Genomic DNA, 112782 nt, shown 5'->3' with positions numbered 1-112782 from the left:
TTGGAAGGTTGAGAGAAGTAGCCTGAAATCTGTTCAGAAGCAGAAAAACACTGCAATTCTTTTATGATGATGGTGGAGTCACATTTTTAAACGTGCTTCTAAGTAGCTGGCATTCAATTGTTCTTAGAATGGGAACTATCTTTGGAAAAAATACATTGATAAGGTATTTGAGATTCTAAGGCCAGGGTCTTAAAAGATAATGGCAAAACTTCCTGGCATGACATGGGAAAGGAATTTGTTAGGCTCTCAAGAGGGAGAAAAATGAGAAGCAAGGAGGGAGAGGGGGCTGGGCGTGGTAGCTCATGCCTGTAATTCCAGCACTTTGGGAGGCCAAGTCAGGCAGATCACCTGAGGTCAGGAGTTCGAGACCAGCTTGGCCAACCTGGCGAAACTCTGTCTCCACTAAAAATACAAAAATTAGCTGGGTGTGGTGGTGCACACCTGTAATCCCAGCTACTCGGGAGGCTGAGGTAGAAGAATCACTTGAACCCGGGAGGCGGAGGTTGCAGTGAGCCGAGATAGCACCATTGCACTCCAGCCTGGGCCACAGAGCAAGACCCCATCTCAAAAAAAAAAAAAAAAAAAAAAAAGAAAAGGAGGGAGAGGGAAGAGAGAAGAGCCTGCAGGATGAAGATAGGTTTGAATCAGGTGAGCCTGCTAGGCCCTCCTGTCTCCTCACCACCCCAGCCCATCTTCAGTCTGCTAAACTCACAAATATTTGGTGCTTGTGTGTGTGTGTGTGTGTGTGTGTGTGTGTGTGTGCAGGGTAGAGTGAACGTGGAAGGAGGGGGTGAACACCTGCAGAGGGGGCCATGGAACCCTCTGCCCCAGAGAATGCACAGGATTGTGAGGAAAGCTTTGGAGTGCTGTGGGCTGTCAAATTTGAGGGATTCAAGCCAATTTTACTGAGTCTGGATGAGCAGATGGTTCCATTTTTTATTGTTACTGTCGTTGTTGTCACAAAAAATTACCCCTCAAAAAGATACTCCCTCCTGGGAAAGGCACAGAAGAAAGAAGAACAGAATCTTGTTGCAAAAAATATATATATCCTTCAGAAATGCTTGCTTGGCAAAAATACATCTTTCCTTTCTTTTTCACTGTTAACCATTATGTGGAACCAGGCCCTAGAAAATGTCAGGCTCTGGCCAGGCATGGTGGCTGTCACCTATAATCCCAGCACTTTGGGAGGTGAAGGCAGGAGGATTGCTTGAGTCCAGGAGTTTGAGACCAGCCCGGGCAGCATAGTGACACCCTATCTCTACAAAAATAGAAAAAATTACCCAGATGTGGTGGTGTGCACCTGCAGTTTCAGCTACTTGGGAGGCTGAGGTGGGAGGATTGCTTGAGTGAGCTAGGGAGGTTGAGGCTGCAGTGAGCCCTGAATGTACCACTGCACTCCAGCCTGAGCAACAGAGTGAGAACTTGTCTCAAAAAAAAAAATAAATAAATAAATAAAGTCAGGCTCTAAATAAATAGATAAAGATGTCCAGTAACCATATTTTAGAAGCTCAGCCTCACTACTATCACTACTAATCCAAGAAATGCCAATTAAGACAATACATGATACCATTCTTTGCCAATGAGGACCGAGGAACAGCTGAATCAATAAGGGAATCATGGGTCCCTGTACAGTGGAGAGAAAGAATGCCCCATGTTCACCTGCTGCAGGCCTCACAGAGCAGGCCATCAGGACCAGCTGGGACTAGGTGACAGGTGTCCCCACCTTGGGTGGTCCAACATCCAGGAAGAAACAGTCAATCCTCCTACGCACCCAGGAACCAGAGGGCAGACCTGGGGAGCCAGGCCTGGGACAGGTAAGCATTCACTGAAAGGGACCATTGTAACCTGAAAGAGGACCACCTATATTAATTTTTAAATTTTCATAATACTTTATATATAAATCACATACAGTAAAATGCACAAAGCTTAAGTGGGCTGCTCACATGTGTAGACCTATGTGACCACCTGGATCAAGATATAGGTACTTCTGTCACCCCTGAAAGTTTCCGCATTCTTTTGAGTTCTGTCACCACAGACTATATTTGTCTATTCTTGAGTTCCGTATAAATGGAACCATATGGTAGGAGATGTTTTTAGTCTGGTTTCTTTTATTCATTACACCTATTTGAGATTTGTCCATGGCCCTACATGTCTGTCTCATTAGTCCATTCGTCCTGATGAGAAATATTCTATTGCATGGATATACCACAATGTGTTTATTCATTATCCTGATGATGGGCATTTGGGTTGCTTACTGTTTCAGTCTACCATGTATAAAGCTGTTTGCATGAATCTTTGTGTGAATGTGTGGTTTCATTTCTCATCCACTCTCATACCTGAGAGTGGATTTACCGGGTCATAGAATAGGTGTCTGTGTTACTGCTGTGTGAGGTCTTGCCTCACTGACAACCAAGCAAGCTGTTCTGCAGTGGACATCAGCTGGGTGTCCTCTAACTCAATTCTGACACTGCCTACCTGGAGATAGCCTCAGACCCCACAGGTCAGTATCGCAAGACTTTAGATGCCCTCCCACTTTAGATGCCAATCACAACCTGTGCCTCTGGCCAGCTATGAATTGGGGTTTCCACAACCCCCTCCTTGGGTTCAATTAATTTGCTAGAGCAGTTCACAGAACTCTGGAAACACTTTAGTTATGTTTACCAGTTTATTATACAGGCTGTTACGAAGAATGCAGATGAACAGCCAGGTGGAAGAGATGCACGGAGCGAGGCCTGTGGGGAGGGGAGCAGAGCTTCCATGCCCTCCCTGCATGCATCACCCTCCAGGAACCTCCACATGTTCAGCTGTCTGGAAGCTCTTCCGAACCCTGTCCATTTGAACTGTTATGGAGGCTTCATTACATAGGTATGATGGATTACATCATTGGCCTCAGTGATTAACTTAATCTCCAGCCCTTCTGCCCTCCACCAGGGTGGTCAGGGAGGCAGGGCTGGGAGTTCCTTTTTTTTTTTTTTTTTTTTGAGAGAGACAGAGTCTTGCTATATTGTCCAGACTTGAGTGCAGTGGCTCAATCATAGTTCACTGCAACCTCAAACTCCCGGGTTCAAGTGATCCTCCTGCCTCAGCCTCCTGAGTAGCTGGGACTACAAGTTCATGCCACCATACGCAGCCAATTTTTTATTTTTAGTAGAGACAAAGTCTCACTCACTATGTTGCCCAGGCTGGTCTTGAACTCCTGTGCTCAAGCAATCCTCCCACCTCAGCCTCCTAAAATGCTGGGATTATAGGAATGGGCCACCACACTGGCCGAGTTCCATTCTTTAATCGCACGGTTGGTTCTCCTGGCAACCAGCTGTCATCTTGAGGCAATTCAGGAGCCCATCAAGAGTCACTTTGTTAGAACAAAAGACGGTCCTATCACCCAGGACATTCCCTGGGATGTAGGAGCTCTGTGTTAGGAATCTGGGTCAAAGACTAAATATTAGAACAAAAGATCCTCCTGGCACTCCTATTTTCCTAAGGAAATTACAAGAGTTTTAGTAGCTCTGGGCCAGGAACTGGGGGCAGAAACCAATATGTATATTTCTTATTATTTCACAACTGCTAAGCAGTTTTTCAAAATGGTTATTGCATTGTATACAATGGAATATGTATGCCATGTAGATGAGTTCCAGTTGCTCTGAATATTTGGCAGCACTACAGAGTATCTTTTATTTATTTATCAAGATTTTTTACTGAGACAAGGCCTCACTCTGTCACCCAGGCTGGGATGCTGTGGCATCATCATGGATCACTGCAGCCTCTATCTCCCAGGCTTAAGTTATCCTCCCACCTCAGCCTCTCAAGTAACTGGGAACACAGGTGCATGCCACCATGCCTGGATAATTTTTTTTTTAGAGATGGGATCTTGCTATGTTGCCCAGGCTGGTCTCGAACTACTGGGCTAGTGTGATCCCCCTGCCTCAGCCTCTCAAGTAACTGGGACCACAGGTGCATGCCACCATGCCTGGATAATTTTTTTTTTGAGACTGAGTTTCGCTCTGTCACCCAGGCTGGAGTGCGATGGTGCGATCTTGGCTCACTGCAACTTCTGCCCGGGTTCAAGCAATTCTTGTGCCTCAGCCTCCTGAGTAGTTGAGATTACAGGCGCACACCACCAAGCCTGGCTGATTTTTGTATTTTTAGTGGAGACAGGGTTTCACCATGTTGGCCAGGCTGGTCTCGAACTCCTGACCTCAAGTGACCTGCCTGCCTCAGCCTCCCAAAGTGCTGGAATTACAGGCCTGACCCATCGCACCTGGCCTTTTTTTTTTTTTTTTTTTACAGATAGGGTCTCACTGTGTTGCCCAGGCTGGTCTTGAACTCCTGGGCTTGTGCAATCCTCCTGCCTCAGCCTCCCAAAATGCTGGGATTACAGGTGTGAGCCACTGGACTAGGTCATCTGTCTTTAACTCTGGCCATTTCTGGTGAATGTGTAGTCATAGCTCATGTTTTTAAATTTGCATTTTCCTAGAAACCAACAATGTTGAGCATTTTTTTGTGCACTTACTGTTTCAAACAGTGATTGGGAGTGTGTCAAGGACCTGGTTAATCATGGAATGAGGTTCCCTAAAGACAAAACACCTCAGGCCAGGCATAATGGCTCACACCTATAATCTCAGCACTTTGGGAGGCCAAGGCAGGAGGATTGCTTGAGGCCAGGACTTCAAGACCAGCCTGGACAACATAGTAAGACCCTGTCTCTACCAAAAAATAAAATAAAATAAAAGACAAAACACCTCCAAACTGAAATTTGCATTTGTAGCCTTTCTCTTCCTATTCCTCTCACTGCTTTTTGTCAGCCATGGGTTGCGTTGGTGATGGAGAGGGCTGGGGAAGTTGTCTTGGTGTATTTGGGGGCTTAACATGGAAACCTTGTGGGACATTACAGCTTTGAGCCACCCTGGACTCTACATGGCTCCTTTCCATGAGGCTTCTGGACAATTCCATTTCCCAGGTGCTCTGACTTCTCTCTGTGGCTGTAGAAACCCAGGACAGCTATGGCCACTCAGCAGGTGCGTGGGTGGGTGGGGGCACTGGCAGAATGGGCAGGATCCCAGACCCAATAACACAGTATAGTGAGATAATAGAAAACATTGTTATTTTTGACTGTCCAGCACCAATCCTCTTTCTCAACAGGCCCTCAGAAAATTGTCTATTTGTCAGTATTGACAAACACTGCTTTAACTCACTTATATGTGGAATCTTGAAAAATCAAACTCATAGCAGAGAGTAGAATGGTGGTTGCCAGGGGTGAGGGGTGGGGGACAGGAAAGGGGAGATGTTGGTCAAAGGGTACAAAGCTTCAGTTGTAAGAGGAATAAGTTTTGGGGATCTAATGAACAGAATGGTGACTATAGTTAATAATAGCGTGTTGCATACTTGGAATTCTCTAAGAGTAGATCTTAAGTGTCCTCACCACACACACAAAAAGTAACTATATGAGCGGATGGATGTGTTCATTAGCTTGATTATGGTAATCACTTTACAATGTATACATATATCACATTATCACATTGTACACCTTAAATATGTATACATTTTTTGGTCAATTCTACTGCAATAAAACCGGAAGAAAAAAGAAATTATCTCTCCTGGGGAGGGAGAGGGGTGAGCCCAGCTATAGGAAATGCCTGCCTCCCATGACAAGGTTCAGGGACAAGATCCGGCCTCTCCTGGCCCTGGTGCAGCCAGGGATGAGGGCATGATCTGGGGATTCCTAACAAGATAGATGCGTTCTTCTAGGACACTGGATCCTGAGAGAGTGACACCAAGAGGAATTGGAGGAGCCAAGAGGAATTGGAGGCGATTCTTGGCAGCTGTGATGGGGCTGGGGGTGACAGGTGGGCTCTGCCTGGCCGACGAGGTGGTCGCCATGTGTATTGCTTCCTGCTTCCTGACTCCCAGGAGCTCCCTGGAAACTGCTCAATCTCAAGCCTGGTGCCCCAGCCTCCTGTCAATTCTGCGAGTCCTCCAACAGCCTTTTGTTAGGTATGGCTATGTGACTGAATTCTGGTCAACAGAAAGAGAAGGAACAGTACGGACACCCCTTCAGGTCCGCAGAATCCTCTGCATGCTGTCTTCGCCCGCCTGCTAGCTACATGTTGGCTGGTCACCTAGGAAGCCAGGCATTGAATGGGTGGGGCCACCCTTGGCCTGGGTCCTGTACTGAGTGACTGTGATCCAGAGCTGCCTCCACTCCCCTCTATCCAGCAGGAACCACTGTGTCGGGCTTTATGTGGGCAAGAAATACATTTGTGTTGTATAAAGCAACTGTTATTTGGGGATTTTCCTAGTACAGCAGCCAACTGTGCCTTAACTAATGTAGCTAGCCAGAGCCAGTTTCTGTTGCCTGCAACCAAACATCCTGGCTGATCAAATATACCTGGTGATCACATATATAAATCTGAAGTAGATACACAAAAATGTTAACAATAGCAATCTCCAGATGATGAAATGATGAGTGAGTCTTCTTTTCTTTTTCTTTTCTTTTGAAACAGGTCTTGGTCTGTCACCCCGGCTGGAGTGCAGTGGTCCAGTCATGGCTCACTGCAGCCTCAACCTCCCAGACTCAAGTGATCCTCTCGCCTCAGCTTCCCTAGTAGCTGGGACTGAAGTCTTGCTTCACCCTACCCAGCTAATTAAAAAAAAATTTTTTTTGTAGAGACAGCGTCTTGCCATGTTGCCCAGGCTGGTCTTGAACTCCTGGATTCATACTATCCTCCCACCTCGGCCTCCCAAAGTATTGAGATTACAAGCGTGAACCATTGCACCTGGCTGAGTCTTACTTTCTTTTTCTTTTTTTTCTTTTTCTTTTTTAATTAGACGGGGTCTCGCTCGGTCGCCCAGTCTGGAGTGTAATGGCACAATCTCGGCTCACTGCAACCTCTGTTTCCCCAGTTCAAGTGATTCTCCTGCCTCAGCCTCCCGAGTAGCTGGGATTACAGGCACACGCCACCACACCTGGCTAATTTTTGTATTTTTAGTAGAAGTGGGGTTTCACCATGTTGGCCAGGCGGGTCTCAAACTCCTGACCTCAGGTGATCCACCCACCTCGACCTCGCAAAGTGCTGGGATTACAGGCATGAGCCACCACACCCAGCCTTGTTTTCTTATTTTGCTTTTCTATGCATTTCAATTTTTTTACAGGAACATATGTGCCTTATGTAGTTAGAAAAGAAAACCATTTAAAATAAGCAGATTTGGATTCTCTGAGAACGAATCAGAGACAGAGAAACACTAGCCTCCACACAAAAGGGCAGAGAATCCGGAGAGTCCATTGGATTTGCAAAAGCAGTGGCCCATGGCTCTTGGGGTCTTCTCTGAGCGACTTGGCTTCAACTCCAGCAGTTTCTCCAGCTGTTTCTCACACGTCAAGATCCTTACCCATTTCCCATGTCCTCTCATACTGAGCTGTGCGCAGTATGAAAGGCTGGACCTCCATTCAGCTTATCAAGGCTCTCCTGGCATCTGCTGTTCACACAAGGCAGTGGGAAACCACATGGAAGGGATGACAGATCCCCAAGGCATTAGCCCAGGCCCCTCGCCAGAGGGCCATAGAGCAGCCGCCTCACCCTGCGATCCCTCCCCAACCCCCACTCTCTGGGCCTCATGGGCAGGGGCAGGCCTGAGGCCCCCCTTGGTGAGGTGAGGCTCTCAGGATAAGGTCCCTGTGATCTGTAAAGGTGGGGTCTGCTTTCCCAGGGCTCCCAGCTTCCAACAGCTGGGGGCATTTTTCACTTCATCTTCCCATCCGTCCAGTAGGGTGGGCATGGGCGCCTGCACTTTACTAGTAACAGAAGGAAGAGTGCGGGAGGTGCAGTAATTTGCCCAAGTTCAGGAACAACTAAAGTGGGGACCCTGCCAAAACCCACCATGTTCTTTCCAGTCCACCACACACCTGTCTCTGAGGCCAAGGTCAAATAATTGGGCCGTTAGTAATGGAGCCAAATCATCGCATGACCACTGTAACAAGGAAGCAGGAAAACATCTCCAGTTCCAACAAAGTCTTGGGCTCTCTCTCTCTCTCTCTCTTTAAAATAAGGACTCAGGTTAGCTACAGTTCCAGCATTCTGCTGAATTTCTGCAAAAATCATATAACCCACATATACACCCTCCCAATTCATGGATAGAGGAAACTGAGACCCAAAAAGGGGCCACAACTTGCCCAGTGTGCACAGCATCATAATCTAGGCACGTTAAGGCTGGAACCTGGGCCTTCTAACTCTAAGCCAATGCCTCCTACATCACACAGCCACCAAAATAACCCCCAGCACTGTAGTACTTTCATTAATAATTTAAAAAATAAACATAATATAAGGTACACAAAGAAAATGCACAATCCATAAGTGTGTAGTACAATAAATTGCTACAAAGCAGACACGCCTATTTAACCCCCGCCCTGAATCAGAAAGAAAACATTGCCAGCACTCCAGAAGCCCCTGTGCCATCTCCCAATCACTATGCCCTCCAGGTTGCCCCAGGGGAACCCTATCCTGACTTCTAGCATGCAGATTCATTTTGCCTCTTTGTGAACATTAAGTACACAGAGCCATGTAATAGACCTTTTCTATCTGGCTTCATTTGCTCAATATCAAGTTGGTGAGAATTATCAATGTTGCTGGGTTTCATGATGGCTCATTCATTCTCATTGCTGTTCAGTGTTCTGTTGTAGGAACATACCACACTTTAGCCACCCATTCTACTCTTGGTGGACATTGGGGTTGCTTCTAGTTTGAGGCTATTATGACTCTGCCACAAACATTCTGGGATGTATATTTTAGCACATGTATGTTCACAGTTCTCTTGGATATGCCCTTGGGAGTGGAACTGGGGTATGGGCTGGGGGTGGCACCTCAATGCCCCTCTTACCTTCTTCCAGCGCACTACTCCCACCAGTGGAGACTCCTGCTTGGTGCTTTGAGAAACCTCAGGTGACCCCCACCCCACCCCACCCCTCATTCCTATGAGACCCTTAGGCTGCCCTGCTGAGAAAGAGCAGTGGACAGCCATGGCATAAATTTGCTGTAGCCACGTGGCTGCTGGGCTGGCTCTGGCACAGCTGTTGAAAAGTGCTCTCCTCTGAGCCCTTCAGATAAGTCTTTTCTCAATTAAACAAAAGCTCTGCAGCTGCCAGTTAGGAACTGCTTCTGTTTGGGCTGCCAGTTAGTGATAATCTGCTCATCCTGCACTGTCTTCTAATCCAGTGTGGCAGCTGGAGTGGCCTCCAATGATGCTACAGCCCCACCCAAGGCAGGGGCTGCACCTCTCTTTTGCACTATCTCCCCTTGGCCTAGCATGGTCCTGGCATGCAGAAAGCTTGGTAAATATTTGAATCCAGCTTTCTAAAATGCCAATCGGACAATGTTGCTGGAAGCCCCAGTGCCCAAGTGGTGCTCAGGTAAGAGTGCTGTATTAATTTCCTGTAACTGCTCTAGCAAATGACCACACTTAGTGGTTTGAAACAACATACACTTATCACACAGGTCAGAAATCCAAAGCAAGTCTCACTGAGCTAAAAATCAAGGTGTTCACAGGGCCGTATTCCTCCCGGAGGCTCTAGGGAATAGATAATCTGTCTCCTTGCTTTTTCAGCTTCTAGAAGCCACCTGCATTCCTTGGCTTATGGCCTCCTCTCTTTCTCTCTTTCTTTCTTTCCCTCCCTCCCTCCCTCCCTTCCTTTGAGATGGAGTCTCACTCTGTCACCCAGGCTGGAGTGCAGTGGCACGACCATGGCTCAAGCGATCCTCCCACCTCACCTTCCAAATACCTGGGACTACAGGTGCACGCTACCACACCTGCCTAATTTTCTTTTTAAAATTTTTTGTAAAGACAGGGTCTCGCTATGTTGCCCAGGCTGGTCTTTAATTCCTGGGCTCAATCAATCTTCCCACCCTGGCCTCCCAAAGTGCTGGGATTACAGGTGTGAGCCACCGCACCCGCCAAACATGGACATCTTTGGGGCCATAATTCTGCCTAGCACAAGCCCCAAACTTCAGCCTGGCGGAAGGCCTCTAGCCTATGAAACTGCATGTCCTTCCACTCAATCCAGGTCCACACCCTCCTCTCCCGGCCTGGCGCCGTCCTCCTCAGTCACTCCATGTGCCTTGCACTTTTCTACCTTTGTTCCTAGAATTCTCATGGCCCAAAACTCAGTGCCTTCAATCCTGGCGCCACTGACAAGTCACCTTCACCAGGAAGCCACTCCTGATCCTGCCAGTGAGAGTGGCCGTCTCTCCTCAGTCCCATACACGGCTGGTGGCTCTGACAGGTGGTGTTGCTTGGGTGCAAAGCCTGGCTCTGTCATTTGCTGCCCCTTTTGCCACCTTAGGCAAGTTAATATCTGTGTGTCTTAGTGTCCTGGTCCATAAAAAATGATAATAGTGGTTTTGATAAGGTTGCATGAGGATTGAATGAGAGAATGTGTATAAAATGCTTTAGCACAGAGCCTGGGACACAAGAAAAACTTGATTTACAAAACAGTATTGTTTCATTCGCTGTTTATGTCTAAGGCTCACTTCCTAGCTGGAGTTCCTAGTAACTCCTTATAAGTGAGAGGTGACAGCGTGCTGGCAGTCCTCACAGCCCTTGCTTGCTCTCGGCGCCTCCTCTGGCTGGGCTACCACTCCGGCGGCACTTGAGGAGCCCTTCAGCCCACCGCTGCACTGTGGAAGCCCCTTTCTGGGCTGGCCAAGGCCGGAGCCGGCTCCCTCAGCTTGCAGGGAGGTGTGGAAGGAGACGCGCCAGCGGGAACCGGGGCTGCGGCGCGGCGCTTGCAGGCCAGCTGGAGTTCCGGGTGGGCGTGGGCTTGGCGGACCCTGCACTCAGAGCAGCCGGCAGGCCCTGCGGGCCCCGGGCAATGAGGGGCTTAGCACCCGGGCCAGCGGCTGCAGAGGGTGTACCGGGTCCCCCAGCAGTGCCAGCTCACCGGCGCTGCGCTCGATTTCTCGCCGGGCCTTAGCTGCCTTCCCGTGGGGTAGGGCTCGGGACCTGCAGCCCGCCATGCCTGAGCCTCCCACCCCCTCCGTGAGCTTCTGTGCGGCCCGAGACTCTTCGACGAGCGCCACCCCCTGCTCCACGGCGCCCAGTCCCGTCGACCACCCAAGGGCTGAGGAGTGCAGGCGCACAGCGCGGGACTGGCAGGCAGCTCCACCTGCAGCCCGGGTGCGGGATGCGCTGGGTGAACTCAGCTGGGCTCCTGAGTCTGGTGGGGCCTTGGAGAACCTTTATGTCTAGCTCAGGGATTGTAAATACACCAATCGGCACTCTGTATCTAGCTCAAGGTTTGTAAACACACCAATCAGCACCCTGTGTCTAGCTCAGGGTTTGTGAATGCACCAATCGACACTCTGTATCTAGCTACTGTGGTGGGGCCTTGGAGAACCTTTGTGTCCACACTCTGTATCTAGCTAATCTGGTGGGCATGTGGAGAACCTTTGTGTCTAGCTCAGGGATTGTAAACGCACTAATCAGCGCCCTGTCAAAACAGACCACTGGGCTCTACCAATCAGCAGGATGTGGGTGGGGCCAGATAAGAGAATAAAAGCAGGCTGCCGGAGCCAGCAGCGGCAACCCGCTCCGGTCACCTTCTCTATGCTGTGGGGGCTTTATTCTTTTGCTCTTTGCAATAAATCTTGCTACCGCTCAGTCTTTAGGTCCACGCTGCTTTTATGAGCTGTAACACTCACTGGAAGGTCTGTAGCTTCATTCCTGAAGCCAGCGAGACCAGGAGCCCCCCGGGAGGAATGAACAATTCTAGACGCGCCGCCTTAAGAGCTGTATCATTCACGGTGAAGGTCTGCAGCTTCACTCCTGAGCCAGCAAGACCACGAACCCACCAGAAGGAAGAAACTCCGAACACATCTGAACGTCAGAAGGAACAAACTCCAGACGCGCCACCTTAAGAGCTGTAACACTCACTGCGAGGGTCCGCGGCGTCATTCTTGAAGTGAGTGAGACCAAGAACCCACCAATTCCGGACATATAGGTACACCAGTATTATTCATCCCTGTGCGCCCAAAGTGTTCCCTGCAAATCATAGGTGCTTGTTAATTTGTGTTGGAGGGATGGATACATGGTCACATTTATTCATGCGCATCTGTCTGAGTGTGGTCAGACCACAAGGCCAGCAGAGAAGCCAGGCTCCTGTGGCTCCAAGCTGAGCAGAAGTGGCAGTTTAGCTGAGAGTAGCAGGCGGTGGGGGAGTCTCCATGGACTATATGAGGAAGTTGGGGAATGCGGGGGTGTCTAGAAAGGCTTCCCAGAGGAGATAAATATGGGAAGCTGGAGTGGGAGGAGGCAGTGGGGTGTCCGCAATCTCTACCTGGGCCCAGCCCTCAAAAGTAGCAACTCAAGGGCTCTCCCCACCCCATCTGTCTCTTTGTGTCGCTCTTTTTGGCCTCCATGGCCCTGCAGTGTGAATGTTCTTTACCGAGATGTTGAGGCCCTGAAGGACGTCAGTTAGAGATGCTGATGGTTCCTGGGGATGGGACGACTCTTCTTGCCAAGGACCCTCCTGAGTCCTCAGAGAGGGCTGATCAAGGCTGACTCTAGCTGTTCCCAAGCATCCAGGATGGCAGCTCTTCTCTAGGCTGTGATAGGGGCTTTGCTCTATCTTGGAGTGGGGGCAAGTTCTGGCTGGGTTCTACCTGAGAGAGACCCTCATAAATAATGAAGCTCCCAAAGTCCTACCAGGCAAGAGTGGTCTATTGGGGTGATCAAATTCCTGTTTGGGGAGAAGGAAGAAAAAAAAAAAACTCTTTTTTTAGAGCCTTGGGTAACATGACAGAAAAGAGCACGAATTCATTCAGCTGTAACTGCCCTGCACGATGAGTTCCTCTGGCCTCCTTGAGAACAAGCAGAGAAAGGCCCATTCCCATGGTCAATACAACCACCACGCACTCATCACCCTGTAGCTGCAGAGCCCTCCTCTGAGCTCTCGCCCCACCCTTGGCCCTGGAGATAAGAGGCCTGGGTCAGAAGTCACCCTGTGTATGTTCTGAAACTGGCTTACTATGGCACGTTGGCATGCCCCAGCCCTCTCAGTGTCCCTATTTGCACAATGGAGGGTTATAATAATGCCTTCTGGCAGGACTGTCACGAAGCACACATGAAGCCTTGGAGGTGAATGTCTGGCATGGCTCTGGACACCAGTGTCTCCTCCTTCCCCTCTCCTCCCTTATTCTGGAAGTCCAGGAAGCACCTCTCACACCTGAGTGCAAACTCATCTGGGCACTCTTTTCTTCCCAGCAATTGCCCTCTGGACATCAACAAGGAGGGTGAGGGCAACACTCAGCTAGAATCTCAGAGGGCCCCAGTCTGGCTCAGCTGAAGATGTTCCCCCAGCCCCCCATTTCCTGGCCTTAGAAGTTTGTCATTAAGTAGGACATGGGGTTTGAGCAGGGAAGCAAGTTCTCCATGCTTGGCTGTCCAGCCCCTCGGTGAGCAGCACTGATCTGCCCCAGCCTGTGCTGGCCCTGGCTTCTGGCTGTCTGGGCCGTTTGCCAGGACTCCTGGGCTTTGGCTCCCCATTCCCAGCCACATCCGCTGGCCCAAGCAGAACCTGGAGGGGTCCCCAGATTCAGAAAAGATACCGCTTTCTGAGGTCCTTGATGTTGGGGGTCTGTGCCAGAGGAAGCTATTCCCAGGTATTCCCAGGCTAGCGCTCAGGCGCTGAGAAAGGAATTTGCATATCCCCTCCCCCTGCCACACCTCCTCTGTCCCTGTCTAATCCACAAGCCCTCTCCCTCGCCCTGGCCAGGTTATTTCCTCTCTCAGGGCCCCAGTTTTCTCATCTAAAAGGAAGGCAGAATGCTAGAAGTGTTTCTAAGCCCTTCCAGGTGTGACATTCACAGACCCCATCTGGGCTAAGTGCTCACTGGGTTTGTGTTCAATCAATGTAGTCATTTGCAGGTGAGGAAACTGGGCTTCTGCAATGTGGAGGCTTCCCCCCAGGGTCATGCAAGCTGGAACCAAGTCCTGTTGACTCTCAATCCAGTGTTCCTTCCCCAGCCTCAGGCCACTGCCTAAGGTCAGGGGCAGCCAGCGTGGAAGGTGCAGCCTGGGTAGCAACAGACATCCTCAGCTGCGTGGCTCTGTCGTGATGAGATCCCTGGAGAAAGTCATTCAAATCTCCATTTTTTTTGCCAATGAGCTGCCTCTGTCCCAATGTCCAGAGCATTCTCAGGCCCCAGGATACTAAAAACAGCAAATACTTTTTTTTTCTTTTTTCTTTTTTTTTTTTGAGACGAGGTCTTGCTCTGTCATTCAGGCTGAGTGCAGTGCCACAATCTTGGCCCACTGCAGCCTAAAACTCCCAGGCTCAAGCAGTCCTCCCCGCTTCAGCCTCCTGAGTAGCGGGGATTATTGGCATGTGCCACCATGCCCAACTAATTTTTTTTTTTTTTTTTGTAGAGACAAGGTCTCACTGTGCTGCCTAGGCTGGTCTCAAGCTCCTGGACTCAAGCAATCCCCCCTCAGCCTCCCAAAGTACTAGGATTACAAGTGTAGGCCCCTGCACCCGGCAATGAATTCTAACTGGATGTTTACATACCACTCTAAGTGCCTTCAGTAGACTTAACTCACTGCAACCTCATGAACTAGGAATCATGACTCCATTTTACAAATAAGAAAACTGAAGCACAGAGAGGTTAAGTCGTGTATCCAAGGTCAAACAGCTTATAAGCATCTATCTCATCCTAGATGCTCTAGAAAACAGAGCCCAAGGCAAAGTTTATGTCCTAAGGCTTTATTGGAATGGAATTCTAGGGCACAAGAATCAGGAAAAAAAAAAAAGAACATGAGGCAGAAAAGGAAGGAAAGCAAATAAATAGAAGGTAGTTGCATTTCTGAGCTGTTCTTCATTGCACAAGGAAACATAGCTCTTTGCTATGTCATGTGGGTGACCCAGACAGGTTGTGTGTGCTGCACTTTGAACCATTCTGTTGAGGGGAGAAAGCCGGGGAACTTACGGCTGTCTTCCTATCCCCGGTCTCTCCACAGGAGGGAGCCAGTTCAGAGTGAGCCATGAGATTCACTCCCTCATAAGGGAGGTGGAGAGGGGATCCTTCCCAGTGGCAGAGCACCCCTCGCCCCTTTGTGTTTAGTTGTTCACCCTGTCCTGCATTGCACCCATCATCTCGTGGTCCTTTTTGTCTCTGCTGGTTTCAGTTAGGGATTCTGCCCCCTGGCAATCAGCACTCTCCATTTTACAGAGGAGGAAACTGAGACTCAGAGAGGTGACTTGGCTTGGGTCATGGTGCAAATCCAAAAACCAGTGTGTTCCACCCCTGCCCTATATGGTGCAGATCTGGAGAATACGGGTCACGTGGCCCTTGATCCAGGTCTTTCCAGGTGAGAAAAGAAGGTGCCTCCTCTGCAGAGGTTGCCCAGACATCTGGGTTCCCTCCCTTCCTCCTTCTTCCCTAATCCTCCAAAGGGCTCCATCCTCCGTGGTCTCCATTGCCCACTCCCAGCTCAGTCCTGGCAGGTTAGAATCCTCTATGTGCTACGTTCTTCTGCCCCTCCTCTCAGGAAAGCTCTGCCCTGGTGACCCATAGCTCAGAGAATGTGAGTCCCTGGGAGAGGAGTTTGAATCTCCAAAAATCTCTGGGTTTTATCTATTTTATTTTATTTATTTTTGAGACAGAGTCTCTGTCACCCAGGCTGGAGTGCAGTGGTGCAACCTTGGCTCACTGCAACCTCCACCGCCTGGGTTCAAGCAATTCTCCTGCCTCAGCCTCCCGAGTAGCTTGGACTACAGGCACCCACCACCACGCCTGGCTAATTTTTGTATTTTTAGTAGAGACAGGGCTTTACCATGTTGGTCAGACTGGTCTCGAACTCCTGATCTCAGGTCATCCACCTACCTTGGCCTTCCAAAGTCGGGTTTTATGTAGAGCTGGAGGATACTCTGATCCCAGGACTCACACCCCACCCACTCGATGTAGACAGGGCCAGAGGGGACACAAATGCAGCCCAGAGCCTCAGCGCCCTCTGGAGCACAAGGGTCTCCCAGCCGGGCCCCAGACTCGATGTCCAGAGCACACTGCGGTGGCTGACGGAGGCCTTCTGGGGGCAGGGGAGGAAGGACGGCTGTTTCTGGGGATGGAGGCAGTGGCACAAGGTCCCCGTCCTGTGGAGACCTGGGCGGGTGGGAGGCGCTCTGGCCAGCAGGGGTCAGCAGAGGCCCATTGTTCTCCTGCTCGTCCTGCACCCAGAGACGACTGCGAGGCCTCAATCCAGAGCCCCAGGTGCAGTATTTTGAAATTTAAAAAGAAAAAAAAAATCGTCTCCTGGTAATACATACGCATGATAACAAAAAAGTGGCCCAGAAAAGCTAATGCTGAAAACATACGGCAATGACGCTCCCACCCAAGCCTTTTTAAAGGCTTTTAAAAACAAAGACAAAACACTTAATATCTCTTTGTTGTGGGAAGCAGGCTGATTGCTTGACCCCAGGAGTTCAAGACCAGCCCGAGCAACATGATGAGACCCCCCCCTCAATCTCTCAAAAAGAAAGAAGAAAAGGTAGTTTCATGTTAATTTCAACATGCATTGGGAAATATCTGTATATATTTATATAACAAGTCCTTCAATTGCTTAGAATGAAGCTATTTCATTTTTAAATTATAAAATGGAGTTGAAAAATAGTAAATAATGTACTATACCCCTGAGGAAACCAAATATGGCAAAACTAATGAAGGTGATAAAGAAATTGATTGGAAAATAGTGGTCTTGATTTTTTTTTTTTTTTTTAAAAGAGATGGAGTCTCACTCTGTTGCCCAGGCTGGAGTACAGTGGCGTGATCTTGGCTCACTGCAACTTCCGCCTCCTGGCTTCTAGCAATTCTCCTGCCTCAGCCTCCCAAGTAGCTGGGATTACAGGTGCACAGCACCAAGCCGGCTAATTTTTTGTATTTTAGTAGAGACGGGGTTTCACTGTGTTGCCCAGGCTGGTCTCGAACTCCTGAGCTCAGGCAGTCAACCTGCCTCAGCTTCCCAAAGTGCTAGGCATGAGCCACCACACCCAGCCAATTCTTGAAGTTGAAAACCAGTGAGGGCAGCAATCACTTCGATGACAGTAGAGGCTGGTGCAGAGGCATTTGGCCTTACACGCATAGCAGGCACAAACTTCCTCAATCGACAAACTCAGGTGGGCAAAACTGCGGTTTTATTTTCTGTAACTCAATGGAAAAAAAAATTTTTTTTACAGCTCTCCACCCTTCCTCCTAATGGCAGGACATTTAATCTGTTGGTTTTGAGAGACAGGACCAGCTGGATTTCCTAGGCCGACTGAGAATCCCTAAGCCTAGCTGGGAAGATGACCACATCCACCTTTAAACACGGGGCTTGCAACTTAGCTCATACCTGACCAATCAGGTAATAAAGAGAGCTCATTAAAGTGCTAATTAGGCAAAAACAGGAGGTAAAGAAATAGCCAATCATCTATTGCCTGAGAGCACAGCAGGAGGAACAACAATCGGGATATAAACCCAGGCATTCCAGCCGGCAACTGGCTACCCACTTTGGGTCTCCTCCCTTTGTATGGGAGCTCTGTTTTCACTCTATTAAATCTTGCAACTGGTGGGGCGCGGTGGCTCACGCCTGTAATCCCAGCACTTTGGGAGCCTGAGGCGGGCAGATCACGAGGTCAGGAGATCGAGACCATCCTGGCTGACATGGTGAAACCCAGTCACTAATAAAAATACAAAAAAATTAGCCAGGCGTGGTGGCGGGCGCCTGTAGTCCCAGCTACTCGGGAGGCTGAGTTGGAGAATGGCGTGAACCTGAGGAGGTGGAGCTTGCAGTGAGCCTAGGTCACACCACTGCACTCCAGCCTGGGCGACAGAGCAAGACTCCGTCTCAAAAAAAAAAAAAATCTTGCAATTCTCTTCTGGTCCATGTTTGTTACCGCTCGAGCTGAGCTTTTGCTCGCCGTCCACCACTGCTGTTTGCCACTGTCGCAGACCCGCTGCTGACTGCCATCCGTCTGGATCCGGCAGGGTGTCCACTGTGCTCCTGATCCATTGAGGCACCCATTGCCGCTCCCGATCCGGCTAAAGGCTCGCCATTGTTCCTGCACAGCTAAGTGCCCGGGTTCGTCCTAATCGAGCTGAACGCTAGTCACTGGGTTCCACGGTTCTCTTCCGTGATCCACGGCTTCTAATAGAGCGATAACACTCACCACATGGCCCAAGATTCCATTCCTTGGAATCCATGAGGCCAAGAACCCCAGGTCAGAACACAAGGCTTGCCACCATCTTGGAGGCGGCCCACCACCATCTTGGGAGCTCTGGGAGCAAGGACCCCCCCACCCAGTAAGAGTTTTGCAAAAACTCTGTCATTTTCAAGTTTAAACTTAGTCAAGTCCTAGCGTCCCATTTCTAGGAATTTATCCTAGAGATAGACTAGCTCAAGTACGAACCACGCAAGGATAAGATTATTCATCGCAGCTTCATCTGTAACAGCAAAAGACTGAAAACAACCTAAATGTTCATCCTACAGAGCTGTTGAAATGCATCTCGGGCCAGCCCTTCCATGGAATGCTGTACCTACCCCACAAAAAGAGAACCAGGAAGTTCTCCAGGCAAAAATATGAAAAGTTCTCCAGCAAATGTTGTCAAATATAAGAAGATACGAAACTGTGTATGCCATATGTTAGCATTTGTATATATCCAAGATATTTCTAGAATGATGCAAAAAAGAAATTTTTAACAGTGGTGGCTCTGGAGAAAAGAAATGAGTGAAGGATGGTGGGGAGAGGGACAGAAAAGTGGGAGGAAAATTTAATTTTTACTATGAAGCCCTTTGTACTTTTTAAAACATTGTATTGAGGTGAAATTCACATAACATTAAATTCACCATTTTAAAGCGTAGGATTCATGGCTGGGCATGGTGGCTCACACCTATAATCCCAGTACCTTGGGAGGCTGAGACAGGAGGATCCTTTGAGGCTAGGAGTTCAAGACTAGCCTGGGAAACATAGCAAGACCTTGTCTCTCCAAAAAAAAATTTAAAAATTAGCCAGGCATGGTGATACATGCCTGTAGCCCCAGCCACTCAGGAGGCTGAGGTGGGAGGATCACTGGAGCCTGGGAGTTTGAGGCTGCCGCGAGCTACGGTCACACCACTGCATTCCAGCCTAAGCAACAGAGTGAGATCCTGTCTCAAAAAAAAAAAAAAAAAGTGTACAATTCAGTGGCATTTAGTACATTCCCAGTGCTGTGCAACCATCATCTCTATCTAGATTCAAAACATGTTCATCACCCCAAAAGGAGACCCCATACCCATCAAGCAGTTAGTCCCCTTTGTACATTTTCATGTTCCACTGTATCAGTCAGGGTTCTGCAAGAAAGAGATGGCCCCCTTAAAAGTGGCAGGTGAAGAAAATGAAGGGACAGAGAGGTGAGGACAGTGTTAAGGGAGCCACAGGGGATGGTGAGGCAGCCGCAGGGAGGTAGACACTTCTGACCTGAAGGAGCTGGGGAGGAACTGTTCCCCCTGAGGCCAGAGCTGGCTGGAGGGGCTGCTGCTAGAAGGACAAGGGTGCAACTGCTGCCAAAAGTGTGGCCAGCCGGGAGGGAAGGAGAGGAATAAAAACTCCAACCTTTCTATCTTCTGCTGTCCTGCCACCACCTGGCATTGGCCTGACAACCAGAGGCCAGAGGCCGGGAGCCCAAGGGAGGCTCACACAGGGCAGCTCTGGGGACAGAACCAGGGGAGAGAGTAGAGAGGGAATCTGGACATAACTGGCATATTGCTTGTATTTATTTTTCAAAATGAAATGAACCATTTAAAAAGTTCAGCCAAATCAGACTCCACTACAGCCTGACCTTTTCAGCACCATGTCCCAGCCTTGAGCTTCTGTTGATATGTTGCCTTTGTCCTGGTTCCCAGGTGGGGTCAGCCCTCCTCGCAGTGACTGCAGAATGACCTTGTTCCTATCAGCCTCTGTTGCCAGCCCACCAACTCTCTCCTCCAGCAGCCACCTGACCCTCAGTTCACTGCCTGCCCTGGCGAGAGGGTCTGCCGGGCCTTTTTGCTTTTGGTTCCTTGAAGCCAACTTTTCTCTGTGGCCTGTGCTGAGCACTCTGGGGCCCTGTCGCTTTCTTGGGCCACCTCAGGTCCCTGATATGCTCAGACCTGGAAGATCTGCCCAAGGGAGGTCTTCTTAAGGCCCTCCCCAGGGCCTTGCTTCTGTTTGGACTCTCTTCCCCTTCCTGGTTCCCTGGATCTATAAGATCTGAGGGATGGGGAAGGAAGGGGAGTTGGGAATGAAGAACTTACACATTTTTCCAAACCTTCCCGGGCTTTCATATTGACCAAGGCTTTTGAACTTCAGAGCTGAGCATTCTATGTCTTTTTCTCTGATTATGGTTCTCCTCGGGTGGGGAGACACTGACTTGTCACTTACAGTGGTGACTCATTCGATCCCTCCAATCAGCCCATGGGCAAAGGACTACCCATCACCTTCTCACGTCCAGTTGGAGCTGGTGGCCACTTTGGCCCACCTCAGGCCATCACCCTCATGATTCAAGCAGTTAAAACTGAGGCCAGGAGAGGGCAGAGATCCACCCAAGATCGTGGTCGAGGGTGTGTCAGTGGGAGATTCAGGCCTTGCAGCCAGACCCCAGACCTCCTGCTCAGTGTACCTTCAACAGCATTAGGAAGGCAGCATTTGGGGGCCTGTGGCCTGTGCCCTGAGTTTGTTAGAAGGCAGCCCAGCTTTTTCTCAGTCACCTGCCTTCACCAGACAGCATCACCTGTTGCCCAACTGGACCTATTTCTTCTTGGGGACATCTCATAGGTATCCCCACTAACACCTCCTGTACACAATGTATATGGAATTTAATTGCGTCCCCCAGCAAATTCTTGTCTACCCAGAGCCTCAGAATGTGATCTTGTTTGAAAATAGGGTCTCTGCAGATATAGTTAGTTAAGATGAGGTTCTTTGGCATCAGGGAAGGCTCTACTCCAATGACTGGTGTCCATGTAAGAAGAGAAAATAGGAACATAGACTGCTATGGTGGGAAAATTCCCAACAAATTTCATATGTTGGAAACTTAACCTCAAAATTCATATGTTGATTGGAGGTGGAGCCCTTGGGAGGTAATTAGGATTAGGCAAGGTCATCAGGGCGGGGTCCCATGTTGAAACTGGAAACTTTATAAGAGAAGAGAGACCTGAGCTGGCACCACGCTGTTGCCCTCTCACCATGTGATGCCCTCCACGTTATGATGTAGCAAGAAAGCCCTCACCAGATGCTGGCACCTTAATATTGGACTTCCAGCCTCTAGAGCTTTAAGAAATCAATTTCTTGTGTGTGTGTGTGTGTGTGTGTGTGTTTTGGTGGTGGTTTTTTTTTTTAATTTGTTTGTTTGTTTTGTTTTTTGAGGCAGGGTCTCACTCTGGTTGCCCAGGCTGGAGTGCAGTGGTGCAATCATGGCTCACTACAGTCTCAACCTCCCAGGCTTGAGTGATCATCCCACCTCAGCCTCCCAAGTGGCTGGGACCACAGGTGCACACCACGACGTGGCACCCAGCTAATTTTGTTTTATTTTTTGAAGAGACAAAGTCTTACTATGTTGCCCAGGATGGTCTTGAACTCCTAGGCTCAAGCAATCCTCCCACCTTGGCTTCCCAAAGTGCCGGGATTAAAGGCATGAGCCTCCGCACCCGGCCTATTTTCGTTATGAATTACCCAGTCTGAGGTATTCAGTGATAGCAACAGAAAATGGACTAAGGCATAGACACAGAGGAAAGACAGCCACGTGAGGACAGAGGCAGAGGCTGGAGAGATGCACATGCAAGCCAAGGAACACCCAGGATGGCCAGTGACCCCCAGCAGCTGGGAGAGAAGCAAAGAAAGAGTCTGCCCGCAGCCCCCAGAGGGAGTGTGGCCCTGCGCACATCTTCATTTCCAACTTCTGGCCTCCAGAGCTGTGGGAGAATACATTTCTGTTGTTTGAAGCCATCCAGTTTGTGGAACTTTGTTACAGCAGCCCTGGGGAATGAATACACGGTCTTAGAGGGGAGACTTTTGGTATTCAGAAAAAGGCCTTGTCCTGTGTGAATTTCCCATCTCTTTATGGCTGCCTGAACCCCCCCGCCCCCCTTAACATGCTTCTTTCCTTTAGAAGAAGGGGCAGATCCAGGCTTCTATTCATGTGTCCCTAGAAAGTCACATTCCTCAGTTGCCTCTATCATGTCTTCAGTGCAAATGCTTCTATAGACCATGTGGCATGGTCTCAGTGTTGGAAATGTCTCCTTCCTTCCCCCGGGGTGGGCTCCCTCCTTGGGTCTCCAGCCTCCATGCAGGACCTGGGGGAGGTGGACTGAGTGGGTGAGATCCCTCCCAGGGCAGCATTCGGCAGACCGCAAGTCAAGGTTGCAGAGTGTATGCAGCCAGGGGTAGCAGCCACTTCAGGATCTGGGTCTGGATTTGTGCTGAGAACCACTATGACCTTTTAAAGCCAGTGAGGAGGTTTTCTGGGGGCCCAGAAGCCCTGAGCCCATTGGCCAGACCTCCTGGGAGAAGCGGAGCGGATTTGCATCAAAAAGAACACTGGCTTCATTGAAATTCTCCTCATCTTGAGAGAAACAAAACCACAAAGAAAAGGAAAGTTTTAATTCTGAGAAACTTCACTGAGGAGCAATTTTTTTTTGAGCTTCTAAAAATAGAGAGGAAATGAGCCTCTTTGGGTCACTCTAGTTGCCGCCTCCCCTGCCCCATGCCCACCCCCACTGCTCACTCAAGGCCAGCCTCTCACAGTGGGTGACTGAGCTGTCTTCAGTGGAAGCCCGAGGCAGATGCCACGCAATTCTGGAGCTGGATACGGCTGCCCACACGGGGACCCCAGCATGCTGGACAGCAGAGAGACCCCACAGGAGAGCCAGCAGGACATGATTGTGAGGACCACCCAAGAAAAATTGAAAACCAGGTAAGTCATTGGTTGGGTTTCTGCACACTGCACCTGTGGGCCAAGTTCTAGACTTTGCTCTGCTGTGTGAACTTGGGCAAGCTGCTTCTCTCTCTGAGCCTCAGTTTCTTCACCTGGGAAATGAAGGGAAGGATCTGGGCGATCTATAAGATGGAAGAACTGGTCATTTGGAGGGCTACTTAGCATGGCTAAGAAAGGCTCATCAAAGAATGAGGCACATCCCAGGGGTATGAGCTGGGGCTGCAGTTGGAGACCAGTTGGATCTCAGTTGGATGGAGGAGGAATTTTTCAGTCAAGAAGAATGTTTCCCTGTCTCCTCAAGGGGACTTTTGCCTGCGGGGGTCAAAGACAGATAAGTTTTGGTGGGGAGCCAGAGGTTCCCGCTCCAGTTTGCTGCGTGACTTTGGCAAGTGCCTTTGCCCTCCCTGGGCTGTAGCTTCCCTGTCTGAATATGAGTGCAGTGGCTGAGGTTTCCCTAAAGCCGTTCCACTGTATATATTCCAGTAATCTGTGATTTAGAGGAAGCGGATTCAACGTGTCAGGCATTCACCAATGCCCACCCTGGCCCAGGCCCTGTCCATCCAGGGAGTAGGGGATCCTGAGAAGATGGGACTCAGTCCCAGCCCTGGGATGCCCTGGCCAGAAGGCAGGAAGAAGGCAGGCGCGCGCGCGCGCGCACACACACACACACACACACACACACACACACACGGAACTCCAGGACCCCAACATCTGTGATTTGTGTCCAGGAGGGGCGCGGGCGAAGGGGCAGAGAGAAGGAGGTTTCTAACTGGGGCGCCTGAGATGAACCTTGACGGTCAGAGTGGAGCCAAGAGCAGTGGGCAGAGAGAATGACCTAACAAAGCAAGACAGGAAGTTTGGGGATGGGAGAGGTCTGGGTGGCGGAAGCATAGAACTGGGGAGGACAGGGGCTAAATACCAGGGTCCAAGTCCTCTGTAGTAATGGGGAGGAATTGCCAGTGTCTGAGCTACCAAGACTACAGCCCCTGTCCTGATGGAAGGTTATGGGGAAGGAAGATGGAGGGAAATGGGAACAGATGTTAATGCGCCTCAGAGATGCAGAGGCCCCTCCGAGGGCTGGCATCTGGGCCCTGCCCTGGGTCTCCAGAGAACCCTGCTAATCCAAAGTGGACTCCTGTTCTTCCAGAAGCAGGGACTCCTCCCTGCAAAGCCTCCAAGAGCATGAGGGCAAGCCCCTCCCTGGGCATAGGTCAGATGCACAGAGGGTCAAGGGCCCCTGGAGGAAAGCTGGACTGACTTCCTCACCCAAGGGCAGATTCAGGATCTCCTCTGGGCCCCGGTGTCCTGGCACCTCCCCTCCTCCCTGGGGCCTGTGGGCTCAGAGAGCAGGAAGGCCAGGCGAGATGCTCAGAGGAGCACATCGAAATATGTCCAGAGGCCATGCATGATGGCTCACGCCTGTAATCCCAGCACTTTGGGAGGCTGAGTCGGGTGGATCACCCAAGGTCAGGAGTTCTGAGACCAGCCTGCCCAATGTGATGAAACTGTCTCTACTAAAAATACAAACATTAGCCAGGTGGTGGTACGTGCCTGTAATCCCAGCTACTCAGGAGGCTGAGGCAGGAGAATTGCTTGAACCTGGGAGGTGGAGATTGCAGTGAGTCAGGATCGTGCCACTGCACTCCAGCCTGGGCCACGAGAGCAAAACTCCGTCTCAAAAAAAAAAAAAAAAGAAATAAAAGAAATAAATGTGTCCAGAGCAGAGGTAGACAGGCATGAGGACAGCCAGGGCCAGGGGAGTCTTTGAAAACAAAATCAAGGTCTGCAGGATCTCAGGGTATTCTGCTCCGTATGAGTGAGGGGCCAAGTGGGGCTCAGGGCCACAGGAGCCCGTGTCTCAGGCCTGTGGTAAAAAGGGGTGGCAGAGGGTCCTGTGTGCCCTGCAAAGCTCACAGAGGACTGGGCTTGTTTGGCAGACATCACTGAAGGAAGGTAGGCAAACTTGAGGCAGAACCCTAGGCTTGTGCAGAGAAGGACTCCCTCCTGAAAGGGTCAATGGGTCTTGGGACCCTGTAGGGAAAGAGAAAGGCTAAAAACCCAAGAGTTGGAGTGTCAGTTCTACTACTTTCTTGCTGAGTGACTTTGGATACATTGTTTAACCTCTCTGAGCCTCAATAGCATCCTCTGTACAAATAAATATACAACGCCTGAACTTCATTGACATTGCAGAAAAATTGGGTGGATTCCATCAGCTAATGTGTATGAAAATGTTTTCAAAGCACAAGGGTTACCCATCACAGGCATAGTAACTCTCATAGCAGCACTCTTAGCAGCAGGCTGGAGGTCACATGCCTTGGGTTCCAGTCCAGCTCTGCTCCTAACCCATTCTGTGACCCTTGGCAAGATACCTTCTCTGAGCCTCAGTTTCCCTATCTGTCAAACAGGGAAGCTAAACCTGCTCTGACATTCTTGCAGAGCAGCTGTGAGAAAAGAACTTAATTCTTGTAAAACATTGTTCTAAAGTCAGAGAGAGCCAGGTGCAGTGGCTCATGCCTGTAATTCTAGCACTTTAGGAGGCCAAGGAAGGAAGATTGCTTGAGTGCAGGAGTTCAAGACCAGTCTGGGCAACAAAGCAAGACCTTGTCTCTGCTAAAAATTTAAAAATTGGCCAGGCATGATAGTGTGCACCTGTAGTCCCACCTACTCAGGAGGCTGAGGTGGGAGGATCGCTTGAGCCCAGGAGTGTGAGGCTGCAATGAGCTATTAACCACTGTACTCTAGCCTGGACTACAGAGCAAGACTCTGTCTCAAAAAAATAATAAAAATAAAAAATAGGCTAGGCACAGTGGCTCACACCTGTAATCCTGGCACTTTGGTAGGACAAAATGGGTGGATTGTTTAAGCCCAGGAGTTCGAGACCAGCCTGGGTAACATGTTGAAACCCTGTCTCTACAAAAAAATACAAAAATTTGCTTAAAAAAATACAAAAAAGCTGAGCACAGTGGCTCACACCTGTAATCCCTGCACTTTGGGAGGCCGAGGTGGGCAGATCACCTGAGGTCGGGAGTTCGAGACCAGCCTGACCCACATGGAGAAACCCCGTCTCTACTAAAAAAATAAAAAATAATAAAAAAAAAAAAATAGCCAGGCGTGGTGGCGCATGCCTGTAATCCCAGCTACTTGAGAGGCTAAGGCAGGAGAACTGCTTGAACCTGGGAGGCAGAGGTTGCCGTGAGCTGAGATCGCGCCATTGCACTCCAGCCTGGGCAACAAGAATAAAACTCCGTCTCAAAAAAAGAAAAAAAAATTAGCAAGATGTGGTGGCACATACCTGTGGTCCCAGCTGCTCAGAAGGCTGACGTGGGAGAATCAGTTGAGCCTGGGAGGTCAAGCCATGATGGCACCACTGCACTCCACCTGGGTGACACAGCAAGACCCTGTCTCAAAAAATAGATAAATAAGGCAGAGAGATCATTGTTGCGACCATTGTGATGCCCCTTTTTCTGCTTCTCTGCTCCTCTGGGCCAACTCCAGGAGGGAAGGTGTATTAGTCTGTTTTCCCGCTGCTGATAAAGACATACCCAAGACAGGGAAGTTTACAAAAGAAAGAGGTTTATTGGACTTACAGTTCCATGTGGCTGAGGTGGCCTCACAATCATGGCAGAAGACGAAAGGCACATCTCACATGGCAGCAGACAAGACGAGAGCTTGAGCAGAAAAACTCCCCCTTATAATAACCCTCAGATCTTGTGCTACTTACTGTAACGAGAACAGCACGGGAAAGACCTGCCCCCATGATGCAATTACCTCCCACCTGGTCTGTCTCACAATACATGGGAATTCCAGATGAGATTTGGGTGGGGACACAGCCAGACCGTATCAGAAGGGCTCTATCTCAGACCTGCCCATTTACCCTGACCTTGTGGCCATGGCGGCTGCTCCTGGGGAAAGGTGGGTCTGCATTCCTCCATAGCCTGAGAGGGGCTTATCTTCTCCCTGCTTCCCAGTGTTGCAGAGGTGAAGACAGGAGGTGGAAGAAAGGGGAGGCTGAGAGCCCTAGGAGGGCTTGCACCCTGGCCTGACCCACGAGAGTTCCCTTTCCTGCCACACAAGTTGCAGGGCTGGATCCCAGTGACTGGGGCAGGTGTCCAGAGGAAACAGCCAGGCCAGGGCCAGGAGAGGCAAAACCCGTGGGGCCTGAGCTAACACTGGCCCTGCTCTGGCAGCTTGTGTTCTGTGCCCTTGAGGCTGTGGCTGTAGACCATGCCCTCCATCAGGGACACCCCTTGAGCCTCCCTAGGGCCTGGGTCCTGACGCTGGGAAGCCCTCTGTCCAGTGGAGACACCGGTCTCCCTGAGCCTAAGGAAGCCCATTGTGGAGGAAGGGCTTGGAAGGAACCTCAGAAGAGGACAGTCCATCCTGTGTTTGAAAGGCTGTGGATGCCCGGATGGCAAGCAGGGCGCTGTGCTGACCAAAGGCATGATTGTGAAGATGTTACGGGTGGCCATAAGACTGGTCAGGTTGGGGACCGGCTAACTCCTGGGCCTAGAGAGGCTGACGTGGCCAGACTAAGGGCAGCCAGGCTCAAAGAAGGAGGCAGACAGGAACCCTGGGAGGGGTGCAAGCAGCAGAAGCCTGGGGAGAGCCTGGTTTGGGGTTTGTGAATCTAGCAGCAGTGAGTACAGGCTGGACTAGGGGTGAGGTGGAGGCAGGAGGCCAGGACTTGGGAGCTCCAAGGGTCCCATCTGGCCCAGGGAGGGCTGTCAGGCTCTGAAGTGACCACACTCACTCTGGGCTCCTAGCTGACTCTCCCGGTGCTGCCTACCCAAAGACTGGGTGCAGAGAGGAGCCCCCTAAGAGCCAGGGATGTGGAACGGTCGCAGGAGGCTGCTACAAGCCCCATGAGCAAGGCTGTTCCCACTGACAGAGCTTTCCCAGGATGACAGAGAGTGCGCTCCGCCTCTCTGGGGTGTGCTAGCCTACGAGGGGCAATCGTAAGGCGAATGTCACTGAAAGAACACAAGTGTCCCTAAACATGGACTATCTGGGCTTTCTAGTGCTGAAATTCTTCCCACTCCCACTGCCCACTTCCCATTATATAAAAAACACAGTTGTTTCATGTTTTGGTTTCTTTACTGTTTTTCTTTGTTTTTGTTAAGAATGCATTCATTTATTCAAAATTATTTATTGTAGAATAATCAGGCATTGCGCTAAGCACTGAAGAATATAACAGAAAACAAAAACAAGTCTCTACCTTAAGGAGTTTGCATGCTTGCAGGGGAGACAGACATTAACAAATAATTATACAATTAAACTGTAATTGTGACAGGTGCCATGAAGGAATAAAAAAAAAAGAGGGAATATAATCAATGCCACTGAATTATATACTTAAAAACATTTCAAATGGAAAATTTTATGTTATATGTATTTTACCACAATACAAACATTTTTTTAAAATGTCGGTAATTAAAAAAAATAGAATATAACGAAGATCTGACTTGGTCTTGAGGGTTGGTGCAGGCTCTCCTGGTAAAGCAACATTTAAACTGAGACATGAAACAGGAGTAGGAGTCAGCTAGGGAAAGAACTTTCTAGGAAATGGGCACAGCATGTGCAAAAGCCCCGAGGTGGGATGGAGCTTGTAGTGTTCAAGAGACTAAAAGCCAGTGGGAACAGGGCAGATTTGGGACTATCATGTAAAAGCCACAGGAAATCAAGGTGCTGGTGTCAAGAGCCCAAGATCAAAGGGTCAGGCACATCCGTGGAAAGCGTGAGTCTCTAGGGCAAACCAACCCTGGTCCTAGACTTCTGAGTACGGATCTGGATAACTTCCGAATGCAAGTCCGCCCAAGCCAGTGGTGGTCCTCTCAGGAGCTGCAGAGATTTTAGCCAGGGGCAGCAGAGCTCAAACTGACCTGAAGTCAGGATCTGGGCCCAAAGCTAACCCACTGTCTCCAGGCAAGCCCCTGAATGGCAGAGTACAAGGCAAGCAGGTTTTTTAGGTCACTAAGTCCAACCCAATGTATTACAACATTCACACATTATCAATCTACTCTGACCTGATTACCTCTAGGGAAGGGGAACTCACTACTTACCTCTTCAGCTCCGCAAAAGCACAGTTTCATCTAGGGCCAGTGGTGGTAGAAAAAAACCCTATCTCACACTGGGTCCTGTGAGAGACCCCTGGTTCCCAGCTCTGGCCTCCTACCCAGACAATTCTGGCTCCTTGCAAAGGAGCCTGTGAGGGACACTTTAGAACAGGGCTGGGAAGGTGCTTTGGAAACTGTAAAGGTTGTGACCATGTGAAGGACATCTAGGGCCTAGCTCAGACTCTGGCCCCGAGCAGCTGTAAAATAAGAATTTAGATGTCAGCTGGGTGTGGAGGTGCGTGCATCTATAATCCCAGCTACTCAGGAGGCTAAGGCAAGAGATTAGTCAATTAATCAGTCTCCACCCTCACTTTCCCATAAGTAACCACTGTTCTGAACAGCCAATGTTCCAGCTGTTCTTGAGGATGGCGTGCTTGGGATCACACAGAATGTTACTTGTCTGGCTCCTTGCACTCATTGAAATGTTTGTGAGATTGATCAGTATTGCCAAGTGTCTCAGTAGTTCATTCGTCTGTACGTTTCAGTAGAATTCCATTGTGTGGCTATACTACAGTTTTTTTTATCCATTAATCTATTGATGGGCATTTGAGTTGTTTCCAGTTTGAGGATTTTATGAGTAAAGCTGCTATGAAATTCTTGTATAAGGTGTTTTTGTGGACATATGTTCTCATTTTCTTGGGTAAATCCCTAGGAATAGAATTACTGGATCAGAAGATAGGTGTGTGCTTAAAGAAGCTGCCGGAAGTTCCCACATCTTTGTCAACAATGGGTATTGTTACTCTTTTTAGTTTCATTCTGGTGGGTGAATAGTGATATCTTGCTGTGATTTTAATTTAAATTTCCCTGATGATCAATGATATTGAGCATATTTTCATGTGCTTATTGGTTATTTCCATGTCTTCTTTTGTAAATTATCTTTTCAAATCTTTAGCTCATTTTGTAATTGGGTTCTTAATCCTTTTATTATTGATTTGTAGGCATTCTTTATATATTCTGGTTATATTTTGTCAGATATATGTATTGGAAATATTTTTTCCCAGTTTATGGCTTATCTTCATTTTATTAATTGTGTATCTTTTTTTTTTTTTTTTTTGAGACAGGGTCTCGCCCTGTCACCCAGGCTGGAGTGCAATGGCATGATATCGGCTCACTGCAGCCTCTGCCTCCCAGGTTCAAGCAATTCTCGTGGCTCAGCCTTCAAGTAGCTGGGACTACAGGCGTGTGGCACCATGCCCAGCTAAGTTTTGTATTTTTAGTAGAGACCAGGTTTCACCATGTTGCCCAGTCTGGTCTTGAACTCTTGATCTCAAGTGATCTGCCCTCCTCGGCCTCCCAGAGTGCTGGGATTACAGGTGTGAGCCACCACCCCTGGCCAATGGTGTGTCTTTTGATGAGCAAATTTTTTTTTTTATTTAATAAAGCCCAATTTACCTAGTTTTTTTCTTCTATGGTTAGTGCTATTGTGCCCTCTCTAAGAAATCTTTGCTATTTCAAGGTCATGTATATATATTATATATATATATATTTTTTCTATGTGTTCTACTATTTCCCACATTAAATTGCTTGGCTCCTTTATCAAAAATTTACCACATTTGTGTCAGCCTATTTCTTGATTTTCTTCCATTGAGCAATTATTTCTCTTTCTTTATATAATATCATGCTGTCTTCATTCTATAGCTTTTTAAAAGTTTTTTTTTTTTTGTAGAGATGGAGTCTTGCTACATTGCCCAGGCTGGCCTTGAACTCCTGGCCTGAAGCGATCTTCCCACCTTGGCCTTCCAAAGTGCTGGGATGAACAGGCTGGAGCCACTACACCTGGCCCACTACTACAGCCTTATACTAAATCTTGAAATCAGGTAGTGTTGGTCCTTTAACTTCATGAATTATTTCCCCCTACAAGATTGTTTTGTCTATGCTAGGTGCAGTACGCAGCCTCTAAGATATTGCTCAGTGATTCTTGCCCTCTGATATTCTTGCCTTTTGGATTCTTGTGTAATTATCTACCCTAGAATGTGGGCTGGATCTAGTGATTCATTTCTAACATAGAATATGGCAAAAGTGGTGGGATTTCTTTTTTTTATTTCTATATAAGTTTTATTATGACCATAAAAATAACCCTGTAGTCAATAACAATTTAATTGTACATTTTAAAATAACTAAAATTGTATAATTACAAAAAGTGATGGGATTTCACTTCAGAGATTAGACGACAAAAATACCGTGTCTTTCATTTTGATTGCTCTCTTTCATTTTCTTTCTTGCTCACACTAAGACAGACCCATGTGGTAAGGACCTGAGGGACACCTCTAGCCAACATTCAGGGAGGAATTGACAACAACCTACAAAGAACTGAATCCTGCCAACAATCACATGAGTCAGCTTTTGGAAGCTCATTCTCCTCCACTGAGCCTTCATATGAAGACTGCAGCCCTGGTTGACAGTTTGACAGTAACCCTGTGAGACACTTTGAGCCACAGCTAGCCCATGCCTAGATTCCTAACCCATAGAAATTGTGAGATAGTGTTTGTTTTTTTTAAGCCACTACATTTTGGGATATTTGTTACATAATAATAGATTCCTAATATACTAGATCCTTTGTACTTCTATGTAAAATGTAGAATCATCTTGTCAGTTTATTAAAAAAAGACTGTTTGAAATTTGACTGGGAATAAATTGACTCTATATTTCAAATTGGGTGAATCATCTGATCCATGAACATGGTATGCATTTCCATTAATTAAGGTCTTTGATTTGTCTCAACCATGTTTTATACCTTTCAGTGTAGGTATCTTGCACATTTTTTCTTAAACATTTCTAGAAATTTTATGTTTTTGTTGCTATGAAAACTGTAATTTATTTTATTTTTTAATTTATTTTTATTTATTTATTTATTTATTTTTTGAGACAGAGTTTCACTCTTGTTGCTCAGGTTGTAGTGCAATACCGTGATCTCGGCTCACTGCAATCTCTGCCTCCCAGGTTCAAGCAATTCTCCTGCCTCAACCTCCCAAGCAGCTGAAATTACAGGTGCCCACCAACATGCCTGGCTAATTTTTTGTAATTTTAGTAGAGATGGGGTTTCACCATGTTGGCCAGGTTGGTCTCAAACTCCTGACCTCAGGTGATCCACCTGCCTTGGCCTCCCAAAGTGCTGGGATTACAGGTGTGAGCCACTGTGCCTAGCTAAAACTGTATTTTAAATTTAATTTTCTAGTTAGTTGCTGTTAGTATAAATATGATTGATTTTTTAATATTGACCATATATCCTGCAACCTTACTAAATTTATTTATTAATTCCAACACTTTTTTTTGTAGATCCCCTAAGACTTTTATGTTCAAAATTTTGGTAGCTATTAATAAAAAGTTTTACTTCTTCCTTTCCAGTCATTTTCCCTTTTAATTCTTGCCTTATTGCATCTTTTAGGATCTCCAAATGTAATGTTGAATAGAGATAATAAGAGTGGAGATCCTTATTTTATTCCCAATATATTTAGCATTTATAGTGCTCTCCATTCCTTTCTGTATATTCATGTTTTCATCAGGGACAAGTGTCTTTAGCCTGAATAAATTTTTTTTTTTTTTTTTTTTTTTTTTTTTGAGGCAGAGTCTCGCTCTGTCGCCCAGGCTGGAGTGCAGTGGCGCGATCTCGGCTCACTGCAACCTCCACCTCCTGGGTTCATGCCATTCTCCTGCCTCAGCCTCTTGAGTAGCTGAGACTACAGGCATCTGCCACCACGCCCGGCTAATTTTTTTTGTGTTTTTAGTAGAGACAGGGTTTCACCGTGTTAGCCAGGGTGGCCTCGATCTCCTGATCTTGTGATCTGCCCGCCTTGGCCTCCCAAAGTGCTGGGATTACAGGCGTGAGCCACCGCGCCCGGCCCAGCTTGAATAAATTTCTACAGCATTTTTTGTAGTGAAGGTGTTCTAGTTATCTATTGCTGCTTAACAAATCATTCAAAAATGTAGTGCATTAAATCAATAACAGTCACTTATTGTTGCTCATGGTTTCCATTGGTCAGTTATTCAGGAGCAACTTAGCTGAGTGGTTCTGTCTCAGGGTCTCTCATGATGTTTCAGTCCAGATGTCAGCCAGGGTAACAGCCATCTGGAGTGGGAAGACCTGCTTTCAGCCTCACTCATGAAGTTGTTGACAAGCCTGTTTCTCACCGGATGTGTGTTTTCCATTGCACTGTAACAATTACCACAAACTTGGTGGCTTAAGACAACAGATATTTATTCTTCCCCAGTTCTGGAAGACAGAAGTTCAAAATTGGTTTCGGTGGGCTAAAGTCAAGGTGTCAGGAGGACTGCTCTTCCTCCAGGGGCTCTAGGACAGAATCTGTTCCCTGCCTCTTCCAGCTCCTGGTGCTCCAGCATTCCACCCTTGTCTTGTAGTGGCATCACTCCCATCTCTGCCTCTGTGGTCACATTGTTTCTCTTCTGTGCATGTCAAATCTCTCTCTGCTCCCACTTGTAAGAATACATGTGATTGAATTTAGAGCCCAACTGGATAATACAAGATAATCTTTCAGTCTCAAGATCCTTCATTTAATTATATCTTCAAATCTCTTCCAAGTTTTTGCCATATAAGCTAATTTTAACAGCTTTCCATTTGCTGGGTCACATGGTAACACTACGTGGATAACTTGTGAGGGACATTTTCAACTTACCACAGTGGCTGTTGGCCAGAGACCTTAGTTCTTTACCAATGGGCCTCTCCATAAGCTATTTGAGTGTCTGTGACGTGGCAGCTGGTGGCTGAGGCTAGGGACTTGTCAAAGTCTTCTTTATCACATCTGGTGCCTGAAATAGACTCATTAAGCTAGGATTTGGAATAGCTGGGCCCTTTGTGTCTCTATTTTTTTAATTTATTTTAATTTTTGGTTTTGTGGTACATGTGCAGGATGTGCAGGTTTGTTACATAGGTAAATGTGTGCCATGGTGGTTTGCTGTACCTATCAAACCATCACCTAGGTATTAAGCCCAGCGTGCATTAGCTATTTTTCCTGATGTTTTTTCTCCCCCCACCCCACCCCCCAACAGGCCCCTCCCTATGTCCATGTGCTCTCATTGTTCAGCGCCTCTATTTCTGTGTGGCTTCTTCACATGCTCTCCAACATCGTGCGTTCAAGATAGCCAGACTTCTGACATGGTGGGTCAGGGATCCAAAAAGCATGTGCCCTGAGAGAGTCAGGTGGCAACTGCATTGCTTTTTTGTCTTAGCCTTAGAAGCCATATAGGTTACTTCCCATATGTTGTGTTAGTTAGAAGGCAGTCATAAGGCCAGCCCAGATTCTGAGAGAGGGAAATTAGATTCTACCTATTGATGGGGCAAGTGTTAAAGAATTTGCAGGTAAGATTTCAAGCCACCTCAGCAGTTTCCTGGTGACAAATCCTCCCATCTTCTATTTAAATAAAAATGTCATTCTTTCACCTTATGTTTCAAGGATATATTTACTGGAAAAGAATTCTTGCTTGATCATTTACTTATTTTAGTACTTTAAAATGTACTGTTACAGTATCTTTTGATCTTCATGCTTTCTTAGGAAAAGTCAGTTATCATTTCTATCAGTTTCCTTTTATGTAATATGTCCTCCCCACCCCATCCCACCTCACGTCTGCTTTGGTTGCTTTTAAAATATTATCTTTTTTTCGTTATTATTTTGCGACAGGATCTCGCTTGGTCACCTGGGCTGGAGTGAAGTTGCATAAACCTGGCTCACTGGCTGGGCTCAAGTGATCTTCCTGCCTCAGCCTCCCAAGTAGCTGTGACCACAGGCACCTGCCACCATGTCTGGCTAATTTTTTTATTATTTGTGGAGACAGGGTTTCACCATGTTGCCCAGCTGGTCTTGAACTCCTGCCCTCAAGTGATCCTCCCACTTCAGCCTCCCAAAGTGCTGGAATTACAGGCGTCAGCCACCACATCCAGCCTTACAACCTTAATTTTAGAATATTTTCATTATCTTAAAAAGGAACCCTATACCCATTAGTAGTCACTTCCTATTTCTCCTCAATCCCCCTAGCCCTAAGAAACCACAAATCTACTACTGTTTGTCTCTATAGATTTGCTTATTCTGGACATTTCATTTAAGTGGACTAATACAATATATGATCTACTGTGACTGGCTTCTTTCTCTTAACATAATGTTTTCAAGATTCATCCATGTTGTAGCATGTATCAGTACTTCATTTTTTTATGGCCAAATAATATTCCATTATGTGAACATACCACATTTTGTTTACCCATTCCTCAGTTGATGGACATTTGGGTTGTGTGGGGAAAAGAGAGAGATCAGATTGTTACTGTGTCTATGTAGAAAAGGAAGACATAAGAAACTCCATTTTGATCTGTACAAAGAAAAAATTGTTTCTGCTTTGAGATGCTGTTAATCTGTAACTTTAGCCCCAACCCTGTGCTCACAGAAACATGTGCTTTATTGAATCAAGGTTTAAGGGATTTAGGGCTGTGCAGGATGTGCCTTGTTAACAATATGTTTGCAGGCAGTATGCTTGGTAAAAGTCATCGCCATTTTCCATTCTCTATTAACCAGGGACACGATGCACTGCAGAAAGCCGCAGGGACCTCTGCCCAAGAAAGCCTGGGTATTGTCCAAGGTTTCCCCCTACTGAGACAGCCTGAGATACGGCCTCGTGGGAAGGGAAAGACCTAACTGTCCCCCAGCCCGACACCTGTAAGGGGTCTGTGCTGAGGAGGTTTAGTTAAAGAGGAAGGCCTCTTTGCAGTTGAGGCCTCTGTTTCCCGTATGTCCCTGGGAATGGAATGTCTCGTGTAAAGCTGACTGTTCGTTCTGTTCTGAGATAGGAGAAAACTGCCCTGTGGCTGGAGGTGAGATGTGCTGGCAGAAATACTGCTCTGTTACTCTTTGCTACACTGAGATGTTTGGGTAAAGAGAAACATAAATCTAGCCTACGTGCACGTCTGGGCACAGTACCTTCCCTTGAACTTATTTATGACACGGATTCTGTTACTCGCATGTTTCCTTGCTGATCTTCTCCCCACCATCACCCCGTTCACCCCATTCTGCCGCACTCCCCTTACCGAGATAGTGAAAATAGTAATCAATACTGAGGGAACTCAGAGACCGGCGCCGGTGCAGGTCCTTACATGCTGAGTGTACCGGTCCCCTGGGCCCACTGTTCTTTCTCTATATCTTTGTCTCTGTGTCTTATTTCTTTTCTCAGTCTCTCGTCCCTCCTCATGAGAAATACCCAGAGGTGTGGAGGGGCAGGGCCCCCTTCAGGGTTGTTTTAATATTTAGGCTATTATGAAAAGTGCTGCTGTGAACATTTATGTACAAGTCTTTGTGTGAACATCTGTTTTCATTTCTCCTGGGTATATACAAAGGAGTGGAATTGCTGGATCATATGGTAACTCTATGTATAACCTTTTGAGGAACTGCCAGATGGTATTCCAAAGTATCTGCATTCCCACCAGCAGTATAGGAGGTTTCTAATTTCTCCACATCCTTGCCAACACTGTTCTTATTTTCTTATTTATAGCCATCCTACCAGGCATGAAGTGCTATCTAATTGTGACTTTGATTTGCATTTCCTGGTGGCTGATGATGCCAGGCATTTTTTAATGTGCTTGTTGTCCATTTGCATATCTTCTTTGGAGAAATGTCTATTCAAATCCTTTGCTCAGTTTTAACTGGATTATTTGTCTTCTTCTTATTGAGTTGTAAGAGTTCCTTATATGTTCTAGATATAATTTCCTTATCACATGTATGATTTGCAAATGTTTTCTCCCATTCTGTGGGTTAATTTTTCACTTTCTTGATGATGTCCCTTGAAGCACATCAGGTTTTAATTTTGATGAAGTCCAATTTATTTGTTATTGTCTGTGCGCTTTTTAACCTTATCAAAAAAAAAACTTGCCTAACACAAGGTCACAAAGATTTATTAATATTTTCTTTTAATATTTTTACAGTTCTAGCATTTACGTTTAGATCTTTTATACATTTGAGTTAATTTTGTGTGTGATATGAGGAAAGAATCTAACTTTATTTATTTATTTTTGGCACGTGTCCCAGCATTATTTGTTGAAAAGACAAATATTTTCCCATTGGATTGTCTTGGTAGCCTTCTTGAAAATCTGCTCACTTTAAATGTGAGTTGATTTCTGAATTCTTAATTCTATTTCATTCACCTATATATCTGTCCTTATGCCAGTACCTCATTGTCTTAATTACTGTAGGTTTTCAATGTTTTGAAATCAGGAAGTGCAAATCGTTCAACTTTGTTCTTTTTCAAGAATGTTTTGACTATTTTAGGTCTCTTGAATTTTTTGTTTGTTTGTTTGTTTTTTGAGACGGAGTCTCACTCTGTTGCCCAGATTCTGGAGTGCAGTGGTGTGATCTCAGCTCACTGCAAGCTCCGCCTCCAGGTTCACGCCATTCTCCTGCCTCAGCCTTCTGAGTAGCTGGGACTACAGGTGCCCGCCCCCACGCCCAGCTAATTTTTTGTATTTTTAATAGAGACGGGGTTTCACCATGTTAGCCAGGATGGTCTTGATCTCCTGACCTTGTGATCCGCCTGCCTCAGCTTCCCAAAGTGCTGGGATTACAGGCATTAGCCACCGCGCCCGGCCAGGTCTCTTGAATTTTTATACAAATTTTAGGACTAGCTTGTCAATTTCTGCAAAGAAGCCAGCTAAGATTTTGATTAAAATTGTGTTGACCTGTGGATAAATTTGGAGAGCATTGCCATCTTAACAATATTAAGTCTCTCGATCATGAGATGTCTTTCCATTTATTTAGGTCTTCCTTCATTTCATTCAATAATGTTTTGTGCTGTTCAAGTTAAAAATAGTTCTCTCTCTACCCTTTGGATTGAATAATTTCTACTATTTTGTCTTCAAGTTCACTTTTTTTTTTTTTTTTTTTTTTTGAGACAAAGCCTTACTCTGTCACCCAGGCTGGAATGCAGTGGCACAATCTCGGCTCACTGCAACCTCCCCTCCCAGGTTCAAGCGATTCTCCTGCCTTAGCCTCCCAAGTAGCTGGGATCACAGGTGTGCACCACCATGCACAATAACCAAGTATCTTAGCCACTGTGCTAAGCAATTCCAGTCGATTGCTTCCTAGGAAATCCTGTGTTGCTGAGCTGTATGGAGAGGTGCCAAGGACCTCATAGAGCTTCACCTAAATTCAGGCAGTGCATATAGTAGTGGTTAAGAAGATGCAGCTGGGTGCAGTGGCTCACGCCTGTAATCCCAGCACTTTGGGAGGCCGAGGCGGGCAGATCACCTGAGGTCAGGAGTTTGAGACCAGCCTGGCCAACGTGGTGAAACCCCATCTCTACTAAAAATACAAAAATTAGCCGGGCATGGTGGTGGGCGCCTGTGATCCCAGCTATTCGGGAGGCTGAGGCAGGAGAATTTCTTGAACCCGGGAGGCAGAGGTTGCAGTGAGCCAAGATCGCGCCACTGCACTCCAGCCTAGGCAACACAGCGATACTCAGTCAAAAAAAAAAAAGGAGAGCGATACTCCGTCTCAAAAAAAAAAAAGGGAGATGCAATCTGAAGTCAGATTGCCTCGATTTGAAACTCAACCATCCCCATTACTATCTGTATAACCTTTAGCAAGTTACTTCATCTCTCTATGCTTCCATTTCCCCATAAAATAGGGATTGTAATTCAGTACCCACTTGATAGGAGATAATCAAATGAATGAATTTGTGTAAAGCAATTGGAACAGTGCCTGGCACATACTAAGTGCTCAGCAAATGTTAGTTCTCACTTTTTAAAAAGTGAAATAATATTCCCCTAAAAGGCCAGGCTCCTTCTGCTCTGTGTCCCCACTGCCTGACCCCTTTGCCTGCCACATTCAGAGCTGCCTCTCACGTGTACAGGCTGTGTATGTGTTTCTTTATCTTCCTCTTTAAACCCTGGGCTCCTCCATGGCAGGGACCAAGTCTGTGAGCCAGAACCAGCCCACTGCAGAGCACAATGCCCCCACAATGCCTCCACTGGCAGAAGCTTCACCCCAGCTTCACCCCTACCCCCACCCCCACCCCCATAAACTTCCTCTGGAGTCTGAGGAATGGGCAGTGTTCTTTCTTCTTCTCATCTCCCTGGAAGAAAGGTAGAGAATTACCTATCTTGAGAGCTGGGACTTACAGGCCGTCCCATCCACCCTTCCCCCATTTTACAAATGGGTTAAGTAAGGCCCTCCTAGGAGAGGAGTACCTAAAGTCACGCTTGTGGTACTTAGAATAAAAATGGCAAGCAATGGGGAGATGGTGCTTTTCTAGTAGCCTTTGCTTTGGGCTGAAATTATGTCAGCTTTGAGCATCACACTGCCCTTCCTGTGGTAACCAAAACCACCAGCTGGCCGTTCTCTGTGTCTGTCATCAATACAACATATGAAAACACCTGGATTATGATTTAATATATGCGCATTGTTTATATAAAACATTTTCCAGGCCGGGCGCGGTGGCTCACGCCTGTAATCCCAGCACTTTTGGGAGGCCGAGGCAGGCAGATCACGAGGTCGGGAGTACGAGACCAGCCTGACCAACGTGGTGAAACCCCGTCTCTACTAAAAATACAAAAATTAGCCGGGTGTGGTGGCATGTGCCTGTAATCCCAGCTACTCGGGGAGCTGAGGCAGGAGAATCGCTTGAACCCAGGAGGCAGTGGTTGCAGTGAGCCGAGATCGCACCACTGCACTCCAGCCTGGGCGACAGAGTGAAGACTCCATCTCAAAAAAAAAAAATTTTTTTTCCAAAAGGGTCTGATGATGAATGGTTGGATGCAGGGGTTTAGAGGACCCTGAAGTGCCTCACTCTCTGTACCTCCCTATTCTTTGTCCCTATCCTGCTCCACCCCAGTCACCCAACAGGCCTGAGACTATTCGGTATGGCTGGCTTGTTAGAAGCATAAACTCTGGAACCCACTTGCCCAAGTATATATTGTGACTCTGCTAACCAAAGGACCTTGTCAATTTCCATAATTTCTCTGTATTTCAGTTTCCTCATCTGTAAAGTGAGGGTGGTAATAGTACCTCATTGGGCTGTTACGAAGATTGCATGTGTAAGGTGCATAAAACATTGTCTGAGACGCAGTGCTGGGTATGTGTTAGTTACTAGCTAGTACTGAGATTATTCCTGTCTGGTTTTCTTCTGCATCCTTGGGCCTGGGGGGCCTGGCAGCACCCAACTTTGCAGCCTTGTCCCTACCTGATGCAGCAGAATTCCAGCCCAGAGCCCTAGATGACCAGTCACAGATAGAAAATGAGAAGGCCCTTTATCTGTGATATCTGAGGAAACAGAGTCCCAGAATGAACCAAGGACTTGCCCAAGGTCACAAAACTGAAACAGAGCCTGGGCTAGAAGCCAGATGTTCTGGTGCCCAGAGAACTTTGTCTTGGGTACGGCCAGGCTGCTTGCCAACTCCTTTAGGGCTTTGGAGTGGAACTTGATGTCTGACACATTTATTTGTATACAGCAGGCTGTGGGATTTGGCATGACAGAGTTGGACACTATGAGCACTGCCAACTGGGTAAGAAGTGAGCTGGCTGGGCTGCCCCACCCACCCAGGCAGGAGCCAAGGTGGAGCTGAGATGAGCCTTGGGGGTTGAGGCCTCTCAGCAAACACACTTCCTTTGGGGTCTTGGGCTGGGGGCTTCAGTCAGTCAAGGGCTCCAGGGTACCTGCTCCAAATATGTTCTTCCTAGTGGATTCTAGGGGGATATGTCTTAAACCACCCCTGCCCTCACCCTTTCTGAAAGATTATAGGTCCCTAGCAGATCTCTGCTCAGCCCAAAACCCCACCCGTGTGAGCTGGAAAACTGAGACTGGGGATGGTCCACAGTCCATGCCTATCACCTTGGCCTTGAGTCCTCTCCTCTGCGCTAGCCTCCCATGCTGTCTCGCATGAAATAATCAGACCTTTACTCCTTGCCAGCTTTCTTCCTTTAACATCATTATACCCCCTCCCCAAGCCTGGGCCCAGCAACCCTGCAAAGAATGCATCTTTGTTAATCGATCCCATCATCTCTAAATCTTCGAGGCAGGGACTGTGTCCATTTTTGTCACTTTACCCCCTCGTCCCATGCAACATCCGGCACAGAGGAGGTGCTAAATCAATACTCATAGAAGGAAGGAGGATCCTCAGGGAACTGTCAGTCACTGGGGCAGGAAGAAATCAATTCCAACTTTGGGAATGAGGACTTAATTCATATTTTTATTTCATGACAGTCCATTATGTTTTTTAAAAAAGCAATACCCAGTTTCTAAATGCTGAGTGCCTTGGGAGGAGATCAGCCAGGGCAGCTCCAGGAAGAAGCATGAGGGCTGAGGTCCCTCCCAGAGAAGGCGAGCTTTGAAGAGTGTCATAGGCGGCTCTACCACAGCAGGTCAGCTAGTGGGTTTTGTAAGGAGACGAAAGGGTAGATTACACATTTCCCAAGCCTTCCTGATCTTGGAATGAGCCATGTGCTGGCATTATAACTGTTGAAGTTTCCTCCCTTCCTTCCTTCCATCCTTCCTTTCTCTCTTTCTTTCTTTCTCTTTCTTTCTTTCTTTCCTTCTTTCTTTCTTTCCTTCTTTCCTTCCTTCTTTTTCTTTTCCCTTCCCTTCCCTTCTTTTCTTTTTTCTTTTCTTTCTTTTTCGAAGTTTTGCTCTTGTTGCCCAGGCTGGAGTGCAATGGCACAATCTCGGCTCACTGGAACCTCTGCCTCCCAGGTTCAAACAATTCTCCTGCCTCAGCCTCCCAAGTAGCTGGGATTACAGGCATGCATCACCACGCCCAGCTAATTTTGCATTTTTAGTAGAGACGGGGTTTCACCATGTTGGCCAGGCTGGTCTTGAACTCTTGACCTCAGGTGATCCACCCGCCTCGGCCTCCCAAAGTGTTGGGATTACAGGCATGAGCCACCATGCCTGGCCACTGTTGAGGTTTTCAAACCTCATCAATTTGGACACTGTGCATCCAGAGCTAGCCTTGAAGGACATTTGAGGACATTTCTATTGTCATTCTCTACCAACGTCAAGTATCAGTGACAATTCCATTCATTAACATCATGACTCAGCCCTCACCAGAAGAGGGAGGAGGAGAAGAGAAACAAGTTCATCTTTAGCTCTTCAGGACAAAGGAGAGGTCTGAATTCCTTTCTGGGATTCACTAGGATTGGGGTCGTTAATATAGCATGGGCTTCCAAAGTCCTGTGAGAACAAAAAACAGCAAGAGAGCATTGGGGTGCAAAGTGCATTGATGGGGGTCTATGGGGGGGCTCCCAGCAGCTTCTCAAAAGGGGTCCTAACGCATCAGAGGCTCAGGACCAGTATTCGAGTCAAACTGTTAGGGTGTCCTGAAGTGTCAATAGGCAAGAATTGCTGAGATGTAATTGAAATTTGGTGAAGGGTAGAATTCTTTTGAAGTTAGAGTGCTGGCATTGACCTACCAGTTTAGGGTAACAATCTGACAATCGTTTGCCATCTGACTAGGTGGAGGACCTTGAACAACCCCTGTCCCAATTGCTGCCTCTGTGCCCTGCTCCTTGGCCTTAAAATTAGGGCTGAGGCTGGGCGCAGTGACTCACTCCTGTAATCCCAGCACTTTGGGAAGCTGAGGCAGGCAGATTTCTTGAGGTCAGGAGTTCAAGACCAGCCTAGCCACCATGGCCAAAACCCCATCTCTACTAAAAATACAAAAATTAGCCAAGTATGGTGGTGCACACCTATAATCCCAGCTACTCAGGAGGCTGAGGCAGGAGAATCACTTAAACCTGGGAGGTGGAGTTTGAAATAAGCCGAAATCGGGCCACTGCACTCCAGCCTGGGCAACAGAGTGAGACTTTGTCTCAAAAGATAATAATAATAATTAGGGCTTAAAATTTCCACCTAACACTAGCCAGGGCTGCCTCCATTTTTTCACCTCATCCAACCCTCACTCATGCCAGAGGCAATTTGGAATTTGGGAGTTGTAGCTTGCAGGTAATAATTAAAGATGAGGGAGTGTGTGAGCTCCCTAAGTGGGAGAGGGGGCTGAGAGGTGAGCAGATCACCAGGGACAGCCCCCAGGAAACTCCAGGAAGCAGGAAAATGCTGGTGGGGGCTGGCTGCTGCCACAGACCGGCTAGTCCCTGTAGTGAAGGAGGAGGTAGAGGGTGGAGGGGGTATTAGAAGGCACAGCGCAAGGTGCAGGGATATTTGTTACCATGGAACAGGGGCTCCTGTGGGAATGGGGGGAGCTGGGATGGTTGGCTGAGTTTTATGACATGCACATACTGGGTAAACCTTGTGTACATAGCATCTTGGCTTCAGAGCAGGCCGTGGAGACCCCTGTTCACAATGCTGGCTCTGTCTTTTGCTGCCTGGGCAACACTGAGCAAGTCTAGCGTTCTATCACCTCTTTTGGAAAATGCGACTACAGATAAAACCTACATTGCAGGGCCGTGGAGAGAATGGGAGAAGCCAACACAAAGCACTCGGCATAGTACATGTGCTTAGTAAAGAACCAAACCAAACAAAAAGACGAGCTTCTCGCCCAGCCCTGGGGGACCCAGTGGCAGGAACTGTCTCCCAAGGCTCTGCCAAGGATGACGGCCAAAATACTGCCTCTCCTGCCGCCCACCCTTCTTATGTAAGAGCCACACAGGTGGGCAACTGGGTCCCGTGCCATATAGGTCAGAGGTATCTGGGGCTACACCTCAACAGCAGCCCTAGGGCAGGCTGGGGCGGGTCCCCACTCATGCCCAACCCCACTGCCTCATCACCCGGAACCTGGGGCATCCACAGCGACTGGCTCCCATACTCAGCATGCCTTAGCTGAGGGAGCAGAGGGGTTGCTGAGCCCTGTGCCTGCCAGGTGCAAGAAGGAGGAAGGTGAGCACCCTGGGGCAGCCAGACCCCCAGGCACACCCTCTACCGTGAGTCCTCTATGGGGGTCTTCAGGCTGGGAATTGGCAATTAGGAGAGAGCTGCCAGAGGCCCAATCTTTGAAGTGAGGCAGTCCATGCAGACTAAAGAGAAGCAGGGGGCGTGGGGTCCGCCGCGCAGGGTGATGGGGAAGCTAACGTGAATCGCCATTGCAGACTATATTGTTGCTATTGGGAGCATCAGGCTGTGCACAGGCCTGTGTGACTAGCACTGTGGGGTTTGGAGGAGGCATTGCTCTCCCTGTTTGGGGTTTTTAGGATATGGGGAACTAGTTAGGCAACACCTTCCATGGAGAACATTCTCCAGCCATTGGGGAGTCAGTTCTGCTTTGCCTGCTGAGCAGAGAGAGGTGGGAACTACCAGAAGTGATGGGGAGGCTGGTGAATGGTAGCCAGAAGTCTCTGCAAAGCAGGAGTCCTGGAGATTTGATTTATTTGCTCATCAGTTGCCTGTGGGGAATGGAGACCACAGCCCCAAGGCAGCCACCTCCTGCGAGGCATTCTCCATTGAATCTGAGGGTGTTTGGGCTTATGAGGCCATAAATTACAGCAGGGTGTCCCACCCCAGGAGCAGATGAGTCATAGCCAGGAAAGAGGGCAGCTGTCCCCTCGCCCAGCCAGGCTGCCAGCGGTGACTCACGCTGTATCTCTGTTGCAGGGCGGTCCGGTGGAGCCGGGCCTCTCTGGGGCTGCTGTGGCTCTCCCGGGGGGACTCCGTGACATGTTCTCTGAGGTTCTGGCTCTCTCCTGGGCAAGCTCACAGATTGCAGCCACCCCCCAGGCACCATGCCAGAGGTGCTCCTGCTCAGGTCTGCCAGCTCCATCCTGAGGACTGTGTAAGGAACAAGGAGCCCACCTTCCCCCGCCTCCCGCCCCTCAGCCAGTCTCCCAGGGAAAGTAGTTGGCACGCAACCTGGACCCCCAGACTTGGGTTTAGGGTTTTTCATTCTGTTGGTCACCCTCTCAATCTTGCCAAGTTATCTTTTTCTTCTTGAGCCCCCAAAGATCCATGAAAGCTCATGCGTAATAATGATGAGAGCTGACTACGTACTAAGCACTTCTTATATATCACCTTCTCCTTGCAGTAGCCACAGGATACGGGCAGAAAACCGAGAGCCAGAGAGGAATCGTGACTCGGCCACATAGCTAGTAAAGTGAGTTGTGCCCAAGCAGGCAGACAGACTGGTGAACTTTGATGCTATCCTGTTTCAAGAAAGCATTCATTGAGCACCTACTTCATACACAACAGTGGCCTGGCTGCTGAAGGCTGAGTGAGAAGAAAGGGTAACAGAAATAAATAGGAAACGGATCCTCATCCATGAAGCGTTCACATGGGAAATGAGGGTCCTCCTCAATTTATGTGTCACACACATAGTGACAACTTGAGAAGGTTTAGGTCCAACCAACATGTACTGAGCTCCAACAGTGAGTACTCATGGCCAGAGGACAGAGCTGAATCAGAAGTGGCCCCAGCTGTCAAGCCATGTGTGACCATCAAAGCCCAAACCTGAGTATCCAAGGGCCATAGGGGTGAGACGGTGTTGGGGAAATCTAGGAGGGCTTCCTGCAGGAGGAGTTGAAGGAGGCTTGGGAGGCTCTGTGTGCAAATGGTTCCCATCAGCTCCTCTGGCAAGGTAGAAGGAGTAAGGAGACACCAATCCACCAAGAGATGGTTAAGAGAAAGGTGCAGTGCAGACGCTCCCAGGCTCCTCTGCCCCCCACACACATCTTATATCATATTTGCTCAAACACGCCCTTTGTTTTCTTGTTCCCATGCTGCTGGGTAGCTGCTGATAAAGTGTTTTTGTTTTCTGTGAAAGGAGAGCAAGGCAATGAGCTTAAAGTGTGCTTATGTGAGCTGAGGTCAGAGAATGAATCCTTGTTCTTGTCCTCAAAGACGAGTGAAAAGGGCCAACCTTGTAAGCTCTTCTTCCTCCTGGGAATTCAAAATGCAGACAGAAGCCAGTCAGCCTCCTCAGGCCGTTCTCCCACCATTATTGTCATTAATCATGTTAGATGACTTCTGCCAACCTCTGGAGTATTGCCTTCCAGAAGGAGCATAATTTTCCAGAATGACAGGAATAATACGTTAATCGCCTTCGGCGTGCTCATGATGATCACAATGACAGTAATATCAACTCACCTGTAGGATCATTTACAGCCACCTGTCCTTCCTGGAATAGCAGCAAGAATCAGGAGAAGGGCCCCAAATGCTTTTGAGGAGTCAAGACAGAGTAGGGGCGGCTTCCCAAACCTCAGCTTCTTTTCTTCAAAGAAAACATGATAGGTTCCATTGTGGAACTTGTCCCCCAATGTAACCTACAGTTCTAACGAGCTTGGCTGTTTTGTTTTCTATTCTGCTACAAAAAGAAATGGCAATGTAGGAGTGAGATGAATTGCTAGAAGCCAGCACACTGAAAGTAGCAAGAAGTGACTGCTAGTCACAGAGGAGAGGATTAAAAACTAAAAAATGGCCGAGCGTGGTGGCTTGCGCCTATAATCCCAGTACTTTAGGAGGCCAAGGCGGGAGGATCGCTTGAGCCCAGGAGTTGGAGACCAGGCCTGGCAACATAGCAAGACCCTGTCTCTACAAAAAATACAAAAATTAGCCAGGTTTTGTGGTGCGGGCCTGTAGTCCCAGCTACTCAGGAAGCTGAGATGAGAGGATTGCTTGAGCCTAGGAGTTTGAGGTTACAGTGATTGGTGATTGTGCCCCTGCACTCCAGCCTGGGTAACAGAGCAAGGCCCTGTCTGCAAAATATAAATAAATACATATATACAAAACAAAAACTGAAAGACGACCATTATGAACAACAACGAGTGTGAGACAGCACTCACAATGAGGAGAGGCAGATGGCCCGAGCAGTTTCACTTGTTTCTGTGTGACAAGTCAGGTCAGCAAAGCCTGTTACTGGTTATAACTCTGCGTGAGCAGGAAGTTACTGGAGGTTTAGCACATTCTATTTCGGATGACATCTCTTCAAAGGGACCACCTCTCAAAGCCCCTAGTAAGGAAAAGATCAGGCTTAATTCATTTGGAGAATTAGGTTTTGACATTCTCTTAATCATGCGCCCCAAATTCTGTAAGCATAGGGCATAGAGAGTTGAATCAGTGCCTTGAGCCAGCCACAGGGATAAGGAAGGTGTTCTTGTTAAACTGATGCTGGCAGAGGGCCAGGGTCCACCCTCTCATTGACAATGGTTGCTGGACAAGATCAGTGTCTGAGCAACAAGAAATTTGACACTGCACTGGGTGCTGCCTCTCCAGGAAAAGGCACCCACCCGCAGCAAGAAGGTGCTGCCAACAGCCTCATCGTCCCTATAAACAGAAGCTTCTAATCACGATAAGTACGCTTGACCCTTGGCTTCCTTTGGTGGCTGTCTTTTCATTTAGTCTTTGTGTAGCTATTTTAAAACCAGAACCAGTTTACACTAATTTTCTGTGGGGAGAGAAGTGCTGCCCATACCTTTTGATTAGGAGGATTTAAAAACAGGTTTGTTTGTGAGGAAGCAGTTCAGATGGTGGGACATTACAGCCAAGGACAGCCTCCTGCCTGGCTAATGTGGAGTTGGCCGCCCAGCTGGTGATCTCAGAGGCTGATTAGAGCTGCTAACTCTAACCTGGGGTGCTGTCCACCGTCTTCTGAGAACACAGGCTGAGATGGGGCAGGGACATCAACCAAGTTCACAGTCTTCCCTAGATGATCACAGTGCAGGCCTCTGAGCCTAGCAGTGTACGTATCCCTCGTTTGCCGTCACTGCCTGAACCCAGAGCTCAGGGGCCATTTGGTAACATTGCGGCCCAAAGTGGAGGCAGCTTCTACCTGGCTATCCCTGAGAGCTGTAACCAAGGATCCAAAGTCAGTAGGACGAGTTCTGCAGCATTCACGCGCCTCTGTCTGCCCGGCACAGGAGGCCTCGCCCCGGAAGCACACGTTGCCATCTCTTCAGTTTTTCCACAACCTCCCTGGAGTGGGTCGCCATAGCAATGGAAGGGCTGCTCCAGGCCTGTGGCCCAGGCCTTGCTCACAAATTTCCCAAGAACGGCGCCACCTTGGTTCCCCAGTCATCCCCCTTCTCCCCGTCCCCCTCCCTTCATAACCTTCTGATATCTTTTGCTTTAAAACCTATCTCAGGTTCTTAAACAGATGGCTGCCAGGTGGGCCTAGGTGTGTTCACAAACTTAGTTTTGTTCGGAACCTGCAGTGCCGACAAGGAGTGAGGCTGAATGTGAGAAGCAGGTAATTGGCCCAGCTTCCTGGGAACTGGGCAGGGATGGGGCTAGCCCCACCCTGACTGACAGACAGGGCTCCCTGGAGCCAGGGTCCTACCCTCAGGGACACCATGACCAGCTGCACAGGTTGCATGCTGCACAACTCCAGCGGATTCTGTTTACGTAGTTGTTGACTGTGAAATGTGTCTCTGGAGTTCTATAATCCTGCTGCAGTCCTAAAGTGTGTACTGAAATCCAGCTGCTCAGCCATCTAGGAGGTTGAGGTCTGGCCAGGTGAACCCTGAGGAAAAATGGTGCTGAAGGGCAGTCAGGCTGAAAGGATAATGAAAGCCCAGAAACCCATGAAACTCGGGTTGGCCAGAAGGGGAGACCCTTTAGCCAGGGTCACCGAGCCTGGGAGGCGAGGGGGATCTGGGTCAGGCCCTGGGCCTCAGGTCTCCCTGGACCCGTCTATGTCTGTCTTCTCCATGGAGTGAACAGACATGGGGTGCGCGGTGCACCCACAAGCACATGGAAGAGGGGAGGCCCTCACTGGGGGGCCGGAATAGGACCCCTGAGAGCCCTATGAGTACCTGCAGCTCCACTCAGTTTCTGGGCATGGCTGGGGACTGGTGGGTACAGGGAGTGACAGATGGGGGAACCCCCGCCCCAAAAGTCTGCCCTCTCCAGGAGTGGTGTTCAGAATCCTCCAGTGCGGACCTTAGCCCCGTCCTCATCCAGGTGGGGACGCTGAGACCCCGAGAGAGGCATGAACTTGCCCAGGGTCACACCACAAAGTAGAGCACAGAAGGCCTTGAATTCCCTTTCTCCTGAGCCCTTAGAGCCTGGAGGGAGGCTGGGTGGGGGCAGGGTCAGCCCCTACAACTACTGAGGTCTTGTCCCCTGACTCCCACTGGGGTCTCCTCTGTGGATGGCCCCAGTATTTGCAGGAGACAGAGGTGCCAGTGTCCCCCTGGGGGTGCTGAGATGTGTGCCAGGCCGGAGTCCCTAAGCCTAGGCCGGTCCCCCACGTTCTAATGAATGTTTTTCCTGGTCCCCTCACCACCCCAGCTCACTGACTGACAGGCAGCCACTCTCCAAAGAGTCCCTGAACCATGCTCTCGAGCTCTCAGTGCCAGAGAAGGTGAATAATGCCCAGTGGGATGCTCCAGGTAAGCCAGCTGGTGGTGATAGGGTGGGGCAGGGTGGGAAACTGTGCTGTGCTGGGTGTGCTGGAGGGGTGGGTGGTGTGGGGGACCACCACACAGAACTGCGGGAAGGAGCAGCTGGGGATCTTGCGGGTTCCACGCTCCCAGGGACCCCACCAAGCCCCTTCCTTCTTCATGGCTGCCATCAGGGCCAGGCGTGATGGAAAGGAATGAGGGATGGGGAGATTTCTTCTTCAAGAAAGTTGGGAAGAAGAGAGGCCAGAGATAGAGAGACAGGTAGGACATCATCTGGGCCCAGGCCTTGGGAACTTGGGGCTCCAGCAAAGGGTTGCTGAGGGACAGGAGAAAGCCCAGATAAGCAATGCCTTGGGATTTTTGGCCTGGTTAACTGGGGCAAGGGGCAGGCAGACGGGTGCAGGCTAGAAAGGTTTGTTTTGGAGGCTTGAAACATTACATGTTATCTTCTTGATCTCCACCATCAAATAATTGTGCCTTAAGGAAGGCAGAGTTATTTACTCTGACTCTGAAGAGTCATCAAAATGATAATAATAATAATAATAATACAGCTTTTGTGCACTTTTATTGGCTGCACAACAACATTGTAGCAACAACAGAAATTTAAAAACAAAAAGAAAACAAGATACCCAGCACAGAGGGTCACTGCTGCCAGACCAGCTGCCGCTCTCCCAGGCCGAGTGTCTTGGGTGGCTTTGGCAGGGATCTGGCCTGAGCTGTGGGGGTGGGTGTTTCCTCTCATGCCCCCTGCCCTCGCCTCAGAGATAAAGGAGAAGGGACTGGGCCAAGAAGAGGACCAACTGGTTTCTGAGAATGGTTTGAAAGACACCGGAGAGAGGCCAGGAACAGGGACAGCTTGGTCCCGGGAGCCTCCCACGTTCATCCTCCCAGGATTCCAAGGCATCTTGCTGACTTGCTGAGCCACCTGGGGCAGGTCCCACCAACTCGCTTAGGCTCAGACACCCCAGACTTTATAATCCCTTCTCTGGGGTGCTCAAAGAGCAGGTGTTGGCTCCAGGGGCCTGGGCCACAGCAAAACCCTGGAGCTCAGCAAGTCCTGAGTATGAGTGATGGCACAGGCATTCCTGCAATTCGAGGGGCAGGAAGGGAGCCAGTTGGGGGGGAGGCTCCGTGTCCCTTGGAGCCCCAGAAAAGCATCTGGCATCCCGAGGGAGAAACACATAATCCCCAGCCCTGCGGGCCTCAGTGGCTTCATCTGAATGGCTGTCGTCTGGCAGCCGTGCAGCAGTAGACACACAGCATGGGCAGGTTTTAAACAAGCAGGGTAGGGAGTCCCAGAGAGGGTCCCTTCAGACAGGGGCCAGATGAGGGACAGGGAGAAGGCCCTGAGTTTAATGGCGAGGCAGGGCCTGGGTGGGCAACTGTAAGGGAGGTGACAAGGCCATCACGATCTAGTGTATCAGGACTTTGGGAAACTGGCAGGGACAGCCAAGGTGGGCGTGCCCCAGGATCCTCCACCCTGTGCACTGGGCTGTGAAGGAGACTGAGACGGACAATCTTCTTTCCTGCCCTCAAAGAACCCCCAGTCTGAGGGCAGACAGGTCCTCTGTAAAGGGCAGGGACAGGCTGAGGAAGGAGGGCTGCTCTCTGGGAGCTGTGGGGGCAAGGTGGGCCTCTTGCATTAGAAGGACCTGTGGCTGTCCTCAGAACCTCAAGCTCCCTCTAGGCCTAGAGGTCTGGACTGAGTGCTCTGCCCTTGGGAGTTCAGCTTCCAGGGCTGGTGACAAGGAGAAAGGGGCGGTTTGGGAGGGGCTAAGGAGGCACCATGGTTGTCAGCAGGCGCCCAGAGCGGAGGCCACCGAGGGACCCCAGGTGCTTCCCAGGGCAGTGCTAAGCAGGCATCATGGGCTCCCACAGACCTGGCTCGGGGGCCATGCTCTGCCCAGCACCCTGTCCTGCAGCCCTGGTGTCCTTGGGGGTGGAGGGGGAGCCTCTGCGCTACAGCGTGGGTGAGTTCCAGATTCTCATGGATGGCGTGTCCACCGCGTGCCAGGCCTGGAGCGGAGCTTGGACTCTTTCTCATTGACTCCCTAGAAGCTTGGGAGCCCTGGGCTCTAGTCTCTGTACAAGAAGGGGGATTGGGGCTGGCACAGATTGGGAGGGGTCTTGAAGCTGCCCTTTCACAAAGCATTTTCGATAAGATTGGGAAAAGCCAACTATCCCTATCAAAGACTGCTGGGGAGGAGGGATTCGTGGGATTAGGAGAGCTGAAAGTCCTCCTTCCTCACACAGTTGTGCCCTGAATAGAAGAATCAAGCCCTGTGCTAAGGGACTTTCTTGTATTCTTTCCTTTTATCTTCATATCAGCAGCAGGGAAAGCAAATCTATCACTCCTATTTGGTAGAGGAAATGGAGCTCAGAGAGGGTTAGTGATTTTCTCAGAGTCACACAGCTGGTAAGAGGTGGAACTCTTAACTGGCCACACTGCCTCTTTGGGACCTATATAGCATCATGCAGTCTGGTCTTCCAGGTCTGGCCCCCACAAGTCTGGCCAGCCCCTGCCTCCCTTTCATCTAACTGCAGACCCTGGCAGCCCCTCTGGGGAGCTCTTTGAGTCTTGTACACAGGAATCAGGGTTCACTCTGGAGCCCTCGGAGGCTCCCAGATCTCTTTGAGGTCCCAAAAAGTTTGAGGTCCTGAGCTCTGGTCCCCAGGCTAAGCTCTGAGCTCTCCAGATGGCTGTACTCCCAGGGAGCAGCTGTGTGAAGTCAGGCCACCGAGACACTGGAATCTGACCTTCACACAAAGGCAGCCTTGTACTGGGCCCTGGAGACACATTACTTTTTACTTTCTAGGCCTTTCTAGATAGAGCTTGAAGCCCAGCAGGAGAAGGGCAGCATCGAGACCACAGAGAGGGGAGGGCACCCGGGGTGAGCAGCTGCTGGGGATGAAACTGCTGGAGGTGCTGGCCAGGGCTGGCTCCCCACCCGCTTTCTCCCTAGGAAACTCCCACACCCACTAAGGAGCTTTTGCAATTGGGAAGCTAGGTGCTCAGCCCCACTTGTCTCCAGTCCAGTGAAGCCCTTTGTGGGTCAAGGGATTTGCTGGGCCTCCCTCGGTTCGTCACTCCCACCCTTCCCAAATGTTGCAAGGGGTGGTGTTTCAGGCTGGAGCTATGAGCTAGGGAGCCAGAAAGAGGCCTGATACAATGCTTGTCCTCAAGAAGCTCACAGTTTGAGGCCGGGTAGCAGGAGGAGGCCGTTGGGATAGTGGAAGGCAAGAGGACCTGCCTGTCCCCGCAGCCTCCGATGGGGGCCGGCAGGAAAGGCTTTCCAAGGGTCAGGAAATGAGTGCCAGTGATTCCTTCTCCATGATATGGAAACAGGTAATCCCGGCCCTGCCAGCCAAAATGAGTGGAACCTCTGGGGGTCCTCAGAGAAACATTTTCCGCAGGGGTCAAGGCACCCACCCAGCCCCTGCCTGGACAGCCTCAGACACTGCCTGGGTGTCCCCTCCTAGGACCCTGCCATGTGGGGTAGGTCTGGGGCAGGCCAGCCCAGGGCTTCTGGCTGGGATGCCTGGGTTCTTGCTCAGACCCGGCTTCTCTCCAGCGGATGGAGACCCAGCCTGAGGTCTCCTGCACATCTACTGAGCATGCTCACCTTTACAGGGGCAGGTAAAGCCCATCTCAGGTCCCTTACCCCGGTGGTCCAGGCCTGGACAAGTGGAATCCTAGAGGCAATTTTAAAAAGCTAAAACAATGACTATGGAGAAGCGTATAGAGAACATCTTGTCTACCCCAATTGTAATTCAGATGGGGAAACTGAGGCCCAGGGTCATTCTGCTGTGGTGGCCAGAACTCAGAGCTCTTCAGTCCCCATTGAGAAGGCCGGGAGTGGCAGCTGCAGGGGCCCTCTCCCCTCGGACACAGAGGAACTACTGAACAGCTGACAGACCCTTCTGTGCTAGGTCTTGTTCTTATCTCTCTTCATGTCCTGGGGCCAATGTGGCCTCTTCCTCTTCTGTATCCCTGAGAGTGCCTTGCATTGGGCTGGCCCTCAGCACAGGGTCCCGTGTTGGAGAGAGGGGCCCTCCTGGGGCTGGTTCCTGCCTGGCCTTTGGAGGAGGGCCTCTGGGGTCAGTGCCCTGCAGGACCGTTCTTGGAGAGAGATCTGTCCTAGGCCTGAGACCCATCTCTTCCTCAACACCAGTTATTCCTTCATCTGCACAAGAAGCTACTTTCCTGCAGCCTTTCCCACAGACCACGGAAAACAGCCCCAGCCTCCCGCTCTCTGCTCTTGTGTTGTTTTCCTTCCCGGCTAATTGAGTGACTGCCTTTGCTCTTCAGACGCCTTTATTCCAGAACCCCAGAGAACACAGCTCCCTGCCTGCCCAGTGGCCCCCAGCATAAAGGGTGGATTGATAAGATACAAGCCAGGGTCAGGCCAAGACAAGTGGCAGAGGGAGGAAGCGGCAGAGGGAGAGGGAGGCGGCAGAGAGTGCCAACCTTGCCTGGGAAAGCCTACCCCCAGCTCTCAGCTGACTTGGCACTTGGTGGGCGGGCAGTGTGCTGGTGGTGCTGCATTGGCAGCAGGCAGTGAGCTTTCTGGGTTCTCCACTGCGCTCTAGATCTAGTCGTTGGTTGCCTTTTGGAGTCAGCTCCTGTTGGGATCTGGGTGCCTTGCTGGGCAACAGAGACCTTGATTGTGTCCTGGCCCCGTTCTTGGCTGTTACTACAGCAGTGATCTTAGTTTGGGCATGGGACAGAGCTGATGGTTGTGCCCTGTTGGTGGAGCACAAAGGGGAGATGAGGACTACTTTAAGGACTGGCAGTCATCCTGATTTCCTAAGTCTCTCGATACAGATCTTTTCAGTGTGGTCTATGCATTTCTGTATGCCCTTTTTGCTCCCCTTTTCACTTGATGTTATACTGTGAACATTTCCATATGTCATTAAATATTCTTTTTGTACTTTATTTTAATGGCTGCATGGGAATCCATGATACGGCTCTACCGTAATGAACTGAATAAGAGACCAGTCCCCTGTTGGACATTCGGGTTGTTTCCAATGGCTTTGCTAATAGACACGTTGCTGTATGGATATCCATCTCCACATTCTCGCTGTACATGTCTCTGATTGATTCCCTTGAGTAACTTCCAGAAAGTATGATTGCTAAGTGCAAGGATGTTTCTGTTTCAAGCCTTTGGATATATATTGCCAGTTGCCCCCAACAAAGCTGTACCAGTTCATGTTCTGCACTGCACTGCACCTTCCAGACAGTGGATATTGTCTGTTTGCCTGATTGTATTTTTGCTGCTTCAAGTTCTTTCCTTTTAGGAGAAACCTAGGGAGAGAGGGAGGTTAGGAGATGAGTTCAGATGGCTTCAGGAGATGTGGGTTATTGTGAGGAAAGGCAGGGAAGAAAAGAAGCTTAGAAAGAGGCTAGGAGGAGGCCGGGAGTGGTGGCTCACGCCTGTAATCCCACCACTTTGGGAGGCTGAGGTGGGCAGATCATGAGGTCAGGAGATCGAGACCAGCCTGGCCAACATGATGATACCCTGTCTCTACTAAAATACAAAAAATTAGCTGGGCGTGGTGTCACGCACCTGTAGTCCCAGCTACTCGGGAGGCTGAGGCGGGGGAATCGCTTGAACCCAGGAGGCAGGGGTTGCAGTGAGCCGAGATAGTGCCACGGCACTCCAGCCTGGCGACAGAGCAAGACTCTGTCTCAAATAGTAATAATAATAATAATAATAGGAAAGAACATAAAAGAAAAAAGAAAAAGCCTAGCAGGGAATGGGAAGAATGGACCTTCCTGGCTCCCTGCTCAGGTGACAACCAGCATTGCTGCAATTCAGTTTCTCCCTGCCCTGCTGCCACCACCTGCTTCTGTGCACTCCACTCACTATGCTGTGACTTCCACCACCCCATTGTCTCAGCTCAGCCATCCTGATCTCTGCAAGTGGCTTCCAAACTCTGCAGGAGAGAGACTCTAATTTTCTGTCACCACCTACAGGGAGCACTCCCACTGAGCAGTGCTCCTGCACAGCAACCTCATGAGCCTCTGGCCAGGGCTTGCAGCTCCGGTCTCATGCATGTGGTCGGAGTCGCAGGGCCAATGTCCAAGGCTCAACAGCTGTGGGCAACCCCTTCTGACCGTTCTGCCTTGCATTTGGCACACCTTGCCAGTAGCTAAAACCCAGGCCCAGCCCTTCTAACTCATTGTCCAGAGACTTCTTCTTCTATAGAGAGGGAGATTGGCAGAGGACACGGTGTGAGCAGAGCCCACAGGTGGGAACACATGGACATGAGAAGAAGGGGGAGGATTGCACACCCCAGGCTAGAAGATGCATCTGTCTTCCCTTCTTTCAGCTCTGAAGGGCAGGAGTGAGCTTGGCAGCTGGCACCCAAGGCTGAGGCCACTGAGCTGTGGTGGGCCCAGGTCAGAAGGACAATGAGCAGGGCAGGCCCTACCTAAGTCTCTCAGGGGTGCAAGATGGGAAAGGAGGCTGGCGTGTCCTGCTTGGGTAGATACCCGCTCTGTGAGCCTGTCTCTGTGCTTAAGCACAATGTGTCCTGTGTCCTCATTGGCCTCCCTGGGGGGCAAGGGTGAGGTGGGGGAGAGATGAAGGCCTGAGTCCTCTAGACACACAGTCACTGGGTCTCCAGCCCTCCTGGGACTAGGGTGGGGCAGAGTTCAGCTCATTCTTCCCCAAAGAAGAGGCCCCTGGCCTCTGCTGGAGGCCGGGTTGCTGCTGGTAGCCAGGACCCAGAGAGGAGGGAATCTGACTTCCAGAGCTCCAGGTTGGTGGGAGAGGCAGCCCTGACCATGACCCCATTCTCCATTAGGCTCAGGATGGGAGTCTTTAGTGAGGAGGCACCACGTGGTCCTTGAAGAGCGGTAAAGTGTGGGCATGTGATGGAGGGAAGGGCACTGCAGGCAAAGTCACAGCACAGGCAAAGGCACAGAGACGGGGAACCAAAGGGAACTGGGAGCAGTTCAGGTTGGCTGTAAGGAAAGGTGTGTGTTGAGGCTGGGAAAGGTAAGCGAGCCCCTTGGGGAGGGCCTGCCTTAGAAGCCCTGGTATAGACGTCTCCCTGTGGTCAATGAGAGCCATCGGGGGCTTTTGAGCAGGTCAGACCTGGATTTAGCAAGGTCACTCTGGGAGTCTCAGGAGTGTGGGAAAAGGCCGGTGGCTGGAGGTCATGGCTGCCCAAGGTCACCCAGCCTGAACCTGTCACAGGACTTGGCGGGAGGCATGATAGTCCTTTCCCAGAGGAGATGGGAGATGTGGTGCCGGGGTCTTCCTTGAAGTTCACCGTGAGAGGCAGCACCCCTGTGGGAACAGCAGACTTGGGTATGGAACCGTGGGGGTTTGGATGCCAGCTCTGCCACTCAACTCTTTAGTTGGGAGGTGACAGTGGTGATGGGCAAAGAATGGCATAACGCATGGCAGGGGCTCAGTAAGCAGTAAGCAAGAGATGATCGGGGCCTCAGCGAGGGCAGGGGCAGCCTCCTTCCCACCAGAATCTCCTCTTCCAGCTGGTCTAGGGGCTCAGACAGGTCCTGCTGGCCCAGCTGAGCTTGTGCAGAGAAAGGGCTGGGTCATGCAGCTGGCCAGGAGGCCTTGTCACCCTTCCCAAGGGTGACAAGGGGTCCTCCAGGGCTAGGGCTCTTGTCCCTGTCATGAAACAGCTGGACTAATAGGAGACTGACCTTGCAGACCTATGAACCTTCCTTCCCTTCCCATGCCTCATTCCCTCCTTCCAGGAAGGATATGAGATGACCTGACACAAAAGCACAGGCTCCATGGAAGAGGAAACAGGAAAAAGACAGAACCATGTAGCTGATGAGAGAGGAGAAATTAGGTGAAGAATTCTGTCCAAAATGTCCATCAAGATTTTAAACACTCTTTTCTCGTGATCCGGTAAACCTCCTTCTAATAATCTAAACCGAGAAGGAGGGCTGGAGGCTGGATACCACTTGAGCGTCCTTCAGTGGAGAGTGGCGGAGTAAATTATGAGAGGGCCCAACCATGGAGTACAACGCAGCCACACAGCATGCACACAATGAGGCAGGCATGTTAATATCACCAACGTTAAAGATGGATGATTTGGCTAATGGCTAGGTTTGATTTGATTCATATGATTTAAAACATATATTTGGCTGGACGCAGTGGCTCACACCTGTAATCCCAGCACTTTGGGAGGTCAAGGTAGGAGGATTGCTTGAGACCAGGAGTTCAAGACCAGCCTGGGCAACATAGCAAGACCTTGTCTCTACTAGGAAAAAAAAAAAAAAAAGCTGGGAATGGTGGCATGCACCTATGGTCCCCGTTACTTTGTGGAATGGCTAAATTGATCTAATTAGCATATGCGTTACTTTACATACTTCACACACCTGGATAAATTTTTGTAGAGATAAGATCTACTTTTTGTAGAGACAAGGTCTCTCTATTGTTCAAGCTGTCTGCAACTTTTGGCCTCAAGCAATCCTGCCTTGGCCTCCCAAAGTGCTGTGATTACAAGCGTGAGCCACTGCACTTGGCCTGTAGTTTTTTGCATAATAGAAAAATATGGCCAGGCACAGTGGCTCATGCCTGTAATCCTAGCACTTTGGGAGGCCAAGGCTGGAGGATCGTTTGAACTCAGGAGTTCGATACCAGCCTGGGCAACATGGCTAACCCCCCCGTCTCTACCAAAAATACAAAAAAAATTAGCTGGGCTTAGTGCTGTGCACCTGTGGTCTCAGCTACTCAGGAGGCTGAGACTGGAGGATCTTTTGAGCCCTGGGTGACAGAATGAGACCCTGTCTCAAAAAAAGAAGGAAGGAAGGAAGGAAAAAGAAAGAAAGAAAAGAAAAGAAAAAAGAAAAATATTGCGCTGTTCCATGTCTCTCTAAAAAGCAGAGAAACAAAAGGTGGACTCCAAGGGCCATGTGTCTAAAGGAAAATGAGAGGGAGCTCATTTCTTCCTGGAAAAGAAGACTGCCTCTGGTTTCATTTGCAAATCCTGGGCCACTTCATTCATTTATTATGTATTACTATACATTATTTACTATGATGCTGATACACTACCCGCCTGGTCCCATGAGCATTTTGGGTTTGCTACCTGTGATTAATACATTAATAAGATGATCTCTCTCCCCTGCCACCTTATTTTTCATAAAAAGCAATTGCAACAACAAAATAAAACCTAAGTCCTTGTATGAATATTTGTAGAAAGAGGGCCTATCACTTTTTCTGTCATAGACTGCTAAATTGTTTCATATTTCTTGGAACAAGTATGCATATTTTTGTCATTAAAAAGAGATTATAGGCCAGGCACGGTGGCTTATGCCTGTAATCCCAGCACTTTGGGAGGCCGAGGCAGGCAGATCACCTGAGGTCAGGAGTTCAAGACCAGCCTGGCCAACATGGCGAAATGCCATCTCTACTAAAAAATGCAAAAATTAGCCAGGCATGGTGGCGGGCACCTGTAATCCCAGCTACTTGGGAGGCTGAGGCAGGAGAATCACTTGAACCCAGGAGGCAGAGGTTGCAGTGAGCCAAGATCGTGCCACTGCATTCCAGCCTGGGTGACAGAGTGAGACTTTGTCTCAAAAACAAAAAAAGAGATTATAGTGGCTGGGCACGGTGGCTCACGCCTGTAATCCCGGCACTTTGGGAGGCCAAGGCGGGTCAATCACTTGAGGCCAGGAGTTCGAGACCAGCCTGGCCAACACAGTGAAACCCTGTCTCCACCAAAAAATACAAAAAAAATTAGCCAGACATGGTGGTGCATGCCTGTAGTCCCAGCTACTCGGGAGGCTGAGACAGAAGAATTGCTTGAACCCAGGAGGTGGAGGTTGCAAGGAGCCGAGATCGCACCACTGCACTCCAGCCTGGGCAATATAGTGAGTGAGACTCCATGTCAAAAAAAAAAAAAAAAAAGGAAAGAGAAAAGAGATTATAAATGCTCAAGTTAAAACGTTTGGCTTGGAGATCCCAAGACTCACCTCTGCTCTTCTTGGCAACCTGGGTGAACAGGTGAATACAGAGGAGCGTGAGCTTCTAGATGTGCCCACGGGAGAAAGTCACCTTTTCTGTAGTCCAGGCCTAGGAGGAATCTGTGCCAGGGGAGGGAAGAGAACTAATAACCACTGAGAGGCAACTGGATGCCAGGCCCTGGGCGTGCTCTGAGGGCCATTGCACAGGATTCTTGCACCACTTTGTGGGGGGTCAACATTCTCTTTTTTTTTTTTTTTAAGACAGAGTCTTGCTCTATCGCCCAGGCTGGAGGGCAGTGGTGCGATCTCAGCTCACTGCAACCTCCACCTCCCGGGTTCAAGCAATTCTCATGCCTCAGCTTCCCAAGTAGTTGGGATTACAGATGTGCACCACCACGACCAGCAAATTTTTGTATTTTTAGTAGAGACAGGGTTTCACCATGTTGCTCAGGCTGGTCTTTAACTCCCGGCCTCAAGTGATCCGCCCACTTTGGCCTCCCAAAGTGCTAGGATTACAGGCGTAAGCCACCATGCGGGCCCTCTCTCTGTTTTTCTTAAGTAGCTTTATTGAGCTATAATTTATATGCCATGAAATTTACCCATTTTAAGTGCACAATTTGATTATTTTTAGCAAATTTACAGAGTTGCAAAACATCCCCACAATCCAATGTTGGGACATTTCCTTCACCCCAAAAAGATCTCTTGTGCCTATTCCACGGTCACTCCCCACTCCCACCTCCAGCCTGGGGCAACCACTAATCTGCTTTCTATCTTTTCTGCCTTTCCTTTTTCGCACCTGGCTTCTTTCACCGAACATGTTTTTGAGTTTCATCCATGTTGTAGCCTCTATCAATACTTTATTCCTTTTTATATTTTTTAATTTATTATTTAATTTGATTTAATTTTTTTTCTGAGGCTGGGTCTCACTCCGTTGTCCAGGCTGGAGTGCAGTGGTGCAATCATGGCTCACTGCAGCCTTGACCTCCCATACTCAAACAATCCTCCCACCTCAGCCTCCCAAGTAGCTGGGAATACAGGCACACAACACCATGCCCTGCTAATTTTTTTTTTTTTTTAGAGATAGGGTCTCACTATGTTGCCCAGGCTGGTCTTGAACTCCTGGGCTCAAGTGATCCCCCACCTCAGTCTCCTCACGTGTTTACAGGTGCGAACCACTGCACCAGGCCACTTTGTTCCTTTTCAGAGCTGAATAGCATTCTACTCTCTGACCACATTTTGTTTTTCATTTACCAGTCAGTGGACATTTGGGTTGTTTCAATTTTTTGACTCATAAACAATGCTGTGAAGAACATCTGTGTGTAAGTCTTCGTGGGGACATGTGTTTTTATTTCTCTTGGGTAGATACCTAAGAGTGGAGTTGCTGGGTCGTACTGTAGTTTTATGTTTAACTCTTTAAGAAACTGCTAACCTGTTTTCCCACATGGCTGCCCCGTCTCATTCCCACCAGCACTGTATGAGGGCTTCTGTGTCCCCATGTCCTCATCAACCCCTCACATTTGCAGGTGATGAAGATGCAGCTGAGAGAATGGTTTGTTAGGTCAAACAGCACACAGAGGCAGAATTGAGGTTTTTGAACCCAGGTGTACCTGACTTTCTGGTCTGGGCATGGACTTTAGCAAAATGCAACAGTTAGAGGCTCTGAAGAGGCAGATCAGCGGGGTCCACCAGGCTAGCATCCCGGGATATGGGGCAAGGCTTGGAGAGGTCTGAGGAGTGATTGGACGGGGCCTAGTGGCCCTTGACTCATGCCACTACCTGAAGGCTCAGGGCTCCCTCGTGGCCAGTGGCAGGGGCATCCATCCCAGAAGGTCTTGACCTCTGCCATACAGAGGCGCCAAGCACCTCTCTGGCACCCTCCCCTGCCCCGCCTGCATTTCCTGCAGGCTGCCATGTATCCCGTTTGGGTCTGGATATGTCCTTGTCATCCCTACTTCCGGCCCTCCACAGGAGGAGGAATGGGCTCTCCTGTCCCAGCCCCCAGATCTTTACCTCTTTCTGCCAACCTCAGAGTCTGCATGCAACCTAAGAGTGTCAAAGAGGAGGAACAAGCTCATCTAGTTCATTTGTCTGCCTCAGGGAAGGACCGGTGACAGGAGAATAGGCGAGATGGGTCTGGCCAGCAGGTGGCAGGGCAGCCCCACCTGTCCTGGCCAGCCCTCATCCCTTCCCACCATCATCGTGGAACCACCACCCTTGCCCCAAGGAAAGGACGTCTCACGGGACCAAAGGGTCCAGACCACCCATCCAAGCTTCCTTTGCAAATTTGGAAAAAAGAGGAAGAAGGAAAATGTGCATTTATGGAGCACCAGCCATAGGTCAAAGCTTCTTCATATACACCCTTTCTCTTGATCCTCATGTCCACCCTGAGAACTGAGTCCTCATCTTTCCCCTGAAATTGACTCAGTGGTTCAGTGGCTTGTCCAAGTCTTGCATACTAAGTGGTAGACCTCTGTTCCCACCCACCCTACACAGAGTAAGCCTCTGACTCTTAAAGGCAGAGTGGCACCCCAGACAATGTCCTAAGTGTGAGCTGTGGAATCAGGTACACCTGAGTTCAAATCCTGACCCTGCACTTCCTTGATGTGTGATCTTCAATAAATGACTGAACCTCTCTGAGCTGCAGCTGCCCCATCTGTGCAATGGAGCTCTCCAAACCCATGCTGTGAAGACTAAATGAGACACCTCATTTGTAGGAGGAGAATGAGCAAAGACTGTTGTTATTTCCTGAGACTGGGAGACTTCAGGATGGAGAGCAGGGCTGATGGTTTTCAGTCTCCTCCAGACCCTCGGGAGGGTCGTTCTCTTTGGTGCTTTGACCTTCTGTCTAGCTGGATCTGTCCCCAACCCGTTCACAGGAGGGCAGGGAAAGACAGATACCCTGAAGGCACCTGGAGATCTGACAGTTCCACTGCCCAACCTTGGGAGGCAAATTCCAACTGGGATAAAAGAAGGAACAGAGTGTCTAGGACTTCCGTCTGTCCTCCAGTTATTTCCTCTCCTCTTCCTTGCTGCATCCCTAAACTTTGCTCTTCCTTCAAGGCTGAGTCAGACCTCCTCCTCTAGGCGGTCTCCCAGCCTACCCCAGTCTACCCCAGTCTACCCTGGCCTGCCAGCCTCAAGGCCGAGGACCCAAGGCATTGTCAGCACCAGAAGGGCTGCGAGCTCTGCCCAGGGCAGGACAAGTGTCCCCAGGCTGGCATGATCCAAGCTGTGGTCTCCCCCACCCCACAGAGGAGGCGCTGTGGACGACTCGGGCCGATGGGCGGGTGCGCCTGCGCATAGACCCCAGCTGCCCACAGCTTCCCTACACTGTGCATCGGATGTTCTACGAGGCCCTGGATAAGTATGGGGACCTCATCGCTTTGGGCTTCAAGCGCCAGGACAAATGGGAACACATCTCCTACTCCCAATACTACCTGCTCGCCCGCAGAGCCGCCAAGGGCTTCCTGAAGGTAAGGGGGCCCCTCATGGCAAGGCCTTGCCCCTCCCCAGTTGTGCCTCCCAGCTCTGGGCCTCACAGGCCTCCTCTCCAACTGCCCACTGGGCAAGGCTCTTAGGAACAATAACTGTAAAAGCTGTCATTGTGCGTGGGGCTGATACTCCATGCTGGGCCCCGTACTGAGCTTTTATTTGCTGAGCCCCTACCATGTGCCAAGCACTTGTTACTCACTTTTCATTTGTGATCACATTCAGGGCGGGCTGGAAGCCCAGTGTGCTGGGCTGAGGGGCCGGACAGACTCCCTGGGAAGGCCCTGGGAGGGGCAGTGAGGGCTGTTGAGTGACCAACCCCTTCTCCTCCAAGGGGATTCTCTGACTGAGGGGACCCTGGGAGGGTGGAGCCTGCAGGTCCCCTGCAGTCTGGGTGGGGGCTCTGAGAGGGGCATGAGGGTCCCAGTCCCTGCCCGGCTGACCTGGCCTGTCTGCCTTTGACCTGGAGCTCGGCCTGAAGCAGGCCCACAGTGTGGCCATCCTCGGCTTCAACTCCCCGGAGTGGTTCTTCTCGGCAGTGGGCACAGTATTTGCAGGGTGAGTGGCGGGGGCAGGGACGGGGTCTCCAGTGGGTTGGCAGTGGGCAGAGGGTAGGGGAGGGTCCTTATCTCTTTTTAGCAGCCCCCACCCACTCCCCACCATCCTGCCTCCTCCCTGGGGCCTTCTGGTGGACCTGCATCTGGCGCCCTCTCTGCAGGGGAGGAGGTGCTCAGGTGCCTTGGGAGCCCCTCCTGCCAGGCTATGGGAGCTCTCTGGGTCTGGGGGCTACAGATGTGGGGGTGGGGGAAGGGGGTGGCCCCTCTGCACCTCCCCTAAGGTGTATCTTCCTGGGTCTCCTACAGTGGCATCGTCACTGGCATCTACACCACCAGCTCCCCAGAGGCCTGCCAGTACATCGCTTATGACTGCTGCGCCAATGTCATCGTGGTCGACACGCAGAAGCAGCTGGAGAAGATCCTGAAGGTTTGGGGAAGAGGCAGTGGGCATGGGGTCAGACGCTGGGTATCCCCATGCACCTCCACTCCAACTCACACAGAACCTTCCTGCCCTCCATCCAGAGTGTCCTCATCCTCAACAGCAACCCTCTAACGCATACACAGCAAGCAAGGCAGGGCAACGGCTACTTACCCATTTGACAGGCAAGGAAATGGAGGCTCAAGGGACATGCCCCAGAAGTGGTGATAAGGCCTTGGGTAGGACTCCTGTCCAGCCACTGCCTTCCATGGCTTTCTCTTTGGGACAGGGTCTCCCCTAAGGGGAAGCAAGAGCTGTGGGGGCCGGGGTCCTCTGGCAGTGGAAGGGTTATGTGCAGGTGAGTGGCTTAGGGCTGTGACATCTTGAGCACTCAAGTCTAGGTGAGGAACAGGGTGATGGGGGGTGGTGAGGGCTGCCACAGGGTGGGGGTTGAGCCAAGTCAGACACAGTTTGGGCAGAGCAGGAGCTCAGAGTGCCTCTAGAGCCAGCGGGGGCTTTTCTGGAGCATTGATGATGCCTCCTGATCTAAGGCACACCCCTAACTGGCTCTGTCCCTGCATGCACCATACTGGGGTGTGGTGGCCTGGGGACACCTCTCTCTCCCAGCTGAACCCAACAGCCTTTAAGGCATTCAAGGGCTCCCTGCATCCCAAGGGAGGCCTCAGAGACTGACTTGTTGGCTTGCCTGTGATTCTGGAGATGTCACCTGGGCCACACCTTCCATCTGTGCCCGAGGGTGGGACAAATGGTCTCCAACCTTCCAAGACTATGCGATCTGGATCCCCAGAGGAGCCAGAGCAGGTGCCTATCCTCATTTCTAGTGGAGAAGTTTCCTGAAGCCTGAAAGAAAAGCAAGCGGGGCCAGTATCCTTGGGGGATACCAGCAGGGCAGCGCCAGAATCCTTGGGGGAGACCCAGGCTGCAGCCCAGACCCTTGAGGCAGAACCTCTTGGAGGGCATCCCCAAATCAGAGTGAGTTTGAAAATAGCCTCAGATGAGGCTGTGGGCAGCCCAGGCCAAGAACTTCTGGCTCACGGCAAAATAAAATGAAGCCCCGGGAAGACCTCAGAGCTGCCTGGCTAGACGTACAAAGGCCTCTGAGCAGGGTTTAAACCCAGAGGTGGTGTAGAGAAGTGGGTGAACACACACACTTGGGCTGGACCTGCCAGAGCTCAAATGCAGTGTGGCCTTGGGGAGGATGGTGACAGCTGCAGAGGTCACCTGGAAGGGCTGGTATGGGGGTAACTCTTAGACCAGTGTCTGACTCTTGGTGGGCACTTGTATTCATTTGCCAAGGCTGCTGGAAAAGGGTGGCTTCTGGGGTTGGCTGGCCATTTTTGTGTTCCTTGGCTTGTAGATGCATCACCCAGGCCTCTGCCTTCATCCTCTGCTGGCGTTCTCACTGTGTCTTCACGTCGTCGTCCTTCTGTGTCTGTCTCTGTGTCCAAATTTCCCATTTCTATAAGGACACCAGGAATATTGGATTTGAGCCCACCCTAATGACTTTGTTTTAACTTCATTACCTCCGTAAAGACCCTATTTCCACATAAGGTCACACTTGGAGGTACCAGCTATGAGGACTTTGGCATATCTCTTTGCGGCGGGTTGTGGAGGGGGAGACAATTCAACCCATGGCAGACCATATAAGTGCTTTTAAATCATTATATCACCCCATAGGTGATACCATGTCCTTCATAATGCACTGCCTCAAGAGGCACATGATGGTAGGTGGTACTACTTTCAGTTATGTTGGGCTTCTTCACGACCACCTTCTCTTCTTCCACTGTGAAATTCCCCATCAACCTTTCTCCTGATGGTTTTAGCATCCCTTAATGATGTTTGCCTGAAATTAATTATTTTATTAGGGGTAGCAAAATGTTGAATTTCTAGTTCATTGGCTGGAATTCTCCAAAGAAAGAACTTTCCCTCATTACCTGGGGCTCTTTGGTACCTGAGACACTCTGTTTGTACAGAGTAGGTGTGATAGAATAATGATCAATTTTGGTGAATGTTCCATGCATATTTGAAAGAATGTGTACTCTGCAGTTGTTGGCTAGAAGGTTCTATAAATGTTCATTAAATCAAGTTGGTTGGTAGTATTTTAATGTTGTCTTCTGTATCTCTATTGATTTTCTGTCTTCTTGCTCTATCAAATACTAAGAAAGGGAATGTGGAAATCTCCAATTATTATGGTAGACATCTATTTTTCCTTCCGGTTCTATTAGGTTTTGCTTTATGTGTTTTGGAGCTCTGTTATTAGGCATATACGTGTTTAGATTATTATGTTTTCTTGATAAATTAACCCTTGATCATTAAGAAATGTTCCTCCTTATCCCTGGTAATAATTCTTGTTCCAAAACTATTTTGCCTCAAATTAATATAGCCACTCCAGGTTTCTGATAATTAATGTTTGCATTATGTATTTTTGTGTTCTTTTAATTTTAACCTAGCTGTGTCTTTATATTTAAAGTGAGTTTCTTGTAGACAGCACATAGTTGAGTCTTGCCCTTTTATCCAATCTGATGAAATTTGTATAAATAGCCACCATTTGGCTATTTTTTTATTTGTCCCATCTATTCTTTGTTCCTTTTCTCCTCTTTCCTGACTTTTTTGTCTTTTTCATCTTGTTTTCTTTTGGTCTTCCATTTGATCTTCAGTGGCTTATTAGCTATCCTTTGTTACTATATCAGTGTTTGCTCTGATTTTACAATATGCATCTTTAACTTATCACAGTGTACTCTCCAAGATACCAGTTCCCATGAAATGTGGAACCATACAACAGTATACTTCCACTTCCCCTCCCATCCTTTCAGCTGTCGTCATCCATTTTACTTCTATAGAGGTTATAAACCCCACAAACATTGTTATTACTCTTGCTTTCAACAGTTGAGTATCTTTCTTTCTTTTTTCTTTTTTTTTTTTAAGACAGGGTCTCACTTTGTCACCCAGACTGGAGTGCAGTGGTGCAATCATGGCTCACCGCAGCCTCAACCTCCTGGGCTCAAGCAATCCTCCCACCTCAGCCTCCCAAGTAGCTGGGACTACAGGCATGTGAGGCTGCAGTGCGCCATGATTGCAACACTACACTCTGGCCTGGGTGACAGAGTTAGACCCTGTCTTAAAAAAACAAAAAGAAAGAAGGAAAGATACTCAACTGTTGAAATCAAGAGTAATAACAATGTATTGTGGGGTTTATAACCTCTGTAGAAGTAAAATGGTCGACAACAGCTGAATTTTTGTATTTTTTGTAGAGACAGAGTCTTGCTATGTTGCCCAGGCTCGTCTCAAATTCCTGGGCTCAAGCAATTTGCCCACCTCGGCTTCCCAAAGTACTAAGATTACAGGCGTGAGCCACTGCACCCAGTCCAGCTGAGTATCTTTCAGAGAAAATTTTAAAGAAGGAAATAATATGTTTCATATTTACCCACATTTTTGCCATTTCTGATACTCTGTCTTCCTTTATGTAGATCCAAGTTTTTATCTGATATCATCTTTTCAGCCTTAAGAACTTTTCTTTTTTTTTAAGATTTGTATTAGTATTTTATTACAACTATTCTGTTTGTTCTTTTATATTCAACATCCCACATTTATGTATGAAATGTACAGACCAAAACTTATTATTGCCAATTACTTTTTAAAATTTATTTTTATTTATTTTATTTTATTATTATTATACTTTAAGTTTTAGGGTACATGTGCACAATGTGCAGGTTAGTTACATATGTATACATGTGACATGCTGGTGCGCTGCACCCATTAACTCGTCATTTAGCATTAGGTATATCTCCTAAAGCTATCCCTCCCCCCTCACCCCACCCCACAACAGTCCCCAGAGTGTGATGTTCCCCTTCCTGTGTCCATGTGTTCCCATTGTTCAGTTCCCACCTATGAGTGAGAATATGTGGTGTTTGGTTTTTTGTTCTTGTGATAGTTTACTGAGAATGATGATTTCCCATTTCACCCATGTCCCTACAAAGGACATGAACTCATCATTTTTTATGGCTGCATAGTATTCCATGGTGTATATGTGCCACATTTTCTTAATCCAGTCTATCATTGTTGGACATTTGGGTTGGTTCCAAGTCTTTGCTATTGTGAATAGTGCCGCAATAAACATACGTGTGCATGTGTCTTTATAGCAGCATGATTTATAGTCCTTTGGGTATATACCCAGTAATGGGATGGCTGGGTCAAATGGTATTTCTAGTTCTAGATCCCTGAGGAATCGCCACACTGACTTCCACAAGGGTTGAACTAGTTTACAGTCCCACCAACATTGTAAAAGTGTTCCTATTTCTCCACATCCTCTCCAGCACCTGCTGTTTCCTGACTTTTTAATGATTGCCATTCTAACTGGTGTGAGATGGTATCTCATTGTGATTTTGATTTGCATTTCTCTGATGGCCAGTGATGGTGAGCATTTTTTCATGTGTTTTTTGGCTGCATAAATGTCTTCTTTTGAGAAGTGTCTGTTCATGTCCTTCACCCACTTTTTGATGGGGTTCTTTGTTTTTTTCTTGTAGATTTGTTTGAGTTCATTGTAGATTCTGGATATTAGCCCTTTGTCAGATGAGTAGGTTGCGAAAATTTTCTCCCATTTTGTAGGTTGCCTATTCACTCTGATGGTAGTTTCTTTTGCTGTGCAGAAGCTCTTTAATTAGATCCCATTTGTCAATTTTGGCTTTTGTTGCCATTGCTTTTGGTGTTTTAGACATGAAGTCCTTGCCCATGCCTATGTCCTGAATGGTAATGCCTAGGTTTTCTTCTAGGGTTTTTATGGTTTTAGGTCTAACGTTTAAGTCTTTAATCCATCTTGAATTAATTTTTGTATAAGGTGTAAGGAAGGGATCCAGTTTCAGCTTTCTACATATGGCTAGCCAGTTTTCCCAGCACCATTTATTAAATAGGGAATCCTTTCCCCATTGCTTGTTTTTCTCAGGTTTGTCAAAGATCAGATAGTTGTAGATATGCGGTGTTATTTCTGAGGGCTCTGTTCTGTTCCATTGATCTATATCTCTGTTTTGGTACCAGTACCATGCTGTTTTGGTTACTGTAGCCTTGTAGTATAGTTTGAAGTCAGGTAGTGTAATGCCTCCAGCTTTGTTCTTTTGGCTTAGGATTGACTTGGCAATGCGGGCTCTTTTTTGGTTCCATATGAACTTTAAAGTAGTTTTTTCCAATTCTGTGAAGAAAGTCATTGGTAGCTTGATGGGGATGGCATTGAATCTATAAATTACCTTGGGCAGTATGGCCATTTTCATGATATTGATTATTCCTACCCGTGAGCATGGAATGTTCTTCCATTTGTTTGTATCCTCTTTTATTTCATTGAGCAGTGGTTTGTAGTTCTCCTTGAAGAGGTCCTTCCCATCCCTTGTAAGTTGAATTCCTAGGTATTTTATTCTCTTTGAAGCAATTGTGAATGGGAGTTCACTCATGATTTGACTCTCTGTTTGTCTGTTATTGGGGTATAAGAATGCTTGTGATTTTTGTACATTGATTTTGTATCCTGAGACTTTGCTGAAGTTGCTTATCAGCTTAAGGAGATTTTGGGCTGAGACAATGGGGTTTTCTAGATATACAATCATGTCATCTGCAAACAGGGACAATTTGACTTCCTCTTTCCCTAATTGAATACCCTTTATTTCCTTCTCCTGCCTAATTGCCCTGGCCAGAACTTCCAACACTATGTTGAATAGGAGTGGTGAGAGAGGGCATCCCTGTCTTGTGCCAGTTTTCAAAGGGAATGCTTCCAGTTTTTGCCCATTCAGCATGATATTGGCTGTGGGTTTGTCATAGATAGCTCTTATTATTTTGAGATACGTCCCATCAATACCTAATTTATTGAGAGTTTTTATCATGAAGGGTTGTTGAATTTTGTCAAAGGCCTTTTCTGCATCTATTGAGATAATCATGTGGTTTTTGTCTTTGGTTCTGTTTATATGCTGGATTACATTTATTGATTTGCATATATTGAACCAGCCTTGCATTCCAGGGATGAAGCCCACTTGATCATGGTGGATAAGCTTTTTGATATGCTGCTGGATTTGGTTTGCCAGTATTTTATTGAGGATTTTTGCATCAATGTTCATCAAGGATATTGGTCTAAAATTCTCTTTTTTGGTTGTGTCTCTGCCAGGCTTTGGTATCAGGATGATGCTGGCCTCATAAAATGAGTTAGGGAGGATTCCCTCTTTTTCTATTGATTGGAATAGTTTCAGAAGGAATGGTACCAGCTCCTCCTTGTACCTCTGATAGAATTCGGCTGTGAATCCATCTGGTCCTGGACTCTTTTTGGTTGGTAAGCTATTGATTATTGCCACAATTTCAGAGCCTGTTATTGGTCTATTCAGAGAGTCAACTTCTTCCTGGTTTAGTCTTGGGAGGGTGTATGTGTCGAGGAATATATCCATTTCTTGTAGATTTTCTAGTTTATTTGAGTAGAGGTGTTTGTAGTATTCTCTGATGGTAGTTTGTATTTCTGTGGGATTGGTGGTGATATCCCCTTTATCATTTTTTATTGTGTCTATTTGATTCTTCTCTCTTTTCTTCTTTATTAGTCTTGCTAGCGGTCTATCAATTTTGTTGATCCTTTCAAAAAACCAGCTCCTGGATTCATTAATTTTTTGAAGGGTTTTTTGTGTCTCTATTTCCTTCAGTTCTGCTCTGATTTTAGTTATTTCTTGCCTTCTGCTAGCTTTTGAATGTGTTTGCTCTTGCTTTTCTAGTTCTTTTAATTGTGATGTTAGGGTGTCAATTTTGGATCTTTCCTGCTTTCTCTTGTGGGCATTTAGTGCTATAAATTTCCCTCTACACACTGCTTTGAATGTGTCCCAGAGATTCTGGTATGTTGTGTCTTTGTTCTCGTTGGTTTCAAAGAACATCTTTATTTCTGCCTTCATTTCGTTATGTACCCAGTAGTCATTCAGGAGCAGGTTGTTCAGTTTCCATGTAGTTGAGCAGTTTTGAGTGAGTTTCTTAATCCTGAGTTCTAGTTTGATTGCACTGTGGTCTGAGAGACAGTTTGCTATAATTTCTGATCTTTTACATTTGCTGAGGAGAGCTTTACTTCCAACTACGTGGTCAGTTTTGGAATAGGTGTGGTGTGGTGCTGAAAAAAATGTATATTCTGTTGATTTGGGGTGGAGAGTTCTGTAGATGTCTATTAGGTCTGCTTGGTGCAGAGCTGAGTTCAATTCCTGGGTAACCTTGTTAACTTTCTGTCTCGTTGATCTAATGTTGACAATGGGGTGTTAAAGTCTCCCATTATTATTGTGTGGGAGTCTAAGCCTAGTCTCTGATAAAACAGACTTTAAACCAACAAAGATCAAAAGAGACAAAGAAGGCCATTACATAATGGTAAAGGGGTCAATTCAACAAGAAGAGCTAACTATCCTAAACATATATGCACCCAATACAGGAGCACCCAGATTCATAAAGCAAGTCCTGAGTGACCTACAAAGAGACTAAGAACTTTTCTTTAACATTTCTTATAATACAGGTCTGATGGCAATACATTCTTTCAGCTTGTCTTTGTCTGAAAAGGTGCTTGTTTTTCTGTTCATTTTTTAAAAGTCATTTTATCTAATTTAGATTTATGGGTTCACAGGGTGGGTTTTTTTTTCTTTCAGCACTTTAAATATTTCATTTCAATGTTTTCTATTTGCATCATTTCTAACAAGAAGTCTACGATATCTTATTTTTGTTCCTCTCCACATAGTGTTTTGTTTTTCTGGCTGCTTTTAAGATTTTTTCCCTTTTTTGCTGATTTTCAGCAATTTGGTTATGTTGTATCTTAAGGTGGTTTTCTTTGTGTTTATTCTGCTTAGGAGTCATTCACCTTCTGAAATTGGTAGATTTATAGTTTTAATCCACCAATTTATATTTGAAAATTTCTCAGACTGTTTTTCAATTAAAAAAATTTTCTGGGACTCCAATTACATGTATATTTGATTTTTTGATATTGTCCCACAGGTAATTTTTTTCCATTTTTTTTTCTTTCTGAACTTTATTTTGAGGCTATGTTTAAGGCTTTTTAGGCCAGGCCTTTAGGTAGCCTTTACTCTAAGGCTAATTTAGCCTCATCACTAAGACATGACCCTTCTGGGCTCTGCTTAATGCCTGATGGGGTCCCTCCATGCTGGTGGGGGGAAACATGAGCAATTCCTACATCAGCTGCTGTTTGACTTCCAGCCCTGGTCATTGGTCTTCCTCCAGCTTCATGGAGTTTCACCCTATGCATGAGCAGATGGGGAGTCAATCAAAGACCCTAAAAGAATTTCTAGAACTCTTTCTCTATATAGTTCTCTCCTGTCTGCTGGTATTCTATCTCCCAAATTCTAGCCGCCTCAGCTTTCCTGAGTTCTGATCTTGGTCACCTCAACTCAGTAAGACAACTGGGTTCTGTATTCCTCTCTCTCTCTCTCCCTCTCCCCTCCGCCCCTTTCTCTCCCTCTCTCTCCCTCTCTCTCCCTCTGTCTGTCTCTCCCATAGCTCAAAAATTGCCCCTGGGCAGAAAGCTGGGGCACACTTAGAGGCTCACCCCATCTGTTTCCCTCTCTCAGGGATATCAGTCCTGAGCTGTCTGTAGTCCAGTATCTGAAAACAATTGCTTTCTCTCCAAACAAGATGGCCAATGTGTACACCGTATGGGCACTGGGGCCCTGGGCGCCAGCTGGGGCCTGCTGGGCCCACCCAGCTATTCTATTTGTCCAGTTTCCTAGTATTTACAGTGCAACGATGGATGTTACTCCCTTGTGATCAGAATCAGAAGTCTCAGGAATATATATTTTAGCAAAAAATCAGGAGTTCACACTGATATTTCTGTTATTTCTATAACTTTTCAAATGTTATATTGTGAGGTTTTAGCTTACTTTATTTATTCTTGTATTTCTTGTATTTTACCTTAAAATCTTAGTTCCTAATAGGATTAACATAATCCTACAGTATATATCAAATAATTTTGAAATAGTAGTATCAATATTATTACCAACAATAAGGCCAGGTGCAGCAGCTCATTCGTATAATCCCAGCACTTTGGGAGGCCAGGGCAGAAGGATCTCTTGAGCCCAGGAGTTCAAGATCAGCCTGGGCAACATAGTGAGACCCCCCTGTCTCTACAAAAAAAAAAGAAAAATTTAATTAGCCAGATGTGGTGGTGTGAACATGTAGTCCCAGCTACTCGGGAGGCTGAGGCAGGATCATGGGAGCCCAGGGGTTTGAGGCTGCAGTGGGCCATGATCATACCATAGAGCAAGAACCTGTCTCCAAAACAAAACAAACAAAACCAACAAAACAAAACCCCAGAAACCAATAAGACTATTGCATAGAATTTGAAATTCCTTTTTGCCTTTAGAGTAAGTGCCACTGAAAAAGAGGAATCAAAGTGTACTATTATAAAATTCCTTGATCTTGATGTAATTCTGTGTGTGTGTGGTTATGTTACTAACTTAGTATGTGGTCTAATTCATTTCTTTCTTTTTTTTTCTTCTGGTTCCTTGATCTTGGGCTAACTTATTTCTTTCAGAGTGTTTTCAAGTTTTAGGAACTCATTTTTTCCCTTTCTAAAAATTTTATAGTGTTCCCCACCCCACCCGCCCCGCCCCAAAGATACGGCCTCACTATATTGCCCAGGCTGGTCTCAAACTCCTGGCCTCAAGCAATCCTTCTGCCTCAGCCTCCCAAGTAGCTGGGATCACAGGCATGAGCCACCACACCTGACTTCCTTTTACATATAACTTTATTTTTCAAATGGTTAAGACATTTACATGATTCCAAAGTCAAAATCATGTGAGATAACACTCAAAGAATTTTTGCTTCCATCCCTTTCTTCTTCCCTTTATTCCCGCTCTGCCTATACACAGTGAATTCAATCAGGTTTTGCTTTAACCTTCGAGTTTCTTTTTGTTTGTTTGTTTTGAGACAGAGTCTCTCTCTGGAGTGCCCAGGAGCAATCTCGGCTCACTGCAACCTCTGCCTCCCGGGCTCAAGCGAGTCTCGTGCCTCAGTCTCCTGAGTAGCTGGGATTACAGGCATGCACCACTACACCCGGCTAATTTTTGTATTTTTAGTAGAAACAGGGTTTCACCATGTTGACCAGGCTGGTCTCGAACTCCTGACCTCAAATGACCCTCCCACCTTGGCCTCCCAAAGTGCTGGGATTACAGGCGTGAGCCACCACACCCGGCCTCTTTTTGTAAACATAAGTAAATACATGTTTGCATACATATATTTACATTGCACCCCTTTCTTACACAAATATAGCATACTATGCGCATATTGTAAACTTCCTTTTTTCACTTAATAATATATCCTAGAAACCACTCACTCTCTGCACACAGAATTCTCTCCCTGTCTCCTCTGCCCTCTGCTCCTCTCCCTCTTTCTCCTACAGTCACATAGCACTACTCCATTGTGTGGCTGGATCATGGTTTGTTCAACCAAGCCCCAGCTTGTTTGGTGGTTTTCCTTCAATGGGGAGTCATCCCCAGTCCCCTGGCTATCCCCACCTTTACTGCTCCCAAGTTCTCAGGAGGGAAACTATGGGTGAAGGGTGGCAGTTGTCCTGCTGGGGTCGAAGGTCAGAGACGGGGCACCCAGAGACCTTTACTAAGCTGATTCACACAGGGAGATGGGGTACTTTTTAGAAGGTGACATTTCTCTTGCTGAAACCTGATCTATTTTTCCTGTCAATGCAGATCTGGAAACAGTTGCCACATCTAAAGGCAGTCGTGATATATAAAGAACCTCCTCCAAACAAGATGGCCAATGTGTACACGGTATGGGCAGTGGGGCCCTGGGCGCCAGGTGGGGCCTATTGGGCCCACCCAGCTGACCTAGCCTGCCTGCTCCCTGCATCTGGCTACAGATGGAGGAATTCATGGAGCTGGGGAATGAAGTGCCTGAGGAAGCCCTGGACGCCATCATTGACACCCAGCAGCCCAACCAGTGCTGTGTGCTAGTCTACACTTCCGGCACCACTGGGAACCCCAAGGGCGTGATGCTGAGTCAAGACAATGTAGGACAGATGCCCGGTGGGGTGGGGGGGGTGCAAGGGGGTTATGGGTGAATCTGGGCCATGGCTCTGCCCCAGTAGCCCCTGGGAAAGCTCCTTGGGCCCCTCTGCTCTAGGAGCTGGGATAGGTAGAACAGCCCATCAATCTGTGGCCCAGACTGAGCTCAGCAAGGGGGAGGGGAGGCCTGTCCTGGGGTTTTCAGAGCCTGCAGAATCGCCACAGGGGGCACCACACTGGGGCTGGCCCCCAGGGTGGCCACAGTTGTGAGCACCGCCAGGGCTGCCTTGTGGACGCTGCTGGGATCCATCTACTTGTCCTCCAGATCACGTGGACGGCACGGTACGGCAGCCAGGCCGGTGACATCCGGCCAGCAGAAGTCCAGCAGGAGGTGGTAGTCAGCTACCTGCCCCTCAGCCATATTGCCGCCCAGATCTACGACCTGTGGACAGGCATCCAGTGGGGGGCCCAGGTTTGCTTTGCCGAACCCGACGCCCTGAAGGTCAGTCTGCCTTTACCGTGTGTCCGTCTGAGCCCGTGTGCCAGGCCACGTCCACGTGTCCGTGGGCCCTGAGTGCATTTGTGTGTGTGCTGTTCCTGTGCATGTATCAGTCAGAATTCTGTCAGCTGCAGTGGGCACAGCCTGACTCTAATGACCAAACAAGAAGGGAAACTAGGCCGGGCACGGTGGCTCACGCCTGTAATCCCAGCACTTTGGGAGGCCGAGGCAGGCAGATCACGAGGTCAGGAGATCGAGACCATCCTGGCTAACACGGTGAAACCCCATCTCTACTGAAAATACAAAAAATTAGATGGGAGTGGTGGCAGGTGCCTGTAGTCCCAGCTACTAGGGAGGCTGAGGCAGGAGAATGGCGTGAACCCAGGAGGTGGAGCTTGCAGTGAGCCGAGATCACGCCACTGCACTCCAGCCTGGGCAACAGCGTGGCCCAGTCTCAAAAAAAAAAAAAAAAAAGGAAACCTGATGCCATTACATAAGGTCGAGTCAGAGTGGTTCGCGGGACTTGTGACACGATCAAGGACGGGCATCCTCAGAGTATCACCAGAAGGCTACAGCCCTTCCCTGAATCCCAGCTTCACAGGATATACCTGTTCTTTGGACCCTTATTTTAACTGTGAGGAAAACTTTCCCAGAAACCTCCCAGCAAGTTTCCCTCCACCAGCATCTCAGTGTCCCAAAGTGTCACCTGTCTGTTCTCAAACCAAATGCTGCCGAGGGGAATGGGATTCTTGTGTCTGAGTTAGACTCATGGAGAGTTGCCATGCTCAGGGCTGGGATGAGACTGAGGTCAGCACTGGCTGCCTGACTGCTGCCTGCCACCAGGGTTCTGTGAGCAAAAAGCAAGGCGACAGCCATTGAGGAAACAGTATGTGCCACACCTTGCGTGCAGGTGTGTGTGGGTGCCCGTTGGAGCATGTGTGTCCCACCGGCATGCCTGGCTGGTAAGAGGGGACCCCTGGGCCCCAGATGCCCCGACCCAACAGGCCTGCCTCTTCTGGTGTGAACAGGGGAGCCTGGTGAACACGCTGCGGGAGGTGGAGCCCACATCACACATGGGGGTGCCCCGGGTGTGGGAGAAGATCATGGAGCGCATCCAGGAGGTGGCGGCTCAATCTGGCTTCATCCGGCGAAAGATGCTGCTGTGGGCCATGTCGGTGACCTTGGAGCAGAACCTCACCTGCCCCGGCAGGTACAGAGGGCCCACGGGCGGGAGGCCTGGGGAGAGAGTGGGCTGGGCCATAACCCAAAACACAGTGAGGGTCTGATACGCCATGCCTGTCCCGGTTCCAGTGGCCGGGCAGCTCTGGAGACCCCGTGCAGAGGCCCCATCAATGACTGGGCTTGAGCTCCTATGCGTTTCCCAGGGCCTGCTGGGGACAGTCGCTCCACCTTTGGATTCTGACTGGGAGGACTAACTTGCTTTCTCTGAAGTGAAATTCACCTCCCTAGGAGCAGCTTCTGGCACAATCTCCTGAGGTCTCCTGACCTCAGTAGGTGGCTGGAGAAGGGGCCACAGTGATCAGGACTTAGCCTTTCTGGCCTTTTCAGCATCCCAAGTGACCCCTCAGATATTTTGCCCTTTCTATCTTTCTATAGCTTTTAAAATTCCCACATAGTTCTATGGAGGGTCAGTGACGTAAAGCTGGCTTGGTTTCAATTTAGAAGTAGTTTCCATTCCCCATGTGCCTGTGAAATGGTATGTTTCATGAGATGTGTGTACATATCTGTGCATCCACAGCTTCATTTGCACAGACACGAAACATGAACATGCACGAACAAAGCATTTGTGGGCTTCACTGGGGTCCCACATTTGTACATGTGTATACATGAATACATACTTCAAGTTTCTGTGCATGTGTATTGTGTGTGCAAAATGGCATGTGTCTGTGTTGTTGCCCGTACACCTGTACACAGCTGAATCTGTTTGACTTCCTGGGTCAAGACATATTTGCACACAACCATGTGCCTGCATACCTACATCTGCATGCAAGTTCACGGGCAGGTTCAATATTCAAACCAACCAACTGGAACAGACAACTGGAATGGCCAAGCCAGGGTGTTCTCACTGAATACCACCATACCACCCTTTTAATGTGTGTGTGTGTGTGTGTGTGATTTCTTCTGTGAACCATTCTCCCTCTCCCACCAGCGACCTGAAGCCCTTCACAACCAGACTGGCAGATTACCTGGTGCTAGCCAAGGTTCGCCAGGCACTGGGATTTGCCAAGTGTCAGAAGAACTTCTATGGAGCGGCCCCCATGATGGCAGAGACACAGCACTTCTTCCTGGGTCTCAACATCCGCTTGTATGCGGGCTACGGCCTCAGTGAGACCTCAGGCCCCCACTTCATGTCCAGTCCCTACAACTACCGGCTGTACAGGTGAGGCTCGAGGCTGCCGCACACATGCACACCCATGCGCCCTTGCTGGTACTTTGTGCCCGCCTGCTGAGTGCCCTGGGGATCCCCTTCTCTTTGCATGCCAGTTGGGTCCCAGAGACCTGGCCACTGGGCTATGGAGCCCCTGAAAGCCAACAATGCCATCTTGGGCCAAGTCCCTAGCTTATCCTCAGTCTAGTGGGAGTGGCCTCTGCCACCGTGTCGTGAGTCTGTGGTTGAAAACAGCCTGCATAGCCCAGGTGCCCCCTGAACCTATGGAGCAGTTTTCCTCTGGCCCCTCCCTCTTTTGGAGTGGGGTGTGCTCCAGTGTGTTCTAGGAGAGCAGATGGCCCAGGGGCCAGCTGGGGTAGGAGTTGGGGGGACCAGGCCAGCCTCCTAATGGACGGTGAGGGCGGTCAGTTCTGGGGACTGATTTGCAGGATCATCTATTATGATTAAATATCTCCTCTCCCTGCCAGCCTATCACAGTGCTCCAAGTTCTACCATTACCATTTCATTTGTTCCTTCCTTCCTTCATTCCCTAAAACCCTTTACTTGGCTCTACCTTTCAGCTCTAAGTCCCCTGTAAAAATACAAAAGCCCTGTGAGGGGATACCTTCTAGCAATCAGTGAAGACCGAGCAGTTGGGACCCCGGCTCCCCAGTGGGGGCTTGGAGGAGACGGCTCCCTCTGACCAGTCTCCCGGCCCCTCCCTCGCCAGCTCAGGCAAGTTGGTGCCCGGCTGTCGGGTGAAGCTGGTGAACCAGGACGCAGAGGGCATTGGCGAGATCTGCCTGTGGGGCCGCACCATATTCATGGGCTACCTGAACATGGAGGACAAGACTTGTGAGGCCATCGACGAGGAAGGCTGGCTGCACACGGGTGATACTGGCCGCCTGGACGCCGATGGCTTCCTCTACATCACTGGGCGCCTCAAAGGTGAGCACCCCAGGCCAGGCGCGGTGGCTCATGCCTGTAATCCCAGCACTTTGGGAGGCCAAGGCGGGCAGATTGTCTGAGCTCAGGAGTTCAAGACCACCCTGGGCAGCACAGCAAAACCCCATCTCTACTAAAAACACACGAAAAATTAGCTGGGCGTGGTGGCATGCACCTGTAATCCCAGCTATTCGGGAGGCTGAGGCACGAGAATTACTTGAACCCGGGAGGCAGAGGTTGCAGTGAGCTGAGATTGCCTCATTGCACACCAGCCTGGGAGACAGAGCTAGACTCTGTCTCCAAAACCAAAACCAAAACAAACAAACAAAAAAAGGCAAGCGCCCTGGACAGCTGCAGTGGGGTGGGGGCAGGAATTCCACTGCCAGCACTGTTTACACCAGCTGCTGGTCTTGAGCCTTTATTAAGATGGCACCTTTGGTGACATCGTTTTATTTACTCCACTCTCCTATGGGGCAGGTACTTATTAACCTTAACTTGCTAATGAGGACATCCAGAGAGGTTAAGTAACTTGCCTAAGGTCACCCAGCTAGTAAATGGCAGAGCTGGAAATCAGACCCCTAGAGAAACAAGGCAAGTCTTTCCAGAAGATTCAGGAGCGTAAGTATTATGTATTTTTATATGCAAACACGGATATGATGGGGAATAGAATGCAAATTGGATATAAAATTTAAAATAAGACAAACTTCCCACAGAGACAGAAATAGTTGGGGATGCCTCTGTGGAAGAATGTTCTGCCTGCTTCACCCAAGTTGGTGTCATGCCCGCAGCATCCACGTGGGAATCCTGCACCAGGGCTTCATGGGGGAAATTGAAGCTAAGTTGAGCGGCTAAACTACTTTGTGGACATCATGCAGGCAGTGTGCGACCGTGCCCAGGACCCAACTGATGGCCATGGAGGCTCGGCCACCCCAGGGAGGGACAAAAGGTCGCGGTGGCGTTTGGGCCCTGGGATGTGCAGGCTGATGAGCCCTGGCAGGTACCCTCCAGTGAGACCCCGGGAGCAACAGGTGACTGCTTGGATGTGCCATGGGCGCCGCCTAGTGTGCCTCTTTGTAATGGCCGATGAGGGGACCCACATCCCTGCACGGGGGAGGATAGTAGCCAGAAAACCAAATTCAACCAGAGCCGGCCCTCCTTTTAGAACTAGTATCGTGAGAGGTAAGGGTCCAAATAGCTTTTCTCCAAATACATATCCAACGGACACAGCATCCTTTCCCCATTGCCTTGCAGTGATACCTTTGTCCTTTATGAAGTGACTGTCTATGAGAGGTCTATGTGTGGACTCTATTCTGTTCCCTTGGTCTATTTGCCTATCCGTGCACCAATACCCAGTGTCTTAATTTCTATAGCTTTGTGACAGGGATAGATATCCGGCTAAGTCCTACAGCCTTGGTCTTCTTCTTCAAGATGACCTTGGCTATTCTTGGCCATTTTCATTTCCATATGAATTTTAGAATCATTATATGTTTCCTCAAAAACTGGGTGGAATTTTGATTTTGATTTCATTGAATCTATAGATCAATTTGGTGAGAAAAATACATGTTTATAGTATTGTCTCTTCCAATTCACAAATATGATAAATCTCTCCATTTACTTAGGTCTTTTTAAGTTTCTCTCAATAATGTGCTATTTATTTATTTACCTATTTATTTATTTATTTATTTTTGAAGCAGGGTCTCGCTTTGTTGCCCAGGCTGGAGTGCACTGGCGTGATCTCGGATCACTGCAACTTCTACCTCCTGGGCTCAAGTGATCCTCCGGTCCAGCCTCAGCCTCTCAAGTAGCTGGGACCACAGGTGCAAGCCACCACAACTGGCTAATTTTTTATTTTTGTAGAGACGGGGTTTTGCCATGTTGCCCAGGCTGGTCTTGAGCTCCTGAGCTCAAGCCATCCTCCTGCCTCAGCTTCCTAAAGTGCTGGGATTATAGGTGTGAGCCACTGCATCCAGCCTATGTTTTCTAGTGTAGAGATTTTTGCACATCTTTCCTTATATTTACTTCTAAGAATTTTTTAAGGTATTTTAAATAATATCACTTAAAATTTTTTTTTCAGCTCAGATGTTGCTGCAAAATTTTTTTTCTCCTATTTGTTTGCTGCTGGTATATAGAAATACAACTGCTTTTTGCATATTGGCCTTGTATCAAATGACCTTTTGTGGATCATTTGATCAGACCACATATTCAATCCAGTAATGTGTATATTCTTTTGAATTTTCTATGGACACAACTATATCATCTGCAAATAGCAGATGAATTTTTTTCTTCCCATGTTGCACAGGTTAGGACCTCCAGGACAGTGTTGAATAGAAGTGGTGATAGTGGTCATCCTTGTTTTGTTCCTGATCTCAGGAGAGAAGCATTCACTAACTTATCGTTAAGTATGTTTGGCTGAGCACAGTGGCCTACACCTGCAATCCCAGTACTTTGGGAGGCTGAGGCAGGAGGATTGCTTGAGCTCAGGAATTCGAGACCAGCCTGGGCAACATAGTGAGATCCTGTCTCTATTTATTTAAAAAAAATTATTAAATCTTAAAAAAAGTATGTTTGCTGTAAAAATTTTTAGATGTTCCTTATCTGATTAAAGAAGTTCCTTTCTAGCCTTAGTTTGCTAAGGGTTTTTTTAATCATTTACTAATGGTAACAGATGCTGGTAAGAATGCAGAGGGCCGTAGTGAGGAGAAAAGGGCAGGAATGAGGTAGCAATGATGAGGCATATGTTGGGGAGGCTGGGTTTTTGTCTTCCCACATTTCCAGAGTCTGTCTTCTCCTCTTCACCTGACTTCTGCTGTCCTAGATAAACCCTGATCATATAGACACTTGCCATAGATTCCTCTCTAGCCAGCCTGTCCCTGAATAACCACTCTTCACCCCAGCTACCAGAGTACCCTAAAACTTTGATCTCACACCATTCAGTAATTCCCAGCTGCCTGCTCACAATCCAGCTCCTGAGCCAGCACTGGAGGCCTCTAAGATCTTCCCTGCTCCTCTCCAGCCTCTGCCTCACTTGCTACCTGCTTCCCTTAAGGCCTGTGAGCTTCAGCTTCTGTCCTGCCCTCTGCCTGCCAACTCCCGTTCACGTTTAGCATGCAGCTGGGCCTGGTGCCTCCCTGCCCTGGCCCTGCAGCCCCTGTGCCTCCCTCTGTCTCACTGCCCCCCTGCACTGTGGGCTCCTTGCAGCCATGGGCAGCCTTGTTCTATTCTGTGCCTGATGTCAGCACAGGACCTGTGCACAGAATGTGACCAATTAATCTTTTTTGAATTAGATAGAAATCAGGGACAGGAGTACAGTCTCACTAAAATTAGTCAATGTACATTCGTTAAATTTATTTTATTGAATTTATTGCCATCTAGCCTAGAAGTAAGCCATCAGTACTATCAGACAACAGCAGGCTAGGGCACTGAGTGCCTGGCAGTCTGTTGGACAGAAGGAAAGAAGGGGAGAGGACCTTCCAGGGAGAAGGGTACAAGCAAGGGGAGAGCCATCCTAGCAGGGCAGGTGAGAGCATGGGCTCTGGAAATGGACTGGATTTAAAACCTTAGCTCTGCCACTTATTAGCATGTGAGCTTGGACAAGTTACTGAACGTCTTTGTGCCTCAGTTTCCTCATCTGCAAAACAATAAGAGTGTCTGCTTCATTATTGGTTTATTGTGACAGTTAAATGAATTACTGCATGTGAAGTGCTTAGCATGGTGGTGAGTGCTGTGTGAGTGACAGGGATGGTAGTTATTAAGCAAAGGCAGGGAAGGGAAATGACACGGGCTATTTGGGGGCAGGAACTGGGACTGGCAGAAGGGGGCCATGGATGAGATGTCTGAGCAGGCTGAGTCGTGGATGACAAGCCGAGGAGAGGGAAACTTGGGTGAGCATTTGTCGTCGGGGTGCTGCCACCAGCCCCCAAGCAGGTGTGAGTTGCTTTGGAGGGCCTGCCACTGCTTCTTGGCTCCCAGAAAGGGGGCATCTCCAGCTGTGCTGAGGCTTCTGGGTTGTGGCTGAGGCTTGGGTTGTGGTTCAGCTGGGGCACCTGGACTACATTCTGTGCCGGGGGCCTGGCCTTGCCTCCCCAGAATTAATCATCACAGCTGGTGGGGAGAATGTGCCCCCTGTGCCCATCGAGGAGGCCGTGAAGATGGAGCTGCCCATCATCAGCAACGCCATGCTCATTGGGGACCAGAGGAAGTTCCTGTCCATGCTGCTCACCTTGAAGGTGTGTCTGGGGGGCTCCAGCTCAGAAGGAGCAGACAGTGAGGGGGTCTGTGGGTCTGGCTGGCAGAAGCCACATTCAGCACAGGGCACATCCAGATCTCATGGCTTCATTCTGGAATGACTCAAGTCCGTGCTGCCTGCACTGTAGGAAAAACTGTGGCACGTGGAAATTCCTTCTGTCCCACATAAGCCACCGTGATGATCCTTTACATGTTACTGGCACTTTCCCGTCTACAAAGTGCTGCTGCCCTCCCTCATTGCTCTCTGCAGGTACTTGGACCCCAGGGTGGTAGACAGGCAGGAGTTACCGTCCCTGCTTTACAGACAATGACGTCACTGACCGAGCTCTTCTAATTCTCAGATCACTGCTCCTTCCACAATAACACGAGGCTCAACACAGTAGCAGCTACTCATTCTAGAACCGTCTCTTTGAAACAGAGCTCACATGATTCACACCCTTGCCGACAGCAGTAAGACCTCCTCCAGGACCAGGGCTTACGTCTTGTTGGGTAAGGCTTGGTCCTCATCTGATCTCTGGCTTTTCAGTGCACTCTGGACCCAGACACCTCTGACCAGACTGACAATCTGACTGAACAAGCTGTGGAGTTCTGCCAGAGGGTGGGCAGCAGAGCCACCACAGTGTCCGAGATCGTAGAGAAGAAGGATGAGGCCGTGTACCAGGCCATCGAAGAGGGGATCCGGAGGGTCAACATGAACGCGGCGGCCCGGCCCTACCACATCCAGAAGTGGGCCATTCTCGAGAGAGACTTCTCCATTTCGGGTGGAGAGTTGGGTAGGTTTTTCCTTTTCACCATTGCAAGGGCTGTGTGGGAAGGCAGAGGCCATGGCAGTGCCCAGGAGGTGCCTGTTAGGAAGCAGCCACGGCAAAGAGAAGGTCATGGCAGGAATCTGGGTGACACCCATCTACTTCCTGTTAGAGGACATTGATGGCTCCGTGCATGGGCTTGTGGTTATGTGGAGTCTGTTGAATGTATAAGATATGTGCTAGAACTTCCTTTTTTTTTTTTTGAGATGGAGTCTCGCTGTGTCACCCAGGCTAGAGAGCAATGGCGCGACCTTGGCTCACTGCAACCTGCACCTCGTGGGTTCAAGTGATTCTCCCGCCTCAGCCTCCCGAGTAGCTGGGATTACAGGCATGGGCCACCACGCCCGGCTAATTTTGTATTTTTAGTAGAGACGTGGTTTCTCCATGTTGGTCAGGCTGGTCTCGAACTCCCGACCTCAGGTGATCCGCCCGCCTCGGCCTCCCAAAGTGCTGGGATTACAGGCGTGAGCCACTGCGCCCGGCTGATATGTGCTAGAACTTTCTAATCTGAACATGACATTTAACTTGGCCTTGACTATGGGACTGTTTTCTCCGAAAATCACAATGGAACTACCAGGCCAACACCAAGGCCCTGCTAGTGTTCAGGCTGGAGTCACGTGGTTCTAGGGGTGAGAGTACTGTGATCTTCTGGAAAGTCAGCTTGTGTGACAAAGGGATAAGGCTGTTCCGGACCACTGCCCACAGAACCAGGAGAGGGCTCTGGTGCAGCCTCAGCTGAAGTCACTCTTAGCTGTAGCCAAGAGATGTTCATGGGATGTTCATAGAACAGGAGAGGTAGAAATGGTTATGCCAGTGTGATTCCCTCAAATTCATCACGGCTGAACCCAGATGCAATTGTCTACAGCAAAGCTGAGCTGCAATCAGAGACCTTGAGCTTATCTGGCTGTCTGCTGCCAGCATATTGAACGCAAGGTCAGAGAGACAGAAGATGTCTTCACTAAGCAGTTAATATAATGACTTTAACACAGAAAGTTTCCAGTTACACAGTCAAGAGTGAGTTAGGCACTTTAAGCTACCCAGGACCTCAAATCAGAGCTCTTTCAAACTTGCTTTTGGGGGATAAATCAAGGTTAAGAAAAGTAATTAGGGGAAGACCTCTCATAAAGACCATGGCAGAGGCTCCCCATAACCTGGGCTTCCCCTACCCCCATCACAACCATCAAAGCATAATGTCCAACGTTGTATAAACGTTCACAAAAATGCAGAGATGATGTGTACTAGCTATCTAATACATTGCTGTGTAACAAATGACCCCAAAAATGTAGCAGCCTAAAGCAGTAAACATTTATTATCCACATTTCTATGGGTCAAGAATCCAGGAACAGCTTAGCTGAGTGGTTCTGGCTTGGGTCTCATGGGATTACAGTCAATGTGAGCTGGGTGCAGTCACTTGCAGCTGAGGCTCACCTCCGCGCTCACTTACGTGGCTGTTGGCAGGCCTCAGCTCCTTGCTGTCTGCTGGCCAGAAACATCCGTGTGTGTGGCCAGTGGGCCTCTCATGGGCTGCCTGTGTATCCTCACAACATGGCAGCCGACTTGCCCAGGAAGAATGGTCCAAGAGAAAGCCCAAGACAGAAACCTAGTCTATTTTTTAATTGCTTCAACAATTTATTCATTCAAGAGATGGAACAAATAAATCCATTTCAGAGAAAATGGACTGAGGGTCAAAACTGGGTACAGGTCAAGGAAAAGGCAGATGTAGCTTACACTACTTTCCTATGTGTATAAAAGAAACTGATCTTTTATAACCTATTCTCAGAGGTGACATACCAACCCTTCATCTATACTCCACTGGCCACAACCAGTGGTATAACACAGGAGACTACACACAAGCCATATGAATACCAGGAGCGATCACTGTCTTGGAGGCTGGCTACTGACTGTCCTGATTATCTGGCTTAATTCCTGAGTTATATATAGGACTGAGTGTGAGTCTTTACCACACACATTCTCAGAGTTCTCAGAGCCTGGGCCTCACTCATTTCTTCTCATTTCGCTTTTAGGTCCCACGATGAAACTGAAGCGGCTCACAGTTTTGGAGAAGTACAAAGGTATCATTGACTCCTTTTACCAAGAGCAAAAAATGTAATCAGGGCCTATGCCTGCAGTTTCTATAGAATAGAGGGCAGGCGTTCCGAGCCTCTTCCTGAGCCCCAGGTCTCTTCAGTCTGGGCACAGGCATTTCTGGCAAGTCTGTTAGATCTCCAGGTCAGGGCACAGCACTGGCTCTACATTTACCAGGTCTTACGCCAACAATAGCTGACAATTCCAAGAAGCTTCACGTGTGGGTAGTTTTAATTCAGTTTAAGTATTGCTTTTTGTTCGGGTGACAAATGAGATCAGCTCTCCTTCCAGAACAAAAGGGCTGATAATTTTTGGCCTTAGTTCCAGGTAGATTAAAAAGCTGCTAGCTCACATGCAGGACAGCCAGCAGCAGGCTGTGGAGGGGGTAGGAGAGAGATGGCTGATACTGCTCACGTGCGCTGCAGGAAAAGCAATCAGTCACAACTCACCTAGCGACCTGACTTACTTACTCTGGAATCTTGGTGGGCATCGCCGACCCTATTATTCCATTACCAGGCACTCCTCCGCCACCCACATGCCAACTGACTTGATGCTTAATAAAACTGCTGCTGCCTGTTTGATTCTATTTAATGTATAATTTGAATATTAAACCTTTTAACAGAACTGTCAACAAGGACCTGATTTTTTTTGTCAATTGAGCAGGTGGGACCAGTGCAGAGAGTAGTGGGCATCTAACTCACAGGACTGTGCACAGCAGGCATGCGAGTGACCATTAGTGCCCTGGAATAAACAAAGGTGCAGGATGGGGTCAAGTGGCGCATTCTCATAAAAGCAGCCAGCTCTACGTTAGCCTGTCGCCACCAGACCACCCCACTTCCACTCTGAATACGGGAAGCAGCCATTCTCAGTAGCAAGCTGAGCCAAAATGACCGAAGGCATCTGAACAGGAAACAGGTAGAGAAAGCAAACATCTCAGTTTTGGAATTCTTTATTACTTTGAACCCAAGAGCCACTGATAACTGGCACAATCCAATGAAACAGAGGAAGCAGCAGCTTAAACAAAGGAAAATACATTTAAGATTATAAGTCTGGGGGGGCGGTTACAAGCTTAAAAAGTGACCCAGACAGGGATATCATTGCTAAAAAAAAAAAAAAAATCCCCTTGTGACCTGGGTACATTTTGCAAAGCCACAGGTTTGCAATGTTACACAAGGGCCAAAGGAGGCCATGAGTTGTCTTTGGTTGTGGGGACAGAGGGTAACTGTTCATGAAAATAGTGAGTGTCTGAAGATTAAGAAAATCATGCTGCAGCAGAGGAGAAGGGAGAGGAAGACAGGAAGGGAAAGGAGATGCCTGAGGGTCAAAAGCTGAGCCCAAGCCTAAGCCCAAGCTCAAGCTCAAGCCCCAGCATGGCATAATTTTGTGAATTAACTCAGGCTGAGTTGCCTCCAGTCTTTGGAATGTCATCTTATACTGGTACTGCTGAGGCAGAGGGCAGTAATTGGTGCTTTGGGATAGGAGAAGGGGCAGTTGCTGAAATACAAAATTAATAGCATCCCAAGTTCTTCAATTGCAGCCAAAATACATGTGTTCAGGCCTTTCGGCAGTATCGCCCCCAGAACTACCTGCTGTAGTGTGGTCCATTCCCAGACAGCAACATGCAAGAATAAGTTTACAATACACTCAGCCCTTCTGGCTTAAGATCAGGGGCTCAGAGGCTGTGACAACTCATGATGCTGAAAATGTATCCAGTGAAAACGAAGTACTAGCTCTCTGCTTCATTAAAAGCTCTTGGAAAGAATATTAAATCTCAAGACAACAAAATAATTGAACACACAATACATTTGTATCTTTGTATCCAATATATTACCTTTGTCTTATTAACAAAAATTATATCTCTCGTTATATATTTCTTGGATCTGAAGTTTTTATTCACACTCAGTAATTTCTGTAAAGGACAAATCTGTCTCTATTTTCCATATCATTTAGAAATATACCACATTCACTCTTTTTGATGTGAACTTTCCCAGGAAAATTCTCTTGTGCCCATTTAGTTTTAGAAGAGTGTCATTTTGTGCTATTATGTCAATATCCTGTTTTATTTCCATTATGTTTTTCAAAAACCGAAGAAAATAAGGTTTTTCTTAAAAAGTTAGACATTTTTCTCTTGTTAATTCTGTATCCTGTTATTTACAGCTGAAGAGAAACTATTTTAACTTAAGTGTAAAATGGTTTGGAATAGCAAATGATACAGTCCACTCAGAGTTTACAAAAAAAACATTTACCAGGTAGACACTTAATAAATAAAACAAGCACTTGGAAAAAGTTCTTTGAAAACAGACCTAGGGACATCCACCTGCATCTTTTGCACAGATTTTGTTAAGAAAAGGCCAGATCTAAAAATGTACTGTCAAGAAACAAGCAAACCAATGCATACATACGTAGGTATTCTAAACAGAGGTTCATGTGGTGTCCATTTAGAGTGACTGATGTAAATGCCAGTTGTGGAAGTGTTAATCTAAATCTTTTACTCGGCGACAGATTTCCTCTGTGAAGTCTGAGCATTTTGCATTGCCTCCCAAATCTTTTGTCAAGCTCTGAGAAAAGGAAAAAGCAAAAATAAAAGATGTATCTGCAAACTAAACTAAACCAAGGAGATTTTAAAGCCCTCAGTGAGATGCCACCTGGGCAAGTTACTCGGCTGCTCTTTCATTTAGTTCCTCATTTCAAAGTGAGGAACCACTCCACCACCATCTACCCAGCCCAGGAGGATCGGGATCCAATCTCATAGTGTATACAACAGCACTCTGCAAAGAATAAGGTGCTCTTGATGCAAAGGGAGGCAGGGAGCTTTACCAAAATTTTCCCTTTGTTCACACAATAGACCCTAATACAGATTAGTTGGTCATGGATATTTAAATAAAAGCAAATCTAAATAAGAAGTTTCATAAAAATCCTTGGGAAATATGTCTCAGGAATAGACCTGAGACATATTTTGATCTATTTTTGTTTTTATTATTATTTTTTTTTGAGATGGAGTCTCACTCTGTTGCCCAGGCTGGAGTGCAGTGGCACGATCCCAGCTCACCACAACCTCTGCCTCCTGGGTTCAAGCGATTCTCCTGCCTCAGCGTCCTGAATAGCTGGAATTACAAGTGCATGCCACCATACCCAACTAATTTTTGTATCTGATCTATTTTTGGAGGCTGGGAAACAAATACGAAAGAAATATTTAAATCATTAACTCTTTTTTTTTTTTTTTTTTAAGAGACGGGGTCTCACTATGTGGCCCAGGCTGGTCTTGAACTCAGAGGCTAAGGTGATCCTCCTGCCTCAGCCTATAGCTGCAACTACAGGCATGCATCACCACACCTGCCTAAATCATTAACTCTTAAACCTCCCTCTTTAGGAAAGAAAGCCTCCCATACAACTGATCTGTTCTACCAGCTTATCCTTTCTTTCCTGCATACAGACCCCAATATATTTAATTCTCTTTATCTTTCCATCCTACACAATAAAAGGGCCCACTATGTAATTCAGGCACCTCTCTACTGGGCTGTAGATTATAACTTCCCAAATATAACTTTAAAGAATAAGAAAATCATATGACCTCCAATGTGACTATCAGGCTGTTAAAAACAAGCCTGAATTTCTTGTATTTTGGCCACACGATATAATTTCAAATTACAGAATTTTTTTAAAAGAAGGGACCAACTTTGAAGATATTACGCTAAGTGAAATAAGCCAGACTCAAAGGACAAATACTGTATGATTCCACTTACATGAGGTACCTAGAGTAGTCAAATTCATAGAGACAGGAAGCAGAATGGCAGGTGTCAGAGGATGGGAGGGGGAAGGGAAAGTTACTGTTTAACGGGTGCAGAGTCTCAGTTTGAGAAAATGAAACTGGTCTGGAGATGATTGATGGTGATGGTTACATTACAATGTGAATGTACTTAACATTATTGAACTGTATACCTAAATATGGCTAAAATGGCAAATTTTATGTTATGCATATTTTTCACAATTTTTGTTAAAAAGGACCTCAAATTAGGGATGAGTCTTCAAGTACATTATTTCCTCTAACTTCGGAATAGCCCGCGACACTTCTTCCACAGGCCACAATTGCTTACAGAGGCGGTGGAGCTTGTTGGGTAAGACCCAGACTGCGTGTTAATCCCAACTTGGGTCATTTAGGAGCTGTAAAACCTTGGACATATTATTTATTCTCTCTGTACCTCAGTTTCCTCATCTATAAAATGGAATTATAGCATCTACTTCAAAGAGTTATAGAAAAACTTTGCTGAGATGATATACAAAGAACTTAAAAGTTGCATAAGTATTCAATTAATATTAGTTATTACTTTTATAAAACTTCTGTATTGCTTTTGTATTACAGATGCACACAGTGTAACATATAAGACTATTGTATTAGAGGTACATCTGCATCTGTATCTGCCACTAGATTCCCAGCTCCTTGAGGCTCAGCATCTTACCCTATTCATCATTTTACTCTTCACACCTTATAAGGTACACTCAACAGACGTTTGTTGTGAAGAGTAAAAAGTTGTCTATAAAAATCAATGAACTTGGCCGGGTGCGGTGGCTCATGCCTGTAATCCCAGCACTTTGGGAGGCTGGGGCGGGAGGATCACTTGAGCTCAGGAGTTCGAGACCAACCTGGCCAGCATGGTGAAACCCTATCTCTACTAAAAATACAAAAATTAGCTGGGTGTGGTGGCACACGCCTGTAATCCCAGCTACTAGGGAGGCTGAGGCAGGAGAACTGCTTGAACCCGGGAGGTACAGGTTGCAGTGAGCCAAGATTATGACACTGCACCCCAGCCTGGGTGACAGAGCAAGACTCTGTCTCAAAAAAAATCAATGAACTTGGCCAAGGTCACACAGCTAACAATAGGATAATTGGGCGTGCACCTGATGCTGCCTCCCAAACCACTGACCTTTCCACTGTACACTGATGTCTATACATCAGTGCTTCTTAACTTTTTTTGGATGAAATATCTAGATCCTCACCTCAGAAAATGCACACATGTGCACACATACCCTGTTCAATCTGGGACCCACGTTAAGAATCCTTGTTCAACATCAAATGCTTGGGCCCGCCTGAGAACTATTATCTGTCACTGTCCCTTTCACTCAGATAAAACACATGGAAGCAATGCATTTTACCCAGTACAAGTAAATCAAGATTCCTGTTACCTTTCCGTCCTTAATTGTAGCAAAACACGCAGCCTCAATTCTTGCAGCATGGTCAAAAAGTCCCATGTGGCGCAGCATCATCACAGCACTGAGCAGGAGGGCTGTGGGATTCGCCATGTCCTTGCCTGCAATGTCTGGAGCCGTCCCATGAACCTACACATCGGGAAAAGTAGCATCATCAAGGGAGAGACAAAAACTAACAGTCCTCTTCTGGGGAAGCTGGAGTCTTAACCATCTTTCCTCAGCAATACAAAATATGCACTGAAAGCTACTGCGTGCAATTTATCTGATACGGACTGAAGAAATAAAGTCTGGGTTGGGCGTGATAGCTCACACCTGTAATCGCAACACGTTGATAGGCCAAGGCAAGAGGATCACTTGAGGCCAGGAGTTCAAGACCAGCCTGGGCAACAGAGTGAGACCCCATTTCTACAAAAAAATTAGCAATTAGCCAGGCATGGTGGTGCCTGACTACAGTGCCAGCTACTTGGGAGGCTAAGGCAGGAGGATTGCTTAAGCCTAGCAGTTCAAGCCTGCAGTGAGCTATGATCACACCAGTGTACTCCAGCCTGGGTGACAGAACAAGGCCCCAACTCAAAAATAAATAAATAAATAAATAAAGACTTGGAGAAATAAAGAGCTAAAGTAATTTTTTTAAGTATAAAAATATGGACCAACAATCTTTTTCAGTCAATTTTTGGTAAAATATTTTAAGTAAGGAAGGATACATAATAAATATCTGGAGGGAAATGAAGAGATAAACCAAACGTATATATATGTTTATATATGGGTGTGTGTATATATATATATATATATATATATATATATATATATATATATACCCAAACATATATATAAAAACAAACATAGGCTGGGTGCAATGGCTCACACCTGTAATCCCAGCAACTTTGGGAGGCCAAGGCGGATGGATCATCTGAGATCACGAGTTCAAGAACAGCCTGGCCAACATGGTGAAACCCCATCTCTACTAAAATACAAAAATTAGCCAGGTGTGGTGGCTCACACCTGTAATCCCAGCTACTTGAGAGGCTGAGGCAGGAGAATCACTTGAACCTGGGAGGCAGAGGTTGCAGTGAGCCAAGATCGCACCACTGTACTCCAGCGTGGGTGACAGAGCGAGACTCCGTCTCGAGAAAAAAAAAAAGCATCATTTTGTTTTGACAATTTGAAAAACTGGAGTTAAAGCATACTTATACAGACAACTCCTCCTGAGTTCACACGCTGTTCTGACCTGAGTTCTGTTTCAGGTGTCAGGGTCCTTACCGACTCAAAAATTGCAACCCCATTGGCTCCAATGTTGCCACTTGGTGTCACACCGAGACCTCCGATCAATCCTGCACACAAGTCACTAGCGGAAGAAAAGCATTTCAAAGAATGTTTTTAAAAATAAAACATCTCACCTAGCACCCAGATTTTAGTTTTTAATTATCATTCTCCACTAAAAGGAAGTAGCATTCCTTGGATAAATGGCTGATTCCAGGGCAAAGGTTAGGAAAATACAGATGAGCCTCGAGCATCTTACTGTGTCAGAAAGCAAGGCAAGGCTCAAAGAACGAAGGGCTGTGTCTAAAGGACACAGAAGACATGGTGAAGGGACCCCCATCAGCCAAGTTAGGACAACCTATGCATCAATATTCATGATTATGATGATGGATATATCACTGAATAAAACAGAAAACCATGTCCACAGCTGGGCTCAGTGGCTCATGCCTGTAATCCCAGCACTTTGGGAGGCCAAGGTGGGCAGATCACTTGAGGTCAGGAGTTCCAGACCAGCCTGGCCAACATGGCGAAACCCCGTCCCTACTAAAAATACAAAAATTAGCCAGGTGTGGTGGTGTGCACCTGTAATAATACCAACTACTCAGGGGAGGCGGAAGAATCACTCGAACCTGGGAGGTAGAGGTTGCAGTGAGCCGAGATTGTGCCACTGCACTCCAGCCTAGGCGACAGAGCAAGACTCCACCTCAAAAAAAAAAAAAAAAAAAGAAAGAAAATCACCATTTGGCCAACATCTTATGTCTGTGTGTGGGGGCGGGGGGAGAGAGAGAGAGAGAGAAGCACAGACAAAGGAGAGGAGGAAGAGGAAGGGAGGAAAGAGGAAGGGAGGGAAAGTGGGAAGGAGTAATAAAGTAAATGTGATAAAATGCTGACATCTGGAGAATGTGGAATCTGGGTGCTGAGTACAAGGGAATTCTTTGTACTATTCTTACAACTTTTCTGTAAGTCTGAAATTATGTCAAAAGTTACCAAAAAATAGTAACAATGACCACCCACCTACCTAGCTATACATAACAAAACCTTGAAATCAATCAATCAATCAAACATTTAAAAACTGGGAAGAGTGAGCTAATAATGATTAGAGAGAAAGAGCCCAGCAATGATTTGGCAAATCAATGAAGGAAAAAGCCACCCAACATGTAATCATTCATTATCACAACCTGAACTGTTAGAATTCAATTCATATATTACAACAAATACTCTATTTTACAATACTCAATTGAAAATGTTAAGCCATAATTATTTTAGGATGTTTATAAGTAAATCATAGGCTAAAATAAATAGGTTGCGGCCAGACTCACCTAAGGATGTCTCCATACAAATTTGGCATAACAAGAACATCAAATTGGGAAGGATCTTGTACCATCTACAAGGAATACATTTGTGCATTTAGTAATCAAAATCTGCATCCCCACAACACACAGACACCATTCACCATAAAAAGTAGCAGGTAAGTGTGAATATATACTTACATTCAAACATACTGTATCAAGGTACATCTCATTAAATTTAATATCTTTACAGTTTTCTGCAACTTCCCTGCATTTTTGTAGAAAAAGCCCATCTGACATCCGCCTGTATTTAATCAAATAAAAACTGCTGAAAAAAAAGTCTTACAGAAAGAAAAGAATCAAATCAAAGAAGTAAAGTAAGTTCAAGACATTTAAGTTCCAGAAGCCAAGCTACCTGATCCCAATTACAATAAAATTATTTCTTAGGTAGTTAATAAAATATAAGCTGAAAATGTTTTAGGATCCTTCTGAAAGTATAAAAGAGTAAAAATGTAAAATAGTTTGATCATAATAGAGAAGACTATATTTTCATAGTGTTATCTAACAAGAATGAAGAAATACCCACTAATATTATTAAAATTGCTTTAAAAGGTTAACATAGTAATTTAAATAGTTTTACTATTTTGCATGTTCAATGCTTTTCTTAGTTAGGAAAACTGTTAATATATTCAGAGGACTTTAACAGCCTCTGGATGAGAATTTAAGTTGCTGGAGTAACACATCAGGTATTGTTAGCACTACTTTAAGCCTCCCACTATTCCACTTCTAAAACGTATGCTATGTGGCCTCTGCTGATGGCCACAGCATCTGGGGACCCCGAGGCTCCAATTTCCTTTCCTGATAACCCTCAGTCCTTCCTTGAGCTTCCAGGACCTGAATCACCATCCCCTCCTCATTTGCTCCTGTCATTCGCCCAGGGAGGCGCAGTAAACAGGAGACTCCAGGCCGGGCGCAGAGGCTCATGCCTGTAATCCTAGCACTTCGGGAGCCCAAGGCGAGCGGATCACTTAAGGTCAGGAGTTTGAGACCAGCCTGGCCAACATGGTGAAACCCCATCTCCACTGAAAATACAAAAATTAGCCGGTCATGGTGGCATGTGCCTGTAGTCCCAGTGACTCGGGAAGCTGAGGCAGGAGAATTGCTGGAACCCGGGAGGCGGAGGTTGCAGTGAGCCAAGATCGCGCCACTGCACTCCAGCCTGGGCAACAGAAAGAGACTCCGTCTCAAAAAAAAAAAAAATAACAAAGAGGAGAAAAGAGGAGACTCCGACAGAAGAGAGATGCCGTATCTTTGGATTGTTACAAAGTTCTTTTTCAAAGATATTAGGAATCAAGGAGCAAGCTGAAGAGGAGAAAGGGAAGCCCTGTCACTGCTCTCCCACAACAAAGCAAGATGGGGTGCCGGCCCCCGCAAGGAGCTCACATGATGTTGGCTTTGTGCACCGCCGTGACGTTGCTCCGGTGGTTGTTCCGGGCATACTCAAAGGCAAACTCAGCAATGCGCTTGCTCGCCCCCTCGGTGATGAGCTTGATACTCTGCACGACTCCATCAACAATCTGCAAGACAGGAAGTCCCACCTCGCTGGAAAGAGTGTGACAGCAACGCAGTGGGAGACAGAGGGTGGGGAGTAGACAGTAACATTTGTGGCAGGCCTGCACAGTGCCAGCTAGCATGACTAATCACACACACTGCTACGACAATGGGGTTCATGTTAACTCCAGCCCTAAGAGGTAAGTATTATGAGCCCCACTGCACAGATGAAGAAAACTGAGATGCAGAGACAGTCATCTGCGGAACAGCGCACCTGTGAAGCGGGGGATTCAAAATTCAGAGGGCATATTCCCAAGCTTGTGACGCGAACCACCATGCCTTACATCTGTTTGAGTACTGTCAGCCAGACACCCAGCACCAAGACAAACACCCACAACTCCTCACAGAGATAAAGCAGATCTGTCTCTGGGGTCCCAGATGCACAGAAAGCAGTCCAAGCAGGAATGAAAAAGAATCTGGAGTGAACATACCACATGCTCAATTCCACTGTATTCTCCTTCTGTGTTCTCTCGAATGGTCACAATATTTACATCGGTGTAAGGGGTTTTATAGCCTTCGATAGAGACACATGGTCGGACATTCGCGTAAAGGTCAAATGTTTTGCGCAGCAGTAAATTCATAGATGGGTGACCGGCTGCTATTGGGGTCTTCAAAGGGCCTGTTATACAGAAGAAAACCCAGATGACACTAGAAGGCATTCTGGTCTCACGTGTGACCTACTAACCCACCTCGGCTACCTTGTGAAATGTGTTCTGCCTCTAGTTCACTCTCTACCTGAGATTCAAATGAAGGAGGAACACTTCCTCACGGGAGCTTTCTGGAACATTAACTGCGTTTCTTATCTTCAGAACTTCCTGAGGATCAAGCATTGTAATCAGGTGCTTGACATGATATAATCCTTATCATCACCCTGTACAACAGCAACTCTGTTACTGTCATTTAAAAATGAAGAAAAAAGAAAAAATAAACTAAGAATAAAAAATTTGCCCAAGCCTTCTAGCCAGTAAGTAGCAGGGATGAGATTCAATGTTGGTTCTGTCTGTGGCTTTAAAGCCTATGCTTGCTCTGGCCTACAGTCTCAGGCCTGTAATCCCAACACTTTGGGAAGCCCAGGCAGGCGGATCGCTTGAGGTCAGGAGTCCAAGACCAGCCTGGCCAACATGGGGAAACCCTGTCTCTACTAAAAATACAAAAATTAGCTGGGCGTTGTGGTGTGTGCCTGTAATCCCAGCTACTTAGGAGGCTGAGGCAGGAGAATAGCTTGAATCCGGGAGGCGGCGGTTGTAGTGAGCCGAGATCACGCCACTGCACTCCAGCCTGGGTGACAGAGCAAGACTCTCAAAAAATATAAAAATAAAGCCTATGCTGAATTTAAATCTACCACATGCTAGTATTTTTGAATCACGGCCTTAAACATGTATTAATTAAAATAATGATAAAAATGTAGGCCAGGCACAGCGGCTCACTCAGGCCTGTAATCCCAGCACTTTGGGAGGCAGAGGCAGAAGGATTGCTTGAGCTTAGGTATTCCAGATCAGCCTGGGAAACATAGTGAGACCCCATCTCTACAAAAAACTTTTTAAAAAATTAGTTGGGCATGGTGGCACACCTGTAGTCCTAGCTACTCGGGCGGCTGAGGTGGGAGGACTGCTTGAGCTCAGGAGGTCAAGGCTGCAGTGAGCTGTGATCACACCACTGCACTCCAGCCTGGGCGACAGAGCGAGACTCTGTCGCAAAAAAATAATTAAAGTAAATAAATAAATATACAAATGTAAAAATTAAGCAAAAGATATATATAGTTGAAGATTAAATAGAGATACTGTTATTTGGCATCATCCAGTAATATTTTAATGTTTTTACTGGGGGAAAAAATGTCCCAAATGAATAAAACATCTTACTATGAGTAGTTACTTCATAAAAGAATGGCGTTACCTTCACAGATGGCCAGGCCTTATTCAGTTTAAATGCATAATTTTTCAAAACTATGTAACCCCTGTAGCGGAAATCTGTAAAAACCCCCGTCTCTACTTCAGTGCTACCTTTCAAGCCCATCTTGTTCTTATCCATGGACTCTTTAGCCTCTGAAGGGATCATCCACTTTCCTCCAGGTCCTTGAATGGCAGTGACGTTCCGCTCCTCCCACTGAATAGGTGCCTAGATGCCACATCACAGAGCACAGTGAGCTAGAGAGACTTAAAGGAAACTGACATTCATACTGCAATGATGAACAAACTTTTTCAACTTTGTTTTTGAGATAGAGTCCCGCTCTGTCACCTAGGCTAGAGTGCAGCAGCACAATCTTGGCTCACTGTAACCTCCGCCTCCCAGGTTCCAGCGATTCTCATGCCTCAGCCTCCTGAGTAGTTGGGATTACAGGTGCCCACCACCACACCCAGCTAATTTTTTTGTATTTTTTTTGTAGAGACAGGGTCTCACCATGTTGGCCAGGCTGGTCTCGAACTACTGACCTCAGGTGATCTGCCCACTTCGGCCTCCCAAAGTGCTGGGATTACAGACGTGAGCTACCGGGCCCAGCCCGTTTTCAACTTTGGATGTGACTGCTAAAAACAATAAAGGTCCAGAAAGTTCCTGGCATGCAAGAAGAGATGTCATTCTCTAGCAGGCCCAGAGGGATTCTCTACATTATCTGTGCCCAGTCATCACTCCCAGCTACCACCTGCCCACTTATTTTTTTTCACAAGGGCTCTTAACAGTGGCTATAATTAGAATATCATAAGTAGCAGAGGAATATGGTTCACAGAAACATCATATAGTACTGATACATGGATGAAACTTAAAAACATCATGCTAAGTGAAAGAAGCCAATCATAAAAGACCATATATTATAAGATTCTATTTATATGAAATGTCCCAAATAGGCAAACCTACAGATACAGAAAGTAGATGAGTGGTTGGCTGCCTAGGGTGGGGGAGGAAAAAGGAGGAGGGGGTAGGGAGGGAGAGAGACGAAATGGGGAGTGACTGCATAGGGTATGGGGTTTCTTTTTCGGTGAGGAAAATGGTCCAAAATCAGATTGTGGTGATGGTTGCATAACTCTGTGAATGTACTAAAAACCACTGGATTCAAAGGTACATTTTAAAAGGATGAATTAGGCCCGGCGTGGTGGCTCACGCCTGTAATCCCTGCACTTTGGGAAGCCAAGGTGGGTGGATCACCTGAGGTCAGGAGTTCCAGCCCAGCCTAGCCAACATGGTGAAACCCCGCCTCTACTAAAAATACAAAAATCAGCTGGGCGTGGTGGCAGGCACCTGTAATCCCAGCTACTCGGGAAGCTGAGGCAGGAGAATAGCTTGAACCTGGGAGACGGAGGTTGCAGTGAGCCAAGATCATGCCATTGCACTCCAGCCTGTGCAACAAGAGCGAAACAATGTCTCAAAACAAATGAAACATAAAAATAAAAAATAAATAAAAGGATGAATTATATCTCGATAAAGCTGTTTTTAAAAAACAATATTACATTGTTTAAAAAATATATATAGGCCAGGCCCAGTGCAGAGGCCAAGGTGGGCAGATCACCTGAGGTCAGGAGTTCGAGACCAGCCTGACCAATATGATGAAACCCTGTCTCTACTAAAAATACAAAAATTAGCCAGGCGTGGTGGCATGCGCCTATAATCCCAGCTACTTGGGAGGCTGAGACAGGAGAATCGCTTGAACCCGGGAGGCAGAGGTTGCAGTGAGCCGAGATTGCTCCATTGCACTTCAGCCTGGGCAACAAGAGCAAAACTCTGTCTAAAAAAAAAAAAAAAAAAAAAAAAAAATATATATATATATATATATATATATATGTATGTATGTATTGCATAACCTATGAATGTACCAGTTGGAGGTATAAACAAGCATTCCTTTCTCTCTACCTACATCCTTCATGTGTGTACAGCTAGCACACTGAACATGTCCTAGGACACAAGCTCAGTCAGACACGGTGCTGTTCACAAGCAGCTTACAGCTGAATTCACTTACAGAATTTTTAAATTATCTACCTGTATCAAAGGCTCAGCTGTTAGAAGTAATAACATTCCATTCTTGATAACACATCAGAAATTTTATTTTAAAGAGATTATTTCAAAAGCGGCTGTATAGATTTTGGAAACAGCAATTCTAGTCTTATTTTATTTTACTTTTTGCAAAAAGGTGGGTGATTTGGCAGGGCTTAAAAGATCTTAAACCCAAGCAGGACTTAAAGATCCACAAATACTACTGTACTACTTTGATTACTTTACATATAACTGATGCCAATGCAGGAGTTTGAACTATCAACAACAGGAGCAGCCAGCCAGGTGCGGTGGCTCACGCCTATAATCCAAGCACTTTGGAGGTGAAGGTGGGAGGATCGCTTGAGCCCCAGAGTTCAAGACCAGCCTGGGAATAGAGCAAGACCTCGTCTCTAAATTTAAAAAAAAAAAAAAAGAAAAAGAAAGAAATAATGGCAGTAGCAAACACTGAGACACACACTGTTAAAGTGACAATCGGTGGAGATTAACAACAGACCTTACTAAATTTCATAGAAATGGGTGCAATGCATCCTAAAAGTTCACAGAATCCAACTGGCTAAGAAAACTTTTCAGTGAGTCATCATTAAATGTATTTTTTAAGCCCACTTACTTTGGCAGCATCAAAAATCTTCATAACTGCAGCTGAAATTTCTGGGCCAATACCATCTCCTGGAATTAAAGTTACTGTCTGAACCTGAACATAAGAAATCATCAAAGAAGACAGTAAGAATTTTTGTTTTTGAAGGCTTAAAAAAGAATATTTTGACAGAGAAATCCACTTTATGAGATGTCTCAAGAAGATTCAAATGCTATTAAGAAAACAAACATACCTCCCCGGGGGTCATCAAAGGGGAGGCAGGAATCAACAGAGGAGAGACTCTGCAATCCTACTCTTTACCTGAGTTCAGAGGTTTTAAAAAGAACCCAAATGATACTCTTTACATAAAACGAAAATAAATTAAACTACCAAGTAGATTTCCTAATTGATATTTCTTTTCAGACAAGCTGCAAAGAGACCAATTAATTCAAATCTTTTAAACCAAAGACAACAACAACAAAAAATTAACAATGTTCTCTCACTAAAATTTAGAGGGTTTCTCATGAAGGCAAGTGTTTTCCTTTCCTTTCCATTGTGATCCTGGAAAGCTTCTCATGCAACTTCTTCAGTCTTGCAAAACACTTTCAGACACATTTCCAAAATATTACTGAGGTCTGTTTTGGTACTCAGGGAAAATCAGACTTTTTATCAAGAGAGCTTCCATTTTTTTCTTAGTTCCTCTATAAAACTGTCTGCTTAAATCTAAGAGTAATCTACATAAGCTTGGCAAAGTTGATCTGCAACCAAAAAGAATAGTATATGTCATCATACCTGCAAAGCCTGAGTCACACTTAGAATGACAATTATTGTTTTTATAATGTAACAGCAATGATTTATTCTAAGGCTTCAGGCAAAACGAAGCCAGCATTTCAAATGCAGAAATAAAAATATGTAAGGGAGAAGATCAGCACCTCTTTTTCCATTTGGGAACCATATATTTTATTATCTTGGGACTTTACCCCACCTAGGGGCTTGGCTTTTTTTCAATTCTAGTTGCTGGAACTGCATTTTTAAAAAGTCACTAATTCAAGTTTCCTTGGTCCTTTGCCTTCCAATGATGTCTGCCCAGATACGTGGACTAATTATTTCTGATTAGTTTCTGTACAACTGAAGAAACATTTTTATTTTTTTCATTTTTCTAATTTTCAATTTTTATTTTTTAGAGATGAAGACTCACTACATTGCCAGGCAGGAGCACAGTGGCTACTCACAGGTGTGATCACAGCTCACTGCAGCCTCGAACTCCTGGCCTTAAGCAAATCTCCCACCTCATTCTTAGCCAGGGCTAAGGCTCATACCAGTTTTCTTGGGTTGAAGAAATCTTTAAAAAGATTAATACATCCTCTTATTTCTTCAAAAATAACCTCCTCCATCAAGCTAATTTTTTTTTCAAATAAATAGCCTGAAAATTAAATAATAGCAGAGAGCAATGATCATCTTATTAGCTTTCAGAATGCGTTTGAAATGCTAGCACGGCTATCCTTGAGCTTGAAGTGCAAGCCCCATCCTGCATTTTTGGCATAAGCAGAGCCAAAAGAACGCTTTGGCTACTTCTTCCTGTTCTCCCAACATGTAATAATAAATGTCATCCAGTCACCAGAAAATCTGCTTTTCTTCCACAATACAGAAAGTAAATGGAGGAAAAAATGTACTATGGTCTTATAAATCTTTCACGGCATAGATGTTATATGGGAGTATAGGAATTATGAAATCCAAATCAGATTCCATAAAAGGCGGGGTGGGGATCAAAACAAATAGGAAGTCACTGAGCCACAGTCTTAGAATGTTCCAAAAATGTGGTATCAGCTTTTAAAGCACAGAATTCTGATGCTGGGAATTCTAAAAGCAGCAGATTTAATGAACAACAGATGATCTACTACTGTGATAGTCTACAAAGCCTATATAAGGCAAGTATAAGCCTACAAGGCTTATAGATGTTCGAGGCATTCCTAATTGGCACTCGATCTACTGGGTTTAGGGAAGCTCATAAAATAAAAATGCAAAGCAGGTTTTGAAGCTTCTCAACAATTTTCTCTCAACTTGTACTAGTTTTGAAAAAAGCTGTCTCACCAAAATGAGATTGTGAAATAAAATAACAGGCTCAAGGGTACTTTCTATTTTTAACAAGGCTCCCTCAAGATATTAATGTGGCAAACTTACATAGCCAGCTGTAAGATAATTCTTTCAAATGCGCAAGTAACCTAACAGATTTGTGCATGTCAGCCAATAATTTCAACATACATTATAAATATGGCCAATTTTCCCAAATTCTAAATGAATGGAGATAAAATGCTATATAATAAATATGTTAGAGCATCTTTCTTGAGAAACTTCTAAAAGGAAAAAATAAAAGACATAATTATACTCACACCACCAGTAAAACCTCTGGTCACCTGTTTTGGGTTGTGGAATGCCCCCAGCAGCCGAGAGACCTATATTAATATCAACAGAGAAATATCACACACAGAATTAAACCACATACAGTAAACAAGAGCGAGGAAGTCCTGATGGATGGTACTGCTGCAACTTGGCACAGATATATTCAGTAGCTTCCCAGGAATACAAATCTCATGTATTAGCTCAATGTGGCAAGCCATCTCAGATTTGAAAGCCTAAATACTCAGATTTTTACTTTAGATTGAGAACTTAAGTACTGTATATTTTCAAAGTCAATTTAACGAATATAAGTTGTCAAATAAAAGATGCTGAAGGTAGAATAAAACTACTTTTTCAGCTCAAACATACAGATTCTTCTCAGATGAGTGGATCATTTTGTGCCAACATTCTTGACCATTAGGTCAATTTAGGGGTAACCTATATTCTAAGAAAATTACCATTAATTTTAGAGCCAGGATGTTCCTCATGAAATCCAGAGCACAACTCACTTATTTCTTGTTGTTGTTTTAGGCTTTTTGAGATGGGGTCTCCCTAGGTTGCCCAGGATGGAGTGCAGTGACTATTCAAAGGCACAATCATAACTCACTGCAGCCTCCAACTCCTGGGCTCAAGTGACCCTTTTGCCTCAGCCTCCTGAGTAGGTGGGATTACAGGTGTGCACCACGACACCTGGCAACTTGCTTATTTCATAAGCGGAGATGCTGGTCCCAAAGAAAAGCATTTGCCTAAGGTCACACAGCGAATAATTGGCAAAATGGAAACCCACATACAGGTCTTCTGACTCCTGGTCCAGTGCTCCTTCAATTATACATTATATCTATTCTGTGAATATTAAGAAATTACACTTTATAGTAAAATCTAAGAAAGTTTATTTAATACCATCTGATGCCCATGCCATACAGAATAAAGATTTTAAATAAATTACTGCTGCTTCTGATAATATAGGTAATGTGGTCATTACTGTCAGTTTGCTGGGACTAGGAAAAGATACAAAATATAAAATAAAAGTTACCCAGTAATTCCACCACACCAAGATATTACCACTGGTATGTGTTTTTTTTTCTCTCTCCAATTAACATTATTATATACCAGAAATATAAATTTTAGAGGTTTATTATAAACTTTAATAACTTAGTCCTTGAGAACTGGTACAAAGTCATACTACATTATTATAAACAATATAAAAAAAGAAACTGGGTACATAGACCAAAGGTATTAAAATGCATTAAATTTTTTTTTTTTTTGAGACAGAGTTTCACTCTTGTTGCCCAGGCTGGAGTGCAATGGTGCAATCTCGGCTCACTGCAACCACCACCTCCTGGGTTTGCCTCAGCCTCCCGAAAGTAGCCGGGATTACAGGCATGCACCACCATGCCCAGCTAATCTTGTTGTATTTTTAGTAGAGACAGGGTTTCTCCATGTTGGCCAGGCTGGTCTCAAACTCCTGACCTCAGGTGATCCACCTGCCTTGGACACCCAAAGTGCTGGGATTACAGGCGTGAGCCACCACACCTGGCTGCATTAAATTTTTTAAAAAGTAACTTTTTCTCCTGCTAGATACATGAGCAAAGACACATTTGTTATATCCTATCTTGATGTTTTTTTCTGGGGTCTGAACCTTTGCTGAAATATTTATTGGCATGTAACAACCAACAGCCAAGAAAGGTATGAATGAATTTCATTCTCTAATCTTCTGGTATCTATAGTCATGACTCTGCATTGAAAATAAGACTGGGCCAAATCCAAAAGAATGCCAAAACCATTGGCCAAAATGTTAATCCTAGGGCATGATTCATCCACCAGCGAGTGGGCTATTGGAAGGGAGGCCATTTAAAGGCTACTTTGTGACAAGAAAATTGACATGTGTCCTTTCTCCTCTCCCTGAACAAAAAAGAAGGAAAAGACATTCACACAAAACTCATGTCCTCATGACAGAAGACCCAACCAACCAGCCTGCGCAACAAAGTGAGACCCTGTCTCTACAAAATTAGCCAGGTACGGTGGTGCACACCAATGGTCTCAGCTACATGGGAGGCTAAGTCGGCTTGAGCTCAGGACTGCTTGAGCCCAGGAGTTTGAGGCTTCTGTGAGCTATGATTATGCCACTGCACTCCAGCCTAGGTAATGGACAAAAAAAAAGAAAAAAAGAAAGAATGAAAAAGACCCGACTCAAACAACTGATTTTAAAATGTAAACCCATCCTACCTGCATATGCTGGGGGCAGCAATGTAAACCCAGGAGTGTAAGGATTTGTGTTTTGTTCACTGTTGTATCTAGTGTCTAGAACAGTCCCTGGCTCATAGAAGGTATTCAACAATTAAAAAAAAACAACAACAACAATCAAACAAAACTGAGTCCAGCCTCAGTCACATCTCTATCTGAAGAGTTTCCAACCCAACAAGTAGCCTTAATACTTGCAATGATCTTCTTTAATGGCCAGTCTTTTCCATGTTTGTCATCTCTCTTGCATGATCTTAGAATAAAGCAGTACTGCACCTAAGTCATCACAACGACCCAGAACTTTAAGTAAAATAAAATTTTCCAAAGCACCATTTAAAGGTTACTTTGTGACAAGCAGAGCATAAAACTGACATGAGGCCGGGAGCGGTGGCTCACGCCTGTAATCCCAGCACTTTGGGAGGCTGAGGCAGGCAAATCACCTGAGGTCAGGAGTTCAAGACCAGCCTGACTAACATGGAGAAACCCTGTCTCTACTAAAAATACAAAATTAGCCAGGCGTGGTGGCACATGCCTGTAATCCCAGCTACTCAGGAGGCTGAGGGAGGAGAATCACTTGAACCCGGGAGGCAGAGGTTGTGGTGAGCCAAGATCGCGCCATTGCACTCTAGCCTGGGTGACAAGAGCGAAACTCCATCTCAAAAAAAAAAAGAAAAAAAAAAAAAAAAGGCCGGGCGCAGTGCCTCACGCTTGTAATCCCAGCACTTTGGGAGGCTGAGGTGGGTGGATCACCTGAGGTCAGGAGTTCAAGACCAGCCTGGCCAACATGGTGAAACCCTGTCTCTAATAAAAATACAAAAATCAGCTGGGTGTGATGGTGGGTGCCTGTAATCCCAGCTACTTGGGAGGCTCAGGCAGCAGAATCGCTTGAACCCAGGAGGTGGAGGTTGCAGTGAGCCAAGATCTCACCATTCCACTCCAGCCTGGGCAACAGGAGCGAAACTCTGTCTCAAAAAAAAAAAAAAAAAAAAAAAATTGACATGAGTCCTTTCTCCTCTCCCAGCCCAAAAAAGAGGGAAAAGACATTCACACAAAACTAGCTTATGTCTCTGTGACAGAAGACCTGACCAATCAGCCTAGACAACAGAGTGAGACCCTACCTCTACAAAAAAAATTTTAAATATTAGCCAGGTATGGTGGCACACACCAGTAGTCCCAGCTACATGGAAGGCTGAGATGGCAGGACTTCTACTTTATAGAATACTCATATGCATATATATATATATGCATATATATCTCACATCATTTTATTTATATAAAACCTGTAGAGATAGGCATTAGTGGCACTTTTCAGATGAGGAAACTGAGGCCAGGTTCATGAAGCCTGGACCAAAACCCTGAACTTTGGACTTCAGGTCGTGGGCCATCTTAATCCACAACTCATTTCCTTTTTAACTTAAAAACATGTAAATAGTGTTGTACACGGGTTCTGAGATGGGTTTTTTAAAAAAAATCTTTTTTTTTTTTTTGAGACAGAGTCTTGCTGTTACCCAGGTAGGAGCATGATCTCCTCTCACCGCAGCCTCCACCTCCTGGGTTCAAGTGACTCTCCTGCCTCAGCCTCCCGAGTAGCTGGGATTACAGGTGTGCGCCACCACGCCCAGCAAATTTTTGTATTTTTAGTAGAGATGGGGTTTCGCCATGTTGGCCAGGCTGGTCTTGAACTCCCGACCTCAAGTGATCCGCCCGCTTTGGCCTCCCAAAGTGCTAGAATTACAGGCATGAGCCACCATGCCTGGCCACAATCTGAAATGGAAACTCAACAGAGAAACTGTCCTAATTGAAACCGGCATCCAGCTCAGCACCTCCACCAACCTGGGGTCAGCCTCTGAGCCACCTTCTGCTCCAATCCCTAAAGTGAGAAGCTGGCCCAGAAGTCAAATGACTCTGCCAAAGGTCACACAGGGAGTGCATGTCAGAGAACCTCATCTTCTGACTCCACAACCCACCACTTTCTGAATACCTACTATGAGGGTTTTTTCATGCAGATCACACTAAAGGCAAAACAAATTTACCAGCACAATCATTACCAAGTGTTGCTTTAGTGCCTCACTGTGAAGGCAAATGTACCTACCAAAGATGAATTGGGTGTTAAATGTAAGTTCAGAGATTAAAGGACTGAGTTCAGTTTTCACAGTGACACAGAAGTTGCTTTACTTTTAGGAGCAAATGTGACATAAGAGTTATCATCACAAGCAAATCTGGGTCTGAAGAGGGTGACAAAGTAGAATCTAGTTATTGAACAAAAAAACCAGTTAATGATGCCCATGAAAACCACTGTCTGTTGGAGACAGATAAACATATTGATAAGAAAGCTTCAGATTTCTGTTTTCCTTCTGTACATACCAAGTGCTTTCACATACATTATTTTATTTAATACTCAAACAATTCTGTGATGTAAGTATAGATATTCACCGATGGGCATATTAAGGCTTAGAGATGTTTAGTAATTTGCTTAGGGTCACACAGCCAATCAGTGGCATTGCTAGGATTTAAATCTGAGACTCCTAAATTCCAGTACAGAGATCTTTTCCTTAAATAACAGTGCATCTCTGGACCTCTCTTTAAACCGAAAAAAAGGCAGAAAAGTAGTATCAAACTTATAGAAAAACGTTAAATTGTTTATAGATTTCTAGGGGACCACCCTTTCATAGCAACAGGAGACTTGAGGCCTGATGGCCTGTACCCATCATTTGCTATGTGACCTTGGGAAATGGGAACCAAGACACCTAGGTTCCTCTCCCTGCTCTGACACCGACCTCCTGTGTGACCTTGAGCAAATTCTTCTTCAGGCACAGGTTAGTTCCACTGAGAACCTACGGAACTGCATAGATGATCTGAAACCCTTTCCAGTTCTGGCATCTGAGCGTCAAGGAGAGCTAAAGCGTTCCAGATTGCAGGATTCCCACCAATGAAAGGTAAAAGGAAGGCTCTGCTGGTCTCTCTCTCCGAAGGTTCAGACGGTAATTCCAAGGTGTAAGATGCCCTATGTCCTATGAAGGGGAAATAGCTACAAGAGCACTAGAGGTCTGACTGGGAAGAGCGCCAAAGGGAAAACAATCTGATAGGGAAAAGGGCCCCAGGATTCTCTCACCTGGGAAAACCTCCCAAGCTCAACGCCAGTGCCCGTGGCACCTGCGGTTCCCCGGCCAAGGGCCGCGCAGACAGTGGATGAGAGGTCTGGGCGGTGCTGAGGGGATCAGTCCCGCAGCAGGGCCGCAGCCGGGGAAGCGGCCCGGATGGCGGAGCTGGGACAGAGGCTCCCGTGACCTTCCCGGGCTCGGCGCGAAGCCTGGGCTCTGGCCGGGGCGGATGCGGGTGACGGCAGCCGGGTCTCGGCAGGAGCAGGGCCGGCGCCCCCCCGCCTTGACCTTGACGCCGTCCCCGCCTCTGCGCTGCTGACCCGGCCCGGGGCGGCCCATACACTGCGAGCCGGCCACGGAGCGCGGGGCATGGGCGACCAGGACCGGCTCCCAAGCTGTCCCCGCGGGCCGCCACCGCCTCCCTGTCTGGCCCACGCGCCCGCCCACACCCGGCACGCGACCGGCTCTCCTGCCAGCCCTCGCGGCCAGCCTGCCTGCCACACGCCGGCCTGCCAGCGCTCACCTTGGAGATCCACGCGGACCCAGCCATCGCTTCCCCTCCTGGCTCCGCAGCAACAGCGGCAGCAGCAGTGCGCAAGCGCCCACCCCACGCTCGGAGCCCGCCCCTGCACTGCCACGCCCCCTGAACGCCCCGCCCCCGAGACCGCCTCAGGATTGCTTCGCGCTCGCTCGCTGCCCCGCCCCTGGACATTCCGCTGGCCAATCGCCGGGCTCGTCTCTCTGTGCCTGGCCTGGCTGAGCGCCAGGCGGACCCGGAAACTGCCGGGCCGGGATCTCCGGGAAAGCTTCCTTCTCCCCTCCCTGGTTCATTGACTCGCTGTTAAGGTAAGACGTTTGTTCCACACCTACTAGGTGCTGATTAATCTTCTAGGATCTTGGGGATATAGCGCTCCTCATAGAGTTTACAATCCCGTGGAGAAAGACACATAATTTTCTTATTCCACAAATTTTGATTTTTTTTTTTTTTTTTTTTTTTTTGAGACCGGGTCTCGCTCTGTCGCCCAGGCCGGAGTGCCGTAGCGCGAACAGGTTCACTACAAAGCCTCGACCTCCTGGGATCAAGTAATTACTAAGCCCAGCCCAACTTTGTTTTTTCTTTTTTTTTTTTTTTCGTAGAGATGGGGCCTCGCAATGTTGCTCAGGCTGGTCTGGAACTCCAGAGTTCAAGCGATCTGCTTGCCCCAGGCTCACAAAGTGAGCCACTGCGACTGGCCGAATTTTATTTTTTACCAGCTTTATTGAGGTATAATTTATATATAGTAACATTTACTCACTGTAATGTACAGTTTGATGATTTTTAGTAAATGTAAACAGTTGCACAACCATCACCACAATCCAGTTTTTGAGCATATGAAAATGTTCCTTGTGTCCGTTTATAGTCAATCCCGCTCCTGTCCTCAATCCCAGGCAACTACTAATCTGTCTATTTAGCTCAACAAATATTTCTGAGGGTCAACTAGATGCCAGGCACTGTTTTAAGTGCTGGGGCTTAGTGTCCAGTAGGAAAGACAGGCATCAATCAAGTGTCACACACGTCATTAAAACTGTTGCACCAAGAAGCAAAAGAGCAAGGAGCTATGGCAAGGCAAAATCAGGCAACCTGATTCAAACCTAACCTGGAGGTCGGGGAATGCTTCTCTGAAGAAATAACATCCATACTCACCTTTCCCCTTGTCCTCTCCCTGTCCATCACAAACTCCTGAGTTCCTGCTGATGGCCAGGCCTCTAGCTGGGTGCCAGGGGAGGTCAGGTGTTTAAACCAGGTCTCTGCTACCCTACCCTGGGAAGGGTTCTATCCAGAGAGGAGCTGCCTACCCACCCAGAGAGGTGATGAGTGCAGTAGAGAAGTGATCCCAAGGGCTTTTATGACCTAAATAATAAACTGCAGCTAAGTCTGTGGCCTTGTCAGGAAGGAGGGCTTTTATCAACCCCTTTCCATTGGGACCCTTCCCCTCATCAGGCCCTGGCAGTCCCATCCTGAAGTGTTCTCCCACAGTTCCTCCATCCCCAATGTCACTCCTGCCCTCCTTCGGGCCAGACCACCTCAGGCCCAGGCTCTTACAACAGCCTCTTCACCTGCCAACCTGCCCTCCCCTTCAGGCACAGCTCTGACCAGGGCTCGCCCCGGCTCTGAAACCTCCTGGCTCTCCCTTGCACTCTCCTCTCACACCACTGTCTTTTTTCAGCCTGATTTCCCACCACTCCTTCCAGCCCCAAAGACCTGGAGCGCCTGCCAACTAGGACTGCTGGCCAGCCCCCAAATGCTTCCCATATTTTATCTCTCCGTGCCTATGGTCGTGCCATTCCCTCAGCCTCAATGCCCTCTTGCCCCACTTCTACTGGCTGAAATTCTAGCTCCTTGTCAAGACTCAGCTTACATGTTGGGAAGTAGTAAAAGTTGTAAAAGCCCCCAAGACCCACGAATGTGTCCCCCTCTCCTTACTCAGAGCCCTCTAGCACTTGGCTCCCACCTCTCCTGGGAAACATCACATTCTCTTCTGCTGTGTGCCATTGAGAAGATAAGCTTTGGGCCAGGCTTGGTGGCTCACGCCTGTAATCCCAACACTTTGGGTGGCCGACGCAGGTGGATCACTTGAAGTCAGGAGTTGGAGACCAGCCTGGCCAACATGGCAAAACCCTGTCTCTACTAAAAATACAAAAATTAGTTGGGCGTGTTGGCACATGCCTATAATCCCAGTGACTCAGGAGACTGAGGCATCAGAATCGCTTGAACCCACGAGGCAGAGGTTGCAGTGAGCCGAGATCATGCCACTGCACTCCAGTCTGGGTGACAGAGCAAGACTCTGTCTCAAAAAAATAAAATAAAATAAAAGAGAGAGAGAGAAGATATGCTTTAAGTCCAGAGATAATCTTGATGATCTCTTATGACGTTGTTTCTGGAACAGAGACTGGTACACAAGGAATACTTGCTGCTCAGTGATTGTGAAATAAACATTGACTGACTTTGTCCAATCTTCATTTAATCTTCACAACAACCCTATGAGAAAACTGAAGTACAGCTAGTAAGTGATGATGCTGGCATTCACCCTAGGAAGCTTCCTAAGTACTAAGGCAGTTCTCCTAACTGCTGAACTTTCGCTGAGGGCCAGTCCAATCCTACAAAGGCTTCCCAAGCCAGTCTCTAGCAAGTGCACTGTGAGAACAAAAAATGAACAAGACCCACTCCTACCCTCCAGATCTAGTGAGGGAGAAACTCAGAAGTCTCAGATGGAAGTTGGGGGGTGATCAAGGAAGACTCCACAATGGAGATGGCATTTGAGTCAGTCCTTGAAGAGGTAAAATGTCAGCAGCTGGAGGGACATGCAGGAAACAGAAATGACCTCACCTTGAGCTGAGATCTGTTCCCTGAGTCAGCCCTTGGCTCCAGAAGCCCCAGTCACCATTCCTCGAACATGTTCTAGAGTTCCTCCAAGATGCAGGTCACTCTCCTCTGGAAAAGCCCTTTTTCCTTGTCCCTTGCACTATGTAGTGCCCAGAGATACCATCAGCAAAGTATGTTTGGACAAGACGGTGGGAAAACTTTGCCACTCAGGAGAAGAATCTAGAAAGTGCACCCTTATCTGTAATAACAAGCACTATCCAATCCAGGTGTGCTTCACTCTAAGGAAAAAAAAAGATTTTAAAATCAGGAGGCCAGGTGCGGTGGCTCACTCCTGTAATCACAGCACTTTGGGAGGCCGAGGCGGGTGGATCGCCTGAGGTCAGGAGTTTGAGACCAGCCTGGCCAATATGGTGAAACCCCATCTCTCCTAAAAGTAACAAAAATTAGCCAGGCGTGGTGGTGTGCATCTGTAGTCCCAGCTACTCAGGACGCTGAGGCAGGAGAATCACTTGAACCCGGGAGGCGGAGATTGCAGTGATCCAAGATCGCGCCACTGCACTCCAACCTGGGTGACAGAGCGAGACTCTGTGACAAATAAATAAATAAATAAATAATAAAATCAAGATAGCAATTTTTAAGTGAGTAAATCAGCAAAACAGAATATGCATTATTCACATACCAAATGTTTATTTTTTGTTACAAAAGAAACAAATTCATTTCAACAGTTTTCCTACTTTATTTAAAATATTATTTTCATTAAAGATATGATTGGCAAAGGGTTCATCCCTATCTCTAAGTTAGGAAAAGATCCAACAAATTGGTAAAGAAGGTATTAGGACTTTAGTAAATAAATGGGAAAAGGGGACTGGGCACGGTGGTTCATGCCTGTAATCCCAGCACTTTGGGAGGCAGAGGTGGGTGGATCACGAGGTCTGGAGTTCAAGACCAGCCTGGCCAAGATGGTGAAAGCCCGCCTCTACTAAAAATACAAAAAATTAGCTGGGCGTGGTGGCGGGCACCTGTAATCCCAGCTACAAAGGAGGCTGAGGCAGAGAACTGCTTGAACCTGGGAGGCCGAGGTTGCAGTGAGCCGAGATCGTGCCACTGCACTCCAGCCTGGGCGACAGAGTAAGACTCTGTCTCAAACAAAACAAAACAAAAAACATAGGCCGGGCATGGTGGCTCATTCCTGTAATCCCAGCACTTTTGGAGGCCGAGGCGGGCAGATCACAAGGTCAGGAGGTCAAGACCAGCCTGGTTAACATAGTGAAACCCCCTCTCTACTAAAAATACAAAAATTAGCGAGGCATGGTGGTGCACACCTGTAGTCCCAGCTACTGGGGAGGCTGAGGCAGGAGAATCACTTGAACCTGGGAGGTGGAAGTTGCAGTGAGGCGAGATCACACTACTGCACTCCAGCCTGGGTGACTGAGTAGACTCCGTCTCGGGAAAAAAAAAAAACAAAACAAAACGGGAAAAGGACCTGAATAATCAATTCACAGCCAAATATACTTTTAAATAAATGTTCAATATTAACAATAGTCAAATGCATGCAAATTTCTAAAAAAAATTTATTTTTATTTAAAAATATTAATAAAATGCAATGCCTTATACCATCCAATTTATGGCGCACTGCTTGGCTGGCCTTATACATTTCCACAATCTCTTTGGAAAACAGTTTAGCAATGTGTCTTAAGAGAGACATTAACTGTTCTTACTCTTTCACCTAGTAAATCCATTCCTGAGAATTAAACTCTTGGGGAAAAAAATCCAGAAAGAAAAAGCCATCAACACAAAGATATTCATTATACAATTATCCTTAATTTTGAAAACTAAAAAGAAAAAAAAAACAGTCTAAATGATTAACAGAAGAAATGGTTATGTAATTTAGGGGAAATGAATGAAATGGACCATCATGCAGCCTTCAAAAGTGATCAATGGCCTGGCATGGTGGTTCACATCTGCAATCCCAGCACTTTGGGAGGCCGAGGTGATCACTTGAGGCCAGG

The 112782-nt window shown here is 47.4% G+C and overlaps 2 protein-coding genes and 1 long non-coding RNA gene across 4 annotated transcripts; 2 read left to right on the top strand and 1 right to left on the bottom strand.

Moving 5' to 3' along the window:
- Positions 1-4895: 4895 nt before the first annotated feature.
- LOC107968536 (uncharacterized) lies at positions 4896-6732 on the top strand. Its single transcript, XR_001709718.3, has 3 exons — positions 4896-5015; positions 5746-5991; positions 6501-6732. It is a non-coding gene; the product is annotated as an uncharacterized LOC107968536 (long non-coding RNA).
- Positions 6733-22726: 15994 nt separating this feature from the next.
- Positions 22727-86379, top strand: ACSBG1 (acyl-CoA synthetase bubblegum family member 1). Its single transcript, XM_510525.9, has 14 exons — positions 22727-22940; positions 49223-49323; positions 62537-62757; positions 63243-63331; positions 63637-63757; positions 74467-74547; positions 74637-74786; positions 75107-75283; positions 76309-76490; positions 77451-77681; positions 78400-78617; positions 82701-82840; positions 83386-83632; positions 85690-86379. Exons 1-14 carry the CDS (start codon positions 22810-22812, stop codon positions 85773-85775), a joined length of 2175 nt encoding a protein of 724 aa, XP_510525.3. The 5' UTR covers positions 22727-22809; the 3' UTR covers positions 85776-86379.
- Positions 86380-86683: 304 nt separating this feature from the next.
- IDH3A (isocitrate dehydrogenase (NAD(+)) 3 catalytic subunit alpha) lies at positions 86684-108048 on the bottom strand. 2 transcript variants are annotated; one of them, XM_063794246.1, is made up of 12 exons: positions 107933-108042; positions 102061-102123; positions 100174-100428; positions 99704-99787; positions 97116-97230; positions 95547-95734; positions 94948-95081; positions 93706-93808; positions 93535-93599; positions 92216-92300; positions 90932-91084; positions 86684-88308 (listed from the first exon to the last, which is right to left on the bottom strand). In XM_063794246.1, exons 4-12 carry the CDS (start codon positions 99725-99727, stop codon positions 88225-88227), a joined length of 951 nt encoding a protein of 316 aa, XP_063650316.1. In that variant the 5' UTR covers positions 99728-99787; positions 100174-100428; positions 102061-102123; positions 107933-108042; the 3' UTR covers positions 86684-88224. The 2 variants fall into 2 exon arrangements, with proteins under 2 accessions (XP_063650316.1, XP_510524.3); XM_510524.8 differs by lacking the exon at positions 100174-100428 and having other exon boundaries at positions 107933-108048.
- Between the last annotated feature and the right edge of the window lie 4734 nt (positions 108049-112782).

Source organism: Pan troglodytes, chromosome 16 (assembly GCF_028858775.2).
Source record: "Pan troglodytes isolate AG18354 chromosome 16, NHGRI_mPanTro3-v2.0_pri, whole genome shotgun sequence".
In the NCBI taxonomy this organism is placed as follows: domain Eukaryota; kingdom Metazoa; phylum Chordata; class Mammalia; order Primates; family Hominidae; genus Pan; species Pan troglodytes.
The sequence above is the reverse complement of the archived record's forward strand: the minus strand, read 5'-3'. Positions and strand labels throughout refer to the sequence as shown.

Bases quoted from the DNA above. Each gene is read 5' to 3' on its own strand.
- IDH3A (XM_510524.8), bottom strand. From the start codon at position 107,959: ATGGCTGGGTCCGCGTGGATCTCCAAG. The intron at 102,124-107,932 runs GTGAGCGCTGGC...ATATTAATATAG, and splicing joins GGTCCGCGTGGATCTCCAAG to GTCTCTCGGCTGCTGGGGGC. The intron at 91,085-92,215 runs GTAAGGACCCTG...CCCGATGTGTAG, and splicing joins GGGTTGCAATTTTTGAGTCG to GTTCATGGGACGGCTCCAGA.
- ACSBG1 (XM_510525.9), top strand. From the start codon at position 22,810: ATGCCACGCAATTCTGGAGCTGGATACGGCTGCCCACACGGGGACCCC. The intron at 63,758-74,466 runs GTTTGGGGAAGA...CTGTCAATGCAG, and splicing joins AGCTGGAGAAGATCCTGAAG to ATCTGGAAACAGTTGCCACA. The intron at 77,682-78,399 runs GTGAGGCTCGAG...CTCCCTCGCCAG, and splicing joins TACAACTACCGGCTGTACAG to CTCAGGCAAGTTGGTGCCCG.